This window comes from Gopherus flavomarginatus, chromosome 15 (genome assembly GCF_025201925.1).
Source record: "Gopherus flavomarginatus isolate rGopFla2 chromosome 15, rGopFla2.mat.asm, whole genome shotgun sequence".
Classification (NCBI taxonomy): domain Eukaryota; kingdom Metazoa; phylum Chordata; order Testudines; family Testudinidae; genus Gopherus; species Gopherus flavomarginatus.
In genome coordinates this window covers 29,454,761-29,576,656 of record NC_066631.1, presented here as the reverse complement: position 1 = coordinate 29,576,656, position 121,896 = coordinate 29,454,761, and the positions used below count along the sequence as shown (strand labels likewise).

Here is a 121,896-nt window from a genome sequence, read left to right as displayed (position 1 = left end):
CTATGGGAGGGAAGTAGGTCATTGGTGGCATGCCATGTTCACCATTAGTGAAAATCTCAGGCATTTGGGACTGTATATAAATGGTTAGGACTCTTTAAAAATCTCTCCTTCCCCTCCCTTCTGCCTCATTCTCGAGAGAGTTTACAGGCACTTGTTTGGCAGAACTGTAGTCTGGAGAGAGGAACTTTCTGCATGAAGGTTTGTTTAGCAATGCCCAAAACTTTAGTAAGGGTTTTTTGATAAGTTGTGTGTTTTTTAGTCTATTAATGGAATCTTATTTCTGAGGATGGTGTTGGGCTTCTCTGTTTATCTCTGGAATACTTTGATGACACAGTAATTCACTTAACAATAACATATTCCTGCAGATAATTCCAGCCAATCTGTCTCTGCCCTAAATACTTTGTGTATACAGTATCTTTCCCAAGTACGCTGTGATCCAGACCAAGGTCCCTGCATCAGCTTCCAAGGAAGAAGCATTTGGGTAGAAGGGGTTTGTGACAGAGGCTCATGTTAAAGCACTAGAAAATGAACCAGGGCCGTGGACATATATTGCCAAGATCTCTCTAAAGGCCACAGAACAGTTGACAGAAGATGATCCAGCACAGATGAACAACAACAAATTATGTGACTGTAAATAACCATGAAAACAGCTGTGGGGATTGCAGCAAGATCAGCCACCAAAGGGAAACCATAGGAAATCGCCAGAAATTACTATCACAGTTGGGGAAAAGAGGGAGATTAACTGGAGGAGAACACCGATATATAGCAAATCATGCATGTCAAGTGTTATGCACCAACAAATTAGAAGCCAGTGGACTTTGGATGTAGTTGTGCCGGCTCAGGTAGGATAAGTCTGGCGAACGTCAAGTGTAATATCAATCCTGACCCCCTCCATCATCAGGAGACGACATCCTGCCCTGCCACAGAGAACAGACTCAATCGTCTCAATATGTGTTTTCCATCTCTGGCATCTGTGATTCTGAATAATGCTGATTCCCATAACCTAGTAACGGAGGTTTCCAAGCTGCGTCCAGTCTCACTGAGGAGTGAAATAAAGAGAAGGTGGTGGTGAAAACTCTGGGGAGACCCAAAGTGGGGAGAGAGCTCAGTCTGTCCATTTCAAAGCATTTCGATAAGTGATTAAAAGCACTGAGCTGCTAGTGATGGAAGCCTCTACCTGGCACCGCTCTGGATATTTACTTGATGACAAAGGTAAGATGAGAAGGAGAGACTCTCCTCCCTCCAGCAAAACCTCCAAGATGAAGTGCGAAGATTATGTTTTGTTGAGTAAGAAGCAAGTTGGCTATGAGGGCCTGGGACTCCAAACGGAGAGAGATGAGCCCAAGGGCACTGATTATGATGTGCATGTTTCCACCAAGAAGTTACAAATAAGGAGAGGAGTGTGTGAGAGAGGGACCCAGGGACTGATGGCAGAGGAGTCATGCTCTAAAAAGCGAACCGTGACCAAAGCAGGTGGGAAAGGTATGGAAGGTGAAGTCTCTTCAGAGGTGTTTGAAATGCAGTTTGGACAGCGGTGTTTGGGAGATGAGGCTGAAAGCAGGAAGGCAAACACTGTTTATAGGCTGGAGAAAGCTGAAATCAATATCTCCAGCCAAGAGGGAACAATTAACCCATTTTTCCACATGGAACCTGAAAGGAGAAAGGAAATGACAGAGTACAAGTTGCCTCTGATCCGGAGAAATGCCAGCCACCAGGAAAGTTATCAAGGGATAGAGCAGGCTGCAGCTGGAAGTGTAAATATGATCAACACTTTTCAAGGAACACTGAAGAAGCAGATAAGCCGGTCGGACTCAGAAAGTAGCATAGAGAGCAGACAAGTTAACAAGCTGACACTGAACTCTCCTTCAGAGGAAAATAAACCCAGCGTCCAGAGCAGGTCAGATAGCAGGGAGCAAAAAGCCATGGTGATGGATTGTACATTGCAAAGCAAAGAGACCAGAACAGTGCAATCTGCTTCACATACCCTCTGGGAAAGCAGCAATCTAGGTGGAAACTTTAGGCAGACAGTTAATTTTTCCTCTCTGACTGAAAGCGCTGCAGACCATTGCCCCAATGGTCAAACTGGTGAAAAGGATCCAGCAGGAAAGCTTGATAAAGATAAGCAGGTAGTGAAGAGCCTTGAGATAATGGTCTCAGCAATTTCAGATTGTGCTCTGGTTGCTGGAGATTCGAGAGAGAATGACAGCCAGGTCCTTCACCCTGAGAGTGGAGAAGACCTCAGAGGTGAGGCAGATTCAGTGGTATCTGATTCAAACAGCCAGCAAAACTCCTCAAAAGCCCTGTCAACCAGGTTACAAACTGGTCTGGCACTGAGTTTCAGTGAGACTGTAACAATGTCAGAGGTGCTACAGAAACCACATGATAGGGCTACTTCTAGCAAAAACCAGCCAGAAGCTACATTTCCAGATAGTGCAACTAAAGTCATTGGAGAAAGGATCCCAGGAGGGGGCCCAGCTCAGCAGGAGCCAAAGAGGGAGGAAAATCAAGAGGATGAAAAAGTGCTTAAAGTTGCAGATGTGAAGAAAAGTTTCGAAAGGCAGAAGTCTGCAGAAGGCAAAGTATCAGCACCTCCGCACAGTACAGCCAGAAAAGGTGAGCCGTGGCAACTCTGCGGGGTGGGGGGCAGGATTTCAGAATACTTCTCTGTGTTCATAGCTTTGAATTGCAGTGCTCAGTTTAAAATAAACCACAGGTGGTGGTGGTTCCAGGCTAAGATGAGTCTGATGAAATGTGTTGGTGACCCCCTTCAGGAAATAGCTACCTGATTAATATTGAGCAACACACAGCAAACTGGGATCTAGCAAACCCCTATAGTAAGGTAGAATGAAAATCCGAAATTGTTTCAATGCAGAGTTTAGTAAAACTGCCACTTACAGTTAAGTTGTTTTGTGAAAAGGGGGTTTTGCTATACAAAGGTTTCACTGAATAATAATACCTAGCTCTTATATAGTGCTCTTCATCAACTACATGCTCTTCATCAACTACATGCTCTTTGCTGCTGTTCTTTCATTCCCTTCCCCATGTTGACACTTGCTACTGTCTCTCTGAACCAATATTTTGATTAATTTTCTCCTGTTGATGCAGTTTTTTTTGCTTAGGTTCTTTTACTCTTGTGGTGTGACTTGGCTGTATTGCTCTCTTGAGGAGTAAGACTATACTAGCCTGAAGCTGTGGGCAAGCTTACATTGTTAAAATGAAACCAGTAAAAGTGTAAAAACAGACCTTGGTTAGACAGACATCAAACTAAAAGTAAAGACGTATGTTTGTAGGTGTGTTGAAGACCTATGCTGCATAGTTCATATAACCAGACTACTGATGATCTGGTGGGTTATTATACATTTTCCTATGGGAAAAGTCACATTTTAAGACATTGGAAATCTATGTTAACCTTGAATATTTTTCAATTAATAAATGTTTAATTTAAAAATAGGTCTGGATCTCCCCCCACCTCGCCTTGCACGTTATATTGTCACTTAAAGGGTGGAAACCTGAATCAGAATAGGAACTCGAGGTACAAAGCAGGGGAGAGCAAGCTCATACTCTTGGGAAATAATGGTTTAGTGTTTATAGCCACATCATGCCAGGTTCCAGGGAAAATATCAAACAAATAGGTGCAAAATGAAATGTGTATTAACTGCAAATTATCAACAACTTGAAAGACTTGGGTTAAGTACACCAAGCATCCCTGATACTGATCCCTCTCAGGGCACTTGGGTTTAAAGCCCCAATCCACCACTCCATAGGAGTTTTATCTGACTAAGGAGTATGGAGCATCTGGCTTTTAAATTCATTCTGAAATAATGTTTACATCAGCATTTTGGGGAACAGAAACTGCTGGTAGATGCAGTAAGTTGTCTTACAGGAACACTAGTTTTAGCTATGGATATGGAATAGTGGCCCTCCATTGTGCCATGTTCATGCTCTAACTGTTCCAGAACCAAAAATAAACACATAGAGAAATTAATATTTAAAAGAAGTGCACCCACCTGACCCAGGCAGACCCTGGCTGATGGCAAGGATTTTGGCTGCATTCGTCTCCTTTTTCTGACTCTCTTGCAGCTTTTGTAATGGGACCTTTAACAGAAGTGAGTGAAAAGAGAGGAGATGACAAAAGAATTCAAAATAGGTTGAATAATCAGGATGTAGATTTCAAATGTGACAAATATAACAAGAAATGCTACAGGAATAATACTGTTAAATCCACACATTACTGTTCATTTCCAAAAGCCTATATTTACAATGCAGAGCCTGGCTTAATTCTTTTTACTATTTAACACAAGAGGAAATATTGGTCCCAAGTTATTCATTTCATAATAGAATTCTGCTTTTTCTCCTCTCTCTCTTTTTTTTTGTTTTGGTTCTTCTTTCTGGCCTGCCTCTCTATAGTTAATCATCTGTTATGTCTGAGACAGGCAACAAAGAAAACCCCATCTGTTGCAATTAATTGCAGCTTTTTTATTTAGTGTCCTAACATTTTAATTAGGAATTAGGACTGAAACATTATAAAAAGGAAAAATAAATCTTGAACAAACCACTACAATGGAGAAGGTGAAACAAAAATATACTGAATATATCTATATATCTCTCTATATATATCTGTAGATAAATATTGTGAGTAATATATTACACAATTGTGTATGTACATAACATAAAGCCTTTTTATATAATGTACTTGTAAGTGATTTGGAACAATAGTCTTTCATTAATAACTACCCTGAACACAATTACTAGTACTCTGTTTATTGGTACTTTGCACTCTACAGTACTTTCCATCCAAGCATTTCCCCTTACAAGCAATGCATTAATTATATCACTCCATTCACTGCAACAGACTGTCATAACACCCTTGTAAAGCAGGTCAATATTATTATCCCCACTTTACACCTGGAAAATGAAGTCACGGAGAGGTGAAGGGACATGCCCACGGCCATGCAGCAAGGCAGTAGCAGAGCTGGGAATAAAACCCAGCACTCATGACTTGCAGTCCTGTGCTTTAATCCACACATTCATCCTCCTTCCCTGTCCTGAGGGACACACACTACTGTGCACACTCCTGAATTCCCTTTTTTAATCAGATCAGACTCTTATATTGTGCTAGTTATTATTATCGTCATTGCATAATTCTATAGCTCCCCTTTCTGGTCAAGAACTGAATGAATCATGAGGCCAAACAAAAGAGGTTTCTCTGTCTCTCACTGAACAAATGCTCAGCTAGGTCTGGGGAAGAGATCACCACAGGACAGTGTTTCATTGAGATGCATAGCTGTTCTACTACATTCAAGAGCTGTTGTATGCTGTTTTATCTTGGCTGCTCCTGAACATAAGACAAGAACCGAAATGCTCCATCAAAATAAGGCTGTTTAATCACTTTAATGAAGCTATCCTCACCATTTGATATAACATATCTACTGTATACTAAAGACCACAGCATATGAAGAGAGATCTAATGCTGCTACACAGAGTGAGAATTATCTTGTTTCCTAAATTACAACCATTTCAGGTTTCCCTGTATTAAAGACAAAAAATGACCCCTATATTTAAATAACTCTAAAGGGTAACATAAGCCCCTAAAATATAGGGAAATATAAAGTTGTATCATTTATTTCAGTGAAAGTGGCACTCAGCTGCACCAGTACTGAATTTGTCCATGTATGTAAATCATTCTGTTTTGAGGAAGGAAGAGGTATAATAGCATGAGTTAAAGGTGGAATGGCCTCATGTGTCCTCCAATCTGAGCCTTCATGTTGTTGAAATGTCATTTTGTTTATACTGAATTAACATGGTTTAAAACAGTAATTCTCAACCCGGGGTACACAGAGGTCTTGTAGGGGGTATGTCAACCCATCCAGATCAGTGTTTCTCAACCTGGGAAACTGCAAATCTCACAGGGGTCACAGGACAGGTTTGGGCAGGGCGGTCTTAAGTGCAGTCAGCATTGGGGGTGGCAAGCAGGGCTATTGCCTTGGGCTTTATGCCACAGGGGGTCCTGTGTAGCTCAGTTACATGCTTCAGCCCTGGACAGGGGGCTCGGGCTTCAGACTCCTGAAAGGGGTACAGTATTCTGGAAGGGTCGAGAACCACTGCTTTTAAAAGTAAATAACTAACTAAACCATTGCAAATGTTCTGGAAAGATGTATAACCTGGGACATCTGTAATCAGGAAGTGCTCAAGCTAAACTATCATGTCTGGCATATTTTGTGTGACTCAGAAGTTAACCTGCAAAATAACAGGACTTTAAATTGCTGAGCTCCCTAAACCCACTGTAAAGCAGTTTTCTTCATTTAGAACATAGTTAGCAGTGAGAAAATTCAGCCCATGAGGTCTAAGCATGTTGAAGTGTTTGTGCCAAATTCATCCTTCATGTATAACGCTACCAGTTCTGAACTACTGGGTTGATATGTTGGTCATCTGTTCAAGAGTACATGCAGACACCAATCCATCCTTCCCACCAATGGGCATGCCCAAGTATACAATTACCCTCAGCAAGGTCAAAAGGCCAAAGAAAAGTTCTCCTCAGCTGGAGATGCAGTAGGGCGTTGCAGCTGTTCTGCCACTACCTGCCCCCTTGGAACGCTGTACATGCAGTATACACCTGAGAAAGATGGGAGCTAGTTATGTCTCTCAAGCAAATAATCTGTACTATATGGTTTTCCTTTAAATGTAGGTTTTCCCCATTTTCCCCCTTAAAACACTAACACATACATATTAGGATGGAGTAGATAGAATGGTTAGAGCAGGAGACTGGGAGTCAAGACTCCTGGGATCTGTTCCTAGTTCTGCCATTAACCTTGGGCCAGGTCACTTATGGTTTGATTTTTTTCAGAAGTGTTGAGCACCAGAGCCATTAGTGAAGGGTGGACCATATACCTTTTCATGCTTCAGTTTCTCCACCTGTAAAGCAGTGAGGCATAGCAAATTAATTACTTGTACAGCACTTTGAGATATTCGCATGAACAAAATAGCATGATTATTGTGCTGGTAGAATAGATACATATTTGCAAGTTAGCTAAATTTAGCAACTGACATGGCTTTCAGAGTCAGGGGTTAGTGTGAAGATGGATGATTCGCTCTGCTCCCTTTCTGCAAAGAAATTACAGGATTTATAATTTGGAGCATGTGTGGGAGGCAAGGGGGGGTAGATAAAACTGCGAACAGCTCAACTTGAAGGAATTCTGTACATCCCTTTTGTCACATGCCAGCGTGTAAAGTTAAATTTCTAGTCATCCTGGTAGTGGTGAGATGATTTAGGAATATAAACTCTGTTGTGTAATCCTTTTAGCTACACTAATTTACTAATAAAACATAAATTTCATTGGGGGAAAATCAACCTTTAATGTGATGTTTAAAAATATTTTTGACAGATATATTGTCAGGCTAATATTGATATGCTTTGTAATTGTAAGCAACACGCTAGTTAGAATAGTGTTAGCCTACAAATAGTGAAGATGACTGACCTGAAGGGAACTGAAGAATTTATATAATCTTATATTTATTTTCTATACTTTGATGAAGACAGTCTATAAAGGTTTACGATGTCTCGGCATGTCTGCAGCCATACCAAGACCTAACCAGCTCATTGTTCTAGGTCAGAATTTGGGTGATATTTGGCCCTTTCCCATCTAGATGCTGGAGGAAATGGTGCTGAGGATTGATAGGTGTCTTCCTTCCTTCTAAGTCAGTACTCAGTGAATGTTCCAGCATGGTTTCGGGGGAAACTGTGTTACAGTGTCTTTTTTGATTGAAATGTAAAACAGGCCTTGTTAGTTGTGGTCATTGAAAATACCATGGCAGTTTTTGAAGAAACAGGGTGACCAAATTTCAGCTGGGTTCATTACATCCTCCTTATCTGAAATGTCCAACTGAGAACTGCAGGGATGAAAAATTCTTATTCACTTTCTGTGCTACCTACCCTGTTGTGTCGTGTGCTATAAAAGTAGCTGTTATAGCCCAGTGATTGGCAAAGCAACTCAGGTGTATGTTTCCTAGCAGCTTTATAGTAAGGGGACTGGCAGCCAAGATGCCCAGGTTCTAGACCCATCTCTACCGCTAACTCACTGTGTTTGTCCCTCACCAAGTCACATGTGTGTGGAAAATATGAATCGCAATTCAGATCTGCTAAGATGAAAAAATTAGCTGCAATATTACTTAGGTAGTGCTAAATTGCTTTGTTAGTGTTTCTTATTTTTGATGATTAAGGGATTTTTGTGGATGAGAGTATAGGGGAAATGTGCTAGGCTGGATTTCAGAAGCAAGATCTTGCTCCCAAACTGTTAAGACACTGAAGGCAGCTCACAGCAGGGATGCACCCAATTTTAAACCTATTTTTTCAGTGGAGTAGCTACTGTATTAGCAATGTGGTGGTGTTTACAATGAAGGAGACCTTTCCACTTACTGAAGCTGTGGTTAAACTTTTGTCAGGTTTTATATATTTGTTTGTTTTGATTTGGAGCTACTGTGTCCCCTGGGGTTTCTGCCAACTGTGACCTAGCCAAGCCAGCAGGAGCTGTGATGAATTCGTCTCTGCTGAGACTCTCTTTGCATGTCTTACATCTTTATCTGTCATGTGCCAGGTATATCGTTTACAAATAAAACTCCTGGGGTCTGTAAGATGTGGCACAAAATGGACCACTTTATTTTACAGTGTTCTTATCCCAGTGCATCAGTGAATTGGGGGACATTTTTCAAACTTGAGTGATGTTAATGAGAACTGGGTGGTCAGCCCTTCTGAAAATCAAATCACTTATTTAAGTGTTTAATTGTAAGCAGCCAAATTTGGTCAATATTTTCCAATGATATAAGGAGCACAAATTGGTCTTTTTTTTGGAAGCATTCTGAGCAATGTGAGCAATATAAACACCATAATTTGTCTACGCATAGTGTGCCTTGCAGTAACAGAAAAATAAAACCTTGGAAGTTACATTATGTTGTTGTTTGTCTGCACTTAAGTCAGTAGTGTTGATCTAGTAAATCACTATTCTAGGTTATTTCATTGAACAACAGAGATAAAAGTTCTGTACCTAAGTGATGCCAACATTCAAAAAATGTAGATTTATTTTAAGGCCAGGCAGAGGAAATCTTTGGGTTTTAAGACAGCTGGCTTCCTTGTTTCTCACTGCAAAGTGTTATTCAATAGTCATTTGGGATCTGTGAGCATCTCTCAGATCAGTTTATTTTTACTCGATTTGATAGAAAGCTACTTCCACAGCCACCATATGAAGAATTTAACATGCCTGCAATGTTGTATAGGGCAAAACCAAGTAGAATTACTAATGGAGTTAAATTTTCTTTTAATGTAGAATAAGTCTATTATTTTCATCTTTCACTTTGCTGGGTGTGTGTGCTGGATTTCATGCACTGGTCTGTCAGGTTTGGATAGTTACAAGCATGGGTTCAGTTATGGGGGTTATTGCATGCAAACATGGCAGCAGCCAGGGAGTGGCATGGGTACACAGTGATGCCCCTAAAAGTCAGAAGATGCCAGCAGGACTGGGGCCCACGTTTCCCTTTAATGGTGATCCCACGTTGGTGTGTACTCATTGCTCTTATAGGCACATATCCATCGCTTCTGTGTGCGCGCATCCATTGCCATGGGGTGTGTATGACCATCTGTCCCAGGTGCGCGTCCGTTGCTCCTCTGGGGTGCACATCCATTGCCATGGGGTGCGCGTCCATCGCCCTTAGGTGTGCGTCCATTGCTCTTCTGGGGTGCACATCCATCGCCCTGGGGTGTGTGTCCGTTGCTCCTCTGGGGTGCACGTCCGTTGCTCCTCTGGAGTGCACATCCATTGCCATGGGGTGCGCATCCATCGCCCTGGGGTGTGCGCGTCCGTTGCTCCTCTGGGGTGCACATCCATTGCCCTGGGGTGCATTGCCCATGGGGTGCCCGTCCTTCGCCCTGGGGTGTGCATCTGTTGCTCCGCTGGGGTGCACATCCATTGCCATGGAGTCCCCGTCCATCGCCCTTGGGTGCGCGTCCATTGCTCCTCTGGGTGCACATCCATTGCCATGGGGTGCGCGTCCATCGCCCTTGGGTGTGCGTCTGTTGCTCCTCTGGGGTGCGCGTCCATCGCCATGGGGTGCGTGTCCATCGCTCCTCTGGGTGCACATCCATTGCCATGGGGTGCGCGTCCGTCGCCCTTGGGTGTGCGTCTGTTGCTCCTCTGGGGTGCGCGTCCATCGCTCCTCCGGGTGCACATCCATTGCCCTTGGGTGCGCGTCCGTCGCCCTTGGGTGCGCGTCCATCGCCCTTGGGTGCGCGTCCATCGCTCCTCCGGGTGCACATCCATCGCCCTTGGGTGCGCGTCCATCGCCATGGGGTGCGCGTCCATCGCTCCTCCGGGTGCACATCCATTGCCATGGGGTGCGCGTCCATCGCCCTTGGGTGCGCGTCTGTTGCTCCTCTGGGGTGCGCGTCCATCGCCATGGGGTGCGCGTCCATCGCTCCTCCGGGTGCACATCCATTGCCATGGGGTGCGCGTCCATCGCCCTTGGGTGCGCGTCTGTTGCTCCTCTGGGGTGCGCGTCCATCGCCATGGGGTGCGCGTCCATCGCTCCTCCGGGTGCACATCCATCGCCCTTGGGTGCGCGTCCATCGCTCCTCCGGGTGCACATCCATCGCCATGGGGTGCGCGTCCGTCGCCCTTGGGTGCACATCCATTCCCGTGGGGTGCGCCCCCCGCTTTGTGTCCGTGGCTGTGGTGCACCTGCCAGTTACTGTGTCTGTGGCTGTAGTGACGGGCCCGGCCGGCAGGCGGGCAGGGCCCAGCACGCGGGGGGTGGCGGTTGGGCACCGCGAGGCGGGGGCGGGTACAGGCTGTGGTGGGGCAGCGGGGGCGGAGCCTGTCAGCAGAGCGGCCCGGCCCGGCCCGGCCCCTGCTGGCGGAGCAGAGGGCACCGGCTGGCTCGGAAGGTGGCGGCCGCCGGGTCCCTGAGGCGATGGGCGGCCTGGGTGGGGGAGGGGTTACTGCCTGGCTCCGCCCCGTGGGCGTGCCAGCCTGGTGGGGGTGGGGCAGCAGCATTCCCTGCGCCCGCAGTGTGGCCGCCCCGCGCTGCGATTGGCTGTTCGGGCTGCCGCTCTGTTTCCGTTCGGGCCTGAGAGGCGGGGCTCGTGTGTGCGGAAAGGGGCGAGTCCGGACTCGGGGGCGTGGCCTGTGTCGGCGCTGGCGCCCGCCCCCCACGCCGTGGTCAGTCAGAATCGGGCGGCGGCAGTAGGCGGCTCCGCTGGGCTGAGGAGCGGGCGTAGCGCGGCGGACGGGCACTGTGCGGTGAGTGGGGCGCGAGGGCAGGGCGCGTTGCTGCGTGGGGAAGAGGGAGCAGGGTGGGCGCTGCGTGTAGCTGGGTGGGGAGGGGGGAGCAGGGTGGGGTGGGCGCTGGGTGGGGAGGGGGGAGCAGGGTGGGGTGGGCGCTGCGTGTAGCTGGGTGGGGAGCAGGGTGGGGTGGGCGCTGCGTGTAGTGGGGTGAGGAGGAGGGAGCAGGGTGTGGGTGCTGACTGGGGCAGAGAGATCTGGGGGCGGGAGCTGGCTGGGGAAGAGGGAGCTGGATGCAGGGTGCCGGGTGGGGAAGAAGGAGCCGGGTGCCGGGTGTGGGAGCTGGCTGGTGAAGAGAGATCTGGGGGCGGGAGCTGGGTGCTGGGTGGGGAAGAGGGACCTGGGTGAGAAGGTGGAGGCTTGGGGGAACGCTAGAACTGCATAGGGGCTGGTGGGGTGATCGCTGGCTGCAGGGGCCGGGGAAGCTGGATGGGTTTGTTGGGGTGGGCTAGGAGCCAGAGGCATGTAAGGGTTTGGTGTTTAAACAGGTTGCAAATGTGGCCGGGCTGGGGCTGGAGCTGTCTGTGGGTTGGGGGCTTTAGGAGCGTTCACTCTACTGTGATGGGTGAGGGAGGAGACCGATACTGTATGTGCTGAGGCAAAGCATGTCTTCCGCCGGGTTTAGCTTGTATGTATTAAGGACAAAGCTGGGAATGGCTAATAGCAGGGACAAATAAGAGGATGTAGGTTCTCTGCTGACCAAGGGAAACAAAGGGAGATTTTTGGAGACTGAGCTCTGATAAATGAGATGCTTAATATTTGCTGCTGAAATTGAATGAGATCTTTCTGTGTGCATCCTCACTGCAGGCCAGGCTGGTCTAGCTGTGAACATTGAAGATCTTTCCATATTTTAAAGGTGGGATGCTGTCACAGCTAAGTGGCCCTGCGGAGATTCTGAATAGGGGAGATTTCTGAAAAGTATCAGTGAGCTTTTAAACATCTCGTTGAACACACTGCATCTCACTTAGGGAGAAGGATTCTGCTATAAAATATTACTTAAAATTAATTCACAATGAAGGCTTCGTATAGATAAGTGAGACTTGACAGGTTGATTTCTGACCTTCCTCTTGGAGGACAGAAGGAGAATGAGTGGCTCTTTAAGAAAGAAAGGGCTATGTGGTGCAAATTCATAAACTCCTAGAGTCCAAAGCCAGAAGGGACCATTGTTATCTAGTTGGAGTTGTATAAGGCAGGCTGTAGAACTAGCCCAAAATTCCTAGGCATATCTTTTAGAAAAAACATCCAATCTTGATTTAAAAAATTGGACACACAACCTTGGCCCCTCTTGGTAGAAAGTCCAGCCTTTTTCCCCCTGTACATCTTTCACACATGAGTTTTGCATTGCAGTTTGCTCATGATGATGCATTCTGAGCCATACATACCTCAGGCTTAAGGGGTGACATATATTAGTATGTGAGAAGAAATCTGATTCTTTTGTTCTTCAGATCGTTGACTATGTACAAGCGGAGGTATTAGTCAACTCCACATAACGTGTATGTCACCCTGTGGAAGGCTCTTTTGTTGCTGCTGTGTAATGTCATAGAGGGAGAGAGATGATCAAGTGTTAGGACATTTTCCTTAAGTTTATGTTGTATTGTGTTGGTGTAGTAGATGTCATGCCATATTGATGCCTATTCTAAATCCTCTTGAAAGCCAAGGAAAGCGCAAAACTATGTGAAGAGTGTCCCTGGGTGTTGTTCCCTTACCAAAAGGTACTTTCTGTGAATGCAACCAAGTGAAAGATTGGAATTAAAGGGGTGTCAATTGTTTGGTCCCAATTTCTGCTTTATTAAAAAAAAGCTTCTACAAAATTAAAGATCATTAGAAATATTTCCAATAAATCAAAATACAATAGCTACCATTTTTAAACAAATAAACATTCCATTGTAGTGTTTCAACTGCAGACAATGCAGTATTGTGAAAGTGAATGAGAACCTCATAACAAAATTGACTAGAAGCTGGCTGGAAACAAAAGTAAAAATGATTGGTGCACTTATTGTTCAGAACAGTTGATGTACATTAGTGGTTGGATTTTTTTGTATTATTAATCTAAAGTCTCAATCCTGGAAATGCATACACAAGTAGAGCTGTTGGAACTATGCATGCAGGTTTGCATAATCAGGCCTAAGATATTAGCAACACATAAGATAACTTGTTTTTTTGAAAACTATTAACTGATGCAGCCCATTTACTAATGCCAGTCCTTGCTTAGCCTTTGGATGGGTTATAGATAAACTATTTGAAGTTAACCTCTATTTACATAAACATGTAGAGAAGAGCATGATAGTAGAAGCCATGTGTGCACATTGGAGGTTGGGGAAAGCTGTGTGAATTGACACAGTGCAATGCCATAGGATTTAAATATGCCCATATGTAATAGGGATGTGTGGCTAGAGAAAATGGCAAATACCTTAGGGGATGTATGAAAGTGGATTTTAACAGCAAGCTTTGAAATGCTTTCATGCACTGAAGAGAAAATCAGATTGCTATAGGCTCGCTGACACATCTTGTTACAGCTAATATTCATGTTTGCTAAAGGTTGTGTGCACACTACAGAGGTAAAAGATCAAGTACTGTTGTGACAAAGCCAAAGCACGTTTATTTTTTGTGTATTTGCAATAGCTACAGTAAGACCCAGCAACCCATAATAAGCATACGGGAGTATGTGCCTTGTGTTTGTTTTTGATACCACTCTTCGTAATGGTAAATTTTTAATGGTCATTTGTAGCCTTGCACACAGATTGCTTTAATCAGCATTTGTGTCTCTTTTTTATGTACTGTGTTGGGATTACTCTGTCTTCTAGTGAGCTGCCTTTTCAAACATCATTGGGTTTTTCAAGTTAAATCTTCATGCTTATTGCATCTGTCACTTCTGGGATTCACTCCAAGCACGAGGCAGAGATTCAGTGTAATAGCAATGAAATGGAATGCTCCAAAGAATAAAATATCTGCTTTCCTTAGTGATATAGCACAGTGAAGTTGAAGGATAGATACGCTTAACAATCAGTTAGCTTAAAGATTTTAATGATGACTTCATAAAATGTCCCATTTAAGCACAACATTGCATTTTAGTTGCAAGAGCATGTAAGTGACTGTTTTCAATTTCACTGTTGCCTTGGTAGAATAAAATGAGATTGGGTGCCGGCTTCCTATTTTGAGGACATGAGCAAAACACTTCCTGGCCTGAGTTTTCTGCTTGGTGAAGTCATCAGTGCACCACTCCCAGAGTTAAGAATGTCGTTTCATGCAAACTCACAGGCACATTCTTCTTATTTTTAAATATATATTTTTGTATTTGTTTAGGCTTAACATTTTTTTATGAATATTTCAGTGCCTCCTTAAGGATGTAGCGGAACAGTAAGTCACTGAGGGGTTGAAGTGCCCTAGTTTAAAATCTTTAAGTGTATATGAACAAAATTATAAAGTACTGTGTTTCTCCTGAACTCCCCCCTCCCTCCCGCCCTACATGCGCACGCACACGCACGCGCACACACACACACACGCACAAAACTTGAACCCATTTGCCTTGTGGTGACTGACTATTGAGTCAGGTTGGTTAGAAACTGCTTGTTTAAAATCCACAACCACATCAACTGTTTCAAGAATCAGAATGTCGGTTGCTCCAGGCTGGCGAAATGTGAACTGATGTTTCTTTGTAGTGCTATAATTGAGAAAGGGCAAGTGATGCTGAAGTTATTAGGATTAGCTCTTGATAGCAGAACTAAGATAATATAGACTTAGGTTAACTGAAAGTGACTCAGGCTGGCTGCTTTTTGAAAGTTGGTTATTCTAGGTGCATTTAGCATGCCATTAGGTAGTTCCTGTCTATTCTCTGACCAATCTGAATCCTCTTTAGGATGAGTTTATTTCATGCCATGCTCATATTGACAGACTTAAATAAAACAATTTAATTTTTTAAAAAAGTTTTAAATTTTAGTCCTTGACTTTTGATTGGCTTTAAAAAGTGACAGCAATGCTCATGAAAGGTGTCTGCCTCACAGGTACAGCAGTGACAGGTCCAAGATGCCTCATCATTGTCTCAGAACTCTGTTCTAGAGAGCTCACTTGGGCAGCTATATCTTTAGTCTTGGAGATCCCTAAAAGGGGGCTAGTTCTGGTTTATGAGAGGTTCATAATGATCCAGTAGGAAATCTACTGAGACCATCCAACTCTTTTCATATTGGCCACTGAACAGATGGCAGATAGTAGTCTCTCCTGGTCACTACTGCTATGATCAGGATTAGCCAGTGACCCAGATGTGAGAAGCTCTGAAAAGCTCTGTTTATTTTTTAAAGCATCAGCAGTTATGTTAGTATGAGCTGGTCTACACTACAGGGGAAAATCGATCTCAGATACGCAACTTCAGCTACGTGAATAACGTAGCTGAAGTCGAAGTATCTAAGATCGAATTACTCACCGTCCTCACGGCGTGGGATCGATGTCCGCGGCTCCCCCTGTCGATTCCGCAACTCCGTTCGGGTTGGTGGAGTTACGGAATCGATATAAGCGCGTTCGGGGATTGATATATCGCGTCTAGATGAGACGCGATATATCGATCCCCGAGCAATCGATTGCTACCCGCCGATATGGTGGGTAGTGAAGATGTAGCCTAGGTGTGGTTTGTTACTTACAAAATGTACATATACTATATGTAAGTAATGAAGCAATGTGAAGTGACTAGAATCTATGCAGGATCTCTGCATGCAATAGTGATGTACAATGGTGTTTGCTCAATCTTTGACATAGATGTCCTTTATCCAAAATGTTAATTAGTCATTGAAGTTAAAGGGTGAACAATGTAAACAATGACTAAAAAACCCTTCTTGACTTCTAGGATGTCACTAGTCCTAAGTCTTCCAAGATAGACAAGGCCTTAATTTCTAATATTAAAAATAAAGTAGAAAAAAACTTTAAAAATGAGCTGTGAAACCCTCCCTCCGCCTCCCATTTTGGCTGATGTTAATGCATCCAAAAAAATAAGTCAGGAGACAGCATAAGCTTGAATTAAATAAGGTAAAGTTAAATCTGCAGTTTAAAGGAAGGGCCAACAAGGAACGGAATGAGAATTTCTGTAACTTTTTCAAGGCATCCTATCCCAAGGTTGAGTTGCCTGAGTTTATTTTGGGGTGGTGGGGTGTCTGGAAGGAAAGAAGAATCTTTTAATTGCACTTTTTTGGACTGTTTTAATTCTGCAGTTGGAATAATTGGTCTGCAGTTCAAGAACTACAAATTCTGTTTCTCATCCAGATTATAATATCTTTTTAAAACTATGCACACTATCTTTGCAATGGATTGATGTAATGGTTCTGTAGGAGGCATTCTGGTGTGAGGTGAAAGGCTACATCTGGTCTGAACATAGCTGGGAGTCCCTGTGATGGTGCATGGTATCCTGTGTTTGGAAGAATCAGAATGATTTTTGTCAGTGAGCTGGGTCTCTTAATCCATTATAATTAGTTTTTCCTTCTTTTCTCCTTCAGTCATCCGCTTTAAAAAAAAAGCAATGGGAATGAAATTAAAACGGTTGTGAGTCAAACTGATTAAAAACAAGGGAGTCTAATGTGATTGTGTTGAGGACGGAGTTAGCAGCGTTTGCCTGGAATTCTCTGGCTTTTGTTGGTTCACATCTGATTCTAAAGTTTAACCTTGTCTTTAAGAATGGATTTGTGATTCCAGTTACCTTTCAATTTTACCTGAGTTATAATCACTATGATCTCACTGTTTCCTTGTACTTCCCTGTCTATTTGTATCCATCTGTTCTCTCATTTCTTAGATTGTAAGCTCTCTGGGACTGGGACCATCTTTTTGTTCTGTTTGTTGAGCATCCTGAACAATGGCATCCTGGTCCATGACTGGGGCTCATTAGCTCTCCGGTATAATATGTGGTTTCTATACACATCCTGTAGGTGTAATGCCAGTTTGGAATTGATGTGACTTCCTCCAAATGATGCCATGGCTATGACCTAGCATTTTGTGGATGTTCAGTAGTCTGCCTTAAAGAAAACCATTTCCCCCATTCCCCCCCTCCCCTGCAACCACTGCTTTCAAAGGCTCTTGCTCAAGATTCTTTTGAAAGCTCTTTACATCCTTCTTCACCTAAGCAACACACACAGTCCCTGGGACAAGTTGTCTGTAGAAATGAGACTTCCAAGTCATTCTTGATCAAAATATTTAAAATTATACACCCCCCTCCCCCCCCTGCACATCCTGTCCTCTGTACTGTTGCCATAGTTACTGTATTCTTGAGTCTTTGGAAACCCGTTATGTCTCATGTGAATGTAAAAAGGTGATACCCCGCAATGCTGCATTTTGAAAGATTTCTTTACCATACGAAACTAGCAAAACATTGACATCCAAAAATATTCCGAACTTGGAAATTGGACATGGGGCAGACACAACCCAGTGCTGATAAATCACACAGTTTGTCATGGGTGTAATTAATATCAGTAGAAGTTAGCAGGAGGTGTAATTGGTTCAAAACAGTGTGATCTGTCTCCCTAGAGAGACAAGACAGGCTGGCAGAATATACAGATGATGACTTAGGGCAAGTCTACACCAGTGTTTTTTTCAAACTTTTTTTTTTGGTGACCCAGTTGAAGAAAATTGTTGATGCCAGTGATGCAACGGAGCTGGGGATGAAGCGTGTGGGAGGGGGCTCAGGGCTGGGGCAGAGGGTTGGGATGTGGGAGGGAGGTCAGGGCACTGACCTGGGGATGCAGACTCTGGGTGGGGCCGGGGATGAGGGGTTTGGCATGCAGGAGAGAGCTCTGGGTTGAGGGGGCACAAGGCTGGGGCGCAGGCTTACCTCCGGCGGCTCCCGGTCAGCGGTGCAGCCAGGGTGCAGAGGCAGGCTTCCTGCCTGTCCTGGCATGTGGACCGCGCTGCTCCCTGGAAGCAGCCAGCAGCAAGTCTGGCTCCTAGGTGAAGGCGCGCAAGCAGCTCTGCATGGTTCTCGCCTGCAGGCATTGTGCCCCCCCCCCCCAGCTTCCATTGGGTGGGAACTGGCCACTGGGAGTGCAGAGCCAGTGCTTGGGGTGGGGGCAGCGCGTGGAGCCTTGTGGCCCCCCTGCCGAGGAGCCAGACCTGCTGATGGCTGCTTCCGGGGCGCAGCACAGTGTCAGAACAGGTAGGGACTACTAGTTTTTACTGGCCGGCTGCCAGGGTCCCTGGGTGCTGAGCAAGGCATCCCAGTACCTTGCATTCTGCGACCTAGTACTGGGTCGCAACGCGAAGTTTGAAAACCAGTGGTCTACACTACAGTGCTACATTGGTGCAGCTGCAGCATGTCTGGTGAAGACACTATGCTGATGGGAGAGCGTCTCATGCTGACATAGCACCAGTGTGGTCAGCGCGTGTTCACTGTAACATGCGTCACTCGGAGGATGTCTTTTTCACACCCCTGAGGGATGTAAGTTATATCAACTTAAGAGTAGTCTAGACCAGCTCTTAATGTAGAAGATTGTCATCAACAATCAATCAGTCCTGGAGCCCATAGTGTAATAACTGATATTTTCTTTAGAAACGGTTCAGAATTTTTCTTTGTTTTAAATACAAACAAAACCGGTGTGTTTCAGTTCATCCTAGACACTGTAACTACTTGACTGGTGCAATCTGTATAGAGTGCACTTATGTTTACAATTGTACTTTGCATTTATGTAACACTTTTCATCAAATTATCCCCAGTTAATCTTACAATTAGATCTTGCAGTATCCCAGTGAAATAGATAAATATTCTCAGTTTACAGATTGGGAAACTGAGGCCTAGAGCATTTAAGTGACTTGCTTAGGGTCATTCAGTGACGGGGTGGGGACTAGAACATCGGAGTCCTGGCTGCTGCTCTAAACTATAGGCTACATGTCCTAATCTGTGGGTTATTTTCTCTGTACCATCCCAGTCACCATGGTATCTGAGTGCTTCTTTACTATACTGTATTAGGAGCAACTAACTTCGTATTTAGGAAATTAAAACACGAGAAATGGTCGCTTATCTTCCCATGATATGTAACAATGCGATTATATAAGCTGTCTCCCCCAAGAGGATTGGCTTATTGAGTGGAGAGAATTGCTGTGTAAGCTAGATGCCATAATGGTTTATGGTTAAAGTATTTACAGTTTCAGACATGCTGTATTTGCTTTGCAAGTTAGGGAGAAACTGGAGCCAGTTCATGCTAGCTTTAGTTGTAAGAGATAGATAAGAAAAGTTCTACTGCCTTTGCAAAGCGTGAACCATAAGCGCTAAGCTTTCCTACCCTGAGGTGTATGGTGCTTTCCAGGGGCCATCTCTGTGCCAAATGTTTCTCCAGAAAGATACAGTAACAATCTGTTGTAATGTTTTGTGTTGTATCTTAAAATGCTCTGCTCAAAAAGGGGTGCACAGCTTCATTTGGCCTCCTGTTTCCCTAGACATCGGCTGCATGTGTGTGCATACCTCTGTACTGTACACCTTGCCCTGTGGCATTGCTTTGGGACAGGCACTGTCTCTTTGGTCTGTGTTTATACAGTTCTTAGCACCGTGGGGTCCTGGTCCATGACTAGGAGTCCAACATGCTATGGCAGAGCAAAAATAAATAGCAAATGCTGAAACCCTGTACTGGTCTCAGTGTAAATGGTGCTGCTCACCTCTGATGGTCTGGCCCAACAACCCTCATGGTACTGTGGAGTACTGTCTCAAGGGTTCAGCGTTTAAGGTGCAGGCTCAATGATGTAATTGTCTAGATAAGTGGTCTCCAGTTGAAAGCATGCCTTGAAGATTATCAAATCCAGGCTGTGAGCCACCAAGGAGAGAAGCAGTTTCCAAAGCTGAGGGTCCCTCTTTGAGAACACCTTGCCGCCCAAGATCAGTCTGTGCCTACTGCAGATAAGAGCACAATTCGCTGTGCTTGCTGACTGAGACTTGCATTCTGCAGTTGGGATGGTGGCAGTCTACCGGGGACCATCCAGTATGCCTGTGTTGGATTGCCATTAATAGGCTGTGGGCGCAGGAAAATCCGTCTGTCTCCTGCACCTCAGATATACTTTCCTCTTGTTTGTAATGCACCATCCAGGCTGCTGTGCAAGTTAGCATTGCTTTGTGTAATATCTTGTTGTGTCACCATGTAAGTATGTTGTTAAAGGCTGAGGTAACTAACTGGCTTACGGATGCACAAAATGTTTCTTTCCTGCTCTCTGAATGAGGTGACAAATGTGCTTGCTCTTTCACAAATGCTTTGGTACCTGCCTGCTTAGGTAGCTGAATTCTTAAGGTATGTTTACACAGGAAAGAAAAACTCACAGGTTGCCCACTGTGCCAGCTGACGTGGGCTCATGCTGCAGGGCTGTCTCATTGCTGTGTAGACTTCCAGGCTTGGTCGGGAGCCTGGGCTTGGGACCTGCAGGGTGGGAGGGTCTCAGATCTTGGGCTCCAGCCTGAGCAGAGAAGTCTACACAGCAGTAAGACCGCTCTGCAGCCTGAGTTGGCTGGCATGTGCCAGCTGTGGGGTTTCCTTTGCTGTGTAGACATGCCCTTAGCTAAAGTGAACCATATCTGTTGTGTGTATGGGTGGGTTCTGTACTTCAGTCATTCAGGATAATGACTTTGGCTTGAAATGGGAAAAGGTTTGAAGATACAGAACATCTGTAAGACAAAGGAAGCATGTTTTAACTTGAAAGCCTTTGTTAAAATAGATGCTGGAGGAGCTGTAATTGGTACCACAGGATAAGGATTTAAAATCAAGTTAATGCATTGAAATATCTGGATGTTAGTTTTATTCTCTCTGTCCCTCCCCCCCCCCCCCCCCCCCCCCCCCCCCCCCGGAAACTGCATGTTTTGGTACCAGGACAGAATGGCAGTTTTACTCTTTGGCTTATTGGCTGCTTGGCCAGAGGACCTGGCAGGATCTCAAGTGAATCTGGAGAAATGTGTGCCAATCCCAGATGGGACAGCTGAGAAATTCATTTTGCAGCTTATTTGTACATATTCAAGTTTGAAAACATTCGTTCACTTATGCAGTACTTGCACTGTCAGACTCGAGCAGTTCTTTAGGTCATCTACTGTCTTTCATATTGAAATTACTATCTTGTATCTGGCAATTAGTGTTTGTTTTTGCTGCCTTCAAAATATACTGAACAATTGCAAGTGATGGTGCTTCTTCTATAGATGGCCTTTGCAGTCATGATGTGGGGGAATCTGATTAGTTTAGTTCCCTAAACAAGGCTCTAATGTACTGAGCATTTGGATTAAGAAATTACTGAGAATGCAGTAGTTCAAGACTGTTACATTTCTTAGAGTGGAAAGATGTCTTATTGTTGTTTTACCCTGTTCACTGTTACAGCAGGGGTTAATTTGGCTCAATGTAACTCCGGTCTGGCCAAATGGCACATGTTGGGTACATTGGCTTATGTTGGACACTTTTGGACAGCAAACAAACTGACAATGCTGCATAGTTGTAGGACTAGCCCAGCAAGTTGAGGCTAGTAGCAGAGACATCTCAGTGGATGTCAGAGGCAGCGTGCTGGAAGGGGAGCACTCTATTCTTGTGCCCCTGGCTACCCACTTCTCCCTACTTCCCCTACAGGTGGGTTAGATAATATTCATTCTTCTTCTCCTATTTTATTTCTCTACCTCTAGTGCTGGGTGCTTTACTTGTTCTGCCTGATACATCTCTATATCAGGCAGAGCCAGTGGAGTGCTTGCTATGAGGCAGGGCTGTCTGGGGAAGTGTCTTGGTGAGTCTGACTCAGTGTTGGCTTGTATGTTTGCGTGCTCTGGCTGCGCTAGGTTGCTTAGGTTTCAGAGTGGTAGCCGTGTTAGTCTGTATCAGCAAAAAGAACGGGGAGTACTTCTGGCAGTTTAGAGACTAACAAATTTATTTGACAATAAGTCCCACTTATATTTGTAGTGGAAGTTCTCAGATATTAAAATTTTAGTGCATCAAGAGAATTGACACCTGTAACACCTTCACAATCAGGCAGGTTCTTTTTTTAGAAATCTGTAGTGTTGCAGTTTTTTCTTGTAGATGTTAAGGCATGTTGCAATTTGGGGAGATAGAGCACTTTATCAAGCCCTCAGCTGCTTTCTCCCTCTCATGCATTTTCCTGTCAGTTCTCAGCTGGTAGCTGGAATGATTTAGTTGATTGTATAACTCAAGAAGCATTTTCAACAATACCTTGAAGTCAATAGGGTTTATATTCTTCTCTCTATGTGGCTATTACTCTTGTTAAGCTTAATCAAACTACTCACATCTGTTTCTTCACTAAGTGTTTGTAGAGTGAGAAATCCTATGCTTATATAAATACCTCAAGAGAATAACTAGGCTCATGTCTGGTGTCTGAGCACCTGAGTGTATCTGTCATAACTTGGCTTCAGACTCAATTTACCATGGGAAAGGCAGCGAGATTGGATTCTGATCAGCTGCTTCAGTTTCGGATGTGGTGGCTAGTGCATCTTTTTGATTAATAAGCAGTTCACTCTTTTTATAAAATGATAATCAAAATTGATGTGGGCATGTATGTTTCCTGGGGGGAGCTACAGGAGAAAAGGATTTTAAATCTTCTTTCCCTATCATGACTCCCAGTAATGTTGCAAACGAAGTGCTCAGGCCTTAGATAATTGGCCAGAAGTAGTTGGAAAAGGTGGGGTTTGAGACTCCAAATGACATCCAAAGCCAGTGCCCTGGTAGGAAACCACCTTCCATCATTTGAGCCATTGGACAGGAGTTTTTTCAACCCTAGTAAGTGAATGTTGTGGGGAGAACAGAGCCCACATTTTGGCAGTATGTGCCTATCAATTTGCTTCCCAGAGAAAAAATTCTCTGACATGCTCATTAAAAATAAATCTGGAAGAGACCCATATGTGTAACCTTCAAAAGAGTGAGAAAAGCCAGAGAGTCGAGTAGTAGAATCGAGCAGATTGATACTGCCTTGTTAACTTTGTTACCCTGATAAGAAAACTAGGTCAGCTGCATAGAGGAAGGCATTTTATTATCTACATACCTCTCTTGACTGGATTCCTGGGCTTGATTCTTCTAGTAGGATTGCTGAGTGGTAGTTTTGCAGAGAGGATTGAACACTCTGGCTGCCTAGTGTTTTCCTCACCACAGATGATGGGCTCAGTTCTAGTCCTGAGCTCTGTTGCTGCAGAGGTGATGCATTCAGTCCCTCAGAGTGTAGGTAGCACCTTCCTCTACTTTTGAGCAATGGCTCTCGCAGAAGCACAGAAGACCATTGGCTAGGTTGAGAAGGATATTGGTCTGTTTCTGGTAGGTGGACAAAGATATGGATGTGAGGAGGGATTCCCCTTAAGATTTCTTTCCTACACCATTTAAAGAAACAGAAACAAGACTGTAGTAGAGGTAACAAGTCTCCCACGTTGGAACAGATGGGAAATCTGGGTAAGGCCTTTCGTGTTCTTTTGTGAGTATTGGACATTTGCTGCAGGACTCTTTTTTTTTCTTTCAAGTAGGTTTTTTTTGTTCAGAGTCATTAATCTGGAGGTCCTGAAGAGGTGGTTGAAGACAGTACCCCGTGGAGGGATATAGTTTCCTTATCCTGTTAGGCTTTGTCTAAATGAGCAAGCTTTATAGCCATAGTTCATCATCAGTGGTGCAGCTCCACTGGCGGAAGCAGAAGTGGAAGCGGTAGCATAAACCGGGCTTGGGTGCTTTTACATTTGTCTAACCCAATATTTGTGAGCATAGATGCAGTGTAACTGAATGTCTCTATTAGATTTCATTGTGTGTGCAAGTGTTTGGGGTTTCATGAGTTGTTTTGCCCTCATTGCCTGGATCTTTGTTGTGGGGTTTATTGCATTATTTATAATGCATCTCACTCCCCTCTTCATTTATCTTCTATTTATTCTATTTTTCATCATTAGCAGTCTTTTTATTCATTTCTTTGTCAAACTGAAAATTTTAACATTTCTGAATTTGTAACACTTCCTAGTTGGGATAAAATCAAATGTCCTGCTAGTTTATGTGGCTTAGGTTCTCCTCACATAACCGAATCTTGCTGGTGGTCGTGGTGGTTTTTGGGACAGCTGGAAATTTCAGAGAGTTTATAGTCTGGCTTTTTGTCTTTAAAATGAACTGAAGTCAGGGGTGGGATCATCTTGTTCAGCCTAGACTTTTCTTTACCAGGCAGATTATTTTTCAGTACACAAATAAGATACGTCCTAGGTCTGTGATGTGTGACAATGTGAAGCCTGGGTTAAATTTTCCGAATGCCTGAAAATAAAGGTTTTTTTCACTGCTGCAGTTGGTATGAACAGTCCCAAGCCTTAATACAAAGTGATGAGATGCAACGGAAGAATGGTCTTGTGTTTACAAGCCCAAGACCTGGGACTCAGGGTATTGGCTTTTAGTCATGCCTCTGCTATTGGCATTCATCCTGTGTGATCCTGGACAAGTCACTTAACCTATCTGAGCCTCCATTGCCTCATCTGTAAAAAGAAACTAATAGGGTGAAGTTAGCCATAAGTCATTAATGTTGTAAGACACTTTGTACTACTTCAGTCCTGTCCGTCAGAGGATCTCAGAGCATAAATCTTGGTACAGTGCTATACAAGTGTATTGCATGATGTACAGATGTTAAAAAATGATAGCCTAGGAGTTCTTATGTCAAAACATGCCAGTAGTCTATATTCTCAGTCTCTAATAGTGGCCGTTTTGCCAATCCTTAGCATTCAAAAATCATGAGTTAAGCCCCAAGAACTTGTGTAATTAAAAAAAATATTTTTGGCTCTTCTCATTGGCTTCAGAGTTTGTTTTCAAGCTTTCCTCCACAACTCCCGTGGGCTAAAAGCATTCTGCTTTTTAAAATGAAATCTGAGATTCTCACATATTCCCATGACCGCAGGAGCTGTAGCTTTAGGGAATCGTAAGGCTTGATAAAATTGAGACTTGGCACCGCTGCTTGAGTGGCCTTTGTGAGATGTTGCCGGGGAAAGTGGTGAATCCATCAGCCCCTTTATCATAAACTTAATTATGCACGATGACACCATGTGAGTGAATGTCTTCTGACCTAGATGGTGATCAGCTCAGGCCTTGAAGAATGAAGATTGCAATCTCTTGTAACTTCTAGCATTCCTAGTCTAACTGCAGATGCAGTTAACTTTTTCTAGAGTAAGCTGCTTGCTTTAATATCTTGTGGCAGTGAGCTCCCTGTGTTTATTATGCTGGGTTCATTCAGTAACAAGGGATTTCATTCTCTCCAGTGTCCCCTCTTTTCGTTAGGGTTCCATCAGCTATGCCAACCTCATGACTGCTTGTCAACCATAGAGCTGCTTGTCTACCCCTCACGTGAACATTTGTGCACTTTCTCCCATGCTGCCTGTTAGATGCCCTCCCAGAACTGAACTTGTGAGGCTGTTACCATCTCCAAATGCCTTCTCAAAGCCCTCTTCTGCTGAAATATCCCCAAGAAATCATCCAGGACTACATGATCAGGCAGATAGGTGGTTGGGGCAGGTGATTGGGGAGCAGTTGTAGAAAATCAATAATTCTTTGTAATTCAAAATATAAAAAGTGGGATGTGTGTGCACGTATATGTAAACATGTACACACACTAGGTATTGCACGCGTATGTGCACGCAATGTTAAAAGCATTTTGGAGGTTGCAAAATCAAGCATTCAAGTTAGGAAATGCTACAATTAAGGTTGCTTGTGCAACCTTTTAATTTTTTTTTAAATGTGAATAGAAAAAGCAAATTCCACCAAAACCTACCAGATTTGATTGCCTCAGCACCTCCACTGTTCATATGTTGCTCGTTGCTAGATTGGGTCAAAGACCGTGTCTAGCTCTCTGTGCAGTTTCCAGCACAACAGAGTTCCAGTCCTGAATTAAGCCTTTGTGGGAGGCTACCATAAAATGTTACTTTCCTTATCTTGCTGGGAATCTTGCCTGGAAGGAAAAACACCCTCCTTTCACATCAAAGGTACCAGCTTTTTATAAGGAGATTCTGCAAAGAAGCTCTTCCCGTAAGGTTGGCGTGTAAATTGTTTTTACTGAAAATGGCCTCTGGCTGAATTAATGTTTTATATCAGCCATTCCTTTTGAGTGTCTGGCCCTCCCAAAGGATCACGTCCACGTGGGTTGAACAGGATTTTGCCTTTCGCAGGGGGTTTTCCTGTAAGCTCTTCCCTAGCAGGATGTGTTTCCTCTCACATAAGCAGGCTGAAAACCCTCCAAGCCACAAACTGTATCTGTTGGACTTTTTAGAAGATAAGTCCTTTATTAAACAGGAAGATAGGCAAATCCAGGGTAATTTTTATGACTCTTCATGATGGAAGATCAGGAGGAAATTGAATGAATGGTACTATGCAGACATGTGCAGTGTCAACTCTTAGAATCTTAGAAATGTAGGTCTGAGGCTGGTAGGGATCTTGAAAGATCCCTTAGTTCAGCCCTGCCATGCTGAGGCAGGACCAAGTATTTCTAGACCATCCCTGGCAGGTGTTCCTCTAACCTGTTCTTGAACATTCAGGTGATTTCTAAGGTCTGCTTTGAACACTGTTGCAAGGGGCCAGATTCTATGCCTAGTACTCTGGGCCTGTACAATGGCTTCTGCCATCAATCAGGTTTGGATGGATGTAACCAAAGGTAGAGTTTGGCCACAAGTCTCTTAGCATTAGAAAGTTGAAGGGTGTTTATCCAGATGCGCCCCATACAGCATGAGTTGTAAACGTTCTGCATTATAAAGCATTGCATGGGAGCGCCGTGTATAGCTAGAGGTCTGTTAGCACTTCCATTGGTACCCTCTTGGAAGGGTATATAAAGCTTCTGTTTTAATTTTGCTGAGGGTTGTAACTCTAGCAATATTAAAACCCTTCCCAGTAGGCGTCTTTAGCCCTCCTAATTTGTACTCTGCTGAGACAAATATCCCATACTTAGCAGACATACCCTGATATCCTCTCCCCACTACTCAGCAAAGATTTGAAATGAACAGTGCTGTAATGAGTTGTCTCTGACATTCTTGCTCTTAGGAGACGCTACAGTATCCTTACAGGAATAGCATTGGTAGGTAAAACTGCAATTAGCGAAGCAAGTGAACAAAGGACATTTCATGATGTGCTACCCTGCCTAAGTCACCCAGGCTTCCCGGTCATTAGCCTGAATTAGCCTGGTCCTACTATATTTTGCCTATTTGATAACGGGCTGAATCCATCTTTTAAAATGGCGTATGGCTTCAGGTGCACATCAGGGTTTATCTAATAATCGCAGAGGTGAAAATGCTATCCTCTTTGCTAGACAGTAACTTTTTTCCCTAGGGGTTGCCTTCTGTTCCTGCAGTCTGCCTCGTTTGACTCTGAACTAACCCTGCAAAGAGAACCAGCAGGCTTCAGCTGTCATTTTTTTAGATAGTGGGGGAGGGGATGCTTTGCAGCACTTAACTATTGGAAAATTAATTAGGATACTAAACCTCTTCAGGCTGGAACTGCAGGGAAAGAAAGCTCTTCACTGGCTTTCGAGGGCCAAGCTAACCCTACTTATATTTTTTACCCGGTCGCTTTCCTTGGTGCATTGAAGGATCCATAGTGACTGCTCTTTATAACTGCTCTCCTCCCTTCCCCCAGAGAAGAACCAGATCAAAATGACTGTGATCCAAAGCTGAGAATCACTCCCTATGCTATGGAAATGAGGGCTCAGTGAGCCTGGTCTCATCCTAGAGAGAGGTTTCCTTTGAGAACAGGGCATTTGGGGTTGAGGGAAAGGGTGGCAAAGGTGTGCTTCTTGAGCAAAAAGATCTTAAATGAGTAAGGAGTGTGCTTTTACGCATTGCTTTAAATGAGGCTAATTCCTAAAACCCTTCCTCAAATGACTAAAATGAGGGAAATTCACCCTGGGGACGGGGGAGAATGGAATTTTTCAGCAGCTGGTCGGGGAGGAATAGTAGAATTAAAGGTACCAGATTTGTGAGCTGGAGAGCTTGGCTTTTTTCGGTGGGGTCTCATTGTGGACCAGGTGAAATTATTGTACCGATTGTACACAGGAAACTTTACATTTTAATATCATGTCCCTGTTCCCAGTATTAAACACGAAAAATTGCAAAATTCCTGCATATGGTGTGCTGAGATTGAGCAATTGGGGGTTACTTGCAGGAACACAGATTTAAGTATTGGCTTTACCTTTTCTAAAACATAAGATTTTAATGTGTTGACCCACCATGGACTGGGAAGAATGCTAAACAATGAACAGTGATGCAAAGTCTTCCTGAAAACTTATACAAAGCCCGCCCTGCTCTCCTGTCTTACCTGGATGACTAATGTTTTACTTGCTCGTCAGAAAAATTTACACACCTCAGGTAAATGAGCAAGTAGAACTTTACTGCAGAGCATTGTACCTGTGAGATGTGTTATCAGGTGAGAAGTAGTTGAGTTGGGCGTGCACACTTCCGGTTGTGTCTCGTTATTGCAACAGACAGTGTTTTTTCAGAGTAACCCTCTATTTTCTCCCCATCAACGAGTTTGGGTAATTCCTAAGTGCAATACTTGTGTTTCCTGGCAAGATGTGAAGTGACTGTCTGCAGAGAGAAGGAAGGTTCATCAAAATTAGAACTGACGGTTATAAAAATCTGGGAAGCACAGCTGTACACTGCGGTTTTGCTGACCCAAGCATTTCAAAATCATGAGATTGGCTTAAAAATAAATCAGGGGAGTTTTATAGTTACCTTCTGGTTTCTGAGTCCCTAGACTTCATGTTTTAAGGCTTTTCTGTGCAATCATGAGGGTTAGAAAGACTGGGGGCAAGAGTAATTGGAAAGCTGAAATCCTCATGTAATCACAGGACTCCAGGAGCTGAGGCTTAAACATACACAGTGAGAGACTTGCAATAAAATTGTGAGAATTAGCAATATGTAGATCATATCTTTCATATAAATTGTATACCAGAATGTTTTGCAGCAAGTCATTGTCAGTTTAAGTGTTGGATAATAGCAAAGGGAAAAAAGAAATGAAGATACCGAGTGCTCGTGTTTGGAGAAGAAGCCTTTGGGGGCAGGAATATTCTTGTTGAACATTTACCTGTTGTGAGTTGTTGTCCATTTTTAAGGTGCAACATAAACAAGCCAGGGTAAAAGCATGTGTCTTAATTGTGTATCTCTCCAAGTCGCTGGGATTGTACAAATAACTGCTGATCTGGTTGACCACATGGCCTCCTAAAGATAACTTTTTGTACTGAAACTCCCTTTGTTTGTACAGCTCGTAGCACAGTGGAGTTCTGGGCCATGACTAAGGTTCTGCCACAGTACCAGGTAAGGGTCTTTTTAGAAGTGCTGTTGATCAGGTCTGAAAGATTTAATCATGTGAATTACTCGTTGGGTGAGATGCTGGAATTTTTTACTTGAAGCATCTTAACCGAGACCCAGACAACTTATACGGTCCTTGGCCCTTCTTGGGGGCATTCATTCCAGCCGCTGTAAGTGCTTATGATGCTTGTTTTCTCCCCACTTCGTCTGGCACAGACAGGCTAAGTGATTTGCTTGAGATCACATGGTGAGTCAGTGGCAAAACTGGGACTGGAACCAGGGTCTCCTGACTCAGTCACCTGCTCTGTACACTCCTTCCTGTGTGGGGTCATTACAATTCCCATGCCACTTCTCAGGCAGTAGGCTTGCCTTCCTGTTGTCTTGGCAGAATCCCACTTTGAGCTATTACATACAGGTCTATTTAGAGTATCCCCCCTGCCAGTTCAGCTTGGGACAGCTTGCTCTTCCCTTTCTCTCTGAAAAAACTGCAACATTGTTGTCAGAGTAGCTGTGGTATTAGACATCTGTGGGATGAATTTCAGTGATAGGTGATGGAATATCTGCCTAGTTTGTATATTAGTTTGTTTTTAATGTGCTCTGGACTCCTGCTGGATGAAAACTATTCAATATGCTAGGCTTCCACTGTTCTATTGAAGCTGCTGCACAGATCATAACATTATCTGTCATGGTGCTGCAATGGCTTATGTATGTAAAAAGTTATTCATGTTTGTGGGTTACTTGGGTGTTTCATTCTGATTGTGCAACTTCTGTGTCAGAGGTGTGGAGCTAGGGATAAGGCCCTTTTTTTAGATTTTTTTTCGCTACGCATACTTCATATTTTAACTAATGTTTGGATATTCATTAATTTTCAGTTATTTATTTGTAAATATTGAGGAGGCATAATCCCATCTAATACCAATCCTTTTTCTGTAGTGCTGCTTTTCTCTAGATCTCAAATTCACCAGTTGTCCACCAAATTTTATTTTTAAAATGACAGCTGCTTTTCTTTTAAGCTACAGGCGTTTGTAATAAAGTGCTAACTGTGGCACTTCTGTAGTTTTAAAAGCCATCTAATTTATTCTGGGAAATTTTAATGAACCCCTGATGAAAACAGCCTTACCCCCTCTTGTACACTCATAGGTGAGACCGTGTGTGCTGTAAACAATCATTTAGGTTTCCTGGCTGAATTGGAGAGACTTGAAAATAGGTGACTCTATCCATGATCTGTGGTTTGGGTTATGTTATCTCATGGAGAAGAGACTCTAGGAAGCTGAGCTGTAAAAATGCCTGGGAAAGGCTAACTATTTGGCAGTTTTGTTATGGTCTTGATAGACTACTATATGCTGAATAGCTGCTTGATGCTAGTACAACAAAAATAATGCGAGTGAGAAATACTAAAAAAAAAGATGTCTGGACTGGACAACTGAAGAGACTTGGAATAATATATAGAGCCTTTTGCCTCTAGGTCACTGGTTTGAACTCAGTTAAGGTCATCAGTGGCTGCAAGTCATTACCATCCGACAGCTGTTTGGCCTGTGTGAAAACAGTTGGTGGCCTCTGTCCTATTCCTAGATAGACAGAGATCCACATTGCAGAAATTGCTACAGTACTTGGGACATGTATTATTGGTCTCTGAAAGGAAACCCAGGAGTGCCTGGGCCTGGAGGCTGAGCTCCTGCCTCATTCCGGCAATGTGTGGCACGTTAGTAGAAGCTTCTGCTCACTGCTTTGGCTTTGCTGCATGGGGTGTGTCTCTGAACTAGTGGCTTCCTTCTCCAGTGCTGTCAGTCCAGCAGATTTAACTAGTGCTGCCATTTCTCTTTAAATTTATGGTCTGCATAATCTGTAGATTTTTAGATTTGAGGCAAGTCTGCTGTACAGATGTCCTGCTCCAGAGTCCTGGTGCTCACTGTTTGACGTTGTCACCACAGGCATGGGGATTTTGCAGGAAAGAGACAAATTGCAGAAAGTTTCTCATATTTATGTGGAAACTTGAGGTACTTCACTGAGTAATTTAGTGTTTCTATTAAGAGTGATATAAATGTTTTTAACTGTGCGACAACTCAGCCAATTCTGGTGAAAGCTTTACTCCAGATGTACAAATCATTCACTTTTTAGCTTCCAGACTTTTTACAAATAAGCTATTCTTAAGCCTATCTTACAGTGTACTTGCGTGCAGAGTTCTGGAAGTTAAAATGGGATGTGTGTTGAGTAACCTTTCATAATTTTTGCTTGCCAGGCGGACTGTGCACACACAAGCACATCCACTGTGGTGTACAAAAGCATTTCAGTTTACCACTTCACTGCAGAAATAATCAGAACCAATATTTCCTTAACAAGTAGCTTTGAACTGGAGTAGCATTTTCCCAGTCCTGATGTGTAACCATGGACCTATGGAGAGGCAAACTTAGAGCAGGACTCTGATTTCTGTTGCTCAGAGGTTGGGCATTGCAGAAGTTGTTTTCAATCTCTAAAGGCAAGAAAGTATGTGGAGGTTCCTCACTTACCTGTGAACTGATAAATTCTGGAGGAAAAAATCTCCTACAATGAGAGGACTCCTTTGATGTTTTCCGGTAAGTTTCAGAAGGGATCAATCTGGAAGTTGGAGATGCCAATGGAAAATATGCTGCCACTCACTCCCCTTGAGATCCAGTGTTCCTATGAAGTGTTACCCCCATGCGGTCTACGCAGAGGCAGGGGGCTGGAATTTTCTATGCCGGTGAACTTCCCTCTATTCTAACTCAAGACAGTCAGTTTCTTAGGCAGAGGAGGAGCAAAGCAAACAAGCTAACAAAGTCAATTCTAGTCATTAGCTTGCTTTCCTTCTTCCTGCTTAGGAAATAAACTTATTTTCAATAAGATTTTTGAGTTAGCTAGCTTACTTGTGAACCCACTTCCATTTCTGAGAGTTTGTTTTATCATCTATATTTCCTAGAAAGTAAATAAATTTAATCAAAAACAAAATACATTTCTCATCCTGTGACCCTAAACAATTTTTAAATATGTAAAAACTCACCTGAAAAACCCATTGAGTTGAGTGCTCCTTTACTGGAATAAAAGGAATATAATCACAATAGGGAAAATGCCATTCTTTATGGAAAATTAGTCTTACCATTTTTGTTGTAAAATACAATATTGGTTAAAGTCCAATTCTGTTATGCTTGGTACAAGTCAGTGTAATTCTGACATCTTATTAAAAAAATAGAACGATCCTTTCAAAACGAGTTGTTACTAGCACTGTTTGAACTGTAGAGTGGCCAGGATCTGAAACTGGGCATCTGTATGAGTAGGAGTAATGACTGAAAGCTGCTGCATCTCCTGCAATACCGGGTACTTGACTGACTCTTTGAGTTCGCTAGCATACGTAGGCAGGTGGGTTCTAGAAAAACAGACCAGACAACGTGCACTTAACTGGCCAAGTTTTTCTGAAACTCCTGTTCTCTTTCTCCGCAGACACAATGAGGCGAGTGGTACGACAGAGCAAATTTCGGCATGTGTTTGGGCAAGCAGTGAAAAATGACCAGTGTTATGACGACATCCGGGTTTCCCGTGTTACTTGGGATAGTTCCTTTTGTGTAGTAAACCCCAAATTTGTTGCAATAATCATAGAAGCTAGTGGTGGTGGAGCGTTCCTGGTGCTGCCCTTGCACAAGGTAGGTGCTTTTGAAAGTTTCTTGTTATTGCCTCCATAGAGTGAAGCTGTCATCTCAACATTATTTATGAACCAGACTGAGCCTGGGAAGTCTTACTTCAGAGCTGTGTTTTGGAATGACAGATGCCAGTTTCTGATGCCATTAGCTGGAGTCTTGCATGCCTCAGTAATCATTCCAATGCTTCCTTTAAATGAAACGCAGTAAATAAAAGTGGTTTGCTTAACTAATTTGGACCAGCTCTATATGAAAAAAGTGCATGATTAGAATGATGTGCTACCACAAGGAAATTGTTTGCTATAGTGATGGTCCATCCTTTTACCACCAGGATTTTAGCTTTCTAAGATACCCAGGTATCTCGTACGTCTCAGTGTGGTATTGCATTAATTACTTTCTGCGTTTGACTAGCAACAGTTAGGTAGCAAAATAAAGCATGAAAAAAGAGGTGGTCTGATTCTTAAAGATCATGGAGGTCTTTGAGCATATGTGTGGCATGGCCACAGCTGGCCTGGGTGAGGTGAGTCGGGCCGTGGGGCTAAAAACTGCTGTGTAGACAATCACACTTGGGATGGAGCCCAAGCTCTGGGACCTTTCACACTTGTAGGGTTCCACAGCCCAGGTTCCAGCCCAAGCCTGAACGTCTACACAACACTTGTTCAGTCCAGAGCCTGAGCACTGTGAGCCCAAATGAGTTGAGCCAGGCCAGTCACTGTTTCTGTTTTTAAATCTATGTATAGATGTACCCTAAGAATCAGATGATCTCCTCCTGTTCAATCTGCTGTTTGGCTCTTTAGGATAGTCTTTCACTCTAGGCTCTACCTGTTCAGTGCTGGTATAAATACCAGAATAACCCAAGTGAGATAACCGCTCCTGCCACATCTCCGACCAGTCTCTGAGCTCACATGAATGATTCACTGAGCAGACTGCTACTGCACTTCAGCCAGAGCCCTGTTACCGTCCGCAGCTAGAGTATGTAGCGGGGAGACAAGCCACAAATCTGACAGATATTTTAAGATTCTGTACAAGCAAGAGGCAGCTATAACTGATAAATAACCTTACAGGGAAGTTGTATTAGATGGCCACCTCCTGGTATTTCTGTAACCTTATAAATATATGCACTCACGTTACAAAACCTATTGTCCCAAAGGCAAATACAAAATGCAGGATAACTGCTCAGATGGAAGGGCATAGGGAGAGACTGTTGGAAGAGATGAGTGCTGGAAGGCTTCATGACAGTCTTTGCAACTATGGCATAAAAACGTGTAAAGCAGTAGGATGATGTCTCATAGATATAGCAAATGAAAATAAGGATATGTCTGTATGTAAAGCACTGCAGTGGCGCAGCTGTGCCTCTGCAGTGCATCTGTTGAAGACCTCTATGCCGACAGGGGAGAGCTCTCCTGTTGGCATAAAAAGCAAATTCGCGGGCGGCCGAATTAGCTTTCCTGCCAACGTAGCACTGTGCACACGAGCACTTCTTCATGTAACTTGTGCATGGTTTTTTTACATGTTTCTGACTTCATGTAACTCAGTGGGATGGAATATTCACATCCGTGAGCGACATAAGTTTTGTCGACGTAGCCTTAGTCCTTACACACAATCGCCCCAAGGTATCTCTGCAGTGGGTCACAAAATTCCTTTTTCTTTTCTGTGCTGGAAAGAAGTATTCAAAGCTCCCCTTTTGATAGATTGACTTTTAGCACAGTCAGTTGGTAAGTTGTTCATAATTTCAGTTACAAATCCTTTAAATGAGCTTATCAGCTTGATTAATTCATGTGCCATCTGTTTAAAAAAAAAACAACAAAACCCTAAAACCCTGAATACATCACCATTGACTCTTGTTTCAGAGCACTAGTTTCTCTTCAAAAGAGGACTGTCATTTTGGAAGAGAGTTAAGATTATGACATAGCAAGAGAATACATTGGTCCAAGATGATTGGGGGGAAACAGAAAAAAGAATAGCCCAGTCTGCAAAAGTGTGTATGTGGGATCTCTTCCCCAAAACTGTAGCTCTGGCTTCATAGAAACCTTAGTTAGGAGCATAGGCATGGCCTTATCAGCTCAGACCAGTGGTCCATCTAGTCACGTATCCCATCTGACACTTAACTGAACCTGATGTATTCCTCTGCTTGATTGGGGAATGACATACCGGGCGAGAAGTATCTTCCTAACCCAAGCAGTGTCCCCCTCCCTCCTGGAGCTGGGCTGTGAGTAGAGCTTCAGCTGGGTGGTGGGATGGGGACATGGACAGGAGTAAGTGGGCTGAGGCTGGGGGCCCGGGCGCAGGGCAGAGCTGGGTGGTGCTCCCTCCCTGCCCCCGATAGGAACTGGCCTGGGCCCAGCCACGCCCCCCCCCATGTTTCTCCATGCTCCCCTAGGGGGCGCGTGACCCACAGTTTGAGGACATCTGCACTAGGCTCAGTTATATCTTGAGGCAACGCGTTCCATAAGTTAATTGTGTTACATATTTCCTTACTCCTCAAAATTTCTTTCAATTTCATGGAATGTTCCCTTATTCTTGTTTTAGGAGTGCTGTTTTTTACATGGTTGTAGCTCATTATTTTATATTCCTTTCATCATGACTGCTCTTGCACTTCTCCTGTCTCAGCTAAACACTTCCCGTGTCTTCAGTCTCTTCTTATCAAAGTCTGTTCTGGCTTCTAATCTTTTTATTGTCCACTCTGGATCACTCCTACTTCAGCAATATGTTTTGAGATAGGGTGACCAAAATTAAGCACAGTGTTCATGTGGAGTGTGTATCATGCCATTGATTTACATATTCACATCATAATATTTTCACTTTCTCTTCCATTCCTTAAACAGCAGAACATTTTATTATCTGATTGCCACTGTCAGAGGTTTTCGCTGAGCTGTCCGCAAATGACTTCCACTAACATCCTTGCCATCGTGTTCACTTTCAAAAGGGCTGATGTAAATTTTTTGTGTTTTGATGATTTCCATAAAACTAAACTCTGTGCAATCCGGAGAGACCAGGGAGGTGCCAGAGCCAGTAGAGAGAGAACTTCCTTCTCAGCTTAATTACAACGTAACTATCAAAATCTTTACTTAGTGTGTGGGTGTCTGCAAAATTCTTTTAATGTGGCTTGACCTATTATTCAGGGTTAGACCAAACCATGGTATAAAAGGATTGTATAATCTTGAAAGTAAACAGAGCTTATTTTCTCAAATTTGTGTTTTCCTTTACATTTTCTAAGTTTTCAAAAAAAAAAATTTTTTTTTTTTTTGTGGTAAGTTTTTGTTTCTGTTCAAGTGGCTATCCAGTCTTGCATGGACATTTGACATAATATACAGTGCAAAGGCTAAAGAATGTTAAATGTTGAGATGAGATGGCTGACATCAATAATAAACATTATCAAGGACCTTATTTATCAAGGCATCTGTCATGCCCTAGAATATCCCTCCTTTTAAAAGGAAGTGAAATATTAATTTCTTCTCTCCAGCATCTCTGCTTGTTGCTGTCAGTTGATAAGCAAAGCTTGGGTAAAATAACAAATCTTTGATTTGTGGCTTCTGCCATGGAGCATTGTTGTTCTCTGATTCTGCAGAAGCCTGACTGATTCAGGAGCAAACAGGTTTGAGCCCTAGCACCCGTGGAACATCTGACTAGCTTGGAGCAAACATGCCTCCCCCACCTTCTCATGTATGGAAGGCCCACATTGCTGATGCCAAGCTGACTCATCTAGGCCATGCTGGGAGAGCATAGTTATGCCAACACAATGTGGAAAGCACCCGGAGGCTCAGATCCAGCATATTTGCAGCCTGCTACATTCAAAAGGGTGCACGGACCTTTCTGCTTACACCAGCCTCTCTAAACCCTGGAGCGTGATGGCTGCAGCCAGTATGGTGGTCTTTCTACCTGGCTTTGATGCGTCCTTGCCCAGTCTGGGGTTGAGAATGAGTCTGTACTGCCGAAATCGAGATGTTCAAACTCCCAGTTCAGTTCTGATACCCTGAGTTAGTTTGTCACCATGAGAGAAGGTTTTCTGGGGTAGATGGTATGTCTGTTTGCTTCGTTACCAGCATCAGAACTATTAATTGAAGATCTCCACCAGCACAGCTAAACCAGCCGCCTGCCCTGCAGCTCGTTAGAATCGTGTCACTAGTTTGGCAACTTCTTCACAGATTTTCCAGCAGTTCTTTGCATTTGAAAGAGATGTGCAAAGCTATGTGTGGAATATGTACAGATTAATTACCTAAATACACTACACTCAAATTTTTGGTTAAAGCACTTTGGTAAACAAATCTAAAATTGCTTATGAATTTAAAACCTTATCATTGATGTTCTGCAAGCAGAGTATCCTATAAAATGCTTGAATTGCAGCAGTTTTGTTTGTATGGAGTACATTTAATGCATTCAGGGCCAAAACCAGATCCCAGCACCTAGCCAGACCGCGAGTGGGAGTATGAAGAAGGGTCAGCAGTTGAAGTAGCCTGCATGGGATGGTGACATGCCCTTCAATGGGGAGGAGTGGGAGGATCAGTGAACCAGATCCTCTAGGCCATCCACATGCTGCCATATGAGGAGCTCCCTGAGCAAGTATACATCCCCATCCTTGCATGACTCCCCCACACTCTCATCCCCTGTCTACGATCCTCTGTGACAGCCAGGATGGATTCCCCACCTGCTTCTGTAGAACTTCAGAAGTTGTTTTTGGCCCCTTCTGTGGGAGCTTCCTGTGGAGCCCTAATGCTATTGGTGGCCAGTCCACACCCAGCACTTGAATCATCTTCATACAGCACACATCTCTAAAGAAGTCTTAGGAGCTTTCCCATGAAATCCGTTTCATGGTTCCTCTTGGGTTCGAAGTGAAAGCGTCACACTAGGGACGCACAGGCAGAGATTCGAGCTGCCTCCCGCCCTTCCTTGTGTGGCTGTGGAGGCTACGTCATATTCTCCCACTGCTATTAAGGTTCAGGCTGGTCAAGCAATACCAATTGCATGTCTTGTGCCATAGGTGGGAGATAGTTCAGGAGGATGCATCTGTTTTTAGCAGCATGGGGGGATGACTTAATGATTTTAAATACCTCTAGCCTTCCTGAAACCACCTATTCAAATCCCAGCAGGGTCAGCCCTTCATCCTTCCGAGGAGGAACAACTGAGTACCACACACAGACTTTAAAAGCCATGGCCCTCTGTATGAAGGTACCATGGAACTTGAAAGAAGAGGAGTTGCCCCAAAATTCCTTCTCCTGCAGAAGTTGTGCAGCAGGCTTTGCGTGCTGTCCTCTGCTCCCGAGGCAGCTTCCTTTCAGTGGGTCTGCGTGTGTGTGGATAGCGAAGCACTTCGGGATGAAAGGCAGGCGCTGCAGTGAAATAAAACGCTACTGTTAGTGAAGCGTGTTCAGTGCCCACTTGCCCTTTGATTCTGGCTCGTGGGTCTTGTAAATCTGTCTGCTCCAGGGTGGCACCTGGAAATGTGAAATGGATGGTGGTGGGGGTGAGCCGAGGGGATGGAGGAGGCACCAGGTGCTGAATAATTAGGACCCGGACTGGCATAGTCCCAGCGCTCTATAGTCTCATTACCATATGAAGTGCAAGCAAATGGCTTTTCTATTTGCTCCCAAGGAATGTTTGACGTATTTTCAAATTAAAATGGTCACAATGAGCCCAAAGTCCGGGCACAGAGCCCCATACAATGTCCCCCGGGGGCGATTTTTGATTATACTGAATGATTTTGACACTGCCCTGGCAGATGCATGGCTCTTCCCTCCCCCCACCCCATCCCACCCCAGCGATGAGCTGAGCGGCTTTGTGCTTCTCCTTGGCCCTGCCTCTGCTGCTGCATTTCACTGATATGTCTAACAGCAGCAGGCACTGCAGGGCTCCTGACAGTGGTTTTTACCATATATGGTCATTACAGCTCTTTGGGCTGTCAGACATCCCGAATAATTTCCACCCTTTGCTTTGATTGGCCACTTTGGGCTGGGACTGGAGGATGGTGGGATAGGGGCCGTACTGTACAAGGCGAAGCCTCTCTGAGACAAGTGTAGGGCTAGATAACGCTTAGATTCCTGGATCTGATCACGTGCCAAAGGGGTTACTGACAGCCTGGTTTTGTTTTTTGTGAGTTTCTGCTGTTCGTAGGCAAGTCTTCACGTGTGAAGAGCTCTTGGCAGCGCCTCTTGAAATGTAATACGGACAGGGATTGGAAAAAATGAGTGGAAATCAATATTGTTAAAACATCCCTGCTGGAACCTTGGCTCTCCCTACCCTTTTGAGGAAGGGAGGGATGTGGCTGATGCCTGGAATTGCAGCAGGCTCTGCTTGGAATTACAGTGTTCACTGCATCACTTAGCCGTCTGATTACACTGAGCTGGTTTCAAAACCCCACGTTTGTTCCTCAGATGCCTTTCTGGGGTGAATGGGGGTGCTGGCACGAGTGGGAGCTGGCCCGATGGTGTAACCCCTCTGTGGCGTCTGCCCTGCCTGGGTTTCTTTGCCAGCACAGTTCAGAGTGACAGTCTAGCCGATGCGAAGAGATTTTAAACCTCACTTTCCATGTTTATTTAGAACAGCTGGCTGGATGTGAAGTGGCTAGTGCTTTAGTCTCGGAGCCATGCAGCCCTGTGCTTGCAGCCAGTTTTGGGGGGAGGGGGGAGATTGTCATGGGGCCCCCTCTGGCAGCTACTGGGTGAGTGGGTGGAGATGCATGGAGGCCGGAGGCCTACAGATTGTCTCCATTCATGCTGTCTTACCAGCAAAACCAATCCCAATGCTGGTTTAGCAGTGGGACTTGTGCAACTGATTCTTTCCTTTCTGGCTTGTTGTTGAAATGCTTTGTCTGAGTTTCTTTTAATTTTTTGTGCATGCGTATGAAGAGAATTCACCCTTTCCAGTGCTAGAGAGAAAGACAGACAGCCTGTTTTAGACCATGGTTTAGTCTTTCAAAAAAGAAGCATCAAATGGAATTAACCACATACAGCTACATGCTTATAATTCTGAGACTCCGATTTTATACTGGCCGGTGCCAGGAAATTAAGGAACCAAACACCTTCGTTTCCCACTGCATTGCATTGATGCTGTGTTGCCAATGCACAGTAGTGAGATGTGGTGCTGTAGGTTTTACCCACCATGCAGATTGCAGGAACAAAGCGCAGCATGTTGTAGCTACCATGTCTTTAACCTTGGAACTTCCTTACTTTTAAGAGTTAGTCCTTCATTTCCTTTGCCTTTCTTCCCAACACATCACTTGGGGTGTGTAGGAGAGGACACCTCAGATAAATGTCACTAAAGATCCCTATGAGTTGGTCTCTAATTTTTAATCTTTCTTCCATGAGATCTAGCCAGACGGCGGCGTCCAGAAATCTCTATCCAAAGTCCTTGTATGGCCCAAGCACCATGGGGTCGGATTTTTTGAGCTAATCCACATTTTAGCCTTAATCTGCTGTAAGGGGTCGCTATTGAGCTTCATCAAGCCTTGTGCTGAACTGAGCATGCTGCAGCCACAGTAACTTCAGCTCCTGCTTGCTCCTAGGCTGCTTCTCCAGCGTAGCAAGGCAGGACAGTTTGTCCCCATTCGTGGAATTCGGAACAAGTAAGGCAGGAAAGTGGGGAAGAAACACTCCTGTTCATACCCGATTGAGATCTTTGGTGTGAATGGAGCTGAGGTGTGCTGGGATTTTGTCTAGTTAACTTGCTGTTTCATTTGCTGGGTGTTCGTGAGGAATGCTTTCACAGCTCATTGCATAAGACCACAGAGTCATTACTGTACCAAAGACCCTAACTCATTAAGGGTACATCTATACTGCAAAAAAACCAACCCCCAAACCAAAAAACACATGCAACCCTGCAGTAGTGAGTCTCAGACCCCAGATCAATGACTCAGGCTGCAGGGCTAAAAATAGCAGTGTAGATGTTCCTGCCTGCACTCTGAAACCTGGCTTGGGGGATGGGTCTCAGAGCCTGAGCTCCAGCCTGAATGGGAATATCTACACTGCTATTTTGAGCCCTGCGAGCCCAAGTCAGTTGACCCCAGGCTCTGAGCCTTACTGCTGTGGGTTTTTTGGCAGTCTTTCTTAGGTACCGCCATCTGTAGTGGATATTTTAAGCAGTTGTATGATGATCAGCTGCTGTGGATGAAACATTGAACTTTGAACACAGGACTTGGTCTCGTCTCTTAACCACATTAGGGAAGAGGCCATGCTTCCTCCTGTTCTGTACAGTGCAATGTACTTATTTAGCTTTGTACAGAGGATTGGAGCTGAGCAGCACAGAGATCCACCTGCATCTATGATTGAAGGAGCTGGGCTGTGTGGGCTACGCCTACCTAATCTTGACAGATGATCTCTGCTCTAGAAAAAGGGGGAAGCTCCTAGTTTCCTGATAGACAGGGGGACGTGACTTGAAAATATCTGGGTTTAACACATCCGTGTACTGTAAGGTTAAGTCCACACATCCCCAGAGTAATTTGATACATTTTTTTCTATCTCTTTACAAAATCTTTGCAGCTTGCCTTTTTAAAAAAAAGCTGTGGCAAAAGGTTCCTCCTCTTCACTTAAAGTGATCTTTCCTAAGGTGCCTGCCTACAGCTGAAATCATGTAGAGTAAGGTCTTTGAGAGAAGGGGGATGATGCCTGTTACTTGTGCATGTGACTGAGGACTTACTCAGTCCCATTTGGCTAAACCTTTTGTTAGATTTGTCCTTTGTGTGTTTGGCTTCTTATTACTGTGTTTCTAAACTGGCAGCATTTCCATTGAAACCCTGAACCTACTATTACAAATAATATGTACAAGGTGCTTGCACACCCAAAAAATGCTGATATTCTGTCAGTGACATGTTACTGTGTCTCATGGTTTAGCCATGGTGTGTATGTGAGAGTGTGTGAGAGAATGAATCAAGTATTTCTGCACTGGCCGAGATTCAGTGAACCCTTCCAGTCATTTAGATGGAGTGGTGATGGAAGGACATGAATTAAAATGGGCTGTGACTGACTTAAATTATACTGCCATTGAGGTGCTGTCAACATTTAATATTATCCATGAAAATGCCTCAGTTTTTTAGGTTAAAATTTGGCATGTGAGATTGAAGCCTGGGAGGAGGGTTCTTCCCTAATTTTTGATAAACCTCTGTCTAGCTATGTGCCTTTGTGTTTTAATGGGAAGAGACTAGAATTAAAGGTGGTTTTTTTCATCCATTTATTGGAGAAACTCAGGCGACTTTAAAATATCTACAAGACTGTCTCACTTGCGTTCAGGTTGAAAGCAGGTACCAATTCTAGGTTATTTCAGAGTCTTAAAGCCTGAGGAACAAATGGAAATAGACTGAAGGAGCTGCTCCGGACAGTTTGTGGGCATGGCTCACTGGCACTGCTGACAGTCAGTACATGGATACTTGCCCAACCTGGAATTATCACCTGCAGATGAAATTCCTCGGTCTCTGCCGTGCCCTCTCATATGTATTTATAGCCGTGCTGGGAAAGTTGACAGTGAAATCTTGAAAATCCTGGTCCAGCACGTCAGCCATTTAAAATTTCTGGTATAAGCAAACTGCAAATCCAGATGCAAAACTAGTTTTACAGAACTGGTTAGAATTTTTGATACTTTTTTTGTGATCTGTCCAAATGTATCCTGTTCTTTCATAGAATTATAGAATATCAGGGTTGGAAGGGACCTCAGGAGGTCATCTAGTCCAAGCCCCTGCTCAAAGCAATCCTCAGACAGATTATTGACCCAGATCCCTAGATGGCCCCCTCAAGGATTGAACGCACAGTGCTGGCTTTAGCAGGCCAATGCTCAAACCACTGAGCTTTCCCTCCCCATAGCTCTCGCCTTCCTTGTCTGCTTTTTTAACAGCCCTATATTGGTCCAACCTGGCCTAGTAGACAAGTAGGGTTGGATATGGCTTCCACTGGAGCATGTGAACACCACTTAATGGTCACCTGGACAGGGTTGCTCGAATGGCTTTCTCCTATAGTGCTTCCAGCCAAGTTAAGAGCTCAGGCGGATTCCTGCACATGGCAATACCACGTTACCCCAAGCCCAGTGGTCTCCGACTCCGAGAATGTTTTTTCGCCCAAACTCTAGATGATAAATTCAGTGATCACCTCAAAGTATTTTCGAGGTCTCACTGTAGCAGCAGAATGGGCCCTAGATCCCAACTTTCCTGACCCCTGCTGTCATCACAGGACATCACTTCCTCTTGTGTGAGTTTGTTTCTAAACTCTATTGAAACCCTTTTGGTGGGATAGGGGAGGGTGCAAATTTAAACAGCTGAGAGGTTTAATTCTGGAAAGTTGTGCAGGGTTTTTTCCAGAATGCAGGAGTAGCAATCAGATGTTCGATAGCTGAACTGGAACAGCCATGCTGAACACCGTTCATTGCAATGGGAGTTAGCCATTTTGTTTAAAAAGTCAGTGTGTGTGAGAGCAGCTGATTGCTGCAGCTAATTTTGTGGAGGATTCTGGGGATTAGCATACATTTTCCAGTGCAAAGCGTCCCTCGGAACTGTTTTAGTTGTAGAGTCCATTGTAACCAGCACTTATCTCTTTCTCTCCTTTTCTGGTCAGCTATAAGCACATGGCACAAACAATGAAGTCATCCCACTGCTGCATTTCTAGTCTCCCTGCGGGCATGAAATAAACCTTGTTACTGCTGCATACTATGCTAGGCTGATGACACTCCTGAAACTCTACTAAGTACCTTGAGCAATAATACCAAATCTGCTGGGGCACAAGAATAACATGGATTTAAAGCTCTGCATCTCATTCAGATTGATCAGAGTGGATTTGTTTTGCGAGAAATATTCCTGTCCGTTGCTGCAGCCCTTCTTCCCTTCCTCTTTGTCTGTATATCAACTTAGATTTACACACTTTAGAGCACATACCTAGATCTCTAAAGTACCATGCACACTTATGGAGCTGTAGAAATAACTAATGATCAGCCGAGCTGGAGCAGCGCATTGTATATGGATTTCTGGAAGATGTAAGGAAAATCCAACTGCAATATTTAGCTATGAATGCTTTAAAGGTTTCACTAGCTTGGTTGTCACTGTGACACACAGCGCAGTGGGCCTTTCGGGAGTAACAGTCCTCATTATGAGGATTAGCCATGGATGCCTTTGTTGGTTGGCTGGATGACTAGTAGCTATTTGTCACGGTCAGGAATGAGCAAGACACTTTCATTACATCCTGCCATATTTTTTTTATTCTAAGAGCCTCTTATGGGTGTTCTGTGGCCACAGCAGTTCACATTAAGTTTCAGCGATAAGTTCTAGGTTTGTGAGACTGTTTATTGTAGGGGCAGTAGAAATAAAGTCCTGTCCCAGTCTGAGCAGTGAATCTCTGAAGTAAAAAAGTTAGTGGTCAGTTAGCATTTCAAACCCAGCCCTTGTGATCTGATTTCCTTCTCCAAACCCCTTCCTCAGCCTGCAGATAGTGGAATCACTTTCACTTGTGCAATCTGATGCTGCTTCCCTGTTTTCAGCTGTGATCTTACAAGTATAACACAAAATCAGAGGAAGCAGCTGTTCTCTGCACATATTTTTACTGTAATCCATGAACTGTTTCCTCTGACCAACTGCCCTTTAATGGCAGAGAATCAGTTGTAAAAGACATTCAAATGATTTAATAACGTTGTCATTTTTAGCAACTATTTTTCCTTGCTGCTTATCCATTTCTTCTGGACTAAATCACAGACGTTTCTTGCCCATCTCTTTCAGGAACTTTGTTTTGGGAGGTATGAAACAGCTAGATGACTTTATTTGGTAAAGTTAACCTACTGTCTGCTAAAGGACTTGACTATTGAACATGCATCTCTTAGCCTAAACCATCCAGCCTGCTAAAATCTTAATCTTTTAATTCGTCTTTCTGGATTGGCTTGATTATGTACTAAATTTAAAACCACATCCATTGAACTATCATAAATTGTTACCGTGATGTATTGCTCATCCTAAATGGTAATGGATTATGAAAAGGATTTAATTTCTCGTAGTTGTACTGAGTTAATATTAAGCTGTGTATCAACACTTGAGACTTACTGTAAATCCTTAACTAATTAAAAGATTATATTTAAAAAAACCTGCTAGGATTATGGCAGGTTGAAAACCCACGAGTTTGGCATAGAAGATGCAAACTTTGTACAGTAACTCCTCACTTAACATTGTAGTTATGTTCCTGAAAAATATGACTTTGAGCTAAACAATGTTAAGCGAAGCTAATTTCTCCATAAGAATAAATATAAGTGGGTGGCTGTGTGTGTGTGTGTGTGTATTAGGTTCTAGGGAAATGTTTTTCACCAGACAAAAGTGTGTGTGTGTGAGAGAGAGAGAGAGTTTTAATTTAATACTGTACACAGTAGTGATTATTGTGAAACTTGGTTGAGATGGTGAAGTCAGAGGGTGGGATATTTCCCAGGGAATGCCTTACTGCTAAATGATGAACAAGCGCTCAGCTGAGCACTCAAGGGTTAACATGTTCTTAAGGTAGTCTCACACTCTGCAAGGCAGCCAGACACACACACCCTGTGTGTGTGTGTGTGAGAGAGAGATGCGCATTGCCCCTTTAAGTACGCTGAACCCACTCTAAGTACATTGCCTTTTTAAGTAGATCAGCAAGTTGAGACAGCTGCTTCTGCTAGCAAGCTCCCTCTGTCCTGAGCCCTGTCATGTCTCCCCCCTCCCAATGGAGAATGGGGTAAGCAGAGGCGAGGGGGACACCCTGATATTAGCCCCTCTCTTCCTTCTTTCCCCCTTCTTCCCCCCGCACAGCAGACAAGAGGCTCCCGGGAGCAGCTCTAAGGCAGAGGGCAGGAGCAGCACATGGCACTGCAAGGAGGGACAGCTGAACTGCTGGCAATTGATAGCCTGCTGGGAGGCTGCTGCACAGGGAACTGACGGGAGTGGGGGGCTGCCAGTCCACCCTAGTTCCCAGCCCCCACCAGCTAGCTGCAACGGGCTGCTCTTTCTGCAAGCAGTGGACAAAGCAGGCGGCTGCCAAACAATGTTATAAGGAAGCATTGCACAACTTTAAACGAGCGTGTTCTCTAATTGATCAGCAACTTAACAACGAAACAGCGTTAACCGGGATGACTTTAAGTGAGGAGTTACTGTACTACGCTTAACTATAGTGGTGGTCTTGCATTTATTTAAAGTCATTTAAAAAACTTTGAATGTGGCATCCCTAAACTGTAATGGCATTTCTAGTATCAAAGTCCAAAATGACTGTCCCTGGTTTCTTCGTCTTGGGTCTTTCATTTTTGTGAATGTTTCATAATATAGTGTCCTGTATTTAATTCACCTGTTTGTAATGCTTTTCTATAGTGCTTTACGTTTGCAAAGCTTGTACAAATATTCACCCTCACACCACAAAGGAAGTGTCCTGTTGTCTAGCTGGGGAGACTAGGAACAATAATTGACGTTTTCCAAGCCCATCCAGCAGCAGAGCTGGGATTAGAACTAGGGAGCTCCTGACTTCCAGGCTGCACTTTACTCCACTAGATGCAATATACTGCTATCTCCCCCTTTTATTTTTGGAACACTCCAGAAGAGCAGTTCAGCAGAAAGGGATTTCTTAAAGTGGTGACTCCCACATCACTAAACTGGACCAAAACCCCAAACTCTTTCAATGCACCTTTCCACCCAAGTGATCCCAGAGTGCTTTAGACTCATACAAAGCTAGGTTTCTCCTACTGCTGGAATGGGGCCGCCAAGGGAAGAGGCAGCCAAGAGCATTTTGCACCAGCAATCTTACAAAACTAGTTTAGAGAGGCAGCGAAGGCTCAATATCCAGTTGAAAGTAGAGGGAAAGTACTACCTCCTAACAAGATTAACCTTGGTAGCCTGGACTTGTTCTAAAGTCCCTATCCTTGAGAATAGTGCCCAGTGGTCCCAAAGCTCAAACAGTGAAGCTCTCATCTGAAAGGTGTCTCTTTGCCACCCACCCTGAACCATGCTCGGGCACTGGCTCAGTGCTGAGTCAGAGATACCAATGAAAGTGTTGCCGATACTAATATGGCAGTTCCTGAGGTTTTTTTAGAAGGCTTCTGTCAAGCAGTAACAGTGTTTATTCCTGCTTAGCTTTTGTGACCTGCCAGCCTCTGTCCAGTGTGTCATAGCTATAAAAGAGATGTTGCGGATCTAGCTCTGAAGGATTTTGGCCTTTTGACAGCACTGCTGATTCCATTCTTGAGGGTAATCCTTTCAAATCTAAAATAGTTTTAAAAATGCCACACTAAAGAGAACATATCTGTAAGCATTGGTGAGCACTGCTCTTCCTCTTTGACTAGGGTTTTAGGAGAATCTCCAGGTTTCCTAGGTGCTGTTTTTAAGATAGGCTGTTCTTGTTCCTGACCACAATTCAGTAGCTCCTCCACTGGTGATCAGACCTCTTCTTTCATCTTAACCGGACTGTTGGACACCAGGGCAGTATTTCAGTCAGTCAACCATTATGTCCATTTACGTTGTCTTGCTTAGTTATTTTTATTTGTGCTTTTGGGAGAGCATTCTGTGTGGGCCAGAGTCAGTGACTGTATTATCAGCAGAGTCTTCTCCTTAAATGTAAAAATCGGTGATCTGTGGCCATTTGTACTGCTGAGTTGAGTTTCCTTTTGTGTCTGCTAGAACATCTAATGTATCTGTGTAGTGTGGAGCCTGCGGCCCTGTGTTATATACATGGGTGGCCTGGTACGCAGTCACTTGCTTGTGCTGTGGGAATGCTGGTCACCTGCATCTTTGCAAATAAAAACACTGCACATCACTTGCGATGTAGCTCTCTCAGCATCTGCCTCCACACTTGTTGTTAATACATAATCATTTCTCCCCTCCAGTTTGTGGCTAACGGCCCTTATTTGTTACTTCCTAGTCTCCTCTTTTTCCATCTTTATTCTCCTGCTTGAAGTGATAAGTGTTTCTGCTGTAGTAGTAATCACTCTGACAGCTTCCATAAAGGAAAGGGGTATACGGATTATAAATCGCAGAGAGACATTACTGTTCACCTGTAACAAAGTAACATTTCTGCAGACTTTTGACTGACCTCTTCACTGTATAACTCAGTTATTTTCTCCTCTCAGTTCAAACACTTAAAGTGCAGCTCTACTCTGGAAAGGGACTAAAAATATCCCATTCTTACTGTCTCAATCCTTGGGTTGCTTGGGGTGCCTCTGGCTGGCAAAGTCAATGGGTCCCACAGCACGCATGAACGGTGGTCTGTCTTATCAATACTAAACTATACCAGAGTCTGCATTTTAAGGGGATGGGGGCTGCTGGCTCCCACTCCCCACATCCTTTCAGAGGAGCCCCCGATTCACTACCCCCAGGGAGGGCTGGAGTACCAAATGCAAAACATCAAAGGGTAGCTGTGTTAGTCTGTATCCACAAAAACAACAAGGAGTCTGGTGGCACCTTAAAGACTAACAGATTTATTTGGGCATAAGCTTTTGTGAGTGTAAAACCCCACTTCTTCAGGCGCATCTGAAGAAGTGGGTTTTTTACCCATGAAAGCTTAGACCCAAATCAAAGTGCAAAAGCTTGCAGTGGGGCTTGCTGGGGCTAATCTCTGTGGCTGGTAAACTGGAGTTGGGTGCCTCCTTGTAGGGGCATTGGTGAGTGCCCTTCTTGAAGGCAATTTCCCTGAAGCTCTTCAGGGCTTCCTCTTGGGAGCTGTATAGCTACTGTCTATGCTCTTCCAGAGCCAACTGCCAACTGACTTGAATTGAATGTCCTGCTTTTAAACCCCTATTGCGCCCCTTGCATGATTGACAGGGCTGGAAGGGTAGAGTCAGCCTGGCTCACAGTAGCTCTTTAATCACTTCGTCAGCATGTGGGGCGTCACACTTACCAAGAACAGCTACTCCCCTGTATTCTGGGTTATATCGAGTCACTTAAGTGATGAGAATGACTTTTGCTACAATTTATTTGTTACATTCTCTTAGCTGCAGCATGGTTAAGATGGATTTTTTTTTCCTCGTGCATTCTGAACAGAATTGTTTGCAGGATTCCAGTTATGGAACCAGTCAGTTTCATCTCTTAATCCTTATTGAAGACCATGGGTTTGCACAAGTGTTGCTGAGATGATAATCTGAAGACTGCGGAGTTTGGCCGGGATCAGTGGCCTATTTGGGCCAGTTCTGTTGTGGCTATGAGTAGCCAAAAAAGAGAGAATCCATTTTGATTCTCAGAGCTCAGGTTGTTTGTTTGCTAGGCTGGGAATAAAAAAACAACAACTGTATTTGTAAATGGAGCACATTTAATTCACACATCATTGATAGACGATAAATATGGAGACCCACCATGTCATTTTTAATGTACTCTGAAACGACAACAGCTTATTGAGCTAATGGTACTACAAGATGGTACCAAAAATGAGCTGCGTTTTAGATAATGAGAAGCTGGCGGTACAGCCATTTAGTAGGATACGCTTGTAACACACTCCCGTTTGCTTGCAGACTTGGTGTTCAGGCTTTTTCTTGATCATAGAGCCAGGAAAAGTTTTATAGTTTGTTTCATTTGTTCAAACGGATATTTTTTTCCCAATAAGAATCTTGATGATGTTTGTTAAAACCCCAAATCTAGACTAGCAAGTGCTCACTTTTCTCAGTCTGTAACTAATCATTGTAACGCTCTTTTGCTAAGAAAATTAATTATAAGCCTTACCTTGGAATGGCCATTTATTCATTTACATGTTGCAGACAGTACCTCACATGACCATCTATTCCTTTTGATTTAGCTCTTTAGTTGGATTTCATTTGTGGCGTATCTTTTAAAACATGTTCAGTTGTGAAATATTAGATTGATTTTTTTTTAAAAGCTGATTTATTTTAAAATGTGTTGACTTCATACATCAGCTCATTGTTTAACCTGTTTATACGTTTTACCTTGTTGCATGCAAAAAGCCATAAGTAGATTCTACCTCTTAATAATTTTAGAGTTTCTGGTTTATTGGAGAGTCTACAACGTTTTAATTTTAAAAGGTGTCAGAATCAGCTGAGGCATTGAGACAGGACACCATTGTTTGTTGAGCCATTGTTTTGTTAACTTTTTTAGGAAATGCTTGTGCCTTGTTTTTATAACTACCTTGACTTGTTCTCCCTAAGGATCTACATCTTTTTATTCATGACAAATACATCTTAATGTCAGTAGTCCCTGAAAGCTAATGTCCAGCCCTTTTGTAAATCCTTATATGGAGAGAACTTTGAATTGAATAATCAGCTCCATGGGAATTAGTAACAGTCATGTGAAGGCAGCTCACGCGCCAGGGTCAGGAAACCACCAAACAGTAGAATTGAAACTCAAAGTGCAGCTTTTTATATGTAAAGAAACTAGAATCTGGTCAGGCTCTTTCCTGACTCCCTTCTTATAGGTTGTAACCTTGCAAGAAGAAAGGACATGGTCAGCTTGAAATCTGGTCCGTTTTAAAGAGTGAGTTGAAGACAGTTTCAGGTACCACACCTGTCCACAGCCTCCTTCCAATCTTTACAGTTTTTAGTCACATTTCCATATCTTAAAAAATACTGATTTACTTTCGTTTTTGGATGAAAGACCCAAAAGAACAGACGAAACGGTGCGAATGACTTAATATAAAATGTTCCTTTTTTAATTTTCACTTACAGCAAGCTCAAGTGTTTGCGCCAATAGTAAGTAATAAGATTATCAGACAATAGAGCGATGTCAAAGCTGCCAGGGTCCTTTTGTTGTAGTACCAGCGAACAATTTGAATAATTGAAAGAACCATAAATTATTAAAATTCTGTCTTCTCAAATTCAGATGAACACCAGGCAGTAGCTAATTTTCTTGTAAGATTTATCCTCACAGTTGGCAAGTGCTCTAGAGATTTGCTAACCTCTTGATAGAAATGTGAATAATTTTTGTTTCAAATAAATGTGGAAATTGTTTTTATAGTGAATTTTATCACTCTCTTGGTTCCAGTCCAGTTCCTAGTGCAGAGGGAGCCACATCACAAATAGCATTAACTGATGGTCTTATCAGTCAGCAGTTTGGGCAAGGATTGAATGGGCTATGCAGACAGAACTCTCACCATAGATAAACTCCTTCCAGTAGAAGGCAAAGGTGTCTCCTGGTGGGTAGGTTGGTGTATCTATGGGAAGTTTGCATCGCTGACTTTTCTTTTCTGGGAATAGAGGGGTACACTCTGCACAGCTGTCACGTGTTTTCCACAAAAACTAAAGTCATGAAAGGTGACAACAGTTGAGCTGTGATGAAGTTCCAGTGTCCAGAACACTCCTTTGATATCGCTCCTATCTCGGGTATCTGTAACTGTTGCCGGTCTCAACACACACATTTAGGGTGGCAAAATAAGATCCTTTATACTCTCCTTGCTATATGGGGGACACAGCCACTCCATAATCCCGCACAGTCAGGAGAATTTGAGGGTCTAACTTCCTTTGCCAGAAGTATCTCCCAGTAACACCCGTTGGAGCTGGGCTGGCAAAGCAGTCACGCCACTGAGAGAAGAAAGCTTCCATGTTTGTTGCAGGTCTGTGTATGTACATGTCTCAACGTCAGAAATTGTCAGGATATTGATGTGTCTGGAGCAGTGCTGCATGAGAGTCATAGACACACACAGTCAAGGCTTATGAAATGGTTGTGTTTGGAGAAGATAGAGGAGTAGAGTGTGGGAAACGTTCCTTTACCCTGTGAAATGCCATGTGTGTTGCCTGGTTTGGTCTGCACATTACAGATCTCTCTCTTTCTCCTTTTAGACGGGTAGAATTGACAAGTCGTACCCAACAGTATGTGGTCACACAGGACCGGTGCTTGACATAGACTGGAGTCCCCATAATGATCAAGTCATTGCCAGTGGTTCTGAGGACTGCACTGTCATGGTAAGTTAATGAAAAGTATATTTAAAAGCCTGAGACCTGGTTTCTATTTCAAACATTTCACTTCTGTTTGATCTTCAAATAACATTTGTTCGGGAAAAGTATTGGGTGAGCTTTTATGGTACTGATGCTTCATTGACTTCAGAAATAATTCCACTAGAGAGGCTATTTATTCCACCTTAAGAGTTGACTATGCAGGTGACATTCTGCTTCCAAAGACAAATAAGTGTCTCCTGTAACAGCACTCCGCTCTCAGCACCTGCTGAAAGCCTCATCCTGCCATCTTCTAAAGGCCTCCTCTCCCATTTACTTCAGTGATAGTAGTGGTCACACTTTACTTGCAGGATCTGGCCCTGGCTAAGCAATGACACTCATGCAATGGTCCCCAACCTTTTTGTCTGGCGGGCACCAGATGAAGGACCGTGGCGGTGGTGGAGCATCTGCTGAAATGCTGCTGAATTTCTGCGGCGTTTCAGCAGTGACGCCTTTCGATGACGTCGCTTGGCGGCGGCAAATGGTGTCATCGAGAGGCGTCGCCGCTGAATTTCTGTGCTGTTTCAGTGGTGACGCCTCTCGATGACGTCACTTGTTGGCGGCAAGTGGTGTCATCGAGAGGCGTTGCTGCCGAAATGCCGCAGAAATTCGGTGGTATTTCGGCGGATGCTGCACCGCTGGCCAGGACCCGGGCGCATTTAGATGGCATGGCACCCACGGGCACCGTGTTGGGGACCCCTGCACAAGTGTATCTAGAGGAGCCAATTAAGCAAATTGGAATGAATAGGAGAATGTTTAACAGCCCCATCAGTATTGCATGACAGGATGGATGAAGTCACCAAGGAGCTTAGCCCCCCTTTGGGGATATCACTGTTCTATTGTAGTTAAGTGAGACACTGAAGATTATAAATCGAAGTAGGAGACAGGATGCAGCAGGTCAGATAACTTAATACCATGATCAGCGTTCATAACAATACTGTATGTGTTTTATATATGATGGTCACCCAATTATTAGCTGGGAAGAAACCTGTAAATCTAAACCCTATGTGAAAACACAGTTAGATTACAGGATTTTGAACTTCCACAGTTGTCCAATTGACATTTCATTGCATTGTTCCAGAAAATCAAAGCCCAAAAATCCTAGAGGAACCTTCTCTTCTGAGTATCTAGGTATGGGGTCAGCCTTGGCATAATTGGCTTGGCCTTTCTCCATCCTTTAACTGTTCCAAAAACAAAACCTATCAGTAAATGCAGTTCTTTCATGGTCTCGCAGATGGGCCTTTTAGGGGTGAGGAGGAGGAAGAAAGAAGTGATCATGATGGAGCCAGTCATTGACATGTATCGTTTTATAGTGCTTTGAAGAAGGCAGATATGGCTCTGACCCCCAGAGCTCCCAGCTGGAGAGGCGTGGAATCGAAGAAGAGTAAGGAAGGTGGGAATGGGGCAAAGAAGGACAAATCCAGTTGCTCTTAGGACTGTTGGCAGCCCTTGATTTAAGAGTGAACATGTTACTTTTCTCCACATTGACCGGATGTTTAGATATGTCAGAACTTTAACAGGGCTCTACATTGAGCATGGGTTCCTCTTTAACGTGGGTCAGAGCGCATTGAACAATAGATTACCTTGATCAGTGATAGGCATTGACTCCATAACAAATAAAAGAAAATCCTTACAAGATTAAATTACTAGAAAAAATTTCTTTTATCAAGAACTTAGTTTGGCCATATGTAGAAACTCTTTACTCTGAAGACTACATTGAAACTTTTTCATGTTAAAGTCGTATTAATAATTTCCTGTGCTTTGCTTCTGTTCAGTGTTCAGATGTTTGGGGTGGGGGGTGAGATTCCTCCTACACGGTCTTATCTCGGGACAACACTGCCCGTCATCTGTGTCTTAGAAACTGAAGCATGTTAAAAAAAAAAAAAAAAAAGAAGGTATTCACATACCAAAAAAACACCAAGCTTGTGATTTGTAAAGTTTACGACTGATCTAGAATTGTTTGTTTGAAATGGTGTCAGAATGTTCTGTAAGAAACCACAATTCAGAAAGCATATGAAATGGGACGAATGCTGTCTGAAATATAAACATCAGCAGAACTGGCAAACCTTAAATCCAGAACTACTTTGTAGCAGGAAAAATAAGCCCCTAGTCCAAGTTGCAATGAGAAGCATGTTGGAACATCCAGAGTTATTGACTAGTGGAAAAATCAGCAAAGTGCAATTATAGCTTGTCTAAGTAACAGCTAATGTAGGGACAAACTGTCTACAAATACCCAGGTAGGATGGAGGAATGGTGAACCGTGGCCACTGGGGGCTGCTGCGACTGCAGATGGTCAATGTAAACAAACTGTTTTGCGGCCCACCAGTGGATTACCATGACAGGCCGCAGGTTGCCCACCACTGATCTCTTGGGTCTCTTTCCATCTCTAATTGCTATTATATCTTGGCACTGGTGATTTAGCATTTTGGTTTCCCCACTTCTCTTTGGTATAGGTTTCAAATTCCTGCTTCCTAAACTGTCTGTCTGATTGGTTTGAAGAAACACCAATGTATCTATTTTAAAATAAGAAATGTAAGTTGTCAATTAGTTTTGAACTCTTCATTGATGACTAAAATGAAGCAAGAGAAACATGCTGGTGCCCTGATTGAGAAAACCACACAAGCTTGTGCAGTTCACTTTTGGAAAATTCCATTTTTAACTACTGACTGTAAATTTGGGGCACACAATTCAGGAATCTGTGCTACCTTCAGTCCACAACAATTCTCCCACTGACATCAATGGGATGTTTGCAGGGAGATGCAGGATAGAATATGGCCTGTAATCACCTAATAATGAAAATCACCTAATAATGAAAAAAGTCACATTGTCTTTTGGTGGAAAAAAAAGTCTTACCTATAGGAGTCCTGCCATTTCTGCCTTACGTTTCTCTTTTCCATCCTCCTTTCATTTTTTCTGTTTCCCCTCCATTTCTGCCTCTGCATTTCCTTTCTTCCAGCAGTTCCCAACCATGGGTTTCACTCCCACTCTGATATCTGTTCCATCTGATTAACTATTTCATTGCTGATCATTTTATGACATGTAAGATGTCAGTAGGCTTTAGTTGGCGTCCTGTTAAGATAAAGCGGGCAGGGGAGTTCGTGCCTTCCAGAGATGTTGTTTCAGGCTCTCCATGGACTCAGGAAAACACCACTGCATCAGAGACACTTGTGTTCCATTGCGATGGATATCTTCACATGAGGGCTAGAACTTTTTTTTAATTGAAATGAAAGCTCAGATTCTGCAGACTGAAGATGCAATAAGAACATAAGAGCCGCCGTACTGGGTCAGACCATGGTCCATCTTGTCCAGTATCTTGTCTTCAGGAGGAGTGTACAGAACAGAGCAGTAATGGAGTGATCCACCCACTCCTGGCTTCTGGTAGTCAGAGATATGGGGTTGCATCCCTAGGTATCTTGACTAATAGTCATTGATGGACCTATCCTCCTTGAACTTGCACAGTTCTTTTTTGAACCCAGTTACGCTTTGGCCATCACAACATGCTATGGCAATGAGTTCCACAGGTTAGTTGTATGTTCTTTTAAAAAAAGTACTTCCTCTTGTGTGTATTAACCCTGCTACCTCTGTGGGTGATCCCTGGCTTTTGTATTGTGGGGAAAAGGTAAATAACACTTCTCTCATAACTTGTTCCTATACCATTCATGATATTGGAGACCCTTTATCAGATCCCCCATTAGTCACCTCTTTCCATACCCTTGATCATCTTCATGGCATTTCTCTGAACTGTTTCCAGTTCTACTATATTCTTTCTGTGAAAGTCTCAGGGGGATTAGAGAAGCCATTAACACACAAAAAAACCCCTTAATAATGGGGGATTTCAACTATCCCATATTGGCTGTGTATGTGTCACCTCAGGAAGGGATGCAGAGAGAAAATTTCTTGACACCTTAAAAGACTGCTTCTTGGAACAGCTAGTCCTGAAGTCCCCAGGAGGAGAGGCAATTCTTGATTTAGTTCTAAGTGGAGCACAGGATCAGGTCCAAGAAGTGAATATAGCTGGACTGCTTGGTAATAGTGACCATAATATTATTAAATTTTAACATCCGTGTGGTTGGGAAAACACCACAGCAGCCCAACACTGTAACATTTAATTTCAGAAAGGAGACCTACACAAAAATGAGGTTAGTGAAACAGAAATTAAAAGGCACAGCGCCGAAAATAAAGTCCCTGCAAGCCGCATGGAAACTTTTTAAAGACACCATAATAGAGGCTCAACTTAGATGTACATCCCAAATTAAAAAACCATAGTAAGAGAACCAAAGAAGCCTCCACGGCTAAACAAAGTAAAAGAAGCAGTAAGAGGGGGGGAAACGGCATCCTTTAAAAAGTGGAAGTTAAATCCTAGTGAGGAAAATAAAAAGGAGCGTAAACTCTGGCAGATGAAGTGTAAAAATGGAAGTAGGAAGGCGAAAAAAGAACTTGAAGAACAGCGAGCCAAAGACTCAAAGTAATAGCAAAAAAACCTGTGAAGTACATCAGAAGCAGGAAGCTGCTAAACATCCAGTGGTGCCACTGGGCGATCAAGGTGCTGAAGGAGCACTCAAGGATGATAAGGCCATTGCGGAGAAACTAAATGAATTTTTTCCATCTACCCTCACAGTTGAGGATGTAAAGGAGATGTCCAAACCTGAGCCGTTCGCTTTAGGCAACAAATCTGAGGAACTGTCCCAGATTGAGGGGTCATTAGAGGAGGTCTTGGAACAAATTGATAAACTAAATAGCAATAAGTACAGGTCTGCCATATCTTACGCTGGGCTTACGTTTCACAGTCAGCGCGTAAAGTGAAAATCACGTATAGTCAAAATTTACATTGAGTGTAATGGGGGACGGAATCGCCCACACTACAGGTACGGTATTAAAATAATTTTTCTCCTTTCCCCCTCCCCACCTCCCCCGACCGCGCAGAGCTGAAATCGTGCATGTTAAATGCGCGTAAGATGCAGCAGATCTGTATTCACCCAAGAGTTCTGAAGGAACTCAGATGTGAAATTGCAGGACTGCTAACTGTAGTCTGTAACCTATTGTTTAAATCAGCTTCTGTACCAAATGACTTGAGGAGAATACCTAATATGACCTCAATTTTAAAAAGGGCTCCACTGGTGACCCTAGCAGTTACAGGTTGTTACGCCTGACTTCAGTACTGGGAGAACTGGTTGAAACTATAGTAAAGAACAAAATTATCAGACACATAGATGAATTTTTTGGGGATAGTCAACATGGTTTTTGTAAAGGGAAATCGTGTCTCACCAATCTACTAGAATTTTTTGAGGGGTGAACAAGCTTGTGGACAAAGGGGATCCAGTGGATATAATATTTAGATTTTCAGAAAGCCTTTGACAAGGACCCTCACCAAAGGCTCTTAGGCAGAGTAAGCTGTCATGGGATAAGAGGGAAGGTTCTCTCCTGAACTGATAACTGGTTAAAAGATAGGGATCAAAGGGTAGGAGTAAATGATCTGTTTTCAGAATGGAGAGAGGTAAATAGTAGTGTCCCCCAGTGGCCTATACTGGGACCAGTCCTATTCAATGTGCTCATAAATGATCCGGAAAAAGGGGTAAATAGTGAGGTGGCGAAATTTGCAGATGATACAAAACTACTCAAGATAGTTAAGTCCCAGGCAGACTGCGAAGAGCAACAAAAAGATTTCTCAAAATTGGGTGAATGAGCAACAAAATGGCAGATTAAATTCAACGTTGAAGAAAGCAAAGGTAATGCACATTGGGAAACATCATCCCAACTATACATATAAAATGATGGGGTCTAAATTAGCTGTTACCACTCAAAGAGATCTTGGAGTCACTGTGGATAGTTCTCTGAAAACATCCACTCAGTGTGGATTTTTCTACCAAAAATTAGTATGAAAATGATCAAGCTTTAGGCCAGCTCATCCCTGCAAAACCTTTATTAACATGGATGCACTAGCCTGTGTAAACACACACCATTAGTGTCTTTGCTTTGGGTGCAAAGAAATGAGAACAGGAAAAATTCACATGCCTGTCTCTAATCTATTGAAATAGGTCCTTACTATATTGGAAGAACATTCTTCTTTGTGGCCCCATGACACAAAAACAAATTGTGCCGAACCAACCTAATTTCCTTCTTTATCTGATAGTTACTGGCCTAGTGGATGGGGGAAGCAGTAGACGTGATATATCTTAATTTTAATAAGAGTTTTGAGACAGTCCCATATGACATTCTCATTAGTAAACTAGGAAATGTGGTCTAGATGAAATTATTATAAGGTGGCTGCACAACTTGTTGAAAGACCACACTCAAGGAGTAGTTCATCTAGATCAATTGTTTGCTGTCAGACTGGGAGGGCTTATCTAGTGGGGTCCTGCAGGGATCAGTCCTAGGTCTGAGTCTAGTCAATATTTTCATTAATAACTTGGCTAATGTGGGGAATATGCTTATAAAATGTGTGGATGACACCATGCTGGGAAGGGTTGCAAGTGCTTTGGAGGACAGGATTAAAATTCAAAATGACCTTGACAAATTGGAGAATTGATTTGAAATCAAGAGGCTGAAATTCAGTAACTAGAGATGCAAAGTACTTCACTTAAGAAAGAAAAAACAAAGGCCCAACTACAAAATGGGGAATAACTACCTCAGTGGTGGTACTGCTGAAAAGGATCTGGGGTGATAGTGGATCACAAATTGAATGGGTCAACAGTGTGATGCAGTTGTGAAAAAAGGCTAATATTCTGAGGTGTATTAACACGAGTGTTGTTTGTAGAACACAGGAGGTAATTGTCCCACTCTGCTCGGCCCTGGTGAGGCCTCGGCAGGAGTTCTGTGTCCAATTCTGGGTGCCACACTCTAGGAAAGATGTGGACAAATTGGATAAAAGGTTTAGAAAACTGGACCTGTGAGGAAAGGATAAAAAAATTGGACATGTTTAGACTTGAGAAAAGAATGCAGAGTGGGGGACCTGATAATGCTCTTCAGATATGTTAACTGCTATTTAGAAGATAGTGATCAGTTGTTCTCCATGTCCAGTGAAAGCAGGACAAAGAAATAATGGGCTTATTCTGCAGCCAAGAAGGTTTACATTCAGGCAAGTTAAGCTTGGGAACAGGCTTCCAAGGGAGGCTGTAGAATCCTCATCACTGGAGGTTTTTAAGAACAGGTTGGACAAACCCCTGTCAGGGATGATCTGGGTTTACTTGATGACTTCTTGAGGTCCCTTCCAGCCCTTCATTTAGAAGATTCTGTGTTGGAAAAAGAGCATCAGTGGCAAAGACCAGCCTAAGTCCCTCCTCTGATCACTGATATTTATTAGGGTGTGGTGCTAAAAGACTCCCTGCAAGTCAGCCATGTGGCAAATGAAGCCCATCTAGCTCATACTGGCATGTGAATAATCACACGGAATGACATATCTCCTTTTTAATACTGAGACTATAAATTCTAAAGAGCAGGGCCCATCCTTTATTCTCTGTTTGTATAGTGCTGATTATAATGAACCTCAATCTAACTGAGATCTGAGGAAATGCTATCCTGCAATGTGGATCTACTGTTTTTCTAGTAAGTTACCTTCATTTTCTGCTCTCTGACAGAAGAATGAGATGAGCAGTTCCATCCTTTCCTCTCTGAATTGCTTTCAGAGAGACTTCCTTTAAAGTGCTGTGCTATGCAGATATGTTGGATGTTTCCTTTGAAGAATGATTCTCTTGTGCCAGCAAATGAGGAACTACTTAAATATTCATGCTTAGGAACCTTGTGAATGACTGTAATGTACTGCAGGTTTTGTATTCAGCTGGAAAATGTTTATTATGGAAGGACTTATAGAAGATATCAAATGGCTTTTCTCAGATGGGAGGAATTAATTCTGGCATAAGCGAGCAGCCTTTTAAATAAGGTGAACTGGTAGTTTGTTTTCATGCACTGGCCCATAGAAGTTGATATGGTAAATAATTTTATTAAATTATTGACCATTGGGTGTGTTTAAAAATTAAACTAGAGCTCTTGCCGTAACTGGAGGCACCAGGTAGCTTAGCTGGAAGCACCATGCTAGAAATAATGCCAAAGACGCACAAGTATAGTTCTGTTAGTATTTTTGTGGCCTTTAATTACCATAGTATCCAAGCACCTCAAACAATGAATTAATCCCTCAGATCCTGTGGTGATGGGCATAGTACAAGAATCTAAATATGACAGTAAACCCCCCCCCTCCCCCAATGAGGTAGGGAAATAGTTTCCTCATGTCACAGATGGGGAAATTGAGGCACAGAAAGACAGTGATCTCCCCAAGGTGATGCAATCATTAGCAGAGCTGGGGCTTAGAACCCAGACCTCCTGATTTGCTCCTTTTACTTCAGCCACCGTATATAACAATTTCTCTCAGTCTATCACCCCTGAAATGTTTGTGGTTATAAATCTGTCACTTCTAGAAACTGAGTTTCTGTTCACTAATTTAGGGGACAGGGGAAAATAGTCAGTTATTGATACTCCTTTAAGAGTATAAAGGAAAGCTACCACTGAAAAATGGTGGAACTATGCTTATTCTCGTGTGCTTTTAGTGCAAGAAACCTCTCTCCTGCTTTTCTTCTGAAGAGCAAACTTCCTGGTGCTGCTTCGCTTCCTGTACTGAAAGTTGATGCAGGAATGCCAGTTTAGGAAATGCAACTGGTAGAAGAGACAACTGATGTCAAAGCAATGACTCTCTCAACATTTTCAGCTCTCCTTTGTGTGCCTCATTCTGGGCGATTGTCCCATGTCTCAATGTGTCTCATGTCTGCGCCTTTAGCAGGCTAGATCCTGTGAGCAAACTGGAAGCTACTTAACTTGCCCCACATCTGATTTCATCCCACACAGAGACGCCCCGCCCTGCACTGGAATGAGTTGGCCAGTTCACTCTGGAGCACAGTCTGACCTTTTGCTTTCCCTGTGTTTTGCAATACCAAGCAGGATTATTAGATCAGTAGATTTTGCAATTTGCAAAAGATTACAGTGCTCGACAACTGCTGTGAAATGCGTGTGGCCTCTTGCCCCCGCCCCTCCCCAATAGTTCTCCCAGTTTCAGCATTTGTTTTCTGTAGCTTTTTAATTTGTTTCACTGGTATTTTCTGTGGGTAACCCCGGTTTACACCTGATACTTGAGCTCTCCAGACCAGTAGCAAATGATTTTCTAAAATTCACCAAGGAATTTTTTTCCCAGAACAATTTAAACCAAACTAGAGGTGTAGTGGGGTTTCTAAATGCTCTTGTTGCTGCTGGAACTTCAGGCAAGGACTTGGTGATGGGTGCAATTGGGCCAAATAATCCGCCATCTGTGCAGTCTCCCTCACGCAACCAATGGATTGTTGCATGCAAAGTAGCTGCAGAGAAGGGTTAGTGAGCGGCTGAGTTAATTCTGATCACAGTGGTCTGGGACTCTTGGAACGGAAGATAGATGCCTTGCTGCAGCTGTACATGTGTGGGTGTAATTTGTAAAGTAAAAATGGCCAAGAATTTAAAAATTGGATGGTAACAGACTGAAATCCTGTGATTGAACCTGATAATATTCTGAACACAAAGAGCTCTCTGCCATGCTTGTAGCTGTTTCCATTGTGTCACACTGACACAACAGACATTTTAGGCTTTAGAGTGACACAGTGACATTCTGAGAATCTTGTTATATAGCTGACGTGATCCTCTAACACAGTGGTCTAGCTGCGGTTCTTGTTGAAATCAGTGGCAAAACTCCTGTTGACTTCAAAATGAATAGAATGGGAGCCAGTCTTTGCAGAGTGAACGGGTATGTATGCACAGTTTTGTAACCTGGTTAAACACGGTGGTTACTAACAAAAGCCATGTTTAAATACCACAGTTGCTGCTAGCACAGTTTCAGTGGTGGAATGAACCAGATAAAGGAGAAAACAAGATTTAAACACTCTGAGTAATTCAAGTTACTATCAAGGCTTGAATGTTTAACCTGGCAAACAGTTATACCTAGCTAGCAGTGACTGATGGCAAAGCAAGGATGTCCAGTGATCTTTACAGGGCAGAGACCTCATTCAGGAAGCTGCATCAGTGAACAGTGAAAATCAATTTGGGGTTATTTTGAGGTAACCTGATTTGCTTTGAGCATCTGTGTGTCTCGAAGTTGTGAGTGTTGGTTGGTTGGTTTTGGTTTTTTTGGTTACAGTGTCCATGCTCTGTTGGAGTGGAGAAATTGGGATTAGTGCTAAAATCCATGCTGGCCCCGCTGTGTGTATCTACCACCCCCGTTTTATTTCCAAAATCCATTTGAATCACATCTCATTCTGGCTGATTGGGCTTGACTTTGACAGCTTGCTTGAGTATTGTGGGCAGAATCTGACAATCCTTAGTCAATCCTTCCAAAAAAGCAAACAATAGAAGGTTGAAGCAATTTGCGGTTATGCTGCCATCTGTTGGTGGGCAGTTATAGTTTGTTTTGTTATATGTAGGTCAGATTTGGTTGAGAAATGAAAAACACTGATGAATCACGGAACCACCTTTATTAAATGCCCCGTCCTGCCTCCTCACTTAAAATTCCAAAGAGACATGATTCTTAGTGTTTGGGATTTCATGATCTCTGGTGTTTCCTCCTTCAGACTGAGTTCTCCAGCTGCCTGGAGACATCTTGCTACACCTCTAGCACACAAATGTGGTGCTGCAGATTGGAAGTGGAGTGAATTGGCAGTTCTTCGTGTAGAACAGGGGTAGGCAACCTATACGTGAGCTGATTTTCAGTGGCACTCAAGCTGTCCGGGTCCTGGCGACCGGTCGGGGAGGCTCTGCATTTTAATTTAATTTTAAATGAAGCTGCTTCAACATTTTTAAAATCTTATTTACTTTACATACAACAATAGTTTAGTTATGTGTTATAGACTTGTAGAAAGAGACCTTCCAAAAATGTTAAAATGTATGACTGGCACGCGAAACCTTTAAATAAGAGTGAATAAATGAAGACTCGGCTCACCACTTCTGAAAGGTTGCCGACTCCTTGTGTCCCGACCTGCACCTCTCTACTCTCCACCAGCACCTAACTGCACTCCCCATATAACCAATGACAGAAATCAGACCTTGAATTTTAACAAAGAAGCCACTGTGAGCATTCTTAATCCAAGTACAGCCACTTCCTTAAAACTAGGGAACCCCAACCCTAAGATGGCTGCCTGTTCTTCCCAACAAGAAAAAATGCAGTTAGGAAATGGATCCGTTTATTCAGATGCAGTTTGAGATGCAAGAGAATTTATTTGAATCAGTTTATTTAGGAGTGTGTCTTAAATGAGGTGTCTCCTTGGACGAGGAAATGGGGAAGATGTGGATTAAAAATATCACTGGCCAAATTGTGTGCCCTCGAGACACTGATCTACAGAGGTATGTTCCAAGCAGCCCAGTCATGGCAGAGACTTATTTGGGACCATAAATGAGTTCCTCGCTTTCCTGCCTTTCAGCCCAGATCAAGAGGGGTGAATTTGGACTTCTGTTAATGGTACAGCACATACGGAATGACTGGTGTGTCCTTTAAAGTTGATGGCCCTTCGGTAATCATTTTTACCTACCCCTTTGCAGGTATGGCAGATCCCAGAGAACGGACTCACTCTCTCCTTGACGGAGCCTGTGGTAGTTTTAGAAGGCCATTCAAAAAGAGTTGGCATCGTTGCTTGGCATCCAACTGCACGCAATGTGCTGCTCAGTGCAGGTATGATGTTTAAGCGTTACGGGGGGGGGAATGAATTACTCTTGCCTACGTTTCGTTCGTACACCAGGTAATTCGGAGGGGAATTGCTGACCCTTTCCTGAGTTCCTTTGGTCTGTAGGGCTGGGTCAATTAGGATACTGTTCTTGTTTTAACAGATTACCAGTCACGGACCCCATCATCCTAGATGCAGTATAAACAGAACAATACTGCTTTTTTTTTCTGCTAATGCAGAAAATTTTTTTTCTCCCATTCTGTGCTGAGTGCTTGCCCTCTCTGATTTGCAGAAATGAGACCTAGGAAATACGTCTGCAGGAAACAGTTGCATTTAAACCATTCCAGACTTTATTGATAAGCAAGTATAACCACCATTTCAGGTTCAGCTATTCAACAATTCACCCTCTTCCCCACCGCCCCCTCACTTGCTTTTAACAAAAGTGTAAATGTTTCTCTTTTCCAGGTCAGTTTCTTATATATTAACAGAAAATAACAAATGGGGGTGGTGTTCTCTCACTGATAATCCAAGGTATCAAAGAAGAGGTGTCAAATACATATTGCAGGCCTCCTCCCTCCGTCCAGTTCCATCTTTGGTCCTGTCCACGTTAGCAGAAGTTTACAACAGTGTTGGCAACAATTTTCAAATACTGTTAGTCTTATCATGGTTTTCACGGTCAGTACAGTGTATAACTATGTGAATAACCTATGATGGAAACCTGGGAGGGTACTGGGTCTGCAACTTAGGTGTCTGCTAGCGGGGATACCCAGGAAAGCAAGTACCTCTGCATACTGGTGAGAACAGTATTGAAAACTAGCTGTAGCTAGCTACAATGTGATCATGTAAGGTTCTGGCAGGACCCTGCTTCAGATGTGTAGCTGCTAGGGTTTTGTTCCCATGTGGACAGCACCTAAGGCAGGGGTAATCAATTATTTTTTGGTCAAGGTATAGTCAAGGTCCAGACCCCCACCCAGGTCCCTTCCTGGAGAGTAGAGTGACCTTCTTTCCCTAAACTGAAAACTGGATGCAGGGGCTGGTCTGAGCCACCTGGTGTTGCTGCTGCTTTCCTCCCCCAGCAACGTTCCTCTGTGTCCTCAGTTAAGCCAAGTCGCAGAGATGGGGGCAGGTGGAAGAGGAATGGATATGGGCTGGGATCTGGACAGCGAAACAAGGTGTGAATGTTTGTGAGTACTTCTGAGCTCGGAGCCAGGAGGTGAAGCTATTGGACTATGATCCAGCTAGCAGTGAAAGGCCCTAGCGGAGACTGGGGTAATGGGGGGGTAGAAAGGAGGCTCTAGATAGTGGGAGGGACCAAGGAGACTCCAGAGAGCAGGCCTGGGGAGGCCAGGATGTGGCAGTAGTGGGTGACTGAAGACAGACTGGGAAGGGAAAGAGGCTGGTTGGGGTGTGTGTGTGTGTGTTGGGGGGGGAGGTGGGAGGCTGGAGAGGGCTCTGGGGACTGGCCCTGAAACACGGGGTGGGGAGGAGACAAAACCAGGGTGGGAGGCTCTGGGGAGCACCTGGGGTGTAGGGGTGTGTGCGTGCGCTGTGCTTGGTGCCCCGGCACAAATGGGTGCTGCAGGATCCTTTCAGGCACTTACCAGCTGGGTTGCCAGGTAGGGCCCGAGGCCCACAAATTGCAACTCCATGGCCCAGCCAACCCCACTGTCTCCAGGAAACACAGAGAAGAATTTGAATTAGGGCCGAGACAGTGCTGCCCTCTGGGCTGCAGAATGAGCACATTCCACTCCCATCGCTTCCTGATTGGAGGGGCATGGCATAGCGGAGACATATTAGACTGTGTGTGTGGGGGGGGGGGGTGCAGACATCCCCTCCCAAATGTTGCCACTCACCCCCCTGCCCCATCCCTGCACTGCTGCTGGTGGGGCTGAGGCTGCACAAGCAACCGCCCAGGGGAACACTGTGGTCACCAGCTCTGTGCTTGGGGACCCTGTGCAGGGGAGTGGATGCGGCTCCAGTTTCAGCCTGCGCAGTCTGCCGAAAAGCATCTGGTCGGGATTTGGCCTACGGTCCACTTATTGACTACCCCGGCCAAAGGCCTTATCTGCACGAGAACTGCACTGATTTAGTGAAATCTGTTCAGCCCCCTTGGGAAGATGCTTATTTTGTCTTAAGGATGCCATATCAATTTGGCTAAATTGATATAACTTTCCCATGTAGACAAAGCCAAAGTCCCTGTATGAGACTAGCCAAACAGTCTTGCATGTCCATCTGAATGGTACCTGCATGTGTTTGGAGAGTCTTTTCACAAACTGTCATTTTCAGTACTTACTGTCCCCTCTATTTGCACAGTCCATCCAATGGGATTCTTTTAACTTCTGTTACAATTACATTCTGTGATAGGCATGCTTAAGAAAACAAGATGAAGAAATATTTTTGTGGTCCCAAGTCAATATCAGTAAAAGTGGTGTGAGGACTTCATTGCATCACCGGAAACTGTGTGAAACTTGGCTAGGTTGGTTTTGAGCCTAGTAATGAAAACTAGCAGAGTTTCACTGGAATCTTTCCTGTGTCGTCAGATCCTCTGTGCCCTATGCATAGGCAGGTGTCTTCTGAGACTTCGGTTTGGTTTCAAACTGGTCTCATAACGAGAGGTTTGACTGACCACATCGTAGGCCTGCTAGGGCCATGACTGGCGGAGTCCACCCGCAGCATTGCTTGTGCGGGGCTCTTGTTGAGACTGCGTGTGCCTGGTGGAGCTCCGTATTCCTCAGTGTCAGAAACCAGGAGCCATATAATTGTTTGGCCCAGCTTTGAACATGCAAGATCCGTGCCTTTTGTTTCAGAAGGAGGCTGTCCGAGGCTGAAGGGAATCAGGGAGATTGGTGGTTCTGTTTCGCAGCTCAGAGGGCTGGAACATAGTCAAGACAGTTCACTCCAGGTCTTAAAATGTTGCCTCAGTCACCTGCCTGGGTGGTGTTCTTAGTCTCACAACCCAAGTATTCCTACACAAAATGCATGGGGAGAGCAGCAGCTGAGGCCAGGGCACTTTCCCTCTCGCATGTGCCTTTCAGCCGCACCTGAACCTCCTCAGCCTTCATCTTCAGCATCCTCTCTGTCAGAGATTTCTCCTCCTCTTCCACGGCCCTTTCGCGCCGCTCCACGGCCCTCTCGCGCCGCTCCACAGCCCTTGCCCTGCGTTCCACGGCCTTCTCCCTCTTCTCCACTTCCCTCTCCCGCTGGCTGGCACGCAGAGCCAGCGCTCCCATCTGCTCCATGAGGTGAGCCCATTCCCCCTCTGCGACTGGCTGGTGCTGTACCACAGGCAAGTGCGCCACTGGGCATTGGTTGACCTGCCTGTGCCCACTCTTCTCCAGCGCCTCTCTGTGCATGCTCCTCAGGTGTTTCCACAGAGCGGTGGTCCCAACGTTCAGCCCTGGACCACGGCTGACCTGTCGGCCACAGAGCCTGCAGGCAGCGTATTGGCTGGGGTGGTGACCAGTCCGGGGTGGGGCAAGGTGGAAGTACTCCCACACCTCAGAAAATCTCACTCCCCTGCCATGGTGTGTGTGGGCGGGCACTGCACCTCTCCGCGCTCCTGCGTTACCAACCTCTTCCTCCTCTATCCTCACGACCACCTCCTCCTCTTCCTGCTTCATCCCCTCTCGAAGTTCAGCCCACAGAAGTGCAAAGTGCGACCAATGCTCTAAAACCCCTGCACCCCAAGTGTGAAACCTCTTAACCCTCAGAATGCCTCAAAGAAACACATCCATCAAATTCATCCAGTTGACTCCGGGACCTTCTCTTCTCTCCTTATTCCTCCACTAGAGAGAGGGGGTGATTCAGTCTTTCTCTTATGTGACCCTTGTCTCCTTAGTAGCAGAGTCCCTGTTCAGTGCCATCCACTTGTCCCCTCTCCAATTAAACCCTTCTTGCCCATAGGTGATGCAGCAAAGCTGAGCAAAAGTCACTTAGTTGTGTCTCGAGTTTTGGATTTGAAGAAGGTCCAAAACTGTGTGAGCTGAAGTTGCTGCAATTACCAAACCTATGCTGGCTGGAATGGCCGTCTGTTTAAAGCCTTTTTTCCTCCTCTAGAAGTTCTCAGCACTTACCTAGTGCTTTTCCTCAGCGCCCTTCACAAACGTGAGCTAGTTCTCATGACGGCCCTGTGAGGTAGGTCACATGTCCATACTTAGCCAGTGTGCAAGGCCTCTGAGTGCTTTGGTGACACAGCTGGGGTTACAGGTTAGAAATTGCTGGCTCCCAGTCCTGTGCTTGCCAGGCCACACGCTTCGCACATTGGTTACTTGCACCAGTGTCGTATTGCGGAACCCAGGCTCTCTGTGCACTGGCTCCTGTCAAGGCGCAGTCTGCAGCGGTGCAGTCACAAAGTGGGCAGGGTGATTCCTCTTTCCTTTTAATAACAGCAACCAGAGCCCACGTGTAACAGTTCATGATACAGCCATGGCTATGTCTGTCTCCCCCCAGCTGGGGGCCCCTCCCTAGTGCCTTGGGTTGCTGTAATCCGGAGCCCCAGGAGGTCTCAGTCAGCAATCGGTGCTCTGAGTCAGAGTCAGTCCGTAACTTTCCCTGGTAGCCAGTACCAGCCGTGGGTCTCTCCCATTATCTTCTCAGGGTGCATTTCTCTGCCTTACCAAGCCTGGGCTGAGCCAGGCCGCTTCGCTTCCCTTCCTGCTGCTCCAGCTTCTCATCAGCTGAGACACAAACTCCAGGCAGGCTGTGCAGTCATGAAGGCACAGACTCTCCCTGTGCACTGCTGCCGAGCCTGCCCTCTCTGCAGGCTAGGGGAGGAGGAGGTGGAGCTGGGGAGTTCCTCTCCTGGCACGCTCTTTGCCTTGGCAAAACTTGGCTGTCTGCAGGTGGGGCGTTGGGAGCCTTGGTGCTCAGTTCCCTGAGGATTTGCTGGCCCCAGGCTGGCTTCAGCTACTGTTTTCCTCTCCTCTGCTGCTTCCTACCCTAGTTACTTTTTAGTGTATGATCAGATCAGGAAGTGCTGGCCGACTCCTTTGTCAATCATTCTCTGCACTAAAGAAATTTTAAAGAGACAGGATCCCAGGAGGTCTGGGGCATTGCTGGAAGCAGCTGCGAATCCCAGGAACCGGATTCTTAATTCACTGGATGGCTGCGCTAGGCCCAGTGTTCCGCCTTTCAGTCTGGCATGCAGAGCAGTGTAACCGGCACCTCCAGCTCTTCCAGCTGCAGTGGAGACCAGCTAGCAGGGAGGATATTAGTGTGACCATGTCTTTGGTGATGAAACAAATCTGGAACATCTTTTGGGTGGCTCCAGAATACGAGGGTGGGAGCTGGGTGGATTTTCCTAGCTGGGCAGGGGATGTATATCTTGAAGGCGGGAACAGGGAGTGTGTGGCTGTTTGGTCCAGGGTTGTATGTCTTGCTTGGGTTTGGGGGTGGGAATGCATATCAGTGAGGGAAAGGATGGTTTATGAAGGTGCCTATCTTAACGTCTCCCCTTGCTGAGCTTTGCCCGGGTGCCATATTAGGGGTGGTCAGGACATTCTGGGCTTGATTTACTGCCCATGTACCGATTCTTTGTGCACTGCCACACTGGGAGTTCGAGGGCACAATCGGGTTATTCCGGGATCCATAGTGCATGAACAGGGGGTGGCTCGCTGGGCTTGGAAAGGGCTCCGCTGTTCTAGCAGTGCAGTGTTTATAGTAGAGGAGGGGTACTGGGGTAAGAGGCAGAATGCCAAGCCAGGAGTAGGTGGGGAAAGCAGGATGAGCACAGGGCAGACGGGCTGGTATGACACAGATTAATTTAGAATTTCAGAACACTACATCCACCACCACCAAACCTGGGATCTGACCACTGGATGGCTGGTGGGAGGCTTATGAAGTGCTTTGAAGATGACAAGTGCTGTGCTTTTGCTGAGTATTAGTGCCTGTGTGGAATGGCGCTGCTGTGTGAAAGTCTCCATTCTTGCTAGCCCCTTACTGCTCACCTGGGCCATATGGAAACTGGGGGCTTGTCTACATCACAAAGTTGCAGCGCTGGTGAGGGGGTTACAGCGCTGCAACTTAGGAGGTGTACACATCTGCAGGGCATCACCAGCGCTGCAACTCCCTGTTTGCAGCGCTGGCTGTACTCCCGTTTTGTCTCGGGTGTAGAGGATCCAGCGCTGGTGATCCAGCGCTGGTAATCAAGTGTAGACACTTACCAGTGCTTTTCTTGACCTCCGTGGAATAAGCAGGTATCCCAGCATACCTGAGGAAGCCTCTGGTAATCAAGCAGGTCTCCTTCCCCGGTTTGCTCTCGCGTTCCCCGAACCCCCGTGCAAGCAGGTCTCCTTCCCTGCGGTTTGCAGGGGGGTTCGGGGAACGCGAGAGCAAACCGCGGCGAAGCTGGTCTCCTTCCCCGGTTTGCTCTGGCGTTCCCCAAACCCCCGAGCAAGCAGGTCTCCTTCCCTGCGGTTTGCTCTCGCGTTCCCCGAATCCCCGAGCAAGCAGGTCTCCTTCCCTGCGGTTTGCTCTCGCGTTCCCCGAACCCCCCTGCAAACCGCAGGGAAGGAGACCTGCTTGCTCGGGGTTCGGGGAACGCGAGAGCAAAGCACAGGGAAGGAGACCTGCTTGCTCGGGGTTCGGGGAACACGAGAGCAAACCGCGGCGAAGCTGGTCTCCTTCCCCGGTTTGCTCTCGCGTTCCCCGAACCTCCCTTGAAGCCGCCCAACAGCGCTGCAGTGTGGCCACATCTAACACCACTTGCAGCGCTGGTTGCTGTAAGTGTGGCCACTCTGCAGCGCTGGCCCTATACAGCTGTACTAATACAGCTGTAACAACCAGCGCTGCAAAATTGTAGATGTAGACATACCCTGGGAATGGGGTGGGGTCAAGATCGAGAGCTGTCAGGCTGATGAGCGACCCGCAGAGGTGGGGGAGGGATCTTGTAGAGCCTTTGGGGCTGTTCTCTTTATCAAAGTGTCCTGACTGAAGGTCTGGCACAGGAAGGGAAGAACAGAGCACAATAATCTAAGTGGCAGCTAAAATACCAAGAAGTGGCTTTTCACTTCCTGTGTCTAAGAAGAAGAAAGTTTCCTTTCCTGGTTGCTAGAGGCAGCCTTGACCCTGCTGGAACCATGCAACAAGCCAGCTGAGCTAAGCATAAATCTGACCACAGCAGAAAGCAAACCCTGCTGGCCTTTCACCCACTTGACCTGTATAGTTGTCGCTGCTGCAAACAGAAGTGTCCTCCAGCCTGACACCAACTTCTCAATAACCACCTTCTGCCACCAGGTTACCCCAGTGGTCTTCAAATTCTGCTAATTAATTTGTATCAAATGTTCATCCCCAGTCAATTAATCTACAGAAAGGGTTCTGTGTGAATTCTCCTGAAGCTGCTTACACCTGTGAGTCCTTCCTATTTCATTCTTGCATTGCAAGCTCTGGGAACAGATTGTACAATGCTCCGTATCAGGCACCTGCCTGGAGGCACTAAGACATTGTACCTTCTGTTCTTGGCCTCTGCAGAACATCCTTAATGCCACCGACCTTGAGAAATGTTCTTCATCCCAAACAAAACTTACGAGCATCTTTAAACATGCCCAGGTGGTGAGCCTTGGGTACGGGTGGCTCTATCCTGCTTTACAGCTTTCTGACTTAAATACCCCCTTAAAATGGAAGCAGACATTCTGCATGTTCTACCCATGGTGTGACTGCACAGATTGAGACTGATGGTGCATCTGCAAACCATATGAAGTATGGGGGAGGTCTCTTTACTCTGGAGAATCTGCTTTTGTTGCTAGCACAGTAGGGTCTTGGTCTGTTACCAGGGCTCCTCGTCCTGCAGTAACACAATTAATGATGGAAGCAGAACATAGATCAAGTGTTTTCCTCTTCCTGAGAATAGAACTGGCTTCCCTTAGAACTATCCTCTGTTTTAAACCCCTCTGAAAACTGTCCTGTGTGCTCTGGTTGTGGGTTGGCTGTAAGGTCTGATTACTATTCTCCTTTAGGCTGTGATAATATAGTCGTCATCTGGAATGTGGGAACAGGTGAAGCCCTTATAAACCTGGATGACATGCATCTGGACATGATTTACAATGTGAGCTGGAATCGCAATGGCAGCCTGATCTGTACAGCTTCTAAAGACAAAAAAGTCCGAGTCATTGACCCTAGGAAACAAGAAATCGTTGCTGTGAGTATGTTAAAAGCAGTGGAGTGTCAGTGCAGGAGATGCTTAGCAAAAGCATGTAGACAAACTCAATGTTTGTGTTTTGTTTAATGTTGAGAGATTTGCAAAGCTGGTGAAATGTTACAGGAAGGGTAGCAGTGCTGAGGCACTCCTTCTAATTTTATAGCATTTGTGCTTGAATTATCAACGTTTTGGGCCCGATTTTTAAATCTGCACAAGGGTAATTTATTGCGTAATTTTCAGGCAAAATTGTGTACCTATAGTTGCAATGGGAGAGTTAGTGGCATAGCTGTCTATTTGCATGTGCTGTAGTTTGCCGAAATATCAGTTCGTTTTAATTTTGTTTTTAGAATGTGTAATTCTGCATGATAGGCGGCACTGAAAGAAACCAACTGAACAGACGCTACTTCTTTTGTATATTAGTAATTATTTTTTCACCTGGAGCTTTGGGCAAGGACTGTATACCATCTGGTCAGCTTCTTGGGGCAGTGGTTCTATGCAACTCAACAAATAGAATTTGGGTTAATTCATCATGAATCAGGATTTCTCTTGAGTGCTGAATGTTTTTCTCTGCAAATCCATTTCAGGAGAAAGAGAGGGCCCATGAGGGAGCGCGGCCCATGAGAGCCATCTTCCTCTCTGATGGCAACGTCTTTACCACTGGCTTCAGCCGCATGAGTGAACGGCAGCTCGCCCTGTGGAATCCTGTATGTGCCATCCAGCTTGTCCTTAGTTATAATGCTGTCATAAGTTACTGGCCAAGACAGCCTGCTAGTTTCCGCAACGGTTACATTTTATTAGTGAGATTATATTCCCCTTCTCCTTAGCTCTCTAATCCTGCCGCTACATGTCACAGCAGAGGACAGCGCCAACCTGTTTAGGCCCCAAATTTGTATCTGTAAAGGAAATTGACTCTTGTATAATCTCCTTGGAGGAAGTCTTCTGTGTCTTCCCAAGAACAGTGAAGGCATAACAGCAGCTAAATATTCAAAGCTGCATTTATTATTGAACAGATCAGAAAATATATGCAAAGCAGTGGTGTCCTAGAACAAGCCAGCCAAGCCAAACGTAAATCTGACGAAAGCAAAAAGCAGATCCTGCAGACCTTCCGAGAGGGCCACTTCCATCCGAAATCTTTCATGTGCCAATACAGTGTGGTACCTTGCTGTGACATGGTCTGTTTCTTAAATTGTGCAATAGACTTAGTACCATGATTGTGTCTCTAATCTCTTCTTTAACTTGGCGTGTGTTTGGGGGGACCAGTTAAAAACAGCTTTTGATAGCAGGTCCTCAGAAAACCAGTGTTCTCTCAAACAATGACTGTGCATGCTACAATTTAAGGTCCTTCAGAGAAGTGAAATTGCTGTTGGTCATTCCCCAAACAGTAGGAATCACAGAAGATTTAGCTAATGAATTTACTGGGGATTTCTGTTCTCTAATGATCTGAAACAAATCTCATTTGCAGAAAAATATGGATGAGCCAATAGCCCTGCACGAAATGGACACCAGCAATGGGGTGCTGCTTCCATTCTATGACCCAGACACCAATATCATTTACTTGTGTGGCAAGGTATGGAGCAGCTTCCAAGAGGAGCGAAGTGGTTGTGCAGCAGTTTGCTTGTGAGAGCCTGTTGAGATGATGAACCTTCATTACACTGGACATCTGTTTTGTGATAGCCATGCTAATGGGTCTGTCTGAATGACAGGGAGGGATAGCTCAGTGGTTTGAGCATTGGCCTGCTAAACCCAGGGTTGTGAGCTCAATCACTGAGGGGGCCATTTAGGGAACAGGGGTAAAAATCTATCAAGGGATTGGTCCTGCTTTGAGCAGGGAGCAGGACTAGATGACCTCCTGAGGTCCCTTCCAGCCCTGATATTCTATGAATGCAGCAGTAGACTGATAGTGACTAAGCAGGCTGAGATGAGGCCATTAGCTGCCTGATGATCAGTGAAAATTTCAGCTGGAGAAAATTAACTATAAAATGTACATTACTCATGGGGCAATTGTTTCTGATGCTTCTCTCCTTGTATGTGATGCTTTTTGAAGGTCAGATTGTTACGAGATATTCCTTTTGCCTCCCATGTAATGGAAATGCCACTGGTCCCTGAATTTAACCTCTCCATTGTTGCCTCACCTACCCAGTACATTGTGGCTGCCCGCGTCTCCAGCACTGCCTCATTCATGTCCGCTTTGGACTGCAGACGTTCCAGTGCAGCACAGTGTTCATAGTATTGCCATTGTGTTTGACAGCTGCATAGAAGCTGGAGGTGGCTTGTGCACTAGCATGACGCATTCCTTCTCTCTTCAGGGAGGAGGCTTGACAGCAGACTTCAGCCTGCTTTTTGTGTAAAGGACATGGGGCCTCGTTAGGAAGGGAGCCCCTCCACTTCCTAAGCACAGTATCCCAGGGCCAAGAGGGGATCCCAGGGCCATGGAATAGTCACCACCCCTTTCACTGTCCTTCTTCTTTGTTCCCTGCAGGGTGACAGCAGCATTCGCTACTTTGAGATCACAGATGAATCCCCATATGTCCACTACCTCAACACCTTCAGCAGCAAAGAACCGCAGAGGGGGATGGGGTTCATGCCAAAGAGGGGCCTGGATGTGAACAAGTGTGAGATCGCCAGGTAATGGAGTGCTGAGCAGCTGGCACATGGATGTGAGCAACACAGCTAATCGGGCTAGCCCATTTATATTCCTGCTTTCGGTGCACATCCTTGGCCTCGCCAGCCAGGTTCATGTAGTACAAAGCAAAACAACCTCACACAAGCAAGAGATGTATTTGGTACAAGAACTGAAGGAGGTGGGAGCACTTAAAAGCTCAATTCGATGTGTGATCTGAGACAGTGACACAAATAACGACTGATTTAGAGACTTCTCACTCGCTCTCGTGTTCTGTCAGGTTTTCTGTAGTACCCTTCGCTCTCTGTGACAAGTGCTGATATTCTGCTAGGGATAATATGGTCTGAACTGAAAGTGCTTCAGTGTTTGGGTTGAGACTAACAGACTGATGGACAGTATCTAACACAGCAAGCTGCCGGAATCAGCTTTGCTAAAACCAAGTGTGTTCCATCGAAGTAGTTCTGCTCTATACTGGGTCAAACATAAGCCTGGTTTACTACAGGGTTAATATTAAAGGGATATCTCTTTGATAGTCTAGCATTAATCTCCTTCCAGGCTGTACAGTGCTGCTTCATAAACTTAGATTAGAAACAATTTCGGACTCTTGGAGAACAGTACAGCAGCACTGGCTTAACCAAAGATTGCTGACATGGCTGAAAACTGCCAGTGAAAGTCATGCCAAGTAAACATCCCACGGTAAGGAAGAGACACCTACCATAACTGTTTAATTGGTGGTTGTCTTCTAGCTCAAAATACAAGTAGAGGTGGAAGACTGGTGTGGAGATAGGCCGCGTATAATGCAGCAGCCTGGTGGCCAGAGATGCAGTGCGTGTAGCCTATATTTGTATAGTGCTCATCACCATAGTCTCAGCAGCGATCTGTGACATACTGAGAGCATCGTCAGGCCAAACTGAAGAGACTGCCTAAAGAATCTTGTTTCCATGCGCTGTTCTCTTCGCCCGTCAGTCCACCCAGTCATTAAAGGTATAGAAGCACTGGAGCACAAAGCTGGCTAGTTTTCACCAGCCTTTGGAAAAGCCCCTTCAACTGCTAGGTGTAATGGGGGGGGGGGTATAACCCATCTGAAACCTCTTAATCATTTTCTCTTTACTGTCTCTTCCCCCGCCCCTTGATCACTAGTATCCATTTGGGTGAACAGGAATCAAGCCCAGCTTTCATGTGCCGACTGGCATTTACTCTCACTAAGTTGTGCTTTTTCTTTTTGAAAGATTCTTCAAACTTCACGAGCGGAAGTGTGAGCCCATTATCATGACTGTCCCCCGAAAGGTGAGGTGCTGCCTGCAGTGGAAGTTACATAGCGCCTTCCAGCCCAAAGCATGTTACTAATTAATTCCTTTTCACTTCTAGTCTGACCTTTTCCAAGATGACCTGTATCCCGATACGGCTGGTCCTGAAGCAGCTCTGGAAGCTGAAGAGTGGTTTGAGGGGAAGAATGCTGATCCCATTCTCATTTCTTTGAAACATGGGTACATTCCAGGCAAAAACAGGGACCTCAAGGTGGTCAAAAAGAACATATTGGACAACAAGCCTGCAGCAAACAAGAAAAGTGATCTCATTAACACCCCAAAGAAAGCAGCAGACACATCAAATATTGTGAGTAACATCTCACAGGCCAGCAGGGAGTGGTGCTGGAGTCTCAGGCAGGGGGGCTCTACCCTCTGAATCAGTAAAAAAAAAAAAAAAAAAAAAAAACAAAACCCAAATGCCCACTTTACACTGGGCCCATCCCTGTAGTAACAGCCTAGCTAGCTACCATGGACTTAGGGCCCAGGGGCTGCATGGGTGTGTGGCTTTCCAGACAAGAGGTAAGTTTAAGATCACTTGTAGCTATTGAAGTGCCCTGTGAACCTTTTGCACAAATGTGTGTTAGGCCTGGTGATCTGGCCACACACACGTGGGGGATTTACATTCCCTCAGCCCAGTTCCCCCACAGAGCTGCACTGGGAGGAATAGTTTTGTGCTGCTAGGCAGTGGCAGAGTTTGAAATGGCTTGTGACACTGAAAGTCCTTCTCCCACACTGGGAACTCGTTCCCACAGGAATCTGACTTATCGTTTGTAATTCAAAGAAAGCAGCTGGTTAACAGAGGAACTTTGGATCCTAATTCATGAGCCCATCATTTGTCTAAAACCAAACCCAACAAATCAGACGAGTGGACTGCTGAGGAGGGTGTGAAATGCCCTGTGGGCTGACTTTACTGGCTGACAGGTGCTCTAAGAGGCTTGGTTATAAGAGCAGATTCAGTGCATCAGACCATTGAACAGGTGGCTATTAATAAAGGAGAATATAAACTCCATTAAAAAGCAAACCCTGGCCCAGTGCACCCTTTAAATTTGCACTAACTCCATTAGAAACACTGCTGGTTGCTGTGCCATTAGTATGTTACCCTGTGTCAGAAGCTTAATGTTGGCACTCAAGAGCACATGATTTCCAGCCATCTCAGCTGGTTTATTTGTAAGAATCTCCCTTTGAAATCCCTTTGTGCTGGAACATGTTTGCTTTGGAAACCTCCAACTTCAATATGCAGAATTGCTCCTTCTGGCCAAGTTTGAATGAATTCTGGTTTTGTTTTTTGTTCATTTCCAGCAAAACGAAGCCAAATTGGATGAGATTTTGAAAGAGCTTAAATCTATAAAAGACACAATCTCCAATCAAGATGAGCGCATTTCCAAGTTAGAACAGCAGATGGCGAAGATGACAGTTTGAGAGCAAAGGGGGCAGAACTTTAAGCTGGAGCAGGGCTGGGGATGCACTGCCATTCAAGAAGACATTCCAGTTCAGAAGTTGTCAAGCAGCAGCGTGCAGCATTCCAATAAGAACTTTATTATTCTCCTAAATTAACTTCAGCGAAAGCTGATGATTAAAAGCCAAGCTTTTTAGTGAAAGATTTTTCTGATGTTTTAATGTGTTACGTGACTTGGTCAAAATTAAGTCAACTTTTACAATTTGTTTCCAGATGTTATGAATTTTTGAAAACAAACTGTTCTGACTTTCAGTGTTGTGCCCAATTATCCTTTTATAGAATTAGGGACCAACGCCACATTGTTCTTAACCATTTTTTTAAAGTTGCCAAAAAAAAAAGTAGCCTTTTATTTTTCCTGTTTGGCACTTTTCAGTATTTGTTTTTTAACTCTAAAGGGACAGCACTGTGTGTGTGTGTGTGTGTGTTTATACTGTGTGAAGAACAAAATGAAACTGTTTTGTATAAATCTTCATCTTTGAATAATCTGATCAGTTTCCATTTGCAGTGTGGACAAGGCCATTATAGAGCCCCTCCCATAAACCCATGTGAGTTGACTTTACTGCCTTTTTAACAGTGGCCCAGTCACCATTAGCACCTAGCTAAAAAACTTGGTTGTGAGTGAAGTGACTCATGTCACCCATAACTCATTTCCCTTTCTGCATTCGGGAGACTGAATCCTTGTCCTGGAGTCATGCTGTCCTCATTCCAACACCCTGTGCTTGGATTATCCCAACATGGTCAGAATGGGCATTTTGTTTTTTAAAGGCCAAATACTTTTTACACGGCAGACATTCATTCTGTTTATCAGCTAACATAAGATGTAAGGGTGCGCAGCGAAATAGCTAAGACGAATGCCCAGAATTCTAATTTGCAAGCCAGTGGGACATGAGCACGTAGCCAAGTTTTCCATTTTGTCTATTCCAATCCTGTGCCTAGCTGTAAATGTGTGTGTCTGCATTAAATGCTGCAAGACCAGGCTCCTTTGCTCATAAAGAAGCTATTAAATTTGTGAGCTTAAACTCTTTTTGCCCTCGTTTTTGATGCTGAGAAGTTCCAGCTCCAATATGGCTTTCAGAGCAGCATTAGAAACAGTTGGGTAACTTTACAATGACAGGTCTCCAAAAACAAAAAAAGTTCTCGCTCTCCCTCTCTCTCTCCTGGTAACCCCACCAGCTATAGTCAAATCCCATCCCAGGGAACAAAAGATTTCCTAAAATATAAGTGACCTTTATCTCCAGTCCCATTGCAGTCCTAGCTTTTCTGCATTGGTCTCAGAAACTCAGAGAGCTTCAGCACCTGTTGGGGGAGAGGGTGCTAGACCTCTGGTAGTCTGCACAGTTTGCTGTGATGCGTGTTGAACTTGGGTTGAGCCCCACCCAGGCCAGGACAACTTACCTTGGCACCGGAGGAGAGGCTGATCAACCACAAGTGCAGTTAAAACCTGTCTGTGGGCCAGAGCAGTGAACCAACTGATAAGCCTAAAATACCCTTTTCCGCCTGAGGTTTGATCTTTGAATTGCCTCACTACAGTTTAATATATATGTGCATGCGCATATGCCTGTCAGACACACACGCACACGAGAACTGCTTTCCCAATTAACTGGGGAAGTGCCAGACGAGAGGCTGCCTTTGCACGGGGCAGGTTTGCATTCCTTCATCTGGGCACAGGAGTGAGCGCTGAATTTCTCTTCCAGTAGTTTAGCTAGAATTTCTCAAGATCTCCATTTTCTTGTACACCTCTACCCTGATATAACGCTGTCCTCGGGAGCCAAAAAATTTTACTGCATTATATTGAATTTGCTTTGATCTGCTGGAGTGTGCAGCCCTCCCACCCCCACCGGAGCACCGCTTTACCGCATTATATCCAAATGCATGTTATATCGGGTCACGTTATATCGGGGTAGAGGTGTATTTGCATGTTCAAAACTTACAATGAAGGAGTCTCTTGTTCTGGAAGGTGTGAGTGTTTCTGACCTAAGGTGAAATCGTACCATTGGGACAGTTACGTGAACTTTTAGCAGGTGAAGTGTAAGCACTGATGAGAGAGAACAGAAAACGTGTACAGTGTCACAGGATGAAAGCTTCATAAAACCAGCTCTGGGTTATTTAAGACTGTGAGCCAATGTTCTTGGGGTTGTTTGCAGCCTAGACAATTCTGGGTATTTGACTGTTGGGTGTTTTTTGTACTGCGATCAATGGTTGATGGGGTGGATTTTGGCAAACAAAACCCAGTTCTTCCTGGGTAGTGATCTCCTTGTTAATTTTTATGTGTGGCGTCAAGTCTGTGTGCTGAGGGTCTTTGTTTTTCTAATCAGAGGGAATGAAGTTTCTGAAATGCCAGATTTAACTGCCCAACCAACACTGTTGTAAGGTAGAGTGATGATTTAAAGAGAAGGGGGCAGGAGAAAGTCCTCCTTGATCTTTTAGTTTATAGCTTGTATTTTATTTAAATGAACTGATGATGCCTAGCCAGGCTCAAACAGAGTCAGTGCCTGAAGCTTTTTTTAGCCGTGATATCCCAGAAGAGAACCAGCGAAGTATTTGAGAGATGCGCTCTTATAGAGCGGCCATAGTATCCTGTCCAAATATTTGCTTCCATTTTCAAAGATAAAATCATTGATTACAACATTCCATTGTCTGTTGTTTTTCTTTGACACCTCGTTCCCCTGGCGTTCTGTGCTACTTAATTACATTAGAATGAGTGTCAGCGACCTAAGCAGGTAGGTAGCAACCAATGTTTAATTTCTTGCTGGGATTAAGATTTTTGTAGATTAGCATAGGATACAACAGTCTGGACATAAAATAGGGTGAAACTTTCAAAAATGTGCCTGAGTCTTGTCTTCAAAAGTGACATAGGGACTTAATCGAAGTCCTTGTGACTTGCAATGACGCTTAGGCACATTTGAAAATATTACCTGCAGCCCTTTATCAGAGAATCACGTCCTTTCTTTAGTCTGACATTCTTGGAAACAAGCCCAGAACTCTCAAACTTTTTTTGTATTTTCACTTATGTCAAACATTCCCTTTCTCCAAGAAGGCCGCTAAGGCCTTTCATTTCTAGTCAACTTCCAGCTTTGCAGAACTGACACTTCTCGAAAGGGGCTTTGCCCTCCAGCATCTTTCTGTGGGTAGGTGGCTGAAGAGTGGGTAATGGAGCCTGGAGCTGTTCACCTCCAGCTGGCTAATTTGAATCCAAGACACATCAGCAGTGACTGAAAATTGTATCGTCCCACAGCTGTTTAAAGGCTTTTGTGAAATGGCTTGTTTCTCAATCCAGTTCCTAGCAGAAAATAAGTGTGTACACCACACATCCTGCCACCCCATGATGGCATACAGCCCTTGTAATGGTGGCTCTCCGGAATGCAGAGTACACACAATGGTAGAGCTGCATAGGGATTCTTGCACTGCACATCATGTTCTCTAGGGCTGCCACTACCCCAGCACCTTTCAGATACTTTATCAAAGGAAAGTTAAAATAGATGTGGCGCTCCTTGCTGGAGAAGAGACATGTAATGTCTTCTCCATGGAGTCCATCTTCCTTCAGTTTCTTTGTGCCTGACTTGGCTTAACACCTGTCTGCCTGCAGACTGCAGTGTGATGGCTAGGGCAGACCGTGTGCAGAGCCTGGCCCTCCACTGTGTGATTTGCTGGAAGGGCCATTTTTACAATCTGCAGCTGTTGAGAAGCTGCCCGGCCTCGAGGATTTGGGGCAAGAGGCTGTTTAGAAAAAAAACATGTTCTAACTTCTTAATAGTCCCTTACAAACCTGGACCGGTGGTGACAAATCAAAGGTGGTAGATTCTGTAGTTCTACAGGTTAAGACTGGGGTGACTGTTTTACAAGCTTTACAAATATATGGATTTGGGTTATCCAGCCACATGGCAGAGTCATATATTGTCAGGTGAGCCTCGGCTTCTTTTGCCCTCCCCCAGGCTTTGCAGCTGGGTGAGAGAAGCATTCAGCCAGCTGTACTGGGTGAAACCTCAGCCACTCTCCATGCTCCAGGGTTTGCCTGTGCCAGCTGAGACTTCGGTGTCTAGTCTAAGTTTGATCCAAGGCAAAGTTTCTCTGTTTGTGCCAGTGGGCCCAGCTTCTCCCCACTCTCGCCAGCCAATTTCACTCCAGCCAAGCTGTTGGCTTCCCCAAAGTTCAGCTGCAAATTTCAACTTTCCCGTGTGGCAGTTTCCTGACTGAGCTGAAAAGCCGGGTTGAGCGAGGGGGTAGAATCCAACCTGACCCTGCACGCTGCTGTCATGTCTTTCTCCGCACCACTCTGCAGAGCTCAAGAGGTGCCTGGGAGCATGATTCTTAGTAGGGCTGTTAACTCAGGCGATTAACTCAAAAAATTAATGACAATTAAAAACATTAATTGGGATTAATCATTTTTAATTGCACTGTTATCAACTGAAATTTAAATTTTTTGCATGTTTTTCTTCATTTTCATATATATTGTATTCTGTGTTGTAATTGAAATAAAGTATATTTTTATTACAAATATTTGCACTGTAAAAATGATAAATAGTATTTTTCAATTCACCTCATACAAGTGCTGTGGTGCAATCTTTGTTGTGAAAGTGCAACCTACAAATGTAGATTTTTTTTGTTGCATAACTGCACTCAAACAAAACAATGTAAAACTTCAGAGCCTACACGTCCACTCAGTCCTACTTCTTGTTCAGCCAATCGCTAAGACAAACAAGTTAGTTTATATCTATGGGGAATAATGCTGCCCTCTTCTTATTTACAGTGTCACCAGAGTGAGAAAAGACGTTCGCATGGGACTTTTTTAGCTGGCATTGCAAGGTATTTACATGCCAGATATGCTAAACATTTGTATGCCCCTTCATGCTTCGGCCACCATTCCAGAGGACATACTTCCATGCTGATGACGCGTGTTTAAAAAATATATATAATAATAAATTTGTTAATTAAATTTGTGACTAAACTTCTTGGGGGAGAATTGTATGTCCCCTGCTCTGTTTTACCTGCATTCTGCCATGTCTTTCATGTTATAGCAGTCTCAGATGATGACCCAGCACACGTTCATTTTAAGAACATTTTCACTGCAGATTTGACAAAACACAAAGAAGGTACCAATGTGAGATTTCTAAAAATAGCTACAACACTCAACCCAAAGTTTAAGAACCTGAAGTGCCTTCCAAAGTCAGGGACAAGATGTGGAGCATGCTTTCAGAAGTCTTAAAAGAGCAACACTCCGGTGTGGAAACTACAGAACCTGAACCACCAAAAAGAAAATCAACCTGCTGCTGGTGGTATCTGACTCAGATGATGAAAATTAACATGCGTTGGTCCGTACTGCTTTGGATTGTTATTGAGCAGAACCCATCATGAGCGTAGACGCACGTCCCCTGGAATGGTGGTTGAAGCATGAAGGGACATATGGATCTTTAGTGCATCTGGCATGTAAATATCTTGTGAATCCCGTTCTCACTTTCAGGAGACATTGTAAACAAGAAGCAGGCAGCATTAGCTCCTGCAAATGTAACCAAACTTGTTTGTCTGAGTGACTGGCTGAAAAAAAAAGTAAGACTGAGTGGACTTGCAGGTTCTAAAATTTCACATTGTTTTGTTTTATTTTTGAATGCAGTTCTATTTTGTACATAATTCTACATTTGTAAGTTCAATTTTCGTGATAGAGATTTCACTGCAGTACTTGTATTAGGTGTATTGAAAAATACTATATTTTTTTCACAGTGCAAATGCTTGTAATCAAATATAAAGTGAGCACTGTGCACTTTGTATTTTGTGTTGTAATTAAAATCAGTATATTTGAAAATGTAGACACCATCCAAAAATATTTAAATGTTCTATATTATTATTTAACAGTGCAGTTAATCACAAATAATTTTTTTAATCGCTTGACAGCCCTAATTCTTAGACTTACCGTGCCAAAAGATGGAGGAAACTGCTCCCCTTTAACAGGACCAGAATCTATGCCAATGGGCTTAGCTCTTCCCGCCCAATGGCCCTGCCAAGGTTCCATGCCTCAGTTGTTCCCTTCCGAATATTCAGCGCCACTGAGCAAAATCTGCTTGTGGCAAAAACCTATTTTTGGAAGCATGTATCTCTGGGAAACTGTTTCCATAGTTACCACAAGCACTCCTGGGATCTGTCTTATGTTTCATGTGTGGGTTTGCATGTCATGGTGGAGCACTTACCAGAAGGGTGCTGCTCAAATTCGGTGGTGATGGGCATGGTACAGGGACCTAGATAGATGGTTGCCATGATGGGAAGATGGACCCTGAACCTCACAGGTGCATCTGGCCTGGTAAATTACATGATCAGTATTACGCATATCGATACAGTTGTAAATATAAAACGTTCCAGGGATGAGAGTGGGTGGAGCCAGCCCACTGCAATTTTCGCCCTGTTTCCTCCCCTTCTTGTCCAGGAGTCTCCTGAGAGAAGAGGCTGGGAGGGAAAGCCACGCTCATTTTGGATGCGAAGGGACCAACAACGTCCCTTTAATTGACATGAGCTGCATAGTGTTTTTCCATTCACACAATCTCCGCTGTCGTACTGCTGGCTGAGCTGGATTGGTGAGGCCTTCCAAAGGTGGAGGAGGCCCCGAGGTTGGCAGAACAGTGAGTGAGGGGAGAAAGAAGAACAGACTCAGCCCTGGCTGGTTTTTGTTGCGCAGAGCTAGGACGTGATGTGCTGTTTACTACCTGTTTCCCAATTTAAATCTGTTTGAAATTTACCACAGGGAGAAGAGAAACCTGGCGCAGTTAAAGTTCAAGGCTGGAGTTGGAAATTGTGGGGCTATGTCGCCATGTTGGCTATGAAAATCTCAAAGGAAAGTCTACAGCAGGGAGCCAATTGTGTATATTTCAGGATAGCAGCTGCCATTTAGCAAACACTGGGACTCATTGCTGGCTCTGTTCTCCAAGGACTGTGGAATTTACAGTAAGCTGCAGCAAAGCATTTCACAACTGTGTCTGTGCACTTCCTCCACTTGGAGACCCTGAGCCAGCCTTGTGTTGCAACTGTCAGTGCTGCTGACTCGTAAAGGCCTGTGTCCCTCCCAGGTTGGAGAACGATGCACCATGAACAATATGGAGGCTTGTTAACTCTGGACACTTACTCCTCGTTTGTGCAGAACCCCAAATTCTCTAAAGCAGATGCATGTCCTCTTTCACTGGGGCAGCTGTTCCTCAGGAGCTTGGCCTCTGCACAGCTGTGCCATATCTGGAGGGCTTAAGTTTCACACCAAGTAAATCCTGGGTGGGTAGAAGGAATTCAGAAACTAATGGGAAATCTGTTCACAGCTGTGTCCTGCTAGGGGTCTGGACTCCCAGGTTCTGTTTCAGGCTGTGCCACAGCCATGGGGCACTTGGTGTCTGTGTGTCAGTGCCAGCCTTTGTAAGATGGGGGTGATGCCTCCATCGCTGAAGCTCTGAGTGAGAATGCCGGCAGAGGGTGTTGAGCTAGTCTGGGGGGAGAGAGGGTAGAAAGGCCAAAGGTCGTCATAAGGAAGTTGGTGCATGCAGAGGCCGCTCAGGAAGAACTACTGCCTTGGAAATGTTGGGCTGGAAGTGACCTCGAAGTCATGTCCAGCCCCTCGTGCTGAGGAATGACCACGGAAACCTAGACCAGTCCTGACAGGTATCTGTCCAGCCTGTTCTTAAACACCTCCATTGACAGTGATTCCACAACCTCCCCTGGATGCTTCTTCCAGAACTTAGCTAGCCTCATAGTACGAAAGTGTTTCCTAATATCTAACCTAAATCTCCCTTGTTGCAGATTAAGTCCATCACTTCTTGTCCTATCGTCAGAGCCCATGACATAACTGAAGGTTGTTCTCTGGTCCACGCCTCAGTCCACTTTTCTCAAGACTTAAACATGCCCAGTTTTTACCTTTCCTCATTGGGCAGGTTTTCTAACCTTTGATCATTTTTGTTGCTCTCCCCTGGACTCTCTCCAGTTTGTCCACATTTTTCCTAAAGTGTGGTGCCCAGAATTGGACACAGTGCTCCAGTGAGGTGAGGGCAGAGCAGGACAGTTGTGTGTCTTACATACAACACTCCTGTTCATGCACCCCAGAGTGACGTTAGCCTTTTTCACAACTGCATCACGCTGCTGACTCATACTCGCTTTGTGATCTGCTCTAAGCCCCAGAGCCTTTTCAGCAGTAGCACCACCTGCCCAGATAGTCCTTATTTTGTAGTTGTGCATTTGATTTTTCCTTCCTAAGTGAAGTACTTTGTACTTGTCTTCATTAAATTTCATCTTATTGATTTCAGACCAATTCTCAGATTTTGTCAAGGTCATTTTGAATTCTGATTCTGCCCTTCAAAGTGCGTGCATCCCTTCCCAGCTTGGTGTCATCTGCACATTTCATGAGCATGTGCTTCATTTCATTAGCCAAGTCATTAATGAAACTACTGAATAGTGCCAGACTCAGACCCTGTGGGACCCCACTGTTGAGTACCTGGTCACCATTAACCTTTATAGAGAAGACTGAAGCAAAATATGCATTAACTACCTCAGCCTTCTTGATGTCATCAGTTATCAGCTCTCCTTCCCTTGGAAGTAGAAGACCTACCTTCTCCATGGTCTTTCTCTTGCTCCTAATGTATTTAAAGAACCTCTTCTAATTGCCTTTTATGTTCCCTGCTAGCTGTAACTCATTTTGTGCCTTAGCCTTTCTGGTTTTGTCCAACATGCAAAGCTTTGATTAAATGTGAAACTTCTTGATTTGACCCAAACGTAATTTTGGGAAGTGATGTATTGGAACTTAAAGTTCTCTCTGCCTGCTTCGTGTATTGCATTGGAAATGTACCCCAAAGATGGATTTGTTTGCAACCAGCTGTGACCTTCCCTCATCTTTTTCTTGCTAACTTGCTGTTTGCTTCTGCTGTTGTGATGTGGTTAAGTAGGTTGTTTAGAACAGTCAAAACCAGAGAGCCTCTCCCACCTAATAAACTGCTGATTATCTCTCCACTATGTTTGCCTCAGATGTGAGAGAGGCAACACCCAAGCAGATCCGATCTTCCCCCATTATTTAAAATAGCTGCATTAGCCATGCCAGTTTTTTATGGTGCATATCCCCCTGCCTCCCCCTGAAAAACCTCAACAAACTCAAAATACCAATAACACCAATCCAGCCCTCCAGTCTTCCCAAGAGGGTAGCTAGGGTGATTAGATAGCAAATGTGAAAAATTGGAGTGGGGGGGAATAGGTGTCTATGTAAGACACAGCCCTGAAAATCAGGACTGTCCCTATAAAATCAAGACATCTGGTCACCTAAGGGCAATGTGGGGTGCTCAGTATGGGAAATGAGCTTTGGAAGATCTCCTTTTCTGATGTGTATAGATCTGCCCCTTCCAATGGCAGTAGGGTGGTACATGCCGGACTTGTGATCAGTATGGAAACCATTTTTTTTAGATATTATAAAAAGAAACCCCTCCAAACAGGCCCATCTTTCTAAATGCAGTGCTGGCTGCTGCCCTGCTCCCTGGAGGGAATTCCATGCACCCAGCTACTGCCATCATTTTTGGCCTCCCTTTTTCAAACCTATTAAGATTCCCAGTTTCCCAGCTTCCTTATTTCCTGCAAGTTCCCGCTGCTGAGGGTGAATGTTACTAATTGTGCAGTCTAGGTCCCACCCACCAGGCAAATGCAGCATTTTCCTAGCTGCTCTCCAGGACTGTCCCCTTTCCCCACTTTTCTACTCTGAGTAACGTGGGAAGGGCCCCGTTGCGGTAGATGCAGCGTACGCATGGTCCCTGTGTCGAGAAGTACAGTAATAACCTCAGGTTACAGATGGTGAAGAGGGAAGGAAAGGGACTTGCCAAAGGTCACACACTGTGTCTGTGGCAGATCCCTTCCCAGTTCCAGCCTCAACCGCACTCTTGTTGGTCTGATCTCAGCAACAGGCTTTAACTCTAGCTCATCCCTGGCCTCAGCCTTCCCTCGAGCCCTGGGAAATCCTCGGCTTTGTGCCGCAGTAGCTGAGCGGGGCATGCACAGAGGGAGCCTGGTGCTGCATTGTTGTATTCGCTGGTGCTGAAGCACCTTCCAAACATGCCCGGATTTCAGTTCCTCATTCAGCTTGGGGATGGTGCTGCTGGTCCAGCCTCAGACGTGTGAAGTCAGGGCCAAATGAGGAAGGTGGGTGTGGAGTGGGGAAGGGATGGCACCGCCTGTGTCCTTACCAGCTCCTGCTATTCCAGACAGCTGCCGAGATCCTACTACAACCACGAGGAGACCAAAACAAGTCGCTTTCCTCCTCTTGACAAAGGGCAAATTCCCTGCCCCCAGGGGAGTGCTGCAGAGAGACGATGGCTTCACGTGAGAGGAAGGCGTCGACTGACCCCCAGCTCTGAGCACGGACACGTCCGTATTCCAAAGCCCTCTCTCTGCGGCCAGCACACATGCGTTGGCTCCAGCTCTAGCCCTTCAAATTATTCTCCAGTCTCATGGACTCAGTGAGCCCTTGTGCACGCGAGTGCGGGTACAAAATGGAGGGGAGGAGGGGATATAAAGGCTTTGTCTGCATAAGCTGCGCAGTGACTGCACTCCACACCTGTAGACCATCCCACAGGAGGGCTGAGGGGCCCTCCCCAGCTCTGCAGCACCGCATGTGCTGTGTATGTCTGTGTTACACACAATCTCCTTTTGGGAGTGTTACCGACTGGGCCGTGGGTGATCTTGCCTAGTGGTTAAAGCAGGAGTTCAGCCTCTGGGTGGGCAAAGTCCAGGAACAAGGGTCAGTGCCAGAGGGACAGAAGCTGGAGGGTAACCGCAGTCATAGGTCACAGGTGGAGCCGAGGAGCAGGGACATTGCCAAGTGCATGCTGCGCTCAGAGCAGCCAGAGAGGAGCTGCTGGGCTAAGAGCCAGCCAGCTGCCTTGCCTGCCCAGTCAGGTGATGCGGTCAATCAGGCAGCCTGCTACGGGCCAGCTGTTCCTGTTGGGAGCCCGGAGACTGACTCTGCTGTGGGCCCTGAGCGGGAGTTTTAAAACACATAATTGGGGTCACTGTTTTCTCCTTCTGCTTTTCAAAGCCAGGTTCCCTTTACCGCCATGAATCCAACCAAGCAGGACTCAGAGAGTCCTTAACAGCAAAGATTTACCTGCCGCATTTCAACGGCAACTGCAAAACTGGCCCCCATTCCCCATCCGAAGCTCAGGGAATGCTGCAAGACCAGTAAATGGCAAGAAACTAAGAGCACCCACAGGCCGGGCTGTACGTAGGGTGTAGGGATGGTCTGGTACCAGCAACGTACGTACTGTGCAGACTGGGAGGACTGAGATGCTGCCTCCGTCTGCCGTGGGCAAGGAGAGGCCAAGGCGTTGCCCAGTTGGAGCGGCCTCGCAGCTGAGTTTGTAACACATTTAGCTCCTTGAATTCTGACTCTCCTGGGCCATTTAATTGGGGCTCAGCTGCAGGGTTTCCATCTCCTCCTGCCTCTGCCATTGCTCTGGGTAAGGTTCATCAGGCTGCTAAGCCCAGCGTGAGTCTGAGATGCCCTCTGACTTGCTGGTTCCCCAGCTAGTGACGTGTCCCTTAAAAGCCAGTCTGAGGGCCTGGTGGCGATTCTCTTTTTCAGCTATGACGCACTCTTTCTGGGAGCAGCGTCATGTGTTCTCTCCAAACCACAACTTCTCTTCCGCCTTCGTCTCTTGCTCATACACGGGCAGGGAGACTTCCTGAATTATCGCAGTAACGCAGAGAACCAGTCAGGCTTGGAAAGGGCCACTTCTTCTTTCACTGTTTTGCAGAGATGAGGCAGTGATAAGCATTTCCCCCCGGCACACGCTGCACCGGGTCTCTGTGAGTGATGCCTGCGCCCATCCTTTGCTGGCAACCCTCTTCAAGCCAGGGTAAGCAGCTATTGGGGTGGGGAAGGCGGCTCTGGGTGGGTGGGCTTGGAGCTCAGTCAGCTGGGGGCATGTTCAGAGCCCACCGTGTGATCTTCCCTAACAGCTGCAGCGCCTGGGGCCGCTCAGCCAGCAGCTCCTTGAGGGAGATGTGTTCAGCAAGGCACCAGGCAGATCTGTGGCTCCAGTATGACAATTGACTCAAGTTTATTTCAAATGCCAAACCTAAGACTTACCCTAGACCTAGGCTGATTTCCATGCAATGGGCTTTCATAGCTGTAGAGGAAGGTAAAAACCTCTTTCTGACCGATGCCATTGAGAACTAGCATCTGGGTAGGGCTCAGCTGTGGATCTGTGTGTGCTGTACTGAGCTGGGTAAGTGCTGTTCTCCCCGCCTGTAGAGATGGGGAAACCGAGGCACATGGAATGCAAAGGCTTACTAGTGTTAAGTATATGGATTAACCTGGAAAAGGTCACAAAGCAAGTTGGGGCAGAGCTGGGGTAGGACCTTGGTCTCTTAGAACCCAGTCGGTCACCTTGACCATTGGAGAGCGCTGCCTTCCTAGACAGGGATCTTGATGCTTAATAGAACGCTACCTGGAAGGCTCTGGAGCTGTTTTCCTTGTACGTTAGCCTCTGTGCAGATGTGACGGGTAATGGATTTCAAAGCAGCGCCCATGTTACCAGGGCTCTGTGGCTCCCTGAGAGCTTCCTGAGTCCAGTTGTGGGGGTGGAGCCATTCTGCTGTGACAAGAGACCGGAAAGGCAGGGTCACAGGCAGAGATTTATTATCTTTTGGCCTGAGATGTAGGTGGCATCCTGGTGATTGAATTCTTGCTGGCTTTGTAATAGCATCTTCGCTTGGCCCTTTGTAAGTGCACCAGCCTTCCTCCCACAGATCGGCTTGTCCAATCTGAGCCAGTGTAATTCAGCACCGCTCCAGGGACCTAAACATGCTCAGTGTCCACCTACTTCTGGGTGTCCCAGGGTGCCCTGAGGTGGGCTCGCACTGGAAAAGCTTTGTTAGATCACGAAGAGCTCTGTTGGGAGACCCCTGGAAGGTACATCTCTGTAAGGGGCTGTGGATTTATTTGGCCTAAATTCAGACCCAATATGGAAGTTGTGAATATGTGAATATGGAAGTTCTCTGGAAGGCTGCTGTGCAGCATTCCGGTAAGGGAGACTGAACAAGGAACAGAGAGGGGAGGCCACGCCCAGAGAAGTCAATCTCCTAGCTGCCTTCACATTGCTTCCCCTGCCCTCCCCCCCCAAGACGGGAAGAACACGTGAGTCCTTCCCTTGCAAATCCCGGGCCCACGCTTCCCATTAGCTGGGAAGTCAGGGCCTTTCATTTTTAGTGGAATCGCTTCTGCCAAAGAAACCCCCTGGCCTTAAATTATACGGAAATAATTGTTCCTCAGCTTTTCACTGTGTCCCCACCCCCAAAATGAGGGAGGAATTAGTGATTTAATTCACCTGTGCTAATCACAGTTTAAAGCAGCAAGTAGCAAAGCTCGATTTAAGTGATCAATTTTAGTCTGGTTTTGAATTTGTGCTGTAGTAACCTTTTTCTGATTCTCACTGATTGGTGTAATTGGTTACTTTTTGCTAAGCAGGAGGAGACACTATCTCTATCATTTAAGCAATTAGGTAGCTTACTGTACATTTATTCAGATTCTTAATTTTTACATTTTTGATGGTAAGAAAATGGTGAATGATGCATTTCTTACTTACGAGGTGATTAAGTTTTTTATTTGTGGCTTGGATCAAGCTGCATTTGTAGAGAAGTTGGAATTAAATAAAAAATGCACAAAACCAGCATTTTAAAAATTGTTCTTAAATAAAACTACATTAAATGTACTTAATACATAAGAAAAAAAGTACATTTCTCAAACATCTTTTGCACTTAAAATGATTTATTAAACAAAGGAACTATTATCTGTAGTTAATAAATTGAACTAATTTCTGGTCACCAGTCCCGTCAAGATTTTAGAACTAGTAGATCTTATCCTCTCTTGCTTCATTTTTATTCATAGATTGGAAGCAGAAAACACGCTTTTCTGCTCTTTCAACTCCCAATCAGTTTCTCAACTTCAAATGAACTGGTCATTGAACTGAGTAAACTGAATTGAACGTAATATTCTCTCTGAATCAGCAGAAGAGATTACTGCTGTCAAAAGCTGCTTTAGCACTTCAGTGAACTCTGGGTTCCAAGCGCTTAGCCAGGGACATCCACCAGTTCAGGAGTCTGACTTTCTTAAAAACTTTTGGCACCAAACGTACTGCTTGATTATTATTTATTTAATTTACATTATTTTAATAGATTATAGTCAATTTAGGCCTTAATACAGGTTTTCATAATTTCAAATTTAATTTACATGGGTTTAGTTTTAAAAAGAAAAAATATTTAAATAATAAAAGGACATTTAAAATAAGTAAAAAAAAACAACAAAAAACTTCTCTGATTCTTTTAAAAAGCCTGGATTTTATCCATTGTGTTGCAAACCTTTCACCTCCCCGCATTTGGTTGCCTGTCCTGGTGTGAGAATAACCTCTCTGACAACAGGCCTGTGTCATGCTGAGTAACCTCCAGGAGTTACTCCTGATTGCCCCTGGTGTGAAGGAGAGAGAGAGCAGCCTCAAGACCTCTATCCTGTCACAATATGTGGAACCATAGTGCAATGCATCCCATCTTGGTCCTGGACTCTTGTCTGCCCTAGAGAATCTCCAGCAGATGTTCCCAGTGGTAGCTCCCAGCAGCACAAATAGACCAGGCTCTGGTGGGCTCCTTGCTGCTGAGATCTGCTCCTGAGCACCAAATCCACAGTGGAGCACTCAAAACCGGGGTCGTGTTTGTGTCAAGTGGGGATGCCCTTGACCCCAAAAGGGTGGAGTGCTGACCCTTGATTCCAAGGCAGAACTTATGGTTTCCTCCTTCACCCTAGCCTAGCTGCTGTTTACATCTGAAACTTGGCTCTGGGTGTGTTTGCTTTTCTATAAACATTGTCTTTGTGGTTTGCCCCATCTTCCTGCCCATCCTGAAAAAGTTTTCTCTCTACCTCTGAGTGGAGCCTTTCTAGAGACCCAAACACATACCCAGGCTTCTTGCTGGGGTACTGTCTTGCTCAGTCCCTCTAGAAATGTACCCCAAATCTTGCAATCATTTGGAAGGCAGTGGCGCATGGCTTCCCTCTCTGCCCACAGCCTTCCAGGGCGGTAGACAGTGTGTGAACTCTGCAGTTGGGTCTTTGCTTGAATATTGCAAGTCAAATTGCTGCTGAGGATCAGGAGCAAACAAACTGCACCTAAACCATGAGAATGAGATGGGTGTCATCTGCAGGAGGATTTAGGCAGCTGGAGCACAGAGTGCTGGAGGATCAGTAGGTGGGAGAGCTGTTTCTCCATGAGATGACAGTGAACTGCATGGCAGCAGGGGCTGCTGAAAGAGCCATCTTTCTATTGAGGTAACAATTGAGGTACTTCAAAAATATGGAGGCACTTTTCATAAGACTACAGTAGTAACCTGCTGTCCAGAACAAATTCCTCCTTGGGTAATTACAGCCTGTTAACCTCAATCCCCCTATAATTTCACTTGAATGTGAGCGTCATTTCCCACGAAATGCTACAGTGCATCTTTTACAGAATCACTGTGTTCTGCCCCAGAGGAGGCTGCATTTCAGTGGTGACGAGTTGTTTTTTTTTATATATAGACGCAGTTTGAGTGCTTCGGGAGCTACCTGGAATGCCAGCGGTACAGCAGGGCAGGCTGTTGAGTTACGTCTAACCCTTTTAACATTGCTACTCGTGAGTTAACAGGACTCCAGAGCTTTTACATGGTTATTTTTTGAGCTGGTTTGAGATTCTACTTCCTTAAAGTGCATTTTCTTACTTGCAAACTTTTGCTGGCTCCCCAGCAGAGATGTTATCTGCTCTCTGTCATAGCTACCTTCTCTCTCTGGGAAGGAAATCCTTGTAAGGTAATTAGCCCGTAACTTAAATTAATGACATCTGAAAGGGACATTTAAAACCACTAGGAGCAGCAGCCATTTGAACTCAAAATAATCCAATTGTTTGGCCTCCAAAGGCAGTGATCTCACTAGCCATGCTAGAGAACCGCCCCCCTCCAACCACTCCTGGTTTTCCATTAACTCTTTCCACAGCACTTGACTTAGGCTTTGTCTGTACAGGGGGGTTTGACCTAGTGACTGCTCCCCAGTTAGTTGCACTGGTACCAGATTGCTCATAGTTGGGTTCTGAAAGCAATCCTGCAGCAGCGAGAGGAGGGGTGTGTGTGTGTGGGGAAGATCCCCCTCAATAGAACAGCTGCAATGAAATCTGTACACCCCTCCACATGTAATAAAACTCCTATGGTGCATGGAGCCAGAGGCGGAGGGCAGAGGGGGGAGGAAGAGGGATGCTGCAAAACAGGACGCATGCAAACCCAGGCCAGTGCATTGCTTTTACCTGCAGTTTCCACGGGTGGAGCCGATTCCTGTTTTGAAACAGGGTTTGTGGCACTGGAGCTAATTGTAGCAGATAGTGCAGTGGTTTCCTCTGCCAGGGGCTAAGAGCAGTGCAGGTGCACGGGTAGCTGACATGGGAGGAAATCCCTCCATGCCTGAGAGCCGCCATCCACAACACTATAAATTGCATGAATCCGAGAGTCTCTTGCATGGTGTAAGAGCAGACAGGCGGTGCCATGGATCAGTGCTGCCGGGAAGGGACAACGCATCCGCCCCACAGAGCCAGTGGGGGGGCATGCAATTGAAATCGGGGGAAGTTCTGAGAAGTTTGCGGGAGATGAGCTCCCCATAGGACCCCAGGGAGTCATTCCACTGTCCTCCGTCAAATCCCCAGGGCACTTGGCAATGGCTGTGCAGAGGGGTGAAGGGAGGCTGATTGGGGCTGCTGCACTGCTCCCTTGGGTGACCCACTCCTCTCCCCTGATTTTTGTGGGTCACGTGGCAGCCAGAAAACTCTGAGGCAAGGCCCATCTCTTCGAAATGCGTAGAACACCTAGTACCATGGAGGTACACCTAGTACCATCCTCGACTGGGCTCTTAGGGCCTATCAAACAGAGAAGCATTGCCTCACCATGTCCAGCTCTGAGCAGCAGCAGAAGTCATGCAAGTGACCCACGACTGGGCCCAGGTAGCTGGTGTACGAGTCCCGCTCAAGGCTCATTGGTTTTCCCTGAGGGTAAAATATCCCAGATTTTTGCAAACCTTCGGGAGGTGGGGGAGGAAGCATTAAGGTTTTCGTTTCCCAGCTGCTAATAAGGCAAAACCTCACCAAGGAGGGGGCCCCTCATGGAGTGGCCGATGATTTGATCTATTCATTTAAAATGCAAGTGTAACGTGTTTCCATCAGTAGCCAGAGTCTTTGGGGTTTTGGTCAGTTCCATTAGCTGCCCATCAGACACTAGGCAGTGTTCTTTCTGGCATGGCTCCCTGATGGAGAAGCCCATTCTCTATAGCAGAGGCACTCCAACTGGGGGGCGCAGAATGTATTCTGGCAGGGCATGAGAAGCCTTGGAGGTGGGGGGGGCAGGGGGGGGAAACTGACTGCGCACATTCATGCTCTTGCATCCATGGAGAGCAGCAGCTGCTGGCCGGGTGCCCAGCTCTGAAGGTGTCACCTCCACCAGCAGCAGCATAGAAGTAAGGATGGCAATGCAATACCGTGCCACCCTTACTACTGCTGTCGGTGGCGGTGCTGCCTTCAGAGCTGGGTGCCCAGCTGGCAGGTACTGCTTCTCTGCTCTGTGGCTGCAGAGTGGTGGCTGCTGGCCAGACACTCAGGGCGGAGGCATAAACTACCACAGACACAAAGAAAGGGGGCACAATCAAATAAGTTTGAGAACCACTGCTCTATAGTGTAGTCAGAGGGAGGGAGGAGCCCTACAGAGGTTGGCACGTGGTTAACAAACCCAGGCTGTCTTCTGCATATATCTGCAAACTGAAGGCCCACGCTTGTTAGGATGCTGAAGGCGGCGGTCTCCAGGTGGCATGCTGGGGCGGCAGTCAGTCAGACGTACCTGTTCACTAACAGCTCTCTGGTAGCTCCAGCTTAAGGAGAGGTCTTGATCCTGCTCTGTCATGTGAAATACAGTCATTAGTAGCAAACACGCCTCCTGCGGGGCTGCCTGGTGCAGTTCTCCGTGCCACTTGGTACCTCTTGAGTGACATGGACGGCTTTCTGGAGCCCATGGGCTGAGACTCCGTTCTCTAGCCAAACACTGTTCGTTTGTCTCCCCTTCCCTAGTGCGTAGGCTCCCTGGGGCAGAGACAGGTGTCTTTCTTTATCTGGACAGCACCTAGTGTAGGGGGGTCTTCATCTAGGGCTGTGGTTCCTAAGTGCCACTGTAATCCTCCTCCTCCTCCTCCTCCTCACAACTTGCACGTGCTGAAAGCAACAAAGGGGTTAGGCTGCGAAGGTGTGAGGTGGGGAGAAGAGGCACCGCATGCATTCTGCTGTAGTGACACTTTCAACCTGCAGTGTTGCCATTGGACGGACCCAGTTAGCATCGGTGAGACAGAGAATGGAAATGCACAGCGGAATCCTCACACATGTTGGGACCTCATCTCTACTGGGATGTTTTATCAACTTCTCTGACACCTGCAGTTACCTTCTGAGCCTTTTTTCTTTTTTACCATTAATTTAATCTCTTTGTTTTCTCCTCCTAGATCAAATGGCTCCAATCCGGGCCACTTTGCTGCTGCTGTTTTCGAGCCTGCTCCAGGCCTCTGCTTACAAGCTGCCAGCCATCCAGCTCAGTGGCCAAGATGATACAGTTCGAGAGAGCACGGCAGCAGGCGGGCTTCCTGCAGCTGAGGGCTCTCAGCGGGGCCAGTGGGTGTGGGACACAGCAGGGGCTGGGAGCACTGACTTCCCTGTGTTTAACCGTGAGAAGAGGGAAGCTGAGGTGAAGTCATCCAATCATTCCACTGAAGAGACCACCACCACCACCAGCCACCACAATACATTCTCCATGACTCCTTCAGAGCATCCCATGGAAGAACCCAAGTCCTCTCCAGATCCTGAACTGTTAGAAGAAAGTACGTCCCAAGAAAACCTATATGATGATTCTACCGCTACAGCAGAGCCATTGTCTGATGACAGTGCTGACAACATCTCCACAGAAGTGGTCAAAGTTACAGCGGGCAGCCATCTTGATACCCCAGCCAAGGCGGCCCCAACTCAGGGCTGCAGCAATGTCTCCTCAGAAGCGGCAGTCGTTGGGACAGAAGAAATCCTCGTGAGCAGCACAGAGAGCATGGAACATGTCTCCTCTGTTGGGCCAATGGGAGTGAAGGGGCTGGGGGAGAGCTCACCTACTTCACCACCTGAATCTCAGACGGAGTCCTCTGACGGAGTCCTGCTTGTGAAGGAGTTGGCCAGTTGGAGGCCTGGCCTCTCTGTGGTGGGAAAGACGCATTCTCCTCACGTGAGGCCCACAGCGGGTGGCTCTGTCACAGCGAAAGTCCCCTTGCAGGAGCTGCCCATTCACACAAATATTCTGGTGGGGAAATGTTTGCTGGCCATCTTCATCCTAGCTCTTGTGGCTGCCACCTTCATCATCTGCACTGCCGTCCTCGCCACCCTGCTGTGGCGCCAGAAGCGTATCTGCCGGGTGCGCAGGCACAACAACACTGAGATGGTGTGTATCTCGGCCCTGCTGCCCGACAGCGAGCCGGTGGCCAATGGGGAGAAACCCAGCAAGGTAAAGAGGATGAAGATGCCCACGGACAACAGCTCAGAGAACGAAGGAGACAACCTGACTGTGAGCAGCTTCCTGCCGGACCATTAGACAACTCACCACCTGCCCAGGGGTTCTCAGAGTCTCATTTCCTGGTCCATCCGGCCCCCTCCTGGCACTGGAGTGATCCTATCCATCCCGACATCTTTTGGGTGCAGTGTCCTAGGTGGCCATCTAACTAGGCTTAAGGTTGCCTCAGTCTGTGTTACGTAAGTACGGGACGTGCTGTATTTAGCCACGACAGGGCCCATCCCTGAGAGCCGCTGAGCAACCTCAACCCCAAAAGACACCTGGCATCCGGCAAGAGAGAGCCTTCAGCGAAGAGCATTTGCCAGGTGCAGACACTGCTGAGCATATGGAATGGGGGTCCTGGTGACCCTGGTTAGTTCTTCCACCTGGCTTGGGGATTTTGAAACTGCTGTTCTGTCCTCTTGACCTTCACTTGCCTGCTGCTTTTGATGCTATACGCAAGGGGCCAGATCGTTAGCTGGCGTGAATCAGACAGCTCCTGGGAAGCCAATGGAGTTACTCCAGCTGAGGAACTGGCCCAGACAGTGTTACAACTGGGACACTGCTTTAATTTATACTAATGTACAAGGGGCATGTTACTATTTTGCACTTAAATGGGTGAAGGAATCTCAATTTAATGTTCCTTGTTCAAATGAATAACATAAAAATCTCTGTGTACCTGTCTGTGGTTAAGTCTCTTCTGTGAACATCTTCTAGCATGGCCTGGGCCCTTTAAGACAGTGGCTCTCAACCCTTTTGTACAGGGACCCACCTCCCATTCAGCAATCTGGGAAAGTCTGGGTGGTCACACTCCTGGCACCTCTTCAGGGGTCCTGGCCCTGGGCTCACATGCCACCACCTGGAGGGGAGTGTCAGGGCAAGCTGCTCAGAGACAGCCCTGGGCAACGTCACCCGCCGGCCCACTCTTCAGAGCCCCTTCCCTCTCCAGTGCTGCATGATGGGCTGTGAGCACCCCAATGCTGAACTCCAGGCAGTCGCTGGCAGTAACTGTAGATATCAAACACGGGGCATGTACCCAGCATTGGGAGGGAAATGTTGGGTAGTGTTTCTCTGATCCCATTCCTCTCTTGACTGTCCGAGTCATGGGCTTTTAGGTTCCAGTCTTTGTAATGTGTCCCTGCCCCACCGTCTCAAACATCTGACACTAGGTGAACTTTTCTTATAGGAAGGCACAGGCCAGAAGACAGTTACTGTTTGCTGCATCTTCTCTTGTGATGAGCCTTTTGCCCTGGGGGCCGTAGTGTGCTATTCACAATGAAATTGCAGGCTTGTGGCTAAACGCCCTGTGATTATTTTTATGCCCCATGTACCGAGTTCGCCGCTGTTGAAATCAATATTCCGGGGGCCTCCTACCTCTGTTGAGCAGTGACTCACTGAGCCCTATCTGATCAGACACAGGGAAGGAAACGATTCTTTGCACAGGAAAGTCCCAGGAGCTTGTGGTTAGTTAGGGCCCAACTCGGCAAACTGCTGAGCCCCTCCCTGCCTCATCTGTGCTGAGCTGCATGTTGCTCTTTTTTGACCTGCTCGGTCACCATCAGTAGGAGCAGGGCTACGTTAGCTTCAGGAAGCTTGTAAGCCTGCCCGTTACATTTCTGCCTTCATCCCTAGCTCACCAGCCGCTAAGGAGAAAATGGGAGGGAGTGTGGATTCTCTCACAGATCTGCACATGTCTGTGCCGAGCGGCGAACTCCATCTGGCCTCTCTGTGGCAACTCGCAAACGGTGCGGGAGGGCGGGACTCTTGGGTAGAGCAGGAGGCGGTAGAGTGGAATTGGAGCCCGGGGTCAGAGAGAGACTCAGAGGCCAGGTGCCAGAGCCAAAGTCACCTGGAGTGAGACAAGGCAGGAGCAGGACTGGAACAAGGCAGGAGCCAGGCTGGGAACTTGGCTGTGGGTGAATGTTTTGGGCAGCCACCACTCTGCTGCTGCTTGGTTTAAGAGCTGGGCTGCTGCCTCTTCCGACCACGCTGGTCCGGCTGCCTGCTACAGGCCAGTGCCATTCATTCGGTTGCCTGCAGACTGGCTCTGCTGCAGGCCTTGATTTCAGACAAAAGGATGGGCTTGTGATTAAGATGCTGGACTAGGAGTCAGACAGTCTGGGTTCAATTCCTGGCTGTGTGTCACTGTGAGCAAGGCAAGTCATCTCTCTGCCTCAGTTTCCTCCATCTGTAATACTGAGATAATGGCACTTCCTGTTACAGGAGAGCTTTGTACGTGTCCATAGCTAATAGAGAAGGTGATGGTAGCTGGAGCTCAAGAATAGGTTGGGGTTTTGCAGGACCAATTCAACTCATGGTGGTTGTGCAACTGCGAATGGCTTTCTCTAGCAGTCCCAGGAGGTGCCCCTCCCTCACCAGGGAGCTTCAGTTGATCCAAATCAGGTTTCTCTACAAGCACCGCACTCACTGAAAACCAGATTCAACACTCTGTGCTAGTCCGTTCTCTGCCCTGATCTTGGAGCAATGGTTTGCTGCAATCAGTGACAGTACAGGGAGCCCATGTCACCTGCTGGGGGAGGAGATAATTAAATCTCCATCCTGCGGGCACTAGCATACTTCCCCGCCTGAAATAGAGGAGCTAGCGCCTAGGGCTACAGTGACCTCTAGGGCCCTCCAGAGGGACAGCCTGGTTCCTAGCTCACCCCTCCACACAAGCTGTCCCGCTGGCTGGCCGCCTCTGCGGGGTGCCTTCCTCCCCCCGTTAGTGCTCTTTCGGGCTATCTCCACCCGTGCGGATGCCCTGCTCTATCCCTGCGCTTTCCCAGGCACGCAGCAGGGTTAAGATGCGGCCCATCCCTGTCACGGACTCACAGATCGTGCCCACTCTTGGCCCAGTGCGGTCCGTGGGGGGTGCCCCTTTCAGTGAGACAGCCCTTCTTGGGGGTCCACTCTCTCTCGGGGTCAGGCCCCTCCATCTCCTGGAGCTGCACCTCTCTGAGCCTTAGCACGTCTGTCTCTGCCATGGGCCCCCTCAGGGAGTCCCCTCGCTCTGGAGCCCCTGGGCCTCTTCACCCCCGAAGGGCTGATGCAACCCTGTTCTCTAGACCGGAGTGACTCTCAGCCAGCATAACACAGGAGGGTTTATTGAGAGTTGAACACAGCACAGGAAACTCTCAGGGCCTCAGGCCTGGCCTCTCTCAATAACAGCACATCCCAGTCTCCCGACATCCAGGTGGCTCTGCCTGCTTCCCCTCGCCAGCCCCGAGCCCCCCTACTTCCCAGCTGGGCCTCTGATATCCCCGGCCTCAAGCCCTGTCTCTGTCCATTGTCTTCTCTCCAGGTAAACAGGGTCGTAAACAGGAAGGCCTGAGTCCCCTCTCCTCGCAGCTCTCCTCTGGCTGGAACCGGCTGGTCAGGTCACCGGGGTCCTCTCTCCGCAGCCCATTGTCCCCCACTGGCCAGAACCAGCTGTGTCTCCTGGGCTGGGGTCCCGAGTCCCTCTCTGGTCCTCTGTAACAACAAACTCCCTCTCCCCTCACCTCGTTAAACCAGTAACACCCAGGGACATTGAGTCCCACCCCCTGTGCATGCAAACCCTGGAAAAAAAAGAAACCCCCCCATTTCGTCACAGTCTCCTAGTCCCCCGCTGCTCCTGGGCCTCCATTCCCACCCCACCCCTCCTTTCTAGAGCCTCTTCCCCAGGATATGGGCCTGGGTTACCACCTGGCCCATCACAAGCCCTGGGCATAGAGAGCTCCTCTTGAGATTATGCCACTGCTGCGTGCCAGCCACTGGGGCGTAACTGATGCAAATTCCTCTAACAACGATCGTCTCCTAATGTGGTGCATGGCTCAGAGCCAGGCCACAGGTGGCAACCTGCCTGGCACCGAACTGGCCACGCTCCCCGGCTGTGTGTTGTGTATCGGCGCAGCGCCCCTGTGAGGTGGGAGCAGTGATTCTTGGAGGGGGAATTCTGAGAGGCACAAGCCCAGAGAGACACCTGAGACAGTTCCTGATGGACTCACGCTGGCTTTTCTCACTCTCTCTCAAGGGAAGTTTTGCAACCCTGGTGCCGTGTGCCAGGTTAACTCAACAGGGGCAGGTTTGGGGCCCTGTGTTCGAAAGGAGGGGACACTGAGAGGGGAGAGCCTTGCTGGGACGATAACTTCTCCTCAGGCAGGCGATGCAGAGGCCAGTGAAATTCCAGAGGAGAACAGGGTGGGGGCCCAGTTGCTATGTAAGGTAGGTGTGCCAGATACACCCTCCAGCAGAGACAGACATCAGCAATGGCTTCTGCACGGTACCCAAGTGGTGGTTTGGATCAACACTGACTTTGTCTGAACCCGTTAATGCAGCTGTCCAAGACCGTGTGCAGGAAAGTCTCTCTCTCTTCCGAGCACAACGGCACCCAGGACACTGCCCCTTCCAGGAACCCGCCTGGGCACCGTCTTCCCACCACGGGCACCGTTACTCAGTGGCTGAATCTGCCAGCGTTCTGCTCGCTTGCTTCTGAGCAGCATGTGCTGTGGAAGACAGGGACCACATATCTGCTATGGGAGGGCACAGCTGGCCTTGCAAAGAGAACCTCTCACTGGCACAATCCTTTGGCTTCTAGGGGAAAAAATGGCTGGCTAGTGGGGAGGGACATACGTACAGGTGTTGAGGAGGATGGATGTTGGAAAATGTTTAGCAATAGCTGATTTCTGGCTGCTTGCTTGAGTGGTTAACCACAGCAGCAAGCTGGCTTCCCGAAGGAGATAACTTGTTTCACAGGCTTTGCAACTCCCAGCAAAACTCAGCAAATAAACTGAGTATGTCCGAGCCCCATGTTATCTCAAATGAAGTACAATATGAATGTGAGGGCCATTATGGTCTTCTGTTCTAGTAGGGAGCTTTGAAGCAGGCAAAGCAGTGGGACAGAGGCCACTGAACTTAGGTGAGAGTGATGAACCAGGGGAGAGATCCTGCATGTTCCTGGGTGGGACTTTGGATTATAGACTAGACTGACCCAAGAGAATCTGTTCTGGCTTTTCTATCACATGGAACCCCTGCTTGCTGGGACAGGACTTTGGGAGTGCTATGGGCTCTCCTGCAGGGCAGACATGATCAATAAACCCCATGGTTAATGTGTTTCAATAGACAGTCTCAATGTCTTGATTTAAAGAGCTTCTTGGAGAGAACCAGGATGCTCTTGGAACCTGCAGGCATTAAGCACCCCCAAGGTCCAGTAATTCCCTGTCTCCCTCTGAAGTGCAGATCCAGGGGAAAATAGCTCTTCTAGTCGTGGCTGTGCAGCTCTGAGTGCCAGGGTAGCAGAGATTAGCAATGAGGAGATCTCAGAGGGTTTGGCAGCCAGCGCATGGAGGTGCCTGGAGACAGCAGAGTGCAGCGATTGCTGTTCTTGGCTTTCTTTGGGGAAACATGTTGGCGGGAATGTTTTACTGAGGTTTGAAAGCCAAGAAATGGAATTTGAGAACAGGAGCTTCCCAGTGTTGGATCTTGTTCATCTGCCTACTAACCGAAATGAAATGCATGGAGCAATAGTCTCTCTTAGCCACTGTTCATGCCTTGGGTCTGCAACTTTCCACAGGACTCATGCAAAGCTGAGACCTCTGCCTGTGTCCGGGGAGCAAAGTGACTGACCATTTATCTGGATGCCCACGTGGGTAGAGTTTTCCTCCTGCAGACCGAGAGCAGCAGGAAGAAACCGCCTGGTTTATTTGAGGGGCTTGCTCAGCTCTGAATAAGATGCTGGTTGGTTTTATGCTAGAACATGGTGTTGTCACTAGAGGGCGCTTAGACTTTGCCCGTTTCAGGGCTGCATTGGCGAGGTAGCACCAGCCAACGCAGGGAAGGGGAGCATCTGGGACGGATTCTGGTAGCTTGAAGATTTTTTTAAATTATATTTTTAAAAACTCGTGCTGAATTTCAAAATACCGATCGTTCAAGTATGCAAAGGGGTTTTCTGCTGTGCTGCCAATGTTAGGAGGGTCTTTCCGTGTGGGTGGCCTACAGCAAGAATACCAGCCACCCCGCCTACCCTTCCCCTCTCTTCACATGCCTGCTTGCAAGTTTGAGCTTTGCTGCTGCTCCTGGGAAGCGCCCCTTGCAAGGCCTGGGGCATAACTTGTAGCTGAGCTTGTGCAGGGCAGCATGGGAGCGACGAGGTTACACTTGGGCAAGAGATGCCCAGTGCCAATGGCCATCAACTGGGGCACAGCGTAATCCTGGAGCAGCCCCAGAGCCGAGATGTCAAGAGTCAGAGCTGGTTAGCTCAGGACTGTTAATAGCAAGCATCGTCCCTCCTCAGACAGAGCTGATACCGATGGGCTCTGGGACCAGAACATACCCCATCGCTACACATCCACACACACTCCCTCCATGGCTTTTGGTGATAACTGGAATGAAAATAACATGATTATTAACCTCAGCTGATGCTTTCTGCCCATGCCTGCTCATCCCTAGAATTTTCCTTGTAGAGACCTGGCTTCTCCTGTACACCTGCACAGGTGCCCTACCATCACCACTCATCCCAAGCAACACGCCTCTCCTGTGATCTTCAGGCACCACCTACCTAACCACACCGTGGGTTTCTCTATCCAGAGGGTCTGGCCTTCCCCTGAGCTAAGAAGCCCATGCCTATCTCAGTGAACCAGAAGAACTTACTCAAAGCTAACTCCTGCTAACAGGTCAGGCCAGGAGAAGACTGTGATGTCTGGTTACTGAATCGGGGCCATAGTAAGTAAAACACCCTTATTCAGCTGGAGTAGTTTGCTGAACAGGGATGGACGTGAGCACATCTTTAATCGCTTTCCTGAATCCTGGGTGATGTCTATTGTATATTCACTCCTATAAAAATAGCTTCTTCTAGCGACTGCTCTCACAGTGCTGTAACTGACTATAAAGAACAGGCCCTGTCCATCCATGACATGATAGTTTTGCATGAATAGTCTTGTTGGATGTCATGGACTGCGTGCGAACAGCTGCATTATTTGTAGCTGTATTTTCTTCACTAACTGCATAATTTTAAAAAGCTTTTAAACTCCCAACCCTTGCCGTCCACCCAGTTCTGTGGAAAGGACTTAGCTGCTCACAATAAGGCACAGATTTGACCCTTTAATCTTTGAGTGTCAAAGCATTTTCCCTCGTCCTGCTTTCCCCTCAACAACAGCGCCTACCTCCTTTGTTTTTTCCCAGGATAGCAGCTGCTTATCTGAGATGGCTGCCAGCAAAGGCCTGCTTTGCTTTCTTGTTTAGCTAACTAGTAAATATTTCTCAAACATCATGCAATGCTTTCACTCTTCGTTTTTCGTGAGAAACTAGATGGGGAGACGTGGAGCTCAGCACTACTTTTAAAAAGTAATATTTATCATTTTAAAATAATGACTCTCTCCTGTGGGGCCATAATCCCTAGCTCTTGCATGGCTTTTTTCATCCATAGTTCTCAGCGATTTACAAAGCAGATCAGTATTTTCTCCATTTTACTGATGGGTGACCTTGGGCAAGTCACTTCCTCTCCCTGGCCCTCAGTTTCCCCAACAGGCCAGTGACAAGGCCAGGAATAGAATCCTGAGTTCCAGACCAATGTTCTATCCACTAGGCAATACTGCCTCCTGGAAGCCACCTACAGGCCTAATCTGAAATTCAACAAAATCAGTGGCAAGACTCTCATGTGCTCTAAGGGCTTTGGATAAGGCCCTGATTGAGAGTTTTTCTACTTTTAAGGCCTGCTCCTGCTTCCGCTGAAGGTAATTAAAAATCTCCCACTGCTTTCAGTGGAAGCAAGATGAGGCATGAGTGCTTGTGCAGTCACTGCAGCCAGGCGCTGTGCAAGCTTCTCCCAAGTTGCTCTACAAGCCTGGCCCAGGATGCTATCACTCCTGGGCATCTCTTGTAGGCAGCCCGAAATCAGTGGGTGGGCAGGAGTTCCCTAGCGTGATACAAGGGGGTTCAACCAGGAGCCTGGGGCTGCAATAATGGAAGGGAGATAGCAAGAGAAATGCCCCGCCAGTGAGATCAGTTTGACTGTGGAAGAATCTCCTAGGGAAAGTGGTTAAATGAGATTGCAGCAACATCACCCTGACTCTGCTGTAGACGGGGTTCCTCCGGGTGTTTGCCTCTGAAATGCCCATTGACCTTGAGACCGTCACTCATTTCACTTGTGGCTGCTGCTGGAGGAGGAGGGTCTAGGAGAGGGGTTTGGAGACAATTTCCTTTTCTTTAGCCATTGCAACATGTGTCCCACCCCAGATGAGGGCAGAACGTGAGGCCTTTCCTGCTATTCCAGAAATGCTGCCTCTTGGGCCTTCTGATTGTTGAGATACTGCAGACAGAGGCCAGGATGTTGGAAGAATTTCCCCAGTAAGGCTAACCAGGAGCGAGAGAGCGTGCTTTGGGTGTCCGCCATGCGGATGCCAACTGCATAAGCCAGAGAGGGTCTATTTGAAACGCTTCCTTCGTCAGTTGCCAGCAGAGTTTGTGTGCTTCTTAGACCCATGCTGGCTGCATCTGGCAGACAGTGCCAAGTTACTGGCTCAGATAAGGAGGTTACAGGTTTGAGCGAGGTGAGCAAGCTTGCCTAGATTGATACCTGATACTGTTTCTTTGCACTATGTTATTCAGCCACTTGGTGACTCTGCCTTCTGTACAGAGCTCCAGATGGGGTGCGGACTGTGGTACATGGTGAACAGAGGAGACCAAGCAGGAACTTGAGCTGTGTGGAGCTGGTTTGCATGTGTAGTTGTAGCTGTCTTCTGTAATAAATGCCTCCTGTTTAAGATGGACTGAGAGGGCCGAGACTACTGCAGTACAAAAGCACAAAACAACTCACAGACGCTCCACCCATGGTAGGAATTCCCCATGAATTGTCCAAACTCCTCCTTGTCTGGTCTCCAGTTCAAATTCAGCATAGCCATTACCACCTCAGAGCTGGATGGGAGCCAGTGACAAGGACAGAGGGATGGGCATGTCTAAAACCGCAATGATTAGCACCAACTGTGTCCCCCTTTGGGTGCTTTCAGGGGAGAAACCAAGGAATGAATGGGACATGCAGCTGGACGTCTCCTTTCACCCTCAGCAGCTGGTACCTGAAGATCAGAGATGAGCCCTATTGCCTGGGATGAGTGGGGATGGGCAGCTGATCTACTGGGTGCATTATAGCTATACTATTGATGCATGGAACAATCCAGGGCACGTCTGCAGCACCTTCCATCTGAGGAGCTGAGTGCTCACAGCACTCCTTGGGGTCTGATCCCTGTCTTGTTTGCAGATGGCTCTGCCAAGGTTGCATTGCGAGTCCCTGGCAGCTCCAGAGGCAGAATCCAGCTCTCTTGATTCCACATTCTAGACAAAACCATCTTTCCCCCACTTCTCAGTGTGTAGATAAAACTTCCCGCTCCAGGACTGTCAACCAGGCACTGTTTGCTGAGAGAGGAAGTGAAGAAGGCAAACTCAGATCTCAGCAGTGGTACCCACTTATCTAATAGATAATTGATAGACGTGCTGTCCCATAACAAGCCCTTCCATTCTTGGACATGAGCTGTAACCCTGAGATTCCACTCGCAGACCTAGACTTAAATTCAGTCATTTAGTGTTTCCCTTTCTAGGGGCTTTATTTTAAATGTTTCCTTTTCAGTGCTAATTAATAGAGGCCACAGTTTGTTTGTTCCTGAACTCGAGCCAGATGTTGGGAACATGACACCAAGGCTGTTGACCCCGAAGGTGGCCCAGGTAAGTAGTCTTTTGTCACCAGAACTAAACTCTGAGCTGGATTTCTTGGTCAAATTTGTAATTACACGTGTTATTTCTGGGTCTAAAGTGGCATTGCCACATGGCTGGGAGTGCTGGGTGCGGCCCAGCAAAGAATGCTGAAGGTAGGGGGGTGTGATCCTGGATTTAATGTTTGTAACTGAAATCATCCCATGTCTGACAGTGGGAGGGAGACGAATGCCTGTGACACAGAGACAGCACTCAGTCAAAATAGGAAGGAGATTTAGGATTATTGCTGGGCCTGGATACCATGGGCCAAACTTTTAGAGAAGCCCCACACGGCGTGTGCCCTTCCTCTTGGCACTGCATCTGTTCACCCCATCCAAGTAGCTGGGTGTCTGTTTTCCCAGTGCAGCTCGCATGCCTGCAGTCAGTGTTCTGGTGGGGGTGTGAAAAGTTGGCCCTGGCAGTCACTGAGATCTGAGAGGCAAGAAGTGCTAACTGGCTGACTCTAGCTCACCCTCATGCTGATTAACAGAACTGCTAAGTCTTCCCTGTTGTTCAGATGGGGGAAGAGACATACAATGGTCGCCGGCAGCATTCCAGGGGGAGGCAAATCAGAAAAGCAAAGGCTGATACAGGTTGGTCTTACTTTTCTTACTAATAAACCAATTAACATCTAGGGTACTTAGTCTGTGTAGAACTCATTGGCTTAAGTCATGTGACCATGTCTCCCTCTAGTGGCGGCATCAGCAAGTACAATGGCGTGCCTATTACCACTAACTGCAGTTACTCCTACAGCTCCAGTGGGAGGAGCTTGTGCTGTTCAGAGGCAATGATGGCCAGCGGAGAGGCCACTGGGCTGGGAATTGGGGGACCAAGTTCTAGTCTCATCTCTGCCTTGACTTGCCAGGCAACCTCGAGCAAGTCAACTCTCTGCTCTGCATCTCTGCTTCCCATCTGTAAAACGGGCACCGTGGTGTGGCCCTCTTTGTCTGAAGTGCCTGGAGAGCTGTGAAAAGCTGCTCTGTTGGAGCTAGTGTAAGTTTGGTGCTAAGGATCCCATGATCAAGCTCCATTTACAGCCCTTAGCATGTGGCTGCGGGTTGTTAGAGTTGGGCCAAATTTCTGTTGCAGATGACTCTCCTGCTTCAGCTTCCATGGAAGTCGAGGGGAATTTTGCCTGAATAAGGCATGCAGGGCTGGGCCCAGAACTGTAATAAATTGTGAGATTCCGTTGCTGCAATGGCCTTCAAAGGGATGTGAGTGAGCGCAGGAAGATGGTCTGTGATGGAAACTTTGCTCGTAATAGTCCTGCAAAGAATCTTCCTGTAAATAGAGAAGTGATGCCAGTTTGGTTGTTTATGTGGGCTGAGGATGGATGCTCCTTACCCATCCTGTGGGTGCTAATGGCTTATGCTTGTTACAATGCGACTCGGAGCGCAGCTGTGGTCAGCACCATCGCCAGTGTCCTCAGCGCTCAGCAGCCTCAGCTTCAGGGGAACTGGTTTTGGGTCTGTTGTGAAGGGATCGAATGCTGCAGTCTTTCCTCAGGCAAAACTCCTATTGAAAGCAGTGTGTGTTTCCCCCCACCAACTGCGAGCAAATGAATCTGACCTGTTAGGTGATTGCTAGTGGCACACGCTCAGCAGCGGGTTCAGCACCAGCGCCTGGTGTGAGTGATGCAGTGCACACCTGCTGTTCTGGGTTGCGAGATCATTTCACTGTGAAGGGATTTCCAAGACTCTTGTGGATGTTATTAACCAGCCCCATGGCAGGCTGCAAATTGTAAAGTCTTTTAAAATACCATGACCAAGTTCCCCTCTGAGCTCCAATGCCAGTCCTGGCAAAGGGAACTCCATGTGTGCAGAGAGGGGCAAATATTTGCATTAAGGTGGGATGGGAAATTTTGCCCTGACATGTATTTTGGGCTAAATTTGGGAGCTTAAATCCCACTGTATTTTTTTCATTGATTTAGTCCGATGTCCATCTTGAACCAGCTGTTGCTATTTCGGCTTAAGCCCAAGTCCCGTTAACTTTAGTGAATAGTCTTAAAGCATGCAAAGAAGTCTTAGATACAGTGTTTTGTTAGAGCATTGGCTGCAACAGAGAGAAAATCTGCCTGCTTTACGAGCTCCATCTCAGAGGCCTAGGGGCTCATAGAAAGCCATAAATACACAAGGGAAAGAGATTCATTAGCAAGCTCATTGGTGTTAATTTTTTTGTTTTTTAACCCTCTTCATCTAGCAAAACCAGAGAGATTAAAAACCAGGACAAAACAGCTGTGGGGAAGTAAAATAACATTGGAGGGTAATTTTTCTCAGCAGGACACAGAGCAGACCCAAAGGCTGTCTCTTTTGGCACATCGCCTCTAGGACAGCTATGAATTCATCTCACAGCGCTGTTCTTCTGAGTAGCGACTCTAAAATGGCACGGTCTGGCTCCATGTTTATTGTCATCTTGACTCCAATTCTCAGCTGCGCTTTGCTGACAAGTTGAAAGATGGAGGGTGGGCGTTCTGACTGCCAGCTCAGAAACTTCTGCAGGGATCTGAGAATCAAGCTGGGTTCCTTTGGATTTCTGCAGCAGGGTCCTGAAACTGGAATTTAGTTACCAGTTTTGCAGATGGCATGTGAGACCGAATAGAATCCAGCTTCCTTTCCGCTGCTGCAGAGCGAACAGGAGTAAAAAGGGGTAACGATGTATTTATGTCCCTGAAGTCATCAGCTAGAACTGCACATTTTTAGCAGGGCAGTGGAATAGGAAAGGCTCATTTCACATAGCCCCTTTCCAGATTAGAACCATATTTCAAACGACTGTCTCTGCATTAAAAAAAAAATGCTGTTAACTCAGCTGCTTTTGCCTTCCTGGCAATGCCACTGACTGCGAGGCTGGGGGGCGGGGGGGTTGACTGAGGAGAGTGGCATGCTGCTAGACCACAGTGGGTTTCTTCGAGCGGCAGAAGACATCTGATACAGCAGCCATCTCTAAAGTGTCTGGGCTGTGGGTGAACTTAAGGCAGCATTTTTTGCTTTCAGGGCTGAGAGTCCTTTAATTTTGGTGAGGGCTGGGCTCCCATCAAAGATCCAGCCCATCAAACCAAAGACGAGGGAAAACTTACATATTTTTTGAGAGGAGCAGTATTTGCAAGCTTCCCACTCACCTTCTGGTCTGACATTCTCAGAATTCAGTCGAGGGGCATCAGAACAAATTGCTTGAAGATCACATTTGAAGATTTTGGTGTTTACATTCATACACTGCTTCAAATATTTTCCATCTGAGGCTATAAACCTCGCTCTCCCCTTACTTTATCCTGGTGAATGTAAATGTTTACAAATGAGTCAGCAGCTGGTTAGCCTGTGGCCACAGGAAATGGGAGCTTTGAGCTCGTTAGTTTAAGCCCTGGGTGAGTAGGAATCTGCAGACTGTGATTTTTCCATTGCAGGAATCGAGCCTTGAGCAGCGCTCTGACTTTGCAAATTAAAGGAAAACCAGAGGCCATCCAGATGTTGTCCATGGCGACTTCCTCCCGGGAGGAGGAGGAAGGGGGTAGATAATTTTGCTTAGTTATGCAGCCTTGTATTTTAAAGCTGGGGCAAACGGATACTAAAACATTTCGGTACCTTGAAAAAGAGAAGCTTGTTCCACAGGTAGAATGGGCAGATTGGCACCTGGGCTCCTTCTGAATCCTGTCATCTCTGCCCTTTCTGAAAGATACAACCCCCAGCTCCCTTGGTAACCAGCCTTTTCTTGAGTCAGGCTGGTCTGCATATGTAAATCTTTCCCACTGAGAGAGACTATGTAAATAAAATCAGCTCAGGCATAGATCCGTCTGTAATAGTCTTGTTCTCCAGAGACTGGAGTCTTACTCCTTTTCCTTGAGTTCTAGTGGCAGAATGTGGTGATTTGGGAGCAGTGGGGTGTGAGTTCTGCTCCCAACTCTGATGTCTGTTTTGTTTGGAGCCATGGACCCCTTTGCATTATTTTGGATTGAGGTTGCCCTGGCATAGGTATGATGTGGGTATTTTAGGTGCATCCATGAGTACAGGAGTATTTCAAATCTAGCCAGATTACAGAGGAGCAAAGGAGATGGTGGGAGCCTCATAGCTTGAGCGGTTTGACACTCGCCTGGGGAAAGCAGTGAGGAAGATGCTGTAGGGAAGGATGCTGTCTCTGCTGAAGTTGTAATGGGTCATTCACATACCCAGCTAATGCACAAATGAGCAGAACTATCTGACTCCAGTAATTCTGTGAGCTGGTTTTTTTTTTTTCAGTACCCAGCGTTCCCATTCCCTTGGTATATTGAGGGCCATGGAATATTGCTACCTCGTACCTGCACTTCGAGTTATAGGGTCTGAGATGAACCCCTAGTCTAAAGTTCTATTGAGAGTCAATCCCTGCCAGGAAGGGGCTATTTTCCAGCTCTGATTCAGAGCCACCTGCAATCTCATGGAAACTGTTCTCATGTGATTTGGCCTCCAGGCTGCAGAAATCTCAGATCAGGGGACTTCTACCATTCAGGGCAGAAATCTCACAAGAACAGCTCATGGGACTTTTGTGGCTGTTGAATCTGGACCTTTTATCACTGATATGGACTCAACCCTGAACCCCATCCTAAAGCTCCTCCAGATCCCAGCACCACCCGTTTGGTCGTCCACTAGTTAATTACGCCACCTCCGTCTTCACTGAATTTCCTAGGCTTTTTTACAAGAACTCTCTTCCCTTTACATGATCTTTTTAAAAATAACCTTTCTTCATCACCTAGACCTTTCTGTCCACATGAAACGTCTGTGGTTCCACAATGAAAACTCCTGCTAGTTATTACATTGTGTGACTGCCGTCCACCCTGCTCTGCATAGTGTATTTATGGATTATAATTCGGCCATGTTTCCATAATTAAAGTGTTCTCAGCTGACACACACATCAGAGGAACTCCTGCTACTGGAGATGGCTCTTAGTATTTCTGCTTTTAGAATTTCTTTAAAAGGCCTGCACTATAATTCCCTAGCCCCATGAAATACAACATGTGTTACAGAAAGCCTGTTTTCCAAAGATAGATGGGAATGCTGCTGTTTCTTGCCAGCTGAAGTTTTTGTCTCATGATGCAAGAAAATGGTTTTTTATAGAATATTTGTTCATTTGTAAAATAATTTTCACTACTTTGAAAATTCCCATTCTTGGTAAATGCTGGATGCACAGATTCTTTAGTTTCTCTCTCAGCTGTATTCTCCTTTCCCATTTTAACAGCTATTAGGAATATCCAATGAGCTCCCAGGGATTCAGTTCTCTGCTTGGAAGTCACTGGAGTGTGTTGGGACAAGTCCTTCCAAGTTACTTTCAGCAACACATGTTAGTTCCCATCAAGTCCTGTCATGCCAAAGAATTCAGCTTTAAGAGGCAGTTCATATTTTTACAAGGCAATCTGTGAACGCTCGTCTGCAGAGAGATTTTGAATCTCTTTTGCTTTATTTTCTGCCCCTTCTGTTTGGAGTCCTGCTTGCTCACTCACTTAGAACGGGTGCTGAATTCTCTCCTCAGCCTTTTGGATTTACCTGTCTCTTACCCACACCACACCTTTGCTCTGGCAGCTTTAATTTGCTGTTGACTCTTTTATCCTGCAGCTACTGATTGTTCATGTTATATTGGACTTTGTCCAGTACAATAATTCCTCCATTTACAAACATGATCACACTTTGATGCTTTGAATTCAAATACTCTTGATGGAATTTTAAAAGGACTGGACAATATAGTCACGTGCCCCACCAAGCGTAAGTACCTTCTAAACTGTTCCTTACATGACACAATAATTGGTGCTCCCATGCTCCGAGCCAGCCTGCAGGTCATGGGGTGGAGAGCCTGGGAGCCCATGGTGTCTGGAGGCATATGAACACAGCCCTTCTCAGTAAACCTGTGGAACTCTTTGCCAGAGAATGTTGTGAAGGCCAAGACTATAATAACAGGGTTCAAAAAACAACTAGATAAGTTCATGGAGGACAGGTCCATCAATGGCTATTAGTCAGGATGTACGGGGATGGTGTCCGTAGCCTCTGTTTGCGAGAAGCTGGGAATGGGCGACAGGGGATGGATCACTTGATGATTCCCTGTTCTGTTCATTCCCTCTGTAGCACCTGGCATTGGCCACTGTCAGAAGACAGGATACTGGGCTAGATGGACCATTGGTCTGACCCACTCTGGCCGTTCTTACGTTCTCCAGAGAAGTTGAGCAGGTGGCTAGAAAGTGTTCCAATCCAGCTGTCACTGCCACTGGCTTGAGAGCTCTCAGAGCACTCAAAGTCTTAGACTGGTTTCTGTCTTCTGAGGGTCTGTCCAGGGCCCCCTTGAGTTTTCCAAGCCACCCAGATGGGGAAGGAATCAGCTGTCTGTCTTAAGGATAGCATCAAAGGGGTGTGTCCTCCTTTGAGGGGACAATGCCAGAAAGAGAGGCAGATCTCAGAGGGTCTGGTGTTTGGAGCAGCACCCAGGAGTGCTTCTCTGGCCAGCCCAGAGCTCCAGAATAGGACAAACCCATGAGAACAGGTCCTGTCTTCTGAGCTTGTTAATTTTCCCCTCCTTTGGTGGCTTTGGAGATGGCCCAAGATGAATCCCTTACACCGTGTTTCTGGTGCCACCACCGCTGAGAGAGAAATGAAAAGCAAAGGGGAAAACGGGAAACCAGAGGCTAGGCCTGATGGCGGCTCACACTGGTTCTAAATTAGTCCAGCTTGTTCGCACATCCCCCTTTACTGGCGTTACCCCCCAGGGCCAGTCTCGTTGCAGCCATGTGTGTCTGCCCCACATCTCCTGTTTGCATTGCTCTTTCCCTTATCACAGCTTTGCCATCACGGTTCTCTGTCACAGAGAGCTTCGAGAACTACAGCATCCAGACCCTGGGCTCAGCTCGGCTCCCTGGCTGGCCTGTTCCCCAGCTACTCTGGCGTCTCGAGCCCCTCCCCGGGGCTGCTCCAGAACACTGCTGGCTTTCCCAGCTGGGCCTCGTCCCCTTGATTTCCTGCTGATAGGGGCATGCGGGGAACTGGAGCTGAACAATCTGATCCTGCAAAGTGAGTCTCTGGCAGAGGATCAGACCGAGGAGGCTGCAGGAAACCCTGCCCCCGTGTGAAGCCACAGGGGAGCAGGAGCTGGTGGGAAAGAACCCCCCACATAACCCTACAGCTGGTCCGATTAGCAACGGGCAGTCTCTGTGCTGTGCATGCGGAAAGCCCCCTGGGAGGCTGGGTGGGTGTCCCTGTGAACTGCCCAGCTAACGGAGCAGGTTGCTGCTAGCACCTGAGGATGTTTGCCTGAACCCGAGACTGCTCAGCACAACAACAGACGCTTTGCCAAGTCCCCTTTCCACCCCCAGTAGCCTCCCTCGCACCCAGGACTGCAGCATGGAATTGAAGCAGAGCCCTGGGCCCAGCCCCCTCCCCAGCATTAGGGCCAGGGGGGTTCAGCATCCACACAGGGAGGCCAGTCTGTTTCCCCAGCTCTGTGCTAGCCAACCCAGCAGCCAAACTCTTCCTGACTCCAGGCTGTTCTAAATCTGGCCAGGAAGGTGTATCACTCGTGCTGTGGCGAGCCAAGTCTGGTTCGGCAGAGGACATCGGTTGAGAGCCTGGGTGGGAAGTTGGATTAATGGCCATCATGTGACCCAGCCCTGAGGCTGCCTCGGGGAACAGACCTGCAGTGTCCACTCGTGGGATTTCTTGGGGAGAGGAGCTGGTTGGGGGCATCTGTTAAACTCCCGCAGCCGATTTTTACCCACTGCAGGAGGAGACAGGTGGGCATAAGACGTGATTCTCCAGGGCTTGTGTGTGTGTGGGTGGGGGGCTGCTGCTCCGGCACCTAGGCTGGCTGCTGCTAAAGGGCAGCTCTGGAGGCCGCACTCCTGTTCCTAGTGGATCCTGCTGCTGAATTGTTTGATCTTCAATCACTGAGATCAGCCCTGGTGCGGCTGTTGGGATAACAAGCGAGAGAGCCCCAGCGTGCTGAAGTGATGTGACTCCTGGGCTTCCAGCAACATCTCCTGTCCTCCCCTCTCCCTGCAGCTTGCTCCGCAGGGCCGGCGCTACCATTTAGGCAGCCTAGGCAATCGCCTAGGGCGCCAGAATAATTGGTGGGCGCCGTTTTGCTGGAGGGGGCGGCAGGTGGCTCCAGTGCAGCTGCCGCAGTCGTGGCTGCGGACGGTCGGCTGCTTGTGCGGCTCCGGTGGACCGCCCGCAGGCACGACTGCAGGAGGTCCACCGGAGCCGCGGAGCACCGGGCCCTCCGCAGGCACGACTGCGGCAGCTCCACCAGAGCCGCGGGACCAGCACGTGGGGCGGCGAAATTGCCGTGCGCCTAGGGTGCTCAAACCCCTAGCGCCGGTCCTGTTGCTCCATAATTCCTTCCTGGTGGCTGCCTAGGTGCTGAGAGGGCTCTGCGATCCCTCCCCTCCTTCCTAAAGACGTTATGGTGCCCGGCGCTGTGCCCGCGTGGTTTATCCTGGGAGCGAGGGCGTGAGGCTGACTCAGTGGAAGCAAAGAGCGTAACAGTCGGAAGTGCGCAGACGGCAGATCCTGTTGGGGGAGCGAAGAGAGTGGTCTCCTGGCTGCAGACGGTGGTGCTGGGTCTCCGCCGCCACTCAGAGTCATGCAAATGTCCTGCTCTTGTGCAGGGCCTCCAGCAAGCACTGTGCAGCCTGCCAGCTCTCCCTGGACAGGGCTTTAGGAAAGTCACTGAACTGACTTTGGTTCCCCAGTAAAGTCACCCAGCGTGTCGGCTGCAGAACCAAGAATGGAACTCAGGAGTCCTGGCTTCCTGCACTGGTGCAGAGCCCTGTGCTCCCTCCTTACATTTGAGATGGAACGAAGGATCCTGAGTTTGACTCCTGCTCTAAGCTCAGGAACCCTCCACTCCCTCCTAGGGTCAGGATAGAATGCAGAAGTCCTGAATCCCAGCTCTAAACCAGAGTCCTCACCGCTGCCTCTTGCTCTGTTGGATTATTACTAAATATTTGGGACAAATGTAACGACAGGGAAAGATGCTGGGGTCAATATCTCCCCCACCCCCTGGCTCTGCCAGCATCCCTTGGCCCGGAGGGGCCATGTCTAGCTTTCAGATGGCAGCTTACTCAGCAGGCCCATCGGTCCTTGGCTTCTCAGCTGAAATTGCCAACACAGGAATTTTTCTGGTGTGGCCACCTTCGCCGTGGGACATGCACTGAGCTCATTGCACTCAGGCCCCTGAATAGGGAGAGTCACTGCTGACTTAAGCTGGGTTTGAATTGGCAATTTAACACCGAAGGGCTCTGTAGTCTATTCTCCATTTCGTGGAGGTATCCTGCCTCGCTGCCAGTTGTTCTGAACAGAGACTACCCAGCTGTGTGGTGCCTGTGTTCAGAGACCCTGACGTTCCTCTCAGGAGCTGATGTGAGAGGGAAAAGGCCATTTCTTGCTGAGCCCCACACATCTGGTTGTCACTTTTTCTGCATTAGCCGCATGGCCAGCAGCAGCATTCCTCAGTGTAATGCATAAAAGCAATAGCAAGGATTTTTGTCAGATGTGCCCTTTACTGCTAACACCAGAGCCCAGCTTTGGGTGGAATCACTTCGTCCTCACGCAGGAATAACCCGCCAGTGCGTTGCCGGCTTGGAGAGATGGCCCAGGAAGGCGTTCCTATTGCAGGCTGAATGGCTTTCCCCGCACATGGGCTCTGAATCTGTTCATTAACTGGCTCGCTGTACCGAACTCCAAGGCCCAGGAGGGAGTGTACCCAGAGAGGAGCTGATGCCATGTGAAGTAACTCTCAGATCTGCGTGTGTCACAAACGTGGCTGGGTGGGGTGCCGGGAGGATTCTCCCAAATGGGGCTTAGATGCAATGCAGGCTGTTTGTCAATGGGAAGGATCGATCTGGGTTTTCTCTGCCAGCTCCTTCCCTGCAGCTGGGGAGCGAGGGGCACATGGCAACCGGTGCAAACTGCGATGTGCAGGGACAGTGACTGGGCTGGATCCTCAGCTGGTGTGAGTCCAGACAGTCAGTGGAGCTACAGTGGTTTCCACCAGCTGGCCCATTGTTAGTGTTTATACACTTCCCCTTGGTGCCTCTTGCTCTGCCTCTGCCTCTTGCTGGGGTGGCTCAGACTGCTGCACAGCCCCTGCTACTCCTCACAGCTGGGGGAAGTGCCTGGGGCCTGCAGTGGATGGGGTCCAGTGGCTTCCCCTTTGTGGTCTGAGAGTGTGGAGGGCATGTGGCTCAAGGCTGCTGTTCACTTGGAAAGCTGAGAGTCATACTCAGTGTCTGTCCAACTTCCACGGCTTTGTTTGGGGCGATCTGAGCCCCCCGGCCATGTGACCAACGTGGACTATTGATGATGCAAGAGAAACATCTGTGAAATCCTCAGGCTGGATTCCTGGCTGGGATAGAATGGACTTCAGCTGGGTTCTGCTGATTGACACCCTGCTCATGGGGCCAGCCATCCTTCCATCTTCACCCATTCCGTTGTAGGTGTTTTCACAGAGCCTTTCACTGGGGCATCTCAGGGCTGCTGCCTAGGCCCATCCTCAGTTTCCTGAGATTTTGGGTGAGTTTTCGAAGCTGGGAGTGGGCATTAAGCAATGCAGTCGTATGGGCAGCTATCACCTGGGGGGCTTCTCTCGATGTTCCTAGCGCACAGGAGTTCTGATCTCAGCTGAGCCCGCAAGGAGCTAGTGGAATAGTGAGAATTCTGTTTTAATACTGTAACTCGCTCATGGTCAGCTCCGTTTGTTCCGTGGAGAAATCAAGAACCAAACCAAGGTCAAACCAGGGAGGCTGCAGAATGTCACTGGCTGAGGGTGCATGCCCCGTGATCCCAGCTCTACCAGGTTCAGATAATGGACTCTTTGTGCGTGGGGAAAGGAATCTCTCTGTGCCCTGCAAATTACTTTTCTACCTTTGAGTAATTAAAAATCACATGCTATGAATATTCCATTGTGAGAGCCGTGGATAGATGCCAGCGTCTGTTTATGCCCCTTTATCGGAGGCTTTGGCTAGTGAAGATGCACGTTTCCAGATAACCCCCCTTGAATTCTTTCTGTAAGTCAAAGCAGCCTGAGTCCACCCCATACCCCCAATGCTGTCTCCCTTTCACCAACCACGGGGCTCTGTTTACTGTATGCAGGAACACAGATAGTGGTGAGCCAACTTCTAGACATGGAGAAATGCAAAGCTGCTATTAATCACAGTTTGCATTTCCAGCAGGGATTCATGGACGTATGATGTCAGCAATGCAAGATAGTGATATGGCATCCATCACCATCGCATCAGAACCCCATGCATGCTTTATCCTGGGCTATTATCCCCAGTTTGCTGATGGGAAACTGAGGCACAGAGACTAAGGGACTTGCCTAAGTTCGCACCAGGAAGTCAGTGGCAGAGCGAGGAACTGAACTGAGGTCTCTTGTGGGCTAGGTTAGGGCCCTAACCACTGGACCATCCTTCCTCATCTGCCTAGCTCAGGGCTCTGTGTCCAAATTCAGCCTGTCAGCTGCAGTGTGAGGTAGGTAGGGAGGAAGCTGTTCTAGCCCCCATGGCACCATGAGTTGAGAAAATAGTTCAACGTGTCCACTGCAGAGGTAAGTGTGGAAGCCAGCAGGATGACTCTTGTTTCTCTGTTGTACCCAGCAGGCCTGGGGCCGTCCCAGATACCTGGGACAGGAAACTCTGGCATGTGCCATCTCCTAGGGCTTCTCTCCGTGTCTCTGGGGCATTGTTCTGCTGGCAGGGTTTTTGAGGTTTTCTATGGGGTTTTGCTCTGAGCTGGTTTTTGTGTGGTGGTGTTTATCCGCCAGGCAATAGGTATCTGAGTGTCCACTTAGCCTTTCCTTTCAGCCCATGTGCTTTGGAATGGAGGGACTGGGTTTTGAGTGCACAAGAAAGGGGAAAGGGGGGTGAAAGGTATCTTTGTTCTAATGTTACTTCCAGGAGATACAACTTCTGCTCCTACAAGCCTGACCTTTTCCTCTGCTAGCAGAGGAGATAGCTAGCTCGTAACTTGCTGGTCCGGCAGGCGGCTGCTTCTCCTACAGCTCCAGAGGTATGGTAAGGGGAAGAACATCCAAGGATCTCAGAGCTCTTTATGGATAGCGGTTACCCTCACAGCTCTGCTGTGAAGGACAGGGCTGAAGCCTGAAATTCCCCCGTGTTTTGTAGGGTATTTCCCACTTTGCAGGGTGAATTCCTCTGAAGTGCTAGTCAAAAGACGCTCCCTCTGGAGGAGAGGGCTTTCTAAGATTCCAGAGCTGTGGGTAATCAGTGTTTTTTATCCCCGTTTCACAGGGAGGGGAACCGCGGCACAGAGATTGTTGAAGATGAAGGTCACACAATGAATGTGCTGGCCCTGTGATGAGCACACAGCTGGTCCTGGCCCCACACCTGTTCTCAGACCAAGAGCAGGTGCCATTTTCTCAGCTTCAGGTAAGGAGAACACCACGTTTCGCTGCACTGCGCCTGGTTTTGTTGCTCTCAGCTGTCCCTCATTCTACCCCAGGTTTATCTCCATCCCATAAAACCCTGCTGGCATCTCCCCGACACCACGGGAAGTGAGTCACCTGCACAACGCAGCCCCCTAGAGTGCAGGCCACAGAAGATGGGGTTTATACAAATCAAACTGATGTTGTTTGCAGTCTCCTGTCCTGGTCACTCATTTGTGCCCATTGTTTAGAGCAGGGGTGGGCAAACTTTTTGGCCTGCGGGCCACACAGGGTTCTGAAACTGTATGGAGGGCTGGGTAGGGAAGGCTGTGCCTCCCCAAACAGCCTGGCCCCCACCCTTATCTGCCCCCTCCCACTTCCTGCCCCCTAACTGCCCCCCTCAGAACCACTGACCCATCCAACCCCCCCTGCTCCTCGTCCCCGACTGCCCACTCCTGGGACCCCGCTCCTAACCACCCCCCAGGACCCCATCTCCTATCCAACCCCCCTGTCCCCTGACGGCCACAACCCCCTATCCACACTCCTACCTCCTAACAGGCCCCTTGGGACTCCCAGGCCTATCCAACCTCCCCGTCCCTGACCGCATCCCCTCCCCGAACCTCCGCCCCATCCAACCGCCCCCTGTTCCCTGACTGCCCCCCAGGACTCCCTGCCCTTTATCCAACCACCCCACTCCCGCCCCTTACCATGCTGCTCAGAGCACCAGGACTGGCAGCGCACTGCCTAGCCAGAGCCAGCTAGGCGGCCGCACAGTCTAGAGCACCGGGGCAGGCTGGCGGCTCTCGCAGCCACGCTGCCTGGCAGGAGCTCACAGACCCTCCATCCGGAGTGTTGGTGGCACAGTGAGCTGAGGCTGTGGGAGAGGGGGACAGCAGGGGAGGGGCCAGGGGCTGGCCTCCCCAGCCGGGAGCTCAAGGGCCAGGCAGGACAGTCCCACGGGCCGTAGTTTGGCCACTTCTGGTTTAGGGCCTTTACACGCTCACTGGGGCCTTGCGGGCATGGGGAAAGGGGGAAAAAGCCTGGGTAACGACGTGCTTTTATGAGCCTCCACAAAGAGTAATCTCTTGGCTACCCTTGGAACGAGAGCCTGAGTTTAGAAGCTTAGCATCGCCCTGTTTGGCGTCGTTAATAACTCCCGTGTTGTTTGCCAGGTTGGAGCGCAGAACAGAAGAATCTGAAAGCCTAACGCTGCTGGGCCAGTGGGGTCTGGTGACCTCACCCACTGTCTGCACTGTGTGTTTGTTAGCATTGGCTGGGCTGGTGAGGCTGTTAATAACCAGAAGCTTTTGAAACTGTAGCTTCCATAGAAATGTCAGCTCGAGGCCTGTAGCAAACAGCCCATGCTGCCTTTGAAACACGGGGCTTTTCCCACTCACGGAAGATCAGGGGGCTCTGGGCATCGTGCTATATAGTGATAGTGGAAATGGCCTTGGCTGCTACTGAGTCCTTCCGCGCACAAGTCTCCTAGCTGGATCATGTCACGGTCTGGACATGCAGAACGATTCTGTATTGTTATGAAACGGATAGATTATTATTTCGATAGCGCCAGAGATAGGCATGGCACTTTGCAAACACATTGACAAGGGTGATACGCTCCTTCTAGGTTAAGGGCCATGGCCGATGAGGTGCTAGAGCTGAAGGATCTCCGGGCTTTGCCGGCTCAGGTCCCATATCATATAACGCAGGAGTTAATGAGCAGATGTGAATGGGGAGCAGCAACGATTAATAATGGGAAGGGGAAGGTGACAGTGAGGTCAGTTTGTGCACAGGAATTCGTCTTGTGTGTGTACAGACACAGACACACACACATTCTTTATGCTATGCATAGGGCAGCAGTATAGGCAGCCTGTGCAGCACATGGTTTGGTAAGCTCTCCACGGAGCTCTGCAGGGAGCCGTGCCAGCAAACATCCACCAAGAAAAGCAAATGACAAGCAGAGAGGGGCTGAAATTTGTAAAATTGCACGGTAGAGCTGAGCCTGGCTTGCAAAGGGTCCCGCAGAGCCCAGACAGCTGCAGGCACCCGCATTTCATCTGGGCTAAATTACAAAGCAGGAGCAGAGCAGTGAGACCTGCCCAGCGTCAGAAAGCTGAGCCACCCCATCCCGCAAGCTAAAACGGCATCATAATGTCTGGGCTGCAGTGCTGCTGCGCGTGTCATGTCCAGGCCGTCTCACGTGGCTGCCAGGGGCTGACAGTTAGATGGGACCTTGGCCAGAGGTTGCAGAATCAATGTGCAGCGGCTGAGATCTGCTTCCAAGTGCCTAGTGGAGGAGGGGGAGTGACTTAGAGGCCCCAAGTGTGCAAATGAAACAAACTGATGATGATAAAAGGGGACTTCCCGGGCTCTGTTGGGCACCCCCAGTCACAGCATCCTCTTCAGCGTGGTTTTGGCCCGCAAGGAAACTCCGGGGTCATTCTGGGTGACCTTGGGCTGATCTCTGTAACATGCTGATAATGACACTGATCTCCTTTGTAAAGTGCTTTGAGAGCTACTGATGTAAAGTGCTACAGAAGCTCTCAGGATTAGTATTTTCTTCTCCATTCTCTGCACTTGCTTAGCGCATATTCCATACAATGCAGCGTGGGCTGGGCGGCCGGCTGAGCCCTCACCGGCTCCTGACAGCTGGGCCAGCAGACACCGAATGCATTTCCGATGGCACTAGCCCAGCTCGGTGACCTGAGGTGAGCTAAGTTTGTAAGGTTCAGGGTCAAAACGGCGAGTGAGCGAACCATGAAAACGCCCGTGTCCCCCACATGGAGGATGGGGGAGCTGGATGCGGTGTCACACTCATCTACGTTTACCTTACATGGAATAGCTCTACTGGAAATACTAAAGGGACAGTGTCAAGGCCCCACAGGTCCCTTCATCAAGCTGACAGGGAGAGGAAAGACTCAGGACTTCTCCTTTGCAATTGCCCGGCAGCTATGCTGTGCGTCTCTAATGCCGAATGCATACAGCGTGGGC

At 46.5% G+C, this 121,896-nt stretch overlaps 3 protein-coding genes across 6 annotated transcripts; 2 read left to right on the top strand and 1 right to left on the bottom strand.

Annotated features, from left to right (window-relative positions):
* The first annotated feature begins 242 nt into the window (after nucleotides 1–242).
* Nucleotides 243–78,212, top strand: CORO1C (coronin 1C). 4 transcript variants are annotated; one of them, XM_050924207.1, is made up of 12 exons: nucleotides 11,214–11,285; nucleotides 29,495–29,547; nucleotides 32,995–33,194; nucleotides 51,864–51,986; nucleotides 63,555–63,684; nucleotides 71,629–71,810; nucleotides 72,395–72,514; nucleotides 73,273–73,377; nucleotides 74,290–74,435; nucleotides 75,660–75,717; nucleotides 75,799–76,044; nucleotides 77,037–78,212. In XM_050924207.1, exons 3-12 carry the CDS (start codon nucleotides 33,000–33,002, stop codon nucleotides 77,154–77,156), a joined length of 1,425 nt encoding a protein of 474 aa, XP_050780164.1. In that variant the 5' UTR covers nucleotides 11,214–11,285; nucleotides 29,495–29,547; nucleotides 32,995–32,999; the 3' UTR covers nucleotides 77,157–78,212. The 4 variants fall into 4 exon arrangements, with proteins under 4 accessions (XP_050780162.1, XP_050780163.1, XP_050780165.1 ...); XM_050924205.1 differs by lacking the exons at nucleotides 11,214–11,285; nucleotides 29,495–29,547 and adding an exon at nucleotides 243–2,613; XM_050924206.1 differs by lacking the exon at nucleotides 29,495–29,547 and having other exon boundaries at nucleotides 11,187–11,285.
* On the bottom strand, nucleotides 65,100–69,438 carry LOC127034881 (zinc finger BED domain-containing protein 2-like). Its single transcript, XM_050924233.1, has one exon. It carries the CDS (start codon nucleotides 67,294–67,296, stop codon nucleotides 66,643–66,645), a length of 654 nt encoding a protein of 217 aa, XP_050780190.1. The 5' UTR covers nucleotides 67,297–69,438; the 3' UTR covers nucleotides 65,100–66,642.
* Nucleotides 78,213–88,756: 10,544 nt separating the features above from the next.
* SELPLG (selectin P ligand) lies at nucleotides 88,757–97,485 on the top strand. Its single transcript, XM_050924220.1, has 2 exons — nucleotides 88,757–89,042; nucleotides 95,726–97,485. The coding sequence occupies exons 1-2, from the start codon at nucleotides 89,000–89,002 to the stop codon at nucleotides 96,847–96,849; spliced, it is 1,167 nt and encodes a 388-aa protein (XP_050780177.1). The 5' UTR covers nucleotides 88,757–88,999; the 3' UTR covers nucleotides 96,850–97,485.
* The last annotated feature ends 24,411 nt before the right edge of the window (nucleotides 97,486–121,896 follow it).

Bases quoted from the DNA above. Each gene is read 5' to 3' on its own strand.
- SELPLG (XM_050924220.1), top strand. From the start codon at position 89,000: ATGCCTGCGCCCATCCTTTGCTGGCAACCCTCTTCAAGCCAGG. The intron at 89,043-95,725 runs GTAAGCAGCTAT...TTCTCCTCCTAG, and splicing joins GCAACCCTCTTCAAGCCAGG to ATCAAATGGCTCCAATCCGG.
- LOC127034881 (XM_050924233.1), bottom strand. From the start codon at position 67,296: ATGAAGCAGGAAGAGGAGGAGGTGGTCGTGAGGATAGAGGAGGAAGAG.
- CORO1C (XM_050924205.1), top strand. From the start codon at position 1,164: ATGGAAGCCTCTACCTGGCACCGCTCTGGATATTTACTTGATGACAAA. The intron at 72,515-73,272 runs GTATGTGCCATC...TCTCATTTGCAG, and splicing joins AGCTCGCCCTGTGGAATCCT to AAAAATATGGATGAGCCAAT. The intron at 74,436-75,659 runs GTAATGGAGTGC...TCTTTTTGAAAG, and splicing joins AACAAGTGTGAGATCGCCAG to ATTCTTCAAACTTCACGAGC.